The sequence below is a fragment of the Euprymna scolopes genome, chromosome 19 (genome assembly GCF_053919585.1).
Source record: "Euprymna scolopes isolate OS-2025 chromosome 19, ASM5391958v1, whole genome shotgun sequence".
Classification (NCBI taxonomy): Eukaryota; Metazoa; Mollusca; class Cephalopoda; order Sepiida; family Sepiolidae; genus Euprymna; species Euprymna scolopes.
In genome coordinates this window covers 655,146-777,041 of record NC_136500.1, presented here as the reverse complement: position 1 = coordinate 777,041, position 121,896 = coordinate 655,146, and the positions used below count along the sequence as shown (strand labels likewise).

At 34.3% G+C, this 121,896-nt stretch overlaps 1 protein-coding gene and 1 pseudogene across 2 annotated transcripts; both read left to right on the top strand.

The window, feature by feature from the left end:
* The first annotated feature begins 881 nt into the window (after positions 1–881).
* LOC145303396 (uncharacterized) lies at positions 882–115,764 on the top strand. Of its 2 annotated transcripts, XM_080144704.1 has the most exons (24): positions 882–1,017; positions 19,204–19,337; positions 29,560–29,626; positions 32,551–32,706; positions 37,499–37,534; positions 40,833–40,871; positions 45,138–45,245; positions 51,070–51,263; positions 51,805–51,949; positions 55,169–55,225; positions 60,744–60,803; positions 61,668–61,810; positions 67,420–67,452; positions 69,955–70,117; positions 76,359–76,479; positions 77,898–78,000; positions 79,673–79,710; positions 80,837–81,046; positions 83,520–83,728; positions 86,517–86,637; positions 95,340–95,360; positions 100,560–100,678; positions 103,440–103,593; positions 113,955–115,764. In XM_080144704.1, the coding sequence occupies exons 2-24, from the start codon at positions 19,243–19,245 to the stop codon at positions 114,164–114,166; spliced, it is 2,604 nt and encodes an 867-aa protein (XP_080000830.1). In that variant the 5' UTR covers positions 882–1,017; positions 19,204–19,242; the 3' UTR covers positions 114,167–115,764. The 2 variants fall into 2 exon arrangements, with proteins under 2 accessions (XP_080000830.1, XP_080000831.1); XM_080144705.1 differs by lacking the exon at positions 95,340–95,360.
* On the top strand, positions 20,884–21,041 carry LOC145240529 (U2 spliceosomal RNA; annotated as a pseudogene).
* Positions 115,765–121,896: the final 6,132 nt, after the last annotated feature.

The following is a 121,896-nucleotide window of genomic DNA, read 5'->3' as shown; positions in this document are numbered from 1 at the left end:
CCTCTATAAGGCAACCATTCACCCATGTATGGAGTACTGTTGTCACATCTGGGCTGGTGCATCTGCTTCTTGTCTCTCGCTCCTGGACAGGGTTCAAAAGAGAGTCGCCAACCTGATAGGTCCTGAACTGTCATCTAGGCTTCAGCCTCTGTCCCATCGACGAGATGTTGCATCCCTCTGCCTGTTCTACAAATACTTCAATGGTGAATGCTCTGACGAACTGCAAACACTTGTACCTCCCCGACGTAACTACCCCCGACAAACCCGACAAGCTACTAAGTCTCATCCCTTTACAGTAGAGATCCCTAGGTGCAAGAAAGCCTTTTACTCCAATAGTTTCTTCCCCAGAACTGCGGGTCTTTGGAACTCCCTTCCGGGATTCTGCTTTCCCAACTGCAATGATATGCAGAAGTTCAAGTGTAATGTTAACAAACATCTTTCTACTCATCTCCCTTCATAATGACCCCGCTAATTAAGTCCCTGATAGTAGCCCCCTGCTTCAAAGTGGCACTGTGCCTTGTTTGGGGTGAAAATTGAATAAAATAAAAAAAAACGAAAAAAAAAACAAAACAAATATTACAAGCATATGAGAAAACTAAATTTTAATGCTTTTCGTAAAAATTATCATCTTTTATTTTCGATATATCGGATTTTAACTATACTGCAACTTTATCCTGCATTGTATTTGTAAATGAACTATTTGAATTTAATTGTTTTAACATCCAATGTATATTCAGGTAATATTTCAGGACGTAATCTAACCACGTGCAAAATAGCGTCTGCTAGAAACAAGATAACCGCTTTGAGCATGCGCGACTTTTAACCAGAATTATTATCGTCATTATATTTCCATTTGAACACTTTCACTATTAAATGTAGAAAAAAAAAATTTAATATATAAAATTGTGCTTAATGTTTTTTATTTAATATTTGTAATTTTTATATTTTGTATTTTTTTATGGTCATTCACTGCTGAATTAGTATCACGGTGTACGACAATAATGGCGTTACCGACATGTGAGTAGACACGGAGACTACATTTTTTTTTATTGTTGTTCTCATAATTATTATTATTATTTTTTTTTTTTTTAAGTCTGTATTTCATCTCCTATTCCCCATTAAAAATATTAATGATTTTAATTATTTGCATGCACATTGTATTAACAAAGCATAATTTCGGATCAAAGTGATGTCTTAAAATATGAACTATAAACAGATAGGGCACGAACACCTCCCCGGTTTGATGAATATATATATTTTTTTATTCACGTCGTAAATAAGAACAGTTTTTTTTAAATTGAAGTATTATTTAAAAAAAAACAAAAGAAAATATTTTATAAATTTAAAACGCAATAATACTAATGATAATAATCAACGCCATTGTTGTTTTTTTTTATATAATGTTACGCAAATGTTTACTTTTGATATTTTTTATTAAAAAGATAGTCGACGATATCAATTGTCGATTATAAAAACAATTTCGTTTTTGTCCAAATTATTAGTAAACTTGATTCGTCCTTTTAAATAATATTTATTATCCTCAAATAAAATTGTATTCTACTTTTCCAAATATATGAATTTAAACCTTTATTAAAACTTTTTTCTCGTGGGCAGCCATTTTTTTCTTATTGTTGACAATTGTTATCAAATTTTCGGCTGATAGTTTATATAATCATATATCGTTACAAACTTCTCCATTTTTGCGGGGTTGTCTTACTGTACACATAGATTAAAAAAAGTTGTCAAACAAATATATAACAAATAAATGTTATCAAAGGCGAGATGAAGTTACTTTTCTACCTAACTGCATAATTTTCTAGTGTTTTTATTTAATGTAACATGTTTATTCAGCTAGAAAAAACATACAGTATTTACCGATGTATTGGAAAATTAAAAATGGCGGCCGACTATCTCTTTCACACGGTAAGTTTGGGAAAAGGAGTTAAAAATAAACAAAATATACAAAATACTGTTAAAAACCCAACGAATATATGTCAGCCTATGTCACGGTAACATATATTGAGCGAGTTTCTAACAGTATTTTGTCTAGTTTTTTATTTTTAACTCCTTTTCTCAAACTTACCGTGTAAAAGAGAGAGTCTGGCGCCATTTTTAATTTTCCAATAAATAAACACTGTATGTTTTTTCGAGCTGAATTAACATGTTAAATTAAATAAAAAACACTAGAAAATTATCCAGTTAGGTAGAAAAGTAACTTGCCTCTTATAAAATTTATTTGTTATATATCTGTTTTTTTGACAACTTTTTTGAATCTATGTGTACAGTAACACTAGCAGTGTCAGAAATTTCGTGAAAATAGTGAATAATTCCACCCCATCTTTCCAAGCTTATAACTCCTCGAAAAATGTAATTCAAGCCCTAATTTTTTTTTTCAATTAAAGGAGTAAGGACCAAGGTTTTATTTAAAAAAAAAACAAAACAAAACAATGTGTTTTTTTTTTTTTAAAAAGGTTTTAAACTTCGGACTTTACAGGTAAATTTCTAAAAAACTGATTTTTTTTTTGTTTTAAATTTGAATATATTATTTATTGACCTTTTCTCTTCAATTTGTGATATATAAACCTATTAAACATAAATTAATTATTTACTTTTTAATAGACATTTCAAAATGAGAGGCGTAAATTATTCGACCCCCTATCTTTCTAAGCTTATAACTCCTCGAAAAATGTAATTCAAGCCCTAATTTTTTTTTCAATTAAAGGAGCAAGGACCAAGGTTTCATTAAAAAAAAAAAAAAAAAGACAAAAAGAAAAAATGTGTTCTTATAAAATAAGGTTTTAAACTTCGGACTTTACAGGTAAATTTCTAAAAAACTGATTTTTTTTTTTTGTTTTAAATTTGAATATATTATTTATTGACCTTTTCTCTTCAATTTGTGATATATAAACCTATTAAACATAAATTAATTATTTACTTTTTAATAGACATTTCAAAATGGGGGGGGCGTGAAAATGGGGGGGCGTGAAAATGGGGGGGCGTGAATTTAAAAAAAACGTTTGTCTAAAATATTATATTCGGTTTATTGGAAAGAACATAAAATTTCACATTGACCCTGAAAATATCGTAAAAATAGAATCAATAGAAAAATTTTGATAGATTTTTAAAATTTAAAAATTTAAAAATATTGAGTTTAAAAATTGAAAAATATTGAGTTCGGAAAATTCATTACTGTTTTAAAAAAAAAATAAAAATATTTTTATTACTTTTAAAACAACTGTAATAGTTTATTTTGGAAGTATAATCCATAAAGAAAATAAATAACCCACTTTTAACAGAGAAATTACGAGATTTTTATATTGTATTCGCAGTTTCGTGTTAGGGGTGTCAAAAATTCCTACAAAAATTCTGATACTGCTACAGTAACACAAACCCCGAAGATGTCATATTCCAAAAACTATATAAATTGATCAAGTAGTTTTGTGAGAAATTTATTCTCACATAGCTTAGAATTTTGGCAGAGCGGAAAATTAAACACAACATCGAAAAACTCACTTGCCTGTTGATTAATGGCAGGTCATTTCATCTTCTCGATTGCAAAATTATGTTGCGTAATTTTGCTGCTTCTGCTGAGCCTGGTTGGTAATACTTCGTGCTGAAATGGTACTTTTTTTTTCCAATTATTGAATACAAAGTAAATATGTATTAGACTGTCAATTAACTATTGTAGTTTTTTTTTGTTTTTTTTTAAGGAACTATCTGTGTTTCTGTTTGCTATGATAAATGAATTTATAACCAATAAACGAAGCTTTAGCTAGATTATGAATATATTAATAATAACAAGAATGATAACTTGAACATAAGTCAAATGACAGCTTAATAAATTCTGAAATTAAGAGCTTAGTGTAATACTTATCCAAACAATTCGGACAAATTCACTCCCCGAGAGATGATCCGTTATTTGCGGCGGAACAAGTTGAACAGAAGGAGGGACCATCTTCCTTCATAAATTCTGCTGCAGATGACATAGAAACACCCTTTAAATTCAGGGGAAATGTTTTAAGGAATGAACCTGTTTGCAACCATCGCTTAATACACAGGCTGTGAACTTTTCCCTTGTTTTTATTAAAGAGTCTAGCTACCTTACCTAGATTTCAAAAGGATCAAGTTTTATTTGGAGATTTAATTAACATGATTTCTCCCACAAACACCTTCTGAGGGTGATCGCCCAATATATTAGCATCAGCCTATCTTAAGGAGAACAAGTAATCATTGTGCCATATCTTTCTGAATTTTTTGATATACCTGTTTCTCAATTCCAGAGATTGCAAAAGTTTTGCTCTACTGGGAGGATCAGGACACAAATTGTCTGATCCACAATTATTGATCAACAAACGTGGATTATAGCCAGTTTGTAAAAAAAATAATTAAGGAATTAAAATTTGTGAGACCCCCCCTCAGAAGCAGTAATATATGTAAGCGGTCGATCATTGATCACTTTCTCCACATTGAAAAGGATCTGACTTTCTTTCTACCTATTAATTATTTCAAACATTGCTTGATTGTTTTTATCATCCTCTCCCATGCACCTCCTTGCCAAGCCGAATAAAGAGGAATGGTGAGATGACTAATTGATGTTGACTTAATTTTTTCTTGTAATTCATCCAAAATTAAGAATTTGGATAACATGATGCCGGACGCTAAGAAGGTCTTTGCATTGTCCAAATAAACATGCGTAGGAACATCTGTTACATGATAAGGGCTGTCCCCTGTTCATGTAAGTATAAAAATAGAGAGATTAGTTAAAATGAAAATAAGAGAAAGCAGAAATCGAACCCTGGACATAAGTTTTAAAGAACAATAGGTTTAAATGGAATGTCCAGTAAATTGTTAATTCGGATGAAATAAATAATAAATAAACTATTCAATTGTTAAAAGAATGTGGATGATAAAATATGAGTTAAATAAATTAGATATGTAGGTTAAATTCCTTTGTCGAAACAACACAAGGAAAATAGGTTATTGGGAAATCAATGTCGAAAACGTGCAAAGTCGCGCATGTTGAGACACGTGAATTTTGCTCACGTGGCCGGGATGCATGGAGTTCTCAATATAGCAGGTGGGAGTTAGTTGGTCGAGGGAGAGTCAGAGACAGTCAGAGAGACAGTCAGGAGAGACAGTCAGTGAGAAAACTCAGAGACAGGCGGACGTCTGAAGCGAGACGTTACTTCAGAAACTAAAATGTGAAACTTTGAGTTCTTGATGAGGAAGTCGACCGGTCGTCAGAAAATAAATCCATCATGTGTTTGTGATAAAGCTCATCTTTGTGTTTGTGATTTCTACAAAAAGGTAAATTGTATCGTTATTATATGTCTGTGTTATAAAATGTCATTACATACACATCTCTCTCTCTAAGATACAACATCATATGTAATAAGACAAGAACTCTCACTAAGACTCATATCATTACTAATAAGAACTCTCACAAGAAAAAGCATCACTTATAATAGTCTCTCTCTAAGACTCTTTAATGAAACAACTATATAACAACTCTCAATTTGGTGTTCGTGAACCTTTTGCATCAGCGATGCAGAAACCGAACCTGGGGTCGATACCACGAAAAAAAAAGAAAAAGAAACACAACGTTTTAAAGGGGTCGAACATAATTTAAAAAAATAAATAAATAATACCACGGAAAAAGAAAGAAATCACACGATCACAGAATTCGAAAAAGAAAAAGAAACACAACGTTTTAAAAGGGTCCAACATAATTAAAAAAATAAATAAATAATACCACGGAAAAAGAAAAAAAATTACACGATCACAGAAATGCGAAGAAAAAAAAAATGATGAAAAAAAAAAATTTGAACATACACGCACACAGAGAACAAAAGATACAAGAAATATTAAAAAGAAAAAGAAGAAAAGGCCGATATGCCGTAAAAAGAAATTCGTAGTAATGGAAAAAAATAGTAAACAAGTCACCATGCGTAATTCATTGATAAATGAATTGGTCTGTTAAAAAAAACACACACACACACACACACATACACGCGAAGGCAGAGATTGTGTCACCCATTATTATTGTTTTGATATGAAATCGTTTGGACGAATTGTTGAATTTAATCTGTCAATCAAAACAGGAATTTCAAAGGTCGCATGTACTCTCTATGAAACAGCGTGTAAATTGTTTTGAAATGCATTTTGTGTTCATAGTGAACTTTTCGGCTTTTGCGTGTTCATTTATTTTGTTTTTGAAAAAAAAGGGACAATTGTTTTGGACAGACTGTTGAATTGTTGTTTCTTACAGATGATTTTTTTTTTGTTGTTAAAAAAAAAAAGTTATAACTGTTGCAAAATGTTTAAATGTATTAATGTATTTTTTTTTTGAAAATGTTTTTATGATGTTGAACAAATATTGTAAATTGTCTTATGTATGTAATGTTATGATTTTCACAGCAAGAATTCAAAGTTATCCGTAAATATACATTAGATTAAAATGATCTAGTAGAAAATAAGTTAAGACGTATGGTTGGCTTACAGATTCAGTTAGAATTTTAGAAGGGGGACAAGAATTAAAATTACGTAAACGGGCATTTGGAGAGATTTTAGATGTGATACGCCGTAAGAAAGATGTTTTGTTTTAGCATTTGGTTTTGTTGTTTTTTTTAGAGATCCTAAAATTTTTTCTCCAAGAAAAGTGACTTGGTAGGGATTGATAAGCACAAGAAGTGCCCCTATACGAAAAATTTGGGAACCTGGTTAATTAAGTGCTTAAAATAAGCTAGTTGCACGTAACGACTCCAAGCAAAGTAGTAAGTCTTGGCTTAGTTAATAAACAGGCGTTGGAAAGAATACGAAAATTCTTAAGGGGACCAGTAAACCGATGAGAGGTAGTCCCGAGGCAATCACATATAGCTTAATGAAGTAAGAGACAGGCAAAAATATGCCGTAGATTACGTAAGAAAGATATAACCTTGTATTTTTTTTTAGAGACGCATGAATGTGGGATATATCTGCTGGATCTTGGAGGCTCTGGTGAGAGGAAAGAAAAATCACAAAAAAAAAAAACGGGCAATTAGATAGAATTTAGGCGCAATTAAGTTGTTGGTCGCAGGAAACGTGTTAGTTAGTTAGGGGTGATATTTCTAAATCCTCGTCGAAGTTTCAAGAATCCAAGCAAGGAAATCCGAGTGAATCCGTATGAGAGAAAAAAAGGTATATCTTAAACTTCTGAAGCCAACCACAAAGATTTAAGTATATGAGCTTTGGTATGTCCCGTATGAGATAGTTATAGAATAAAAAACAAAGCCATACTTGATAAGACTAACCATGCGGAAAGAGAGATCAGAGCACTTTTGAGACGAAGGAAGTCGTCCATTTCGAGAAAGGTGAAAACCTCTAGTCTGCGGCATATGGGTGGCTGGAAAATAGCTGATGTGTATCATAGGTAAATATCCTACACCCAAAGAGTAAATGCCACAAAGATCAGAAAGGTCCTGATCTTATAAAAAAATAAATAATTGTGAAGTCGGCCGTGAAGGGCTGACTGAAAGAGATTTTTTTTTTTTTTTTTTTTGTGTGTGTTTTTTTAGCCTGATCTTTCTAGCCGTGTGGTTGTGTAGATGTAAAAATAAAAAATGTACTAAAATTAGAAATGCATACATTTTTTTTGTGAAATATGGAAGGGAGGGATGTTACATGATAAGGGCTGTCCCCTGTTCACGTAAGTATAAAAATAGAGAGATTAGTTAAAATGAAAATAAGAGAAAGCAGAAATCGAACCCTGGACATAAGTTTTAAAGAACAATAGGTTTAAATGGAATGTCCAGTAAATTGTTAATTCGGATGAAATAAATAATAAATAAACTATTCAATTGTTAAAAGAATGTGGATGATAAAATATGAGTTAAATAAATTAGATATGTAGGTTAAATTCCTTTGTCGAAACAACACAAGGAAAATAGGTTATTGGGAAATCAATGTCGAAAACGTGCAAAGTCGCGCATGTTGAGACACGTGAATTTTGCTCACGTGGCCGGGATGCATGGAGTTCTCAATATAGCAGGTGGGAGTTAGTTGGTCGAGGGAGAGTCAGAGAGAGTCAGAGACAGTCAGAGAGATAGTCAGGAGAGACAGTCAGTGAGAAAACTCAGAGACAGGCGGACGTCTGAAGCGAGACGTTACTTCAGAAACTAAAATGTGAAACTTTGAGTTCTTGATGAGGAAGTCGACCGGTCGTCAGAAAATAAATCCATCATGTGTTTGTGATAAAGCTCATCTTTGTGTTTGTGATTTCTACAAAAAGGTAAATTGTATCGTTATTATATGTCTGTGTTATAAAATGTCATTACATACACATCTCTCTCTCTAAGATACAACATCATATGTAATAAGACAAGAACTCTCACTAAGACTCATATCATTACTAATAAGAACTCTCACAAGAAAAAGCATCACTTATAATAGTCTCTCTCTAAGACTCTTTAATGAAACAACTATATAACACATCCAACAGATTGGTAAACTTAATAAATGCTAATATAAAGGATCTAGTGCTCATATCCGGTGATAGCTCCAGATGTATGGCATGTAGACTCCTGCAAGTGAACAACAAGGCAATCAATGTCCTTGAGAAAGTTCTGCGGTAAGTTGAGACACTGACACATAGATACCGACCAAAGAGCTAAATTGTTGCTCTTTTCCTGTATACAGAGAGAAGAATTTCCTTATGAGTTGAAATATTTAAACCAACCTTCAAATAAGGCTATGCCTCCAAGGGTATCAGTTTGTTTATTGATAAGGATGGTCTGTTGTAGACTAAAGGACATATACAGAATTCCAACACCCACTCCTTTGAAGTTAAATTTCCTATACTTTTGAGAAAACATCATTGTTTAACTGAAAAACGTAATTTTGCAATTAAAGTATGTGAGAAATTTATTCTCACATAGCTTAGAACTCTAGCAGAGTGGAAAATTAAACACGACATTGAATAGCGCACTTCCCTGTTGATTGAAGGCAGGTCGTTTCATCTTCTTGATTGCAAAATTATGTTGCGTAATTTTGCTGCTTCTGCTGAGCCTGGTATGTAAGACTTGGTGATGAAGTGGTAGGGAAAAATATTCTGTGAAGATTATCATTAATCCTTGGCTTGTAGTTCATTTTTAACAATGCTCGAATTCAAAAGTGGATAATTCTGGCGAAGTGGCAAAACCGAATTCAACATTCTTTGCCGATTAGAAAGACAATATTATGTCTAGAAAGAACACTTAACTTAGTAGGTTAAATTGTCTCAAAGGTACCGTGACAATGTTGACCAGATTATTTTAAAATCTTCTCAGACGAAAGTTTTCAGTTAAAATATGCTCTCCTCGTGGGTAAAATTCAAATCAACCAATGAGAAAAGCTGTAATTAAAAACATGTTAAACCAATCAACAAATGAAGTCACATGATTCAAGTTGTGTAATTTCTCACAATAAAGGAAAAAGACAATCATTTTTAAGCAATTATTGGGAAATTGTTAGCATTACAACTCTGATCTCACAAGTTAGAATTATTGTGGACTTATCTGAAACATTCAGAAACGTTATCTGACCTTGTTGTTTTTTTGTTGATTATTAAGATTGTCAACAGATTGATTTTTTTTAAATATGCCATTTTAAGCAAAAGCAGCTACTTACTTAATTGTCATAAAAATAATAATATATTCAACTAAAACTATTGATCAATTTACATAATTTTTGGAATATTACATCTTCATTCTGTGACGAGCACGTACATCATAAAGGTGTTTCTGTATTTTTTTTTTTCTAGTTAGGTTGAATTCTAAATAAGGACAAAAAAATACATTTTAGAATTTAGAGTAGGGTGTGTGGTCAACCTAATACGTCCTGCATTGTCAACCATCTCCAACTTCTGTCCTATTGACGAAATCTGGCATTCCTGTGCCTATTTTATAAGTAGTTTAATGGAAAGTGCTCCGAGAAACTCCAAGCCCTTGCATCCCCTCAACGTAAATACCTCTGGATAATCCAACAATTAACAAAATCCCACCTTTACACTGTAGAAATCCCTAGATACTGGAAGACCTACTCAAATAGTTTCTTTTCTCAAACTGCTAGACTTTGGAATTCCTTTCTAGCTAGTATCCCTGAAAATTTTGTCCCAAATTGTAGGCCCTTTAATCCAAGTGACCCTGTACCTTGTTTAGGGTGAAAAAGCAATATATATATATATATATATATATATATATATATATATATATAACTAATTCATTTACTCACATAAAATTAATATACGAAAGTATAAATTTATGCGTAAACTTTAAGTATTTACTTCAACAGTGCTCAATACATAGCTAGAGCTAGTTAGTAAGTTATAAAATATATATGGCGATTAAGCTACACTGAATATTCCGTGTTTCATCTACTCTAGGATTCTTCAGGCTGATGCGAGAATTTTGTGGTTATCTTGCGTCTTTATATAAGCACCTTCTATTCAGTTTTTAGTTAGCCAATCAGCTTTCTAGTATCCACCGTGCCCTTCCTAATCAGCCAATGAGCAAGCACTTACAGCACAAAGGCCCATTTGACCTCCGGTTGACCCGTTCCTTTATGTGTGCTATTTAGCATAGATATCTAGTGTCTTGACCTGTTTTAAATCTAGGTTAAGTTTTTTTTTTATTTTCTTATTTATTTTATTTTTTTTATATGTTTATGTATATATATATATATATATATATATATATATATATATATGTGTGTGCGTGTGTGTGATAGTTTATGTATATGCATGTTTATTTTTTATTTTTTTATTTGTTTATTTTCTATTGTTTTTGTTAGTTTTAAAATTATTTTGTATCTCTATCCTAGAGTAAATTTTATCCTGTGAACACAGTTGTTTGCTATTTCTCTCCTAAAGTTTAATAGATGTTGGAGTTCTTTAAAGTTTAGGATAGCAAATTTTTCACTTTAAAGAACCCCAATATCTATTAAACTGTAGGAGAGAAATAGCAAACAACTGTGTTCACAGGATAAAATTTACTCTAGGATAGAGATACAAAATAATTTTAAAACTAACAAAAACAATAGAAAATAAACAAACAAAAAAAAGTAAATATGCACATACATAAACTATTACATAGTTTATATATATATATATATATATATATATATATATATATATATATATATATATATACTAACAGATAAAAAAATGATTTAACCTAGATTTAAAACAGGTCAAGACACTAGATATCTACGCTAAATAGCATACACAAAGGAACGGGTCAACCGGAGGTCAAATGAGCCTTTGTTCTGTAGGTGCCTGCTCATTGGCTGATTAGGAAGGGTGCAGTGGATACTAGAAAGCTGATTGGCTAACTAAAAACTCAATAGAAGATGCGTATATAAAAACGCGAGACAACCACAAAATTCTCGCATAAGCCTGAAGAATCCTAGAGTGGATGAAACACGGAATATTCAGTGTAGCTTAATCGCCATATATATTTTATAACTTACTATATATATATATATATATATATATATATATATATATATATATATATATATATATATAGTAGTACAATAGTAACTATCCCCCATCCTATCCTCCCCCAAACATACCCTCCCACCCATATTAGGTGACAAGATTCTAATTTTGTAAACGAAATAAGGAAATGTTTTTGTGTCTTGAAATGTCAGTTTTCAAGGGTAATTCTTGTCCTGAAGACATAATCTCCCCAGCACAGGTGATTACAGAAACATATATGCACACATGTAGACATCAATGTTTGTATAAATAAATTTAATATACCTACTCTGTTTACTCATTGAGCACTTTTTGGTAGACACATGTTTCATTGGATGTACTAAACTTTACTGCCATAATATATATATATATTTTCAAGCAAACATTATTAAATGCAATAGAGATACTTTGCTTTATCATTCTTTTTTTTTATTTTTTCTATTTGCCATATAATCTTTTTTATATCAAAATCGAAAATATTAATGAAGGTTCCATAATTGTTACTGTCACGAGCGCTTTCGATCTGTCCACGAATCATCTTCAGGTTTTAAGGAAGTAAAAGTGAGAAGGAGCAAAAATAGAAATTAAAAAGTGAAAAATAAAATATACATTAAACCGCGTTCGGTGATGGTAAGTTAAAATATATAAAGTCGATGAGAAGTCGATTAAAATATAGGTCGATTAAAAATTCGAGTATTAAAATCAGCAAGTTTTCGTGAGCACTATTAGCAAAGTCGGTCCATTACACGCTATGCAAGACATTTTAACACTTTGCTGCTTTTCTTGAATGCGATATTTATAGTAGGGTGATGAGTTCTAATGTATGACGCCTCAAGAATTTTTGATTTTTAAGATTATTTTCACGTTGTATGATTTTTGCGTTGTCACCGAGAATTTTTCTAAGATTGGAGAGGGGACAGTTGTGTCCTTTTATTAAATGTTGATATATAGTGCTAGTATTGTTTAAATGCATGGTGATTCGTCTGGACAACGTTGTCGTGTATGCCCAATGTATGTATTATTCTTATGTTCATTTTTGGAGTTACATTCTCCTAAAGAGCATTTGAATTTATAGACTGCATTGTTTCAACATTTTTATAGTTGATGATGAGTTGTTTCTAACCACAAGGTTTTTTTTATTCTAAACTTCTTGTAGTAAATAATAAATTTAATTTTAGTGTGTTATCAATAGGCATCAAATATCTATGAATGATATTTTTAATTACATTTTCTTCGATTCTGAAATAAAGTGTCATTTGATTTTGGTAAAATATATTAATGGAGTTTGCATTACAGTGCTGGCTAATATTATTATCAGGGTTTTCAAGAAATTGTAGCATTTGTTTTATTTGTTCATCAACAATGTAATTTGGAAAGTGATTGTTAATGAGTACATTTTGTTTAATGTTTTTTATTTCAATGAGTAGTGCCTTTTTTGTGGATATCATTTTAGCGTGATTTAATAAATTTTTAATTATGGCTATTTTGTACTTTTGTGGGCACTCACTCTTTAAGTTCAGGAGACTGGAGTTTATGCTTGTTGGTTTTTTATATACAGAGGTGTTGAAAGTATTATTGGACGTATCAGTAAGGACATCAAGAAATGAAATTTTATTATTATTCAACTCTACTGTGAAGGATTGAGTTTTTTTGTAGTTGGTATATCCGTTCATTATTTTCCGCTAAAATAAGAATGTCGTCCACGTAGCATACATATATAGGGGGCTTTTTGTTATTTCAAAATATTTTGTTCTCTAGATTTGCCATGTAGAATTCACTTAGGGTCGGTCCGAGAACTGATCCCATTGCCACTCCATCTATTTGGGTATATATGTTATTGTTGGGGTCATGGAAGGGTACTTGTGTAGTGCAGATTAATAGTAATTTTTAAAATATTTTTTATTAATTCTAAGTGGAGAGAGTAACAGATTATTATAAATGTTGTTGATAATTATATCAATTGTTTCTGCTACAGGTTCATTAGTGAATAAACTTTCTACATCAAGAGAAGCAATTATTTTGTTTTTCGGTTGCATCGATTTAAGTATTTGCATTAGTTTGTGTGTGGACTTAGTATTTGCTTGGAATTACAGACTAATAAGTTTGTTTAAGGTTTTTGTAAGAAAATAGATGGGAATAGGAATTTGGGATATGATAGGTCGAAGAGGAGAATTAGGCTTGTGTGTCTTGACTGTGCCATAAAGATAACTAGGTTTATAGTCTTCAATTATTTTAGGTAATTGATAATTACCAATTTGTGGATTATTTGTTGTAATTAGTTTGTTAATCTGCATTTTTAGTACATTTGTAGGGATTTTACTAATTTTTTAAATTTTGTATGATCATTAAGAATGTTTTTAAGTTTTTCATTATAATCATTATCATTCATTATAAAAAAGGATGACAAAGATGTTTGATTTATCAGTTTTTTTTATAACTATATTAGGATGGTTACATAATTCTTTGGCAGCATTTTCAGGATCAGTAGTTAGTATTGAGTTGTATTGTTTTTTATAAAATCGAGTTTTTATGATCTCCGTTTTTAGAATATCCTGTAACCCAGGATGAGCCGTAATTTTGTTTTCTTTTTCTAGGTTAGTAATGCGTTCATAGAGTAATTCTATCTCGGCTTTTTTGTTTTGATGGTTAAATTGTGGTGTGAGATGGCAGTTAGGTCCAAGATTTAAAAACTCTTTTTGTGGGTCTATAAGATCGTAATCAGAAAGATTAAGATAAAATTGTGTGTTATTAGGTAATATGATAGATCCCTGGTATAAAGAGTTTAATTTTTTTTTGGATGGTCAGTCAATGCGAGTATTTTTAATTAGAGATGATGTCAGTAAGTCGTTGCTGGAGTTCAGTGTATTGGTTATTGGTAATGCGGTCCTTCAGCTTTTCTCCAAGTTCATATCATTTGTATGTTTAAGAATTAACTTTTGAACATTGTTGATTTGCCTTTCTACTAAATCAATTCTTAAATTACATGCTTTAGTTTCCCGTTGAGTTGCTGGGTCATATAATTTAAAATTGGTATATTTAGGCAGCATTTTTTCGTCAAGCAAACTTTATTAAATGCAACGGAGATACTTTGCTTTATGATTTTATTTTTATTTTTTTAGATTTTTTGTATAATCTTTTTTATATCAAAATCAAAAATGTTAATGAAGGTTCCATAATTGTTACTGTCACAAACACTTTAATTTTTAATAAACCTATACTTTAATTGATTTCTCATCGATATATTTATATATATATATATATGATATTACAAAATAATCCGTCATTTCCAGGTCATTCTAGCGCCAGCATTTTCTATGCCCACCACTAATCATAATCGAGGTTGTCTTGTGTGACTAGTTGACCAGTCAAATGATGGGCCAAAGTGCAACCATTAGAATTTGAATAAAGAAAAATGTCTGCTCAGAATATTTAATAAAATGGGCATTTTGTTGTATAGATAGCAAAACGAATAAGTGATTAAAAAACAAATATACAGCAAATAAATGCTACCAAAGGTAAGATAAATTACTCTTCTACCTGGCTTGATATTTTTTTCTTTTGGTTTAACTTATTTTAAAGCATTTATTTACTTCAAACGCACAAAATGCTGTCTTAAGTTAGAACAAGACAACCCTTATCCTCGAGTGGCCTCTGGGCCTTGATAAGTAGTGACTCCTATGTAAAAAAAAAAAAAAGAAAAAATGACTAATATGAGACAGTCATCTGAGGTGTTTCGATAATGGCTCAAAAATGAAACAAAATGCTGGTAGAAAAGCACTCAAAAAATGAAACAAAATGCTGGTAGAAAAGCACTCAATAAATGTCACAAAATGCTGGTAGAAAAGCACTCAATAAATGTCACAATTTCTTTTGGTATTTCTGCATTTAGTGACTCATTTTTCTGATCTAAAAGAAAATACTTGTGTGTGGCTAAGTAAAAGTGGTGGTCATATTGTATGAATCTAAAGATTCTATTGTTGGCATTGATTTACCCGATATTTATCTATAATTCTTTCAAGAAAGACATCAGTGTTACGGGCAAGATAATGTCTAGGGGTAGACAACATATATTGAAAATACATAGAGAATTTGTATAATCCACACTTGAAACTTGTGCAGTTAGATAGAAAGTAAATTTTTTTGCATTTGGTAACAATTATTTGTTGTATATATATTTTTTCCCCCGCTTTTTGTGGTAACTATAATACACTTTTGCCAAAGTTTGGTTGTTTCTTCTCATTCTTCTCCATAGTAAGGAAGGATTCCAACCAATCTTATAATTGAATTCCTTTAATCCTAAATTAATAAAAATTAAAGGGTCTCAATTATAAGGATAGATTAGAACTCTTAGTTTAACTATCAGGTTTACAAGAAAGTTGTTGCGGTTTTTAACCTTTAAATTCAAATAAATATATCTTGGCTCAAACAAAAATTTATTGATTGAAATAAGCACCATCAGAATCAACAGACTTTTGCCAACGCAAAACAAGTATATTTATGCCAGTAACATAAAAATCTTGCATTCTGGTGGCGGTGAGTTGCTGAAGGCATTTTTGATATTGCTTAGGTTTTTGAAGCATTTCTCATGCAGAAAGTTGTCGAGATGCTTGAAAAAGTGGTAGTCAGTAGTTGAGAGGTCTGGAGAGTGAAGCAGTTTCGTAGGTCAATTCGTTCAACTTCTGTAGGGTCGGTTTAGTAATGTGCGGGCGGGCATTGTCGTGGAGGAGAATTGGGCCTTTTTCTGTTGATTAATGCTGTGTGTTGTTGTTGAAGTTTCTGATGCATTTCATCGATTTGTTGACAGTACTGCTCTGCTGTAATGATTTTGCCTACGTTTAAAAACTGATGGATGAGACTGGTCACAAACCACAAAAAGTCAGCATGACCTTCTTTTGCTACAACTCTGGTTTTTATTAGTGTCATGGAGCTTCGTTGGCGTCTAACCACTGAGCTGAGCATCACCGGTTGTTGTAAAGAACCCACTTTTCATCGCAAGTCACAACCTGGTCGAGAAACGGATTGCTCTTGTTACATAATGAAAGGGAAGATGACACTTCATAACAGCATTTCTTTTGGTTGTCATTCAATTCGTGAGACACACATTTATCAAGTTTTTTTTGTCGTTCCAATCTCTCTTAAGTGGTTGGGAATCGTATATGTTATGTCTAATTCAGAAGCAAGTTATCGAACAGTTGTACGTGGATTGACCAAGGCTCTTAATTGATCATTGTCAATATCCACTGGCCAACCATCTTCAAGACTTTCATCATTGAAATGAAATTTCTTAAACCACCGTTGTGCTGTGCATTCAGTAGTGGTTTCTGGGCCAAACACTTCATTGATATTGCAAGTTTTTTTTACTTAGCTTGACTTGAAATAAGAAAATTGTGCAAATTTACTTTTTTCCATTTTGTATTCAACGTTCTGAAAAGAAGACAATTGTTTTAAAACGATTGTAATTTAAATGATGAGATAGAGTGAAAAATTCTTTCTAAAATGAATACTTATTTGAAAATACATCATTTGAAATCAAAATTAAAAATTCTGCAAGGACTTTCTTCTCAACCTAATACTTTATTATAGATAAGAATTAGGAGTGACTTAATTAAGACCTACAAAATTGATAAGATTTATAAGCACATATTTTGATCTCTCTCCCTGCACTCATAATTCATTGGAAAGAAAGATATCAATAACTAAATCTACCATACAATTAGACTTTGTAATTGAGTAATATATTTTTTTATAATAGAGTAATATGCTATTTTATATAAAAGAGTAATATTGTTTTTTATATGTATATAATAAAATTTTGTAACCAACTGCCCCCACCACCACCATCCCTTAAAAAGCAAATCCTCTGAACAAATACATTTGGGTTTTAATCTTTTGGAAAATTTGGGGAAAACAATTTTTTTTTTTCAGTTTGTCATACATATTTTTAATGTAAAAAGTTATTGTAGTAACCCCACTATACAATACCATTATAACCCTGTATTAGAACAAGACACGTAAACATCCTTCAGAATAATAAAGGATGATGAGGCACAGCTGCAATAATCAATAATACTTTTGCATTTTCTTATGCTACATGTAGATGGATGTGAATCAGCAAAATCGTGTGATGAAACGGTGTCTATTTTGTCTATGTTTTCTCCTTTGGGGCAATGTGAACTGCAACTGCATTTCCAAGAACTTGTTGCATCTCTGTTTTAGGGATTAAACAAAATGGACTTGATTAACTAAAAGCCAAAAATATAGTTTGATGTAGAATTATCAAGGTAGCCCCGGTTGGTGGTTGTATACTATTGGTTAAAATCTGGTTAAAAATAGCTGTAATGTAACCAATTAGCTAAATGTCAATCCTTTAAGAAAGAAACTGATTCAGAAATGATGGTTAAAAATGATTTTGGTCTGTCTGAGGAAATATTTAGAATTTAATCTGAATAATCACATTATATACAAGATAAGTAACTACACACACATACGCACATATATATATATATGTATATACATATATATTTGTTGATACTTAAGGATTTCTTCTATCTCGTTCTTGAAAGTGGTAATTGTACATTTTTATAGCTTTACTAGCAGGCTGCCTGGCATTGTCCAATCGAAAGACATGTATAAATATTATATTTTAATTAATGCAGGTTTCTTGTTTATTATAAACAGAAATACTGTAGATATTAAATGTAACATTAAATTCCTTTAAAAAAAATGGAAAGAAACTGAGACATGTGCATGTGAGTATTATGTTTTTTTTCTAAACAGTTCATTTCTTGTAAGTAAAAAAAAAAATACTTGAGCTAAGATTGAAACCAAAACCTAAAGACAGTGAGTCAAGTATGATAACCATTATGCCAGCTTGATACGATCTTAAAGTGTTTTCAAACCTACATATTCTTAACATAAGTAATCTATTATGTGAACGATTCATGCGTGCACATTCATGAAACAGTTGACAAACAGATAAAAGTCTGATGACCCTCACATACAAATTTTTCAATTTTAACCTCTTAGCAGCCTTTTTTTCCAGATGAAAAGTGATTATAAAGTTTTCCACATCTGAATACCCTATATACTAGATTTCAAGTTTGTAGATAAAACATTTGTTGAGTATATAGGTTGAGAATTGTCCTTACACGCACACATTCTCACTTTTATAGATATATAGATAGATTGAACTTAATAGATCTGATTTTTTTGCTTTGATTTTATTTTTCCAAATTATTTTCTTTAAATAGAGATTTAAAAGTTAAATTTAATTATTACATTAATGTTTAATCGTTAAACTATAATACTATCAGTAATAATAATTGTACTAGAATGATGTATTTTACAAAGAGAATTTTGAACACTGAAAGCATACATAATCTGAAAAATGAAAACTTCTATTTTATTACAAAGAGAAACTATTACATTGCAATGCAAAAAAAAAACAAATACATTTTCTTAAAGTAAAGAAAATTAAAATTAAATCTATGAATATTTGTTACATGTTAAGTAAACATATCATTGAAAAACTATAAATCAAATAATCCTATTATAATGACATCTTTTTAAAAAAAAATTTGGAACACTGAAAATGTACGCAATCAGAATCCTTAAAAAAATTAATTTGATTTCCCAATAAACAAGATATAATTTTGTTTCAATTGACTTTACATGTAAAAAAATCATTGTCTCTCTCTTTTTTTTTTTTTCAGATCCGTTTTAATTAGTCTTTGTGTTTCATTTTATTCACCATGGAATATCCCATTGTGCCTAATGGTAACAACTGCAATAGCAACAGTTGTACAGGGAATTCTGGTGGCGGTGGCCTCAATTCGGTTTATAAAGGGTCAGTATTTGCTATGCTTTCTTATTCTTATATTAACACCTGTTTAGAGAAACAAACTTTCTTGATTACAGAATTAAAAATGTAATCTTTAATCTTAAACAGATTTTTTTAATGTCATAATTTTCAATAATAAATAACTTTATTTTCTTTTACAAATCTAAAAAATTATTTGGAAACTATCTCACCAATTTAAAAAAAAATTTGTCACATATTTTTACAAATCAAACAGAACATAGTTATTTGGTTAAAATTTAATTTTACAAATATATTTAGTTATTGAAACATTTTATATAAAAGAAAATTTGGACAGCTAACATACTTCCTAACACTGTGTGTGTGCTACGGGAAGTGGTGACAAGGCAAATCAGTTCCTTTATTTTTATTGTCCTTCAGTATTTCTATTGTGAATCGATTTATTGAAATAAAATATAAGAAAAGGATATTGTTGAAAATTATACATAAAACAATTAACTTTTATTTGCACTTTTAATAACAAAATTAAAAAAATAAATTTTTATTTCATTACTGTTTTAGTGATGCATAGTTCCATGGCTGGCATTGCTTCATAAATTAAATAGTTAATTACTTAAAAAGATTTTTGAATGTGTTTTCAGTAATTTAAAAAAAAAAAGTGCAAAAAGTGTTTTCAATAATTCTTTAAAATAAATAAAACTAATTTTAATAATTCTTCATTAAAATTTTAAAACATGTTTTCAATAAATGTTTTAAACAAAGAGGGCAAAAATTGTTTTTGGTAATTCTTAACAAAAATAAAATAAAACTAGTTTCAATAATTCTTAATTAAAATAAAACCGAAAAAACTTTTCAACGATTATTAAATAAAAAAGAGTACATACACAGGGGAGATATAGGCATGAGAGAAAAAAAGCAAAAGAACTAATTTGCCTTGTCATTGCTTCTGATAACGAACACACTGGGATTTAGGAAGTACATTGTCTGACTATAACCAAACAGCTTTGTGCATGCACACACACACACACACACAACTACACACATAATTAGATTATATTTAAAAAAGCTTATGTAGCAAAGCAAATTAATATCTAGCTCAAAAACAGATGTAACTCTATAGACTTCATTAAAAATCTGGATAGTATATGTAGATCTGTGTAGAACAGGAGACTTTGTTGGTTTGGTCACATCAAAAGAATGAATGAGAGTGCTTGGGTTAGTCAATGTGAAACAGTTGAAGTGGCAGCATTAGATGATAGGGGAAAACTAAAGAAAACATGGAAGTGATAAGAATTTGAAAGAAAAAGAAATAAAGACTTGTGTAGAAATAGATTAGTTTGGAAATCAATTTCTAAATTGTCTAGCACATGCCAATATACAAAAGACATTAAAGCAAATATAATGGTGATAAAAGAAAAAGACGAAAATTAAAGCAATAGGTTTTAAAAATACATTTTTAGTCGCGTGCAAGCGACTCTATAAGTCGGTCCGTTGGTCGGTAACACTTTTGTGCTTGGCCTTTTTGGTTAAGATCAAAGGTCTGTTGTTAATAGATGCTGTTCTTAGCTTTTTAAGCTTTTCTTGGCCTTTTGGCCAAGATCAAAGTGTACTATCTGTTCTTACTACATGCTGTATTTATGTTTGTAACTTTGTGATATAAAGTGGGGGATCACTTTTCTGTATTAATTTAATGTAAAATGGTCACCTGCCTTACAACCAGTCAGTCTCAAAGCCATTCAATCATTCTCCAGATCATTCAAGTTGTTTTTGAAGGATTCCAGTTATTTTTTAAGCATTCAAGTCAATTCTTAAGGTCATTCAATTCATCCTTAAGTTCATTAAAGTCATTCTAAGTCATTTACTTTTTATTTATTTAAGTCCTTTCAGCCCAATTTTCGGTCATTTTAGTTTATCTTTAAGAATTTCATGTCAATCCTACATTCACGCATTCATTCATTACACGAGAGCATGCGACTAATGGCTATCGGCCTTGTTTACATTTGTACCATTGTTTTATGTATGTAATAATAATAATGATTCTATTCATTTTAAAATCGCATCATTTTTTTGGTTTTCAATTTTTATTTTAAATATTCATACATATATGATGCTTCCTAAGATATGGACATTTCTTTATTCAAACACATGCCACCAAGCACAATATATGACCCAAACTTGACTTGCTGGACATTTCCTGACGCTAAGCTCATGAACAGAGAAAGGAAAGTCATTTTTCACTGTGGTATTACACAAAAAAGTAAAACTGAAAAAACTAATTATTGCAAGTTAATGTAACCAAATTAATGAATATTTAAAATAGAAATCGAAAACAAAAAAAAGAGGCTCACCTCTCCATAGGATTCATACAAACAAAATGATATAAAATAAAAATATAAAAATGTCTTGCTTCAAATAAGGCCTTTTTTAAATGATGCAGATCTCAGCTTAAAAAAAAAGTAATAGAATTGGTTTTATTTTAAAATTGTATCCTTTTTTTTTTTCAATTTCTATTTTAAATATTCATTAATTTGATTACATTAACTTGCAATAATTCTTTTTTTCAATTTTGCTTTTTTGTGTTATGTCACGGTGAAAAATGACTTTCCTTTCTTCCTTCATGAGCTTAGTCATCAGGAAATGTCCAGCAAGTCAAGTTTAGGTGATATGTTAAATTTAGTGTCAGATGAAAGCTTCTTTGCAAGGGTTTCTCACCTCTGGAACACATTACCATAGGATTGTTTCCATACTAATCACAACTTGGTCGTCTTCAAATTCAATGTCAACAAATCTTTGTCATAAACCAACTCATAAATAATCAAACGCAGTTCATACCATTGATCAATCCTAATACTTCCAGGGTGCTCCTCATCTCTTGGCTAGCAATCATTCCGACTTCATTAACCATCATCTTCAAGTGACTTTTAGCCTTGATAAACGGTGATATCACTGGTCCTCCTCCCCCCAAAAATCCCAATGTATGAATAAGCAACTAATTACTAAAATGGCTGAATCAAGACGAACAATGAATTATCCTTCACAAAGTTGACTTATTTTGTTGCAATTTTCTCATAAAGTACATAAAAATGGAAAACATTAAATTTCTCAAAAGTTTTAAAAAAAAATGCTGTCCCCCTCAACAACTGCCAACTCAACACTGTTCGCCATATTTTTCCATCTGTTTTCATCTTTTCTTGTTCTGGTCATGTCATCTTGGCAATTGCTCGTGGCGCGAACACTGGCTTACAAGTAGTGGTGGGACAATTAATTGGAACTCGCATGTTGCCAGATCAGAAGCACGGGCGTGTGGTTATGAAATCCTGCCCCATCCTCCGTACTCTACTGACCTTGCACCCTCTGATTTTCACCTCTTTCCAGCAATGTAGGTGATTTTGAAAGGAAAGCCTTTCCTAGATAATGCAGCCTCGATTTCTGAAGTCACGTCGTGGTTGGAGTACCAACCTGAGGTCTTCTACAAAAACAGTCTCCAGAGCTGCATCAAACGATGGGAGAAATGCATAACTCCGGGTGGTTCCTATGTAGAGAAAAACTAATAACTGTGCCAAGTTTCATTGCTCTACTGCTATGGAAAGTTGGTCAGGGGCATTACTTATTGCACACCCCTCATAGCTATTGGTGGTTGAGAAGGTTTCTTGTAATTATTGAAGGAAACAAACTTAGTCTTGGCAGCATTGAATGTGATCATCCATTTTTGTCCCCATTCAACCAAAGATTGGAGGTCTTCCTGTAGTGTTTTTGCCATTTCCTTAGATATTAGATGAGCTTCAACTCTTTAGTCCATGTTCTTTATTGGACCAATGATTACAGCACATGGAAATACATAAAATAGAAGAACAGCATCATGTATCCCCCCCCAGTCTTTAAGACATAAAGACGAGTATGAGTATTGTAAGATTTCAGTTAAGCTCAATGCGAATGGTCAATCTGGGCCTGAGAACTAAATAAAATGTCTTGGTACATAAAGTAGATTTAGCGATTTAAAGTCTGTTTTCAGACTACTCTCAGTCGGGCAGGTGGGTGGGAGTGGCAGGTTGACCGACGTAGAGGCAACGCGTCCACTGGCTCCTGTGTGGTGACACTGGGCGCTCCTGTAGGCCGGGGGATCAAACCCCAAAGACCCGTAGGGATCTTCTGTGATTGACCGCTGGTTTCTCCGTAGTCACAGTGGCTGGCTGAACAAATGCTGGGTCAGGGTTGGGAGGCATGACAGTGGTATCTGCTGGGTGTTCCTTTTGCTCAGGAGGCTCGGAAAGTGTGTTAGTGAGTGGTGTTGGTTGGGGCTGTGGGACGCCGGCGTTGATCCGGGTAGCCTCAGGAGTGGGGAGCGTTCAATCACCGGTATGTATTTCCACAGGAATTTCCGGTTCCGCAGCGTAATGCGGTCAAAGCCATTGATGCGAACAATGTATTGGTTGAATTGTCGGACCTCCACGACAATGCCAGTTTTGTCCCATTTCTTGGGGTTAGGTCCCGTTCTGGATCCTCACACAGTCACCAACGACTAGCGATGGCAGGGGACGAGTGTGTTCTGTGAGCCACTCGTAGATGCGCTTGTGGTGCTCAGCTGAGGCGAAGGCGTAGGACACCTGATTGATGAGCCCGAACCAACTGCGGACATATGATGTTGCGAGGAGCAGGGAAGTCCTGAATCGCCTCTAGGTACCGGGAACATGGGTGTACTGTGGTTGGGGTGGTCTCAAAACCAGCGAATGTCACGTGGGTCTTGGCAAAAACGAATTTGCTCGGGTTCAGGATTATGCCATTGTTGCCACAGGTGTGGAGCCATTCTACGGCTTGGAAGAATGTATCTTCAATCGAGTCTGACCACATGAGGGTGTCATCCACACATTTGGTTTTCCGTGTGATGTGAGATATGATTTCATGAAAGCGACGACTCTATCCATCCCCAGACACGATGTAGCCCTGCGGTGGGATGCGGTAGTGGTAACAATCCCAAGGCGTAAGGAACGTGGTAAGGTGGCGGTCGTCCTCATGGAGAGCAATGCTATGATAGCCATTCCAAGTGTTGGATACCATTTTGTGAGTGTGTGGAAGTATGATCCTGACTTGGTGGAAGGGTGACTGGGTATGGTGGGTCTCTCTAGTGGCGTGACGGTTGAGGGGTTGTAGGTCAACTGTCCGTCAAGGTTTGCTGGACTTTTTTGGGCAGATCACCATTTTGTGGCACTAGGTGACCGGTGTGCTGATTGGAACAGGCTCTATCACCCCGAGACGAATGTCCTGGTCCAGGCCAGCTTTCACCTCGTCTTGCTAGTGCACAGGTATGGGTATGGGTGTGTGACAGGCGATGGGCTGAGCATTGGCATCGACCATGAGGCGCATAGGGGGACAAGCCATTTTTGGTTGTGGTTGGTGGTCGCAAACATTGAAGGTGCTGAACTTGTAGGCTCTAGGAGCCATGTTTCCAGCTTCTCACGGTTTTCCTCTGTGGGTGGGTATGGAAGCGATGTCGGGCGAGCTGAGGGTTGTTGACGATTGGGACAATTATATGTCTGTGTCGTCATTCAAATTTTTGGTTTCGGATGTCCAACCGATCATGGGGAAGCTGATTGGTATCATCCCGAGGGCGACACATGCTTTCTTCGACAAGGACAGCTTGTCCGTTGAGTCGGAGAAGTAGATGATCTGTCTCGTTTCCATGGCTTTTCTGGATGGGGATGTCCCAGAGATTCTTAGAATCGTGGCACCTGCGATGTTAATCCCACATTTATTGGCAGTAGTCATCTTCATGTGGACTGGATGCAGATGTCTCTTTTCCAGCCCTAGTTTCAAGAGAAGCGTTGTGCCAGCCAAGCAGGACTGGCAGCCAGTGTCAGCCAGTGTCAGCCAAGGCTTCGAAGGGGGTGGTGCACGAAGGGATGGTCTCCAGTGTCAGGATTCCGAGGGCATGTGCATCAGACGGGGTGGCGCTAACTGTCACATCAATGCAAGGCTAAGGGTCAAAAGGTCGCCGCTCCCATGCGTTGCAAAACTCATTGTATATATCGTGGTTGAGCTTTATGGCATCAATTGCCGCAGAAGGGACATTGGCAGAAGGTGTTAAAGATGGCAGTGTAATCATCTGGGGTCGGCGCTGCTCCAGCGGAGGGTGACTTTTGACGTGACTGTCGGCATACACCCACGAAGTGGTAGAGTATTCCACATTTGGTGCATGTGTGATTATATGCCAGGCATTTCTGCATGCGCGCCTGTCTGGTTCGCCCATGGCCTGTGTTGCCACAGTAATCACAAAGCTTGGTACCTTTGGTAGTGTCACAAGCCGTATTCGGTTTGTTCTGACGTTTGTACGTGCTTGCTGCGGCGGCTGTGACTGAGGTAGGAGTCTCAGATAAGTAGCTTGTGGAGCGCTTGCCGCTCTCTTTGGCCTCGACGAACTGTAGGATGTCCTCTAGGCTCACATACTGTTTTGCCTGGCCGAGGAAATCTAGTCGGATTTCCTCGTCTTCCAGTCCACGAATGAGGATGTCCTGGACCATGATGTTGCTGAAATCAACCTCCAGGGCACACGTGCATGTCTTCTTGAAGTTACAGACGCTGGCCTGTCCGCGGAGGCGGGCGACGTACATCCTCACAGGCTCATCATGGTCCTGACGAGTCTGTTGAAGTTGGAGATGAGCAACCATGATGTTCTCTTGGTGAACTGCGAGGCTTTTAATGTTCCTGGGTATGGTATTTTCGTCCTTGGTTGTCAGGGCGCCAAAATCTGTGTGAGATCCTTTCGAAGACTGTCTTTGCAGCATTCGAGGAGTTAGTGTGCAATGTCCATGCCAGTGAGCCAAGTTGCATCCTTGTACTCTATTCAGCGCAGCTCAAAGTAGGACCATTCCGTGCTGGTGCCACCTGCTGTGACGATCGGCTGTTTCACCCTTTTCGCTTTAGGGGTGCTGACGGCGGGAGCTGGATGTGTTATCTGGTCAACCGGATGGGCTGTGCAGGCGTGAAGATCAATTAAGCTGAGCAGGACATTCGGTGGGATGTTGTCTGACCAGGTAGTCTCGCAGTCAGGGGCGAAGCACGGAATGCCAGGCATTGTTGGCTTGAGACTTGTGATGAGGAAGAAGTCAAGCGGCCCAATAGCAAGGGGCTGTAATCATAGATGAGCTTCAACTCTTTAGTCAATGGACCAATGATTATAGCACCTGGAAATACATAAAATAGAAGAACAAAATCACGTAGATATATGTTCATTTGTTTTCCCCTGGTGCCTGTTATAGAGTATGGTGTCATCAGCAAATATACCCATCTCAGAAACAATTTTATCAGGGAGGTCATTTATGAATATTAGGAATAATAAACGTCCAAGGATCGACCCCTGAGGTATACCCACATTTATATCATATTGTTTAGATGCACGACTGTCAAAGACATCCTGGATTCTTCTCTTATTTAAGAAAGATCTAATTATCTTAAGTACTTGTCCGTAAGATCTGATTTTCCTGAAAAGACCATCGTGCCAAGATATATCTAGGAAAGTGTCCAGATTGCACTTTTGAAATTCACCAGCTGTGACAATCTAGCTTTAATAGGGTATATTCTAGGCATGGCCAAAAAATGGAAGAAAAAGCAATTTTTTTTTTAAAACAAATTAAAATCTATTAAAATCCATTATTCTTGAGCAACTTTTTTAATTAAGAAAGATAAAAGCTTGAGTTTTATCATATGAAAAGCAAAATAATATAAAACTTTTTCTACTATTTTTAATAGAATTTTAAATTAAAAAAAAAACACACACACACACACAATTCACTGCTCTTTTTGTTTCGATAGATAACATGTTTAAATATTTTTTTAAAAGGTTTTTGAATCAATTAATTTTTATTTTTTTTTTGTCTAAATAAGATTTAGGATAATTTGCTATAAGAATATGCAAAAATATTATAACATAAGTACCTGCATTTCAAATAATGTCATCTTTTATCTCATTCTATAGATTTTGTGTGGCAAAATTAAAAAATCCAAAATTTAATGATAGTTTGGAAGAAACTATGGTAGCCTTTACAATTATTAAATGAATTTCATTTAGTCTTGTAAGTTTTCATGTATTTTTCACATTTGTTTTGAATCAACTTTATAAGAGTTTTATTTTTTTTTCATAAGCGATACACACAAACACACACACACATATATATTTGTTGCATACATAAACCCCAAAGTTAAGCAATGATGAGGCTAGCCAGTACCAGATGAGTGACCATTTTGGAAATGCTAGGTGCCATATGTGTTGGTGACAACTCCTGTATCTAGTATCATACTTCATCGTCTTGACTATATCTTGCCATCAGGACCAAGTGTTTCTGGATGAGAGAGTGGTAGATGCAAGTCCTCCACACTTCAAACTAAGTTAAGCAAGTCAAGTCACAGCATCATCAGATAGTTGACAAACTAGTGATGTATCTATTTACTTGCCTCCCCAGGAAGGCAGAGTTAGACACAAGATCAGTTTTTAATGTGGGAAAAATCAGATTCCCCAAAATAGGCACTCTGGATAAGAACAAAATAAACATTGCCCCAGTCTAGAAATATTTCTCTTTCATTAAATGAGGAAAGGATAGGTTAAATGTAACATTGGAACAGAGTACACTCTGATCTTATCCTCAAAACTGTTTGTGGTTTTCATTAACAACGATGGATAATATACCCCCCCCCCTTCTTCATTTGTGGTCACTCCTACCCTTAAAATATTTTTTTAATGTAATCAAACAGACAAATACCTTTTTTTAATAATTGAATTAAAATTCCAAACACTATTCAATATTATGTTATTTTTGCTTTATACTTTTTCCTTCACACTAATTTCTATCGAGCTTTAAATTTTTCCTAGTAAATACTTGTAAATAAAAATAAACTAAAACTGCTTTTTTTCTGATATTTTTGTCTTACATCAACCATAAATTATTTTATTTTCATAAATTAAATGTATTATAAATTTCATGATTACAATCATTTTCCTTTTTCTAACCTGTGAAACATATACTTGTTCCATAAACCATATAAAATTGGTTTTCCCCAATATTTTTATCACATAATTTGTGAAAATAATTTTCATTAAAATTTGAATGTAATTTTGGAAAAAGGGTAAATAACTTTTTTAAATACAAACAAGTGTTTGTAGGCCTTACGCTTTACCATAGCTGAGGTAATATCACATAACGACAAATTGCTAAAAGAAATTATTGTATTTTTAGCAAAATGCACAATTATTTATTTATTTTTTTCTTCTCTTTATTGATGTTAATTCTTCAAAGTATTTCCTATTAAATCGTATGTTAGCAATATTTGGCTCACTAAAAAAGAATTATTAATTTATTTTTCAAAGATGTAAAGTAGCATTTTTGGTAAAAATAATGAAAATTTATAAATTTTTTTTTGTTAATCTGAAAGATAATAATTATTATCAACGTAACATATTCAATGAATTTCACACTTCAAAACACAAAAGATGAAAAATTAAACACATTCAAATTTGGATTTTTACCCTTAAAATCTGATATGTGCACAAGTGGTTTTTTTTTTTGTTGTTTGTTTTATCTACAATCCTCACCTTCCCCACAATACAATATATTTTGTTCCATTTCAGCTGATTATTTTAAGCATACTTTTAACCACAAATAAAGGTGGGGTTGTAGGTAAAAAAAAGTATAAATATTGATTTTAAAAAAAAGTACAGTTATAAAGTTCATTCTTCACTTAATAATCGGTGAAAAGTTTGTATTGATTGGATAATTACTTGATTTTTGGTAGATTTTTAAAGAGAGACTCTGTCAAAAAATACTTACTCCCTCCTTCTGTTTTGGCCGTGCCTAGCGTATTCCAATTACTGCTGTAGCTGCTCATTTGAACCTGAAATCATAAAAATTGGTTCATCTCATAAGATGTATAACAATAACATACTGAATTTTCAAGAGTCTACAATAATCTTTATATGCCGGTACAAAGAAGTCTGCAAACTTATTTAAGACACCTTGTATATATAGTTTTGTTTGAACAAGAAATAACATAATTCAAATCTAAATTTTTAAGAAAAGGTTGTAAGATGAGGAAACTGTTTTGAAAATTGTAAATAGTTACATAAATTTTAAATTGATTTTACATCTTATGACTGCTAGACGATCAACCAATTGAAATGCTTTATTTACGAAACTAATCTTTTTTTCAAATGTTTAAACTTTTATTTTTGCCATGTTTTTATGAGATTCTCTTTTTTATCTAGGAAATCTATTAATCAGAAATTGCTGGAACTGTATCAAGAAGAGCTTAAAAGACAGCCTGAAGATGAGGTAAGCATTTTTATCTCTCTTTATAGTTAAAGAGTATATCACACTGGATCACTGAAGTTAAGCAACATTGAGCCTGGTTAGTACTAAAATGAGTGACCATTTAGGAATACCAGGTGCTGTATGTGCTCTCTGCTTATTTTGGCATTGTTTCCAGTTATCCTGGACTTCTCCTTGCTACTGGAATCAAGCAGCGCTGACTCAGAAGAGGTGTGGTTGGAGGTTGCGCAGTTCTTGCTTCATAATTACACATACGGGCACTCTCACAGGGGGTATCCATTGTCTCTCAACATAGAGCAGAAGCAGTTATAGTCAGCTAACATACTTCCTAACTTTGGTGTGGCTGCTACCAAAAGTGGTGACAAAGCGAATCAGTTTCTTCACTTTTATTGTTCTTCAGTATTTCTATTGTGAAGTGATGTATTGAAATAAAATATAAGAAAAGGACATTGAAAAATATACTATAAAAATTAACAAAATTACATAGATATAAATAATACAATTAGTCTTTATTTACAGTCTTAATAAAAATAAAAATAGCTGATCTCGAGTGCGTGGTACAGTGGGGGAAGACGTGGCTGGTTACCTTTTAATGCATCTAAAACCAAACTCCTATCTTTACATCATCAACACTCTGATCCCCATCTGGCATCAATTGAAATGGATGACTCTCGTCTAGGAGAAGCCCCATGTTTTGACAAGCTTCTGGGCTTGACCTTCACTCCTGATCTGAAATGGAACATGTACATCAAGTCTGTTGCCAAGGTCGCTGGAAAGATGGTGGGATCCTTCTACCGCTCCAGAAGATATCTCACTACAGCCTATCCTGCCTTGACAGAGTACAAAATAGACTTTGTGGCTTAGTGGGGGATGCCCTTTTCTCTTCCCTGCAACCTCTCTCCCACAGAAAAAACGTTGCAAGCCTGGTTCCCCCTCGCCAATCTTTTATGAAAAACACCCGTCTAGCTGAATCCACTGTCAAAAACTTTCCCCGCTCTTTATCTGTCTCTAAATCAAAATGTAGATTCCATGAACAAAGCTTCTTTCTTAGAACTGCACGCCTGTGGAACTCTGTTCTGTCTGCCTGCTTCCCACCTGACTACAACCTGGATGTCTTCAAGTCCAACGTAAACAAATTCCTGATGAACCGCCCCCTTAAGTGGACACTTTATTAAATCTCCACACTAACATACTGTACTTACAATAACCCTTATCCCTGAGTGGCTTCCGGGCCTTGATAAGTGGTGACCACCTTGTAAAAAGAAAAAAAAAACTTCTCAGTCATCAAATATTAGATGATGGAGCTCTCTTCAAATCTAGAGCACTCACTTAAATTTGTTACCATTTTGAATAATCCCCAAGTAAATAGTTTTGCCAAATTAAACCAATTAAACAAAATGATGCAGAAATTTATTGAAAACAAATTCTGGAAGAAAAATTGATTTGTTATAAGTAAAATAATTTGAATGGTGCCAAACAGAGTAAGTGCTTTTTTTTTTTTTAAATTTTATTTTGTTTTGTTTTCGAAGGGTCTTCCTTTATCCAAAGATGATTCTGAGTTAATTTTGCAATAAACCCTCTCACATTTCATGCAGAAATTGCTTTATTTTTCCACTAGTTGTACCTAAGATGCAGTAAAGTCATTTTAAGTTTATAATTTTTATTTTGGGGGCAATGTTTTAAACTTATACAGAAAAAGAAATGAAATTTTAGTTGTATGTGATTGATATTCTTCATTTAAAAGTTAAAGTTATTCCTCTTATTCAATTTGATATTTTGGTGATTAGATAAAAATGTTTTTCATAATATACTTTGTTTGGGGTAAACTAAGTAATTTTACAAAATTATTGTAGCAAATTATATTATTAATCCTGCTGTTGTACTATGTCCCCCTCCTACACGCACTCAGCTAAGATGGCGGAAAAACATTGAGGAAGTAGATTGCGAATGGCAAAGGATGAGTGAATCCATTGAATTTCCTAAACAGAATGAGGGTGACTAACAGGAGGACTGAATATTATATATTTAAGAGAATGGTTGTCACATGGTGAGATTGGCTCAGGAAGTGAGTCGAGTTAGAGAGCTGAAGATGAGTTCGGAGGATTGTAAGGTAGTTAGCCTTAGCTGAGATTCTGTACTTGAAAAATGGAAATTTAACTTAGATACTGACACCAGCAATAAGGCTCCTAACAACACCCCCACACCCATGTTCAACTAGTCAAATATGCAAATGTATATATCTGTTTGTACTTTTATTATGCCTGTACTGTTACTTGTATTTAATATGAATTGTAAACCAGTATCTGTGTTCTCGGCAGTGGTCAAGACTAGAAGTGATATGACCAGATGAAGGCAAAGAACTGAAAATCACAGTACACTTATGTTTTAAGGGTTTACAGTCGTTGAAAGGCTGGTATTATCATTGATAATGCTTCCGTTCAGTTTCAAAAGACAATGGATACCCTCTGTAAGGGTAACTGCATATGTATTTATGAGGCAAAGGTTGCACAATCCCAACCACACCTCTCCTGAATAGGCATTGCTTGAGTTCAGTGGCAAAAGAGAAATCCTGGATGACTGGAAACAATGCTGAGATTAGCAGACAGCACATACAGCACCTGGAATTCCCAAATAGTCACCCATTTTAGTATTGACCTGGTTCAACGTTGCTTAACTTCAGTCATTTAATTGTGTGTGATTATGTCGTATGATTATATACTGCCAATAACATGAGCAGCAATAACAAATGGATCTTCGGTAATCAGAAACAGCACTTGATGCATGAAAAACAAATTGTGAATAAAAATAAATTTCTTTGTTCTTTTAACAAAACTTATTTTTATTTCTAATGAAATAATGGTCGCCCCTGTATCATATTTTATCTGATGTTATTTTCACTTTTTCTCTTTATATTTTGTTTCTTTCAGCCCCTTTGCTATGCAACTCACTTGCTTGCTAAACTTGTGAAAAGAGATCGCTTGAACTGTCTCGTGCTCAATCTATATCCAGCCAACGATGGTTACTCACTTATGTTAAAAGGACGAAATGGAATGGAATCAGAAACTATACGAATTCCTTATGAGGTAGTGTTTCTTCATGATTTCCAATCTCTTCATTAACATTGTTTGATGGTGTGTTAGTCACATCATCATATCGATTATGAATAGTTCTTGTTTTTCATTTAAAATTTTACTTATTGCATAATATGCTGCTGCAAGGAAGATGGGTTCCCTTTACTGTGCTAGAAAAATATTCACTCTTCTACAAAGTCACAATTTGCACATGTACGGAATATTGTTACCATATATCAACCACTAGTTTCTGTCAACAAAGCTTCAACCCATCCCAGTACTACAATATGGTGGTATCTCTATTCTTGTTTTACAAGTACGTTAATCAAATGTGTCTCAGGAACATAAATACCTATGGTTGACTCAACAAGCAGCAAAATACCATGCTTTCATTATGCAAGGTGCCTTTAATAAGTTTCCAGACTTTTTTTCGTATAGGCACTTTTATTGATAGTAAACACATTAAACTCTAGTTCCTTTCGAAGTAATCTTTTCCGGCTGCAATGCACTTGTACCGTTCCAACAACTTCTGGAAGGCCCCATGGAAGTCCTTTTATGTGAGCATGTCAATAACCCTTGTCACGCTATCTTTCTTCTCCTCAATTGTCACATAACGACAGCAAGGTTTTCGTTGAGCTTAGAGAATAACCAAAAGTCACAGGGAGCAAGGTCTGAACTATAAAGAGGGTGAGACAGTTGTCTTGATGCCAATGTCGATCATGACAATGTCTTCCTGATCTTCTCTGAACACCTTTGGGACAAACTTCACGCAAATCTTCTACATCTTCCTCGCAAATAATTGTGTGTACAGTCCCTACACTAACATCAAACTGTGCACTTATTGTCTATATAGACACACAATGGTTTTTATCCATGAAATTCTGTATTTGGCCAATCAACTCTGGTGTTCTGACTTCCTTACTCCTCCTACACCTCTCATCATCCCTCACAGACTCTCTGCTTTCCTTGAATCTCTTATGCCACTCAAAAAATGATGCTCAATTTATGCAAGTTGGTTCCAAAGCAGTCAGAAGCATACCATACATTTCTGTAGTATTTTTTCCAAGTTTAAAACACAATTTCATTGCATATCGTTCTTCTAAAGTGTCCTTAGATCCAGATTGCATTTTTTAAATTCACCAGCTGTGGCAATCAGGCTTTAGTAGAGTGTATTCCGATTACTGGTAGCTGTTCATTTGAATCTGAAATGATAAAAATTGGTCAGTCATCTCATAAGAGTTATAGCATTAACATACTTAATTTTCAAGAGTCTACAACAATTTTAAATGCCTGTACAAAAAAAGTCTGGAAACTTATTGACGGCATCTCATAGAAGTTTCCTGATATCAGAAAACCTTCTACTCTAATAGTTTCTTCTCTTGAACTGTTAGACTTTGAAATTCCTTCTTGTTTTCTGTTTCTCTGACTATACTAACATGCAGAAATTTAAATGTAATGTGAGCAGACATCTCGCTGATCAACTCCCTCTCAGCATGTCCCTGTAGGCATGGTCTCTAATTCATTGTAGTTCTTACATCTCACTGGTAATATGTCTTGTTTGGAATGAATAGGAGTAAAAAAAATATTTGTGAAAATGCAATCACTGCTTACATTCATGCAGAAAATTCAGGAAGTTTCTGCCAATTTTTATATCTACGCACATTTCCTTCAAGATTTTAAGCAAATCCTTTTAATCTGTGCCCATTCTGTTATTGGTTCCCCAACAAAGGAATGATTGAACCTAGTAATTCACTCCTGTTCATTTGTTCGCACTTTTTTCAATAACCACACCTTGGATTTTTTTTTTAAAAATTTCACAAACATTAATCATAGTGAAAGTAAATTTTAGCCTGAACGGATTTTCTGGGATTACTCTGGTTGCCCCCTTAGAGGGCATTATAGGGGGTAAAATTGTGCCAAAATCATGCATATATTTGTTTGCACTTTTCTCAATAAGAACACCTTGTATTTTTTAAAAATTTTGCACAAACATTAATCAAGGTGAAAGTAAATTTTTCTCTCATAGAGGAGAACCCACATGCTCGGCTTGTGTTATGCAGCAGTTGACACTGGCTCCTCAGGCTTAGACTTCCAATGCAATGGCTTTGATGTGATGATCGTATCATGATCAAATGGTTGTGGGACTGCAAACTCTAGGAAAAGATTCTTTAAACCATGCTTCATAAAAAACTTCAGATTATGGATGTCTGACACGCTTAGCGCTTCAGGTTATGTATAACATGCCATCTCTTGCATCACTTGCATGTTACATACTTGGATATCCCAAACACACTGGAGCATGGTAAACTAAGGAAAACTTGGCTTAAGTGTGTATGAAGTGATATAATTGTATGAAACCTCACTGATATTAATCCTGATGTTGGTCAACGTGGAGTCTGGAACAGTCGCAGCATTTTAAATACCAAGACCTAATGTTGGCATGAGTAGATCTTTGCTTTTAACTAACTTCTCATTTCAACGCTTAAAATAATCTATTTTTATTATTTATTATACCTTAAAATTATCTCTACCATATCAATAAATTAACACAACAATTCTAAATCAGTTATAAAAAAGACAGCATTCCTAGAAAAACGATAACTCTTTGAGTATAAGCACAAAATTACAAACGATCACATTCTCTTGGTTTTCAATAATGGTCAGCAAATTAGACTCAAGAAAGAATTCTATCTACAAGAAATTATTAATGTAAGTACTATTTTTGATGGAACTGAGGAAAATAAAAGCAAAAAGAACCTAACATTTATTATATATTATTTTATTGGAATCCTTTGAAATGAGTGATTTGTGTATTTATTTGTTAGTGGACTGTTATCCACCTGAAGAAAGCCAGAGGAATAGTTGGCCGAAACGTGGTGAAACAACAAAAACTATGAAGATGAGGATAACAGTCCACTAATAAATAAATACCCAACATTTATATTGAAAACAAAAAAATCAAATATAGCAGGTGTTTAGCATACGTTGGGAATTATGTTTTATATATGTAAAAGAACCTCTGTGGTGCTTGTCCAGAGTTCTCCCTACATGAAAAAAAGAAAAATATGTATGATGTATGTACCTATGACAAAATATTGTACACCAAAAATCATGTAAATTGATCAAGTAATCTTATTTTTAAATAAGAAAATAAAATATTGTGGCTAAATAAACAGTAACGATATTGCAACATCATTTTGAAAACAGACTGATGGAACAAGGTAAGTAACTCCATATCAAACTTACAAGATTTTAGAAAGCCATTGTCAACATGATGATGAATTGGAAAAACTCAAATTCACTTAAAAATGATTTTCTTTATAAAAATAGAACTACCTGTTCATTTTATGTGATTTTTGGTTTTCCATCATGGGTATGTATATATAGATCTTTCATTTATTTTTGCTATTTAATGGAAGGGGGTGAATTCTGGACACGCGCTTTCTCTTTATATGGAGATTGATTTTTTTTTTAATAGCATTCTATGGTGCAACTTTACTATAGTGAATCTTTGAAAAAAAAAATGCATTTCAGAGAAAAATATTATCACGTACTTAAATTTCATGTCGAAATTAGTATAAATTCTAAAAATTACGAAAAATTGTCCAGTAGAAAAATAATTATAAGTAAAAACAGAATTTTTCAGTGTAAATTAACTCTTTAAATGTTCAAAATCAGGAGAGATAACTGTTCTCAGGTTTACCATCTTATTATCAATAATACTGCATGCTTTTTCCGGAAAATTAGCTCTATCACATCTTCTATTGGACAATGTTTTGTAAATTTTGGAATTTATACTAATTTCGACACGACATGTAAGTACATAATAATGTTTTTCCCTGAAATGTGTTTGTTTGACAAACAATTGGGTTGGATGACACTTTATAGTAAAGTTGCACTCATTCTATTACTAATCTGATTCTCTTTGGGACCTATTTATTAGTTTTCTTTAGGCTGTACTGATCATATTTATTTACATGTATTTGGCTTGTGTATTCTGTTACTTGAAATAAGAAACGTCAACACTCATAGGATGCTGACCTTGTTGCATGTTGGCTATCAAAAGAACTCTTGCTGATCAGATCTTTCTTTTGAGCACCATGGTTTTCATATTTGGTGTCAATTCTTTCATGGTTTTGTTAATGTATGTACTGATTGCAAATAATCTTTATCCCATAAAATTTGAACAGGGTGTGTTGTACATGTTAGATGTTTACAATGAAGAATGTTCATCAGTATGTGTTTCAATCACCTGTCCAGACTTATGTTTGTGGGAACTTTTTCAGTCTACCTATAGAAAAGCGTTTCTTAAAGTGGGGTCCGCGGAACCCTCGTGCTCCATGAGTGAGGCTAAGGGGCTCTGGAAGCCCTTTCTTATAAAGAACCAAATGCTTTATATGAAAAAATTAAATGGCTGCAAACATTTAATTGTTGATCTTTTTACTGGAAAGAGATATGATACATAATTCCAGATGTAAAACATTTCAGGATGGTTCATGAAAAAGGAAATTAAAAAAATAAATTAACAAAAAATGCATTAATCAAAAACAAAAAAAATGGTTGTAAACCTTATCATTTGTTAGTGTTAAAATTTAAAATTAATCTTTTTCATATTTATTTTAGAACTCATCTTGTTAGTGCTCCATGAAAAATCTTTGCCCTGCTCAGGGGCGCTATGGTATCCTGAAGTTTGGGAAACCCTGATATAGAACTTGATCCCAAAGTTTTGACATTTATTTTCCAAACACTGTTTTTTTTTTTTTTGTTTTAGTTAAGGCTAAGTGAGTATTTTTTTTTATTTCAGGAAAGTGAATTACTAGAATATATTGATGCATCAGCAGTAAGTAATTTTTCCCCTCTTTTTTCTGATTTTCAAGACATTAGAATTTAACACTAATTGCACAATTTAAAAAACATTTGACATGCGCACATTGCGACACATTAAAAGATAAATTTTATTAATATTATATTTATTAAATTAATTTAAAATATGCAAAGTCCTCTCCATTAAACGTTTCTACTCAAATTACCAAGATACCATGTTTATCACAGTGTCACACATCTATGACATCATTCTAACATTTGTTTGGTAATAGTGCACACACTCAACAGAGCAAAGTGGTCATTTTTGTTATACTCAAGTAACACTCTAGAAAGAAAACCTCAGTTACATAACCACTGAAGTACTATCTTTTAGCAAACAAGTTCTCATTAGAGTATGGTCATGCTAAAGAAAATTATTGTGAATATGCAGATAATTTGAGATTTCTCCATGGAAATATGAATTCTGCTTCATTATACATGCAAGCAGGAAAACCTGGTGTTCCCTGGGATTGAATGAGGAACTTTGTCTTCCTACCTCCAACCTATAACACTATATTACATTTTTGATTCTTATTTTTTTTTTTTTTTATAATATTAAAAATTTGGAGTCATGTCCAAATATGTACTTGACATTGATTGAGTCATAAAGGTGAAATGACATTAATTGAAATAATTTTAGGTAAATTTGGATTATTTGGACTAATGTTCTCACAATGTTTCAGCCAATGTAACTTCCATTCTTCTTCAGGTGTTTCTTGCTGAACTCATGAATCTGCACAGAATTTCAAGCAGAAATTTTATTTTTTATCCCACAGTGGTAGCATGTTGTTGTTCCATCAGCCATGACCAGGTAGAAGTATTGAGGATTAAACCTTCAACCTCCAGAAGAGTGTCACTTACAACTGAATTTACCTAGTACTTTGTCCATTATGCCACGGATCCTTGTAGCTGAAACCTTGTGAAAATAATTCAAGATGAGAACAGTAGTCCTAATAATACAAATTATCAATCGTCATCTCAAAAATTCAGAAACATAATTTTAGTTAACATCCTTAAAATGCACCTATTGTTTTCCAGGAATTAATGAGTACTTATGTGCACTCCTAAAATTTCTATTCTTATTTTTTAATTTCTATAATTTTCAAGTTATAAATAAAACCAAATAATAAGTTATATAACATATTATTGTAGCTATGAAGTGCAACTGCAGACCCCATAATAATGTTATACCCCCCCCCCCCCCGATCAAAGCAAGTAAGTTTGATTATGTACTTTCAGAATGCACATGGTTATGGAGGTTTATAGCGAAAACCCTATGAGGAATATTTGAATAAATAAACAGACAGAAAGGAACTATAACTTTATCTCCCTATATAATGACTACAGAAATTCCCCTCTGGACCAAAGTATCGTAGGTTTGCAACAACAGATACCACATATAAATTCATTACATCTAGGCTAATAGCCACTATCTTATGTAGCTTTCAAACACCATTTTAGACATATTCAGTCGTGATAATAAAATGATACATTGCATCTTATGAGCACCACCATAACAATCGTGACATCTTTAGAGGAAGGGGTCCTGAACTTTTTCTCTAGATATTTAGTCCTACCACTGCTACCAGTTACCACTGGCATGAATTTTATGCATTCCACAAATGCTGTGATTACACCGACCGTAACTGGCTATTACATACATAGACCTAAAATTAATCTTCCTATTTTCCGATTCATAAATAATAAAGACCCCCTTACAAAAGTCTGTCCATTCTGATTGGCTGAGCTCTGAAAATTCTCATATGCCGGAATCCAATTCTTCCCTTTATAAACAAATGCTTACTAAAATTAAAGTATGGTGTCACTAAGAGACATCTTATTTCGGCTGACGTCAAGTTCATTTATTGCTTAGGTCATTACAGTCGTTTGTGTGTGTATGCAGTAGTTGCTTTGTGGTTGTCGAACTGCTGTTCCTTATTATTCTATGTGTAAAGAGGTTACTCTTGCCCCCACCCCTCTATCTCTCTCACTGCATGTATTTCTATTTGCTAATGGTTCTTATAGTTTGTACATGTGTGTGTTCGATTCAGCATGTGTCTAAAAAAGAACTTTTCTTAAAATGCAAAAAAAATTATAAGTGTAAATAAATAATACAAAATGCAACTTTTCTTGAGAGAAAAAAAAAAAATATATATTCTGTAAATTTATAGTAGATTTTTATTTTTTATTTATTGTATTTCTATCTTTTTTTCGGTTAGTTTGTTCTGAAATTTGTCAGCATCTGTTATTTTGCGCAACTGTAACTGCCAGTCAAACCCAAACCATAATTGATGTAAAATCCCGATGATCCAGATCAAATTCTTAAAGAGTACCAAAGAAATATATGCGGGGTATTTATTATATAAGTCGACCAATAAAAAGGGTGCTTCTTCGTATTGTAGCAAAATCAGACAGTCAAAAAGTTGATTTTTAATTAAATACACGATGATAACTACTTACATTTTTGTCAATTTCAACAATAAGCAATGTTATCAACCTAATTATCATGTCACAATTAAGTCTTCCAAGATTCAATGAAAAAATGACTTCAGCTATGTTTGTTTTGTCATGTAACATGTTCCGTAAACACAAGAGAAATAGCTAAAATTTCTAATTTCTTCGCAAACTAGTATCTTTAATAATTAATTTATTCTTTATCGATTTTCATGAAATTTGGATATTTTCATTACTGCAACATAATTCATTTTCCAGTGCATGCTCACATACATGTCCATAGTCAAATTAAACCCTCATGTTTCCCTCTCTGTCAAACTAAGGAAGAACAGGCAGTGAATGTGCTTTGAATGACTTGATATGTATTCAGAAGTATTGAGAAAATAAACATAAGAAACATACATTTTGTCTTTTGTTTTTAGTTTGTTTTCTATTTAAACAAACTGATGTAATTACAGAGCATATAACAAATAAATGACAAGTCTATATTCCAAATTTAAAGAGGTTGACCATCTTACAATTCTCTTAAGTATGTTGACATGCACAATTCCTGACAGCACCTGTTTCATAGTGATTTCATTGATGTAATAATTAAATGAATAATTTTGTGCTACGAAACAGGTGCTGTCAAGAATTATACATGTCAGCGTCCTTAAAAAAATAAATTGTAAGATGGTAAACATTGTAAAATTTGGAATATAGATTTTTGTCATTTATTTGTTATATGTATATATATCTCCTATTTTATCCATAATGTTTATCACATATTTTCATGTGTTTCATTTTGAAATAATCTCTTATTGTATAATTTATTTTCATAGCTGCCTCCAATATTGGTTGACATTTTAGAAAAAGCACAAGTAAGTATTAATGAAGCTGATCTCTTTTTTTGACTTAGTTTGCAAATTAACAATGTCATTATTACATACTGCTGTTAAATGACTTGTCTTTGGGGTAGGTGCCTATAGACACTGCAATAATTAAATATTTTTAGTTTTTATGTTTCTGAAAACTTTAAATATCTTCATTTCCTTTTATCAACATGTTTTTCTTATTAAATCTTTTTTACATTCCAAGGAAAAAATGATTTTCTATTTTTTTTATCTGATGAGTTGTTTACTATTCAACAATGCAATTAAAAATTAGTATGAACCTGATTTTGTACAGCATACAGTATTTGTGTCAGGGAAGAAGAATAAAGAAAAAAAAAATGGCTGCTGAGTTTACTTATAGGCTGGCGATTTCATGAGATAATGAGACTTTAGTGCATTTAATGTGCATATGAAAGGCAGGTGGTTTCAATAAAAAACCTGTTGATCAGAGTAGGGCATTCATTTTGGCAGAAGTGAGTTTTGTCAGATATCTATTGATTTTGAGGCCGGGAATTGTGAGGAGGAAAAGAATCAGTTATTGAATTTTGATACCGAGAATTGTGAAGAAGAAGAATAGTTAACATAGATTGTTGGGAGACTGCAGAATATCTTACAGCAAATGAAACAAGTTTGATGTAATAATTAAATGTAAGATGTACTTCATATGAATAAAATATAAGTCATAATTGAATACATCTTCTGGCTTTTGAATGTTGACTAAAGATATATATAACTGTGTTTGTTAAAGTTATACATGAGTAATTTTTCCTTGCAGTTATATATATATATATGTATATTTGTGTGTGTATATGTGTATTGGGGTGGAGAGGGCTCCCGTAAGCCGTGGTGAAGGCAACCTTTCTAGGAGAAGCAAATCTCTGATTTAAAAAACCATAAAGCGGAAGACCAATACCCGCATTAAGCTGGTCTGCAGTTTAATTTGTTGCTGGCTATCTTGCTCTTGCTTGTTACTGGATCTCAACATTTTGAACCGAGAGAGAGACTTAGCTGTCGTACAAAGCTAAGACTCTGTAACATCATCTTTGTATAGATACTCCCTCAGGCATTTGGGCTCATGAATTTTAAATGTCTGAGGAAGTGGCACTCGTCTGACAAGACGTTGCAATCATCATATATATATATATATATATATATATATACTGTGGAACCTCTAGATACTAAATTAATTGATTCCGCCTTGGCTTTCATATCTTGAAATTTTCCTATCCTATAAGGCGTTTCACGCATAAATTGTATAATCTGTTCCAATTCCTATGAATGAACTCATTAAATTTTATAATACCTTCACTGGCTATTTATTTTCTACTTTTCTTTGACATACAAGTGTAAAATTCTATTTAATAAAAAAATCTAAAAGATATGACAATCTTTTTTTAATTGTTATTTTAATTGTTATTTGTAAGGTTATGACCTCAATCAAATCCACAGGCACAGAAAGAAAAGGATTCAAAGTGAAATGGATTATTTAATTTATTACAGCTAATTTGCGATTTCTAAGAAAAATAATAACTCCCTCATGCTTTACAAAAATTTCAGAGGTTGTACAATCTTTCTTCAGTCTATAATCTTCAAATGTGGTAAAAATTCATTAATTTTTCAATTTTTAAAATAATTTTAATTTAGGGTGGGGAGGTGGGTAAGTAGAAAAAATAAATTCAACTGTAAGAAGAAAATGCTTTGTAGATAAAAATCAACACAAATATTTTCAGAAAATTGCTAAAAAAAATTTTAATCGAATAAAACTGATTTTTAAAAAGTTTTCAAAGAATTAAGTGTTTGAAAAATAGTCTTTCTGTCACTTGTATCATTCGTATCCTGAAAATTTTTTATGCAGGGACAAAAATTTTTATATCACGCTTTGTAAGCTGAGTATTTTCTATGTAGAAGTTTTACTGTATATATATATATATATATTTATATATATATATAAATATATATATAAATATATATATATATATATATTTATATATATATTTATATATATATATAAATGGACTTTCCCATCAATTCTGATGTATGAGCTTCCGCCATAACAACTAAGTCAGAAAAGAATACACACCATCTTTTTTTTTTTTTTTTTATTACATTTTCGTCCCAAACAAGGCACATTTCCACTTTGTTGTATGGGCTACTATCAGGGACATAGGCATCAGGAGTACTGTGTAGGGAGTTGGGCAGCAAGATGTCGGTTCATATTGCACTTGAACTTCTGCATGTCAGTACAGTTGGGGAAGCAGGGACCCGGAAGGGAATTCCAAAGTCTAGCTGTCCTGGGAAGAAACTACTGGAGTAGAAGGCTTTCTTACATCTAGGGATCTCTACTGTGAAGGGGTGGGATTTAGCTGCTTGTCGGGTTTTTCGGGGGTATTTATGTCGAGGGGGCACAAGTGCTTGCAGTTCATCAGAGCATTCACCGTTAAAGTACTTGTAGAACAGGCAGAGGGATGCAACATTTCATCGATGGGACAGAGGCTGAAGCTTAGATGACAGTTCAGGACCTATCAGATTGGCGACTCTCTTTTGAACCTTGTCTAGGAGCGAGAGACTAGTGGCAGATGCACCAGCCCAAATATGACAACAATACTCCATACATGGGCGAATGGTGGCCTTATAGAGGTATAGGATACTTTCGGGTATTAGTAGCTTTCTAGCACGGTAGAGAGAACCTACCTTCTTTGCAGCGGTCCTGGCGATACTCTCAATGTAATTGTTCCAACTCATGTTTCCTGAGAGCGTTAGGCCGAGGACTTTCTCTCAATGGCTTTTTTGCATATCCCCTCCCCCAACTGCTGAGAGTCTCTATTATTTGAATTTTATTAAATTGCATTTAACTGAACTTTTTAACACAATAAAAACTGGACATTTAATAATATAGTGTCTCACAGTTCGATCAACAGTTTAATGTTTCACATGTTTAAATATTTAACGGCCGATATTCATTTAGTGAAGATGTCAAATAAATAAGTAAATAAAATAAAGATATAAATAACTAAATAAATAAATGAATAAAATAAAAAATATGAATAACTAAATCAATAAAATATAAAAAGAAAATATATATATTTTCAGAATGTGAGAGATTATATAATTATTTCCACAGTCAAACAACGTTGCAGCTCACAAGAGCCATGGCAACCAACAAACCGGAAGTCCAAGACTTGGGTTTTTCTCTCATTTGGGCTCATCAATTGGACATATCTGAACTCTGGCTTTGAAACCCGAGCCTTTTGCATGCAAGCCAAGTACTCTGCCACATGAGCAAATGTGCTACACACAAGAAAATCTATTAACTAACACAGATCAAGCAAACCACGGCGAAATCCGACTATGGTATGAACCTACTTCGTCTCGAACAAAGGATGTGGTCATCCGATTAAGCTATAACCCAAGCCAATGTCTCACTAGAGGAATTTTATACTCGCTAGGATGATGCCATCCAACATGCTAATCTAGTAAGCAATTAGTAACAGAATTTTCAGAATTCATTCTGAAAATTCTATTACTAATCGTTCGCTAGGTTAACATGTTAACTTCCATCTGGTGAGGTTAGTCATTGAGGTAATCACGTAATAAGTTGAGCGAATTCTGAAGCTCAACCTCAATGGCACCATATGGCAAATGTCATTCCACATAATAGATTTTTGCATAGCTTCTTCCTAGTTCATCCATTTTCCTTGCTGTAACTGTCGGACCCTTTCTCTGAGCCTTTTGCTTACCTTCTTGTCCCTTATTTCCTGAATGACCAGATCTTTGTAACCTTTGGTTGAATCTGTAGATCCTCTTTGGATGCTGGTCATTTCCAGCTCAGATCTTCCTGTTTAAGTTTGATGACTTCTTTGAAAGTTAAATTTTCTTTTGCCTCATTTATAGCACCTCGGACTTTCCACTTCCTCTCCTGTTTTAAGAGAGGATTGTACTGTTTTTTAGTGTCTTTGGAATTTCCTAGTATCATTTGGAACCTGACTTTTCCAGCTTTGAATTCTTCTGCAATAGACTTAATATGGTGATTTTAGTTTGGCTTGTTTGTTATATTAGGCTATGTTTGATAATCCTGGAGGCAAACCCAGCCATTTTCTTGTATATCTACTGATTTGGGCTATTATTGTACTGATTGTGCTCATAATTACTTCATATATGAGAAGAGACCATAACAGAATTGAGATGAGCATGTATATTTTATATATAATAATGTATGTTATTATATAGTTAAGCAATTAAAAACTTATTTTGTAGGTGAATGTTTTCCACAGTGGTTGTGTCATTGTGGAAGTAAGAGATTACAGACGCTCTGACAATGGAATTTATGACAGTGAATATATCTTATTAAAACCCACCATGCAAGTAAGTTGTCCTTCTATTTCCATTCATTTTTTTATTGCATTATTTTTATTTTATAAAACTTTTATTTAAATTTTTTTTGTCTTCTGGTGACTGAACCATATGCAAAGGTGAGTCAAATATGTGGATATGTGCTAATTTGTGGCTTGTATGACACAGAAGCGAAGCCATTTTAAAACTGCATAAAGCAATGTAGTCTAATTTGAGAGTGCTACCAGATCAGGCTGTTTGAAAATATTTGCTTCCTGACCTAAAATCCACTAAACATTGATGTTGTGGCTTTTTTCCTTTGCAAAAATCAATCATTTTATGCAAACTCAAAAACAAAAGCAACAATTTTTCTCTAAACAACCGAACCAAACCAAACCAAATGCCAAGAATAAATATTTGAAGATATAAAGAACTTGAAGTATAGAAACTTTGTTTTAAAATTATTAGATTCGGCATTAAATAACCCAAAAAAGGGTTAATTTTCTGTAAAACAAAACAACCAAACCAAACTCCATATATAAATATATGAAGATATAAAGAAGTTGAAGTATAAAAAACTTTTTCCAAAATAACCCCCCAAAAAATGGTTGATATGCCATAAAACAATACAGCCAAACTAAACCAGTCTAATTTGAGAATGTAAACTGAGTAGAAATGGAGCTACAGTGCCATGAAAATAACCAAAAAAAGATGCAGATGATCAATCATCAGAATTACAGTGGAGCAAGCAGATTCTATTTGAGTCTGACTGTTAAATATTGGACTCCCGGAAAGTGCTGGATGACCCAATTAAAGTAAGAGATGGTAAAAGAGAGAGGCGGGGGTTAAAAGTGTTGTTATTAAAATGGAATAATTTTGATAGCAAAAGGAATGTATTGAAATGGATGTTTTGATAGCGGAAGAATGTGTAGAAGAGAAAACTAATTAAAAACAAAATAGAATGGTTTAAATTTAGACTAGAAAAATAAAATAGTTGGAGATTTAGTTTAGAATCATAAAACATAGTTTAACAAAACAATGAGAGCTGATCTTATGTGACATGAGTTAATGAACAAAGAAAGGATTAATCATATATTCACGACACAGACCAGACAGTTAGTTGGAGAGTTAGTGAAAGTTGAGACTGACGAGAGTTTACTCTCCTGAGGTTCACAGACATGTCTGAGTGGGCTAACTAATAGAAGATGTAAGACTAGAGAAATGCATACACCTTGAGGAAAGTAAAGTAAATGTTAGATATGAAAATATAACTTGGTCATCATGAGTTTCTTTGGAGGAAAGTGCCTTCAATTTAAGGACAGTATGTTAAATCCAGAATGTATGTATCCTTTTGTATGTAAACATTATGTTATTTGAGAAGGTATGTGTCCTTTTGTCTGGTATGCTGCAGACAAAGATTTTATTCATCTTTTGTTAAAAGAACTGTCCTTCATTGTTATGTATTTATCTCATTTACAAACTGTGTATTTTAATATGTGCAAACACCCATGCCAGCAAGCACACAGAAATGAGCAGATGCTCAACTTATATATATACATCATTATAATACACACCCTGCTATGTAACATGTTAGTTTTGTTATCTTTCGGTTGACACATTTTTTATTTGATCTTCTCTGTAAGGATCGCGTTTGAAGTTTTTCTCCACTTCTCAAACTTTGAATAGTGGTTGCAAAACAATAGGACCTTCTTTTCTGCAACTGACCATGGTTGGGCTTTTAACCCTCTCATGTTGTGGTTTTTTGTTGCTAGAATTGGTGGTAATGGCGGCCTTTTTCCATCAAGGTCTGATAGCTGACTCTGGTTAGCTCTGTCATAACCATTGTGTCACTTCCAGAGGAGAGAACGTTTACACTATTATTTACCTCTTCCCACCTGGTGTATAAATGGGTTGAGGGGCCCTTTTTATTCTGGGTGCCAACCTGCCAGTATGTAGGTTTATTTTTACTCATTTTTTATTAGTTCCTCATTGTCCACAGCTTCTTATTTGGTATTAGAAGCTGCCCTCTATAAATGGAGGAGGTGTCTCTGTTTGCAACCTGAGGAACGTGCTGCATGGTTTGAGGAGATAACGCATAATGTTTTTGAATATTTGGTCAGGGTTTATTTACAATGAGAAGTATCCTCATGCCAGCACCTCTGACAAACCTCTGTGCAGAGAGACCTTAGAGATATGAGAATAGTATCTAGTAGGTATTCAACTTCTATACACTCTCATATGCATCACAGTCACTAGACAATACGGTCTACTATGAACACTTATGTACACATGTACATCTCAGAGATGTATTTATGTATATATACACCCATTATATAGACCACTACATAGCATGATTTTTAATATCGGACAACATAACTTTATGTATTTTTAGAAGGCTAAAACAATGCAGGAATTTACAGTCATTGTGAGAAGATAAATAAGTATATGAATAATAAATAATTCAATATTTTTTCTTTTTTATTTATTATATATTTTTTAATATATATTCATTTATCTACCTGAATTTTAACTGTGGGTGGTATTTAATTCCAAAGGTCCTTTCGGATAATACCCCATCTTCAGTGGAGAAATGAATCCTCTCTCTAGGATGTAAATTGCAAAATGGCTGTTTTATTTGGATTTAAAAACAGCCATTTTGCAATTTACATCCTAGAGAGAGGATTTGTTTCTCCACTGACGATGGGTTATTACCCAAAAGGACCTTTGGAATTAAATACCACCCACAGTTAAAATTCAGGTAGATAAATGAATAAATATATAAATAAAAAAGAAAAAATATTGAATTATTTATTATTCATTTACTTATTTATTTATCTTCCCACAACAACTGTACATTCCTGCATTGTTGTAGCCTTCTAAAAAATACCTTTTATTCTCTAACAATGCTTCAAGCAAACTACGCCATACTTCTAAACTTTATATATTGAATTGAAACAAAATGAAATGACACCTCTAAGCAAAAGATACATTTAAACCAGGACCAAACTCAAAGAAAACCAACCTGCCTCCTCCCTTGAGGCTTGCATTTAAGAATATCCGCGGGCTTAGAACTAACACAATTCCAGTTCAAACAGACAGATGTATATAGAAGCCAGAAATAATTGTGAGAGAAACGCATTGAAGCACAGAAATTAGGAACCCGTGCTTTTTGGAAAATCTACAACAGTGTAGTAAATAATGAGCAGTCAACGATTTCCCCACTATCAAATGATCATGAGGTTGTTTGCAGGGCAACCAAAAAGCAAATCTGCTTGCTAGTCGGTTTGCCTCAAACTCCACACTGGACCCGACACACCACTCCCTTCCTGACTTTCCTTTGTGGACAGATGCCACACTAGACGATTTGAAAATCACCCCTTCTCAGGTGCATGGTATCATAAAAAACCTAGACACCTCAAAAGCATGTGGACCAGATCTCATCCCAGCTGTGCTAATAAAAAAATGCTCTGCTGAGATTGCTCCAGTTCTCTCCAAACTTTAAAATAAATGCCTTAACGAATCTTGCTTTCCCGACTGCTGGAAAACTGCTTCTGTGATACCAGTTTTTAAGAGTTCTGGTGAAAGAACTGACTCACTAAATTATCGCCCCATTAGTCTCCTCCCACTTTTCGCCAAAATATTTGAGTCCTTAATCAAGCCCTAGTCCAACACCTAACAGCTGCTAAACTCCTGACTGACAAACAATATGGATTCAGGCAAGCCCGTTCCACAGCAGATATCCTAACTGTAGTCTCTGAACATATATACCGTTCACTGGACCAAACAGGGAGGGTAGAGCAGTGGCCCTTGATATATCTAAGGCTTTTGACAAGGTATGGCATGATGGTCTTCTAAGGAAAATTAGATCATATGGTATCACTAAAAGAATACATAATAAAATTAAATCCTTCTTAAGTAAGAGAAAAATCCAAGTTGTCCTCGATGGTCGTACATCTAAACAGTATGATATAAATGCGGGAGTGCCCCAAAGGTTTATCCTTGAACCTTTATTGTTCTTGATATTCATAAATGACCTCCCTGATAAAATTGTTTCTGAGATGGGTATGTGTATATATATATAATCTAGTTACACTCCTCAAAGTGATTTAGGGACATTGCTATATCATTGTCACTAAACCCCAAAAAAACTCAGCAGTGGAAGCAACTATGTGAGCAGGCTTGTTAGAAAGGCGTCAGTGTGGATTAAGATTTTTACCTTTCGATTTTTACATTTTTAAGAAATTTATATGTTAGTTTAGGTACAGGATAACATTATAGTGTGAGTAGGTATAAGAATTGAGCTAAGAATTTTGGCCAGTCACTGTATATTTTAGATTACAGGAGGGTTAAGATGTAGGTGCAGTACAGTACGAGTATAACTGGAGGTAAATTTTAAGTCATGGCATATTCCGTATGTATAATTAAGTAAATAGATATTTGGGCAAATTTTCAGTAGATGCAAATTGATAGAAGTTGTAGGTGTTAGTGTGTTTCTACTATTGAAGAAAGATAATTTCAGTTTTTATTTAAGAGTCATCGAGCGTTTTGCATAACAGGGAGTATCGGATTTGGTTTTGTATTGATCGTTGCAAAACCATCTAGAAAGAGGCATTGTTATGTGATGAAGATCGCTGTGCATACTTTGGTTGGTAAGTACCTAACTGGATAAGAATGAACTCTAATGCACGTTTTAGAGGTAGAAATGTATAGGTATTTAGTGATGACTGTTAGGTGGTTAGCATGTGAAGTTTAGGAGCTGGAGACTAAGGATTCCACTACTAGGGTGTGTGTAATGTAGAGTTTTAGTGGCAGCTAGAGGGGGGTGGGCAGATTGTTAGCTTTCAAGGGACGAGGTTATTAACTTACAGAAAATAGAGAATCATTAGGATTTAGGGTTTCAAGTAATGTTTTAGCTTGGGAGAAAAGAAAAGAAAAACATTTTTTTTTCCTTCTTTTCCCCTATTTAGCATGCAGGTTAGACATAGGCAGTCGTCTTGAAGGTAAAGAGAAACAATTATTATGTAGTGATTCGGAATTCGTATTTATAGGCAGTCATTAAGGTCAGGGACAAAACATTGTATCTATACAGAAAATAGTCTTAGTGACACAGCTAAGATCACTGTAGATTACAGTTACAATTATAGTAACAGTTAATTATAAGCTATCTTATATCTTATCCTATATCCAGTGGTTTGGTAGAGATACCAACGAGGCCTCTTTATCAATACAAGTGAGCATATAGTAATTGTAGATATTAAGTATATTACTTAAATAAAGTTCTTCTGACTTCGAAGGTAGATAAAATAAATCTATGTTTGTGCTAATTTCGGAAAATTTATCCTGCCTAAGATATTTTTATTTCTAGCCTTCCTTAGTACAGAGCGTGGAATTAATCATTTATGTAAGCTGAGAGAGAACGTGGTTGGTGTTTTGCTGGGGGAGAATTTAAGCCTAAGCAAGGAACCAAAAGTAAAGACAACTGCATGTATAAATTATTAAAATACACATAATTACAAATTACAAAATGAAATAAGAAATTTAAAAGAGAAGAAAAACAAAGTATCTTTTTAGAATGAGGATGATTTAGGATAACACTTATCTTGCCACGAGCATCACAGCAGTTCCAGTAACACGGATAACCATATTTGGTGGAGGGGTGGAGTGATTTCTTTGACTGGATATTATACGTGTTTGTAACTATTTATAGGAGATAAATTCATCTTTCGAATTCAATGCACATGCATGTATATGTTAATTATACTTTTTTTTTTTTCATTTGATTTAAATAAAAGTTGAATATGATTTACAAGATATGCATTTAATTTATTGGATGCAATTTTTGTTTTCTGTTTTTCAGTCTTTGTTATGTGATATAAATAGTTTGACGAATGATGGCCATCGATGGGCACAAGAAGATATCTTCCAATTAGAAAGTCAGCTTCTTTTGGCCACTCAAGAACCACTTTGCCTTGATCCGAACCCTTCTATCTTCTTTGCTATGAATCATCAGCAATATGAAAATAAGAAGTTCAATGACCCAGCACTTTACCAGTAAGTATAATAGATCTTTACAATAAGCAGGAATTATATTCAGCAAGTGCACACATATTGAAAGCATGTCATAAAAAGCAATAATCAATATAAATTTCAATACCATGGAAAAAAGTCATATAATAACATTACTAGTAAATGTTTTAGACTTTTAAACTAAGCAGAAAGAAGGAGAAACATCCGAAGTAAAAATAGAGAGATTCTTACAGGCTTAATGGAACTTAAACACTATATTTCATTTTTTACCCGTATACTATTTTCACTTCTGGATAAGATGTACCAACTCAGAAATAGATCAGTGTATTTTAGTTAAATTTAGTTTTGTTGTATTTTAGTAAAATATGCTAGAAATGAATGTCAGATATAGTGGTTTGGTAGGTAATTGGGTACCTTACTCCAATCACCTACCACTGGATAAAAGTATGTGTCAAGTTCACTCTGTTTGAAGAAGAGAACAAATTAAAATTAAAATGATACATAGTTGACAATCATCCATATTTTTGTGCTCCGTCTTGTTTCAAAAGTCATTTTTTTCTTGTAGATCCGTCAAGAAATATTCACAAGCTGCCGTGAACAGGAAACGGAAATTTGCTAAAGCTGCTGCCCCAAAAGAACTGCGACTTTTGGATTTTATTAACCGAAAAAGACTTCGAAAAGGTGCAACCGCGGGAGCAAATGGCAAACTCGTACGTAGATTGATGACTATCATCTTTTCCTGTTCCTTTTCTTTCAATGTACATTGGCCTAAAAATTACTTTTTAAATATTGTCAGCATTTTAAACTACTCTTGTTTATAATTATCATATTTTTTATAAATTCCCAACTTAGTGCCTCCTTCATTGATGTTCCCCCTTTTCCCAGCCAGGTTGGTTATCACAAAAGTGATCAACTAGTGAACATAACTGTTTCTTTTTCTTTCTCTACTTTTTTTATGAAAATCATTTCAGACATGGTACGAAGCCACTTTATGTAAAAACACAACAAAAACAAAAGATAATTTAAAAAAAAAAAGAGATGTATGTTGGCCTTTTGAAGGACCAACGCTCTAGGTAGGAGGAAAATAATCAGTGGGAAGAGCATTTTGCAAATCTGTATTTCTTTGAAAGAAGATACTGGAATAACAATGGTTTACACTGAAGTATTATAACCGACTTGATGGAGGCCACTAAACAAATGAGTTGAATCCTTCAAACTGTTTTCCAATCTTTCTCTTACTCGGGAATGCTGATCACGTTGTGATAATGGTAGAAATCGCCCTTAATTCTCGACCAAAAACTGAAGACCCACTGGTCAAAACAACGAGGTATTATAAAAAGGCTGAATAGGAAGCCATCAAGGATCTCATCAGAGATGCCCCATGGGGAAATATCTTTTCTCTTCCAGCTGAAGTGCGCAAATGAGACCACTGAATGGTTCAAAACTGCAATTGAAGCACATGTTCCCACACGAAAATTCTATAGCAAGCCCCACTCGCCCCAATGGTTTACTTATACTTGTGCAGCTGCCATTGCTCAAAGGCAGCATGCGTACCGCAGATTCAACCGACACAAGTCTAGTTCAAACAGACAGAAGTATATAGAAGCCAGAAATAATTGTAAGAGAGAAATAGTGACAGCTAAGACAGAATACACTGAAACCACCAGAAAACGCATCGAAGCACAGAAATTAGGAACCCGTGCTTTTTGGAAAATCTACAACAGTGTAGTAAATAATGGGCAGTTAACGATTCCCCCACTATCAAATGATCACGAGGTTAATTGCACGGCAACCGAGAAGGCTAACCTACTTGCCAGTCAGTTTGCCTAAAACTCCACATTAGACCCAGCACATCACTCCCTCCCTGACTTTCCTTTGCAGACAGATGCCACCCTAGATGACTGGAAAATTACCCCTTCCCAGGTACATTGTATGATAAAAAACCTAGACACCTCAAAAGCATGTGGACCGGATCTCATCCCAGTTGTGCTATTAAAAAAATGCTCTGCTGAGGTTGCTCCAGTTCTCTTCAAACTTTAAAATAAATGCCTTAACGAATTGTGCTTTCCTGACTGCTGGGAAACTAGAACTGACCCATTAAATTATCGCCCCATTAGCCTTCTTCCACTTTTCGCCAAAATATTTGAGTCCTTAATTAATCAAACTCTAGTCCATCACCTTACAGCTGCAAAACTCCTGACCGACAATCAATATGGATTTAGACAAGCCCGTTCCACAGCAGATATCCTAACTGTAATCTATGAACGTATATACCGTTCACTGGACAAAACAGGGGAGGTTAGAGCGGTAGCCCTTGATATATCTAAGGCTTTTGACAAGGTATGGCATGATGGTCTTCTAAGGAAAATTAGATCATATGGTATCACTAAAAGAATACATAATGTAATTAAATCCTTCTTAAGTAAGAGAAAAATCCAAGTTGTCCTTGATGGTCATACATCTAAACAATATATCATATAAATGTGGGAGTACCTCAGGGGTCTGTCCTCGGACCTTTATTATTCTTGATATTCATAAATGACCTCCCTGATAAAATTGTTTCGGAGATGGGTATATTTGCCGATGACACCACTCTCTATAACAGGCAAGAGGGGAAAACAAATGAACACATATCTAAGGAAATGGCAGAAACACTAGAGGATGACCTCCAATCTGTAGTGGAGTGGTTCAATGCTACCAAGACTAAGCTTGTTTCCTTCAATGATTACAAAAAACCTTCACTACCACCAATAGCAATGGCCAAGAACACATTACCCGAAAGTACTTCCTTTAAACTCCTCGGCCTAACGTTTACAGGGAACATGAACTGGAATAGATACCTTGAGAGCATTGCGAAGACTGCTGCAAAGAAGGTGGGCTCTCTCTACCGTTCTACAAAACTACTTACACCTGAAAGTATCTTGTACCTCTATAAGGCCACTATTCGCCCATGTATGGAGTACTGTTGCCACATTTGGGCTGGTGCATCTGCTACTTGTCTCTCACTTCTTGACAGGGTTCAAAAGAGAGTCGGCAACCTGATAGGTCCTAACTGTCATCTAAGCTTCAGCCTCTGTCCCATTGATGAAATGTTGCATACCTCTGCCTGTTTTACAAGTACTTTAATAGTGAATGCTCTGACGAACTACAACCACTTGTACCCCCTCAATGTGAATACCTCTGACAAACCCGACAAGCTGTAAAATCCCACCTCTTCACAGTAGAGATCCCTAGGTGTAAGAAAGCATTCCATGAACAAAGCTTCTTTCTTAGAACTGCACGCCTGTGGAACTCTGTTCCGTCTGCTTGCTTCCCACATGACTACAACCTGGATGTCTTCAAGTCCAACGTAAACAAATTCCTGATGAACCGCCTCCTTGAGTAGACATTTTTATTAAACCCCCACACTAACGTACTGTACATGCAGTAACCCTTATCCCTGAGTGGCTTCCGGGCCTTGATAAGTGGTGATCACCTTGTAAAAAAAAAAAAAAAAAAAAAAAAGAAAAAAAAAAAGCATTCTACTACAATAGTTTCTTCCCCAGAACTGCTGGACTTTGGAACTCCCTTCCGGGATTCTGCTTTCCCAACTGTACTGACATGCAGAAGTTCAAGTGTAATGTGAACAGACATCTTGCTACTCATCTCCCTTCATGATACCCCTGCAACTTATGTCCCCGATAGTAGCTCCCTACTTTAAAGTGGCACTGTACCTTGTTTGGGGTGAAAATTGAATTAAAAAAAAAAAATGTCTGCATTATTGTATTCAGTTTTATTTGAAATTTATTAAGCAGCTATTTGAATACTAATTTCCTTTTGTAATTAATCCTCTAAACATCTAAAATCAATATTATTTATCTAATGGATCGATGTTAATGCGTGACCCTGTTTGTTATCTGCCATTCCTTTAAGTTTATTTTATTTTTTAGATTCCAGATCCTAATAATTACAAATCTCCAAACTTGTCGGTACCAGAAAATATTGATGTAAGTATTTATTTCTCATCTTATGAGCCAAATAAGCTGCTGTTTTGTATGGATAGAGAAAAAAAAAATGAAAATTACAAAGAACCCCTCCACCCTCACTAAAAAAACAAAAAGACAAATCTTTTTATGATAAATATAATGATTATTTTTAATCACTTTGAATATCTACATGTTTTCATTTACAAAATGCTTGGTATAAATTAAACATTTTTTTAATAATCTTTCATTACAGAACTATTTGAAGTGTTTCATATTGTTTGTATTACTTCTTTGATTGGACTATTGTTCTCATCTTGAGTGTTATTTGTGCAATGTTTCGTCAAGTATGTTGGTGGCCATCTTGAAAAAGAAAAGAAAAAAGTTGCTAGCTCTGTAGATGGTTTCATATTTTTGGATTTTTTTTTCCACTGTGGTTTCGTAAGAGAGGTAACTCTAATAAAGAACGAGGTCAAAATAATTGACAGGGATGCAAGATGATGAGTTAGACAACTATAGGAGCGGCACATATGCTAAAAATAAATTACTAAGCAGATTGAGCGTGAAAATTAACAGTATTTGGGAACCTTTTAATTATAAAGAAAAACAAAAATTGTACAACCTCTCCTTAAAATTTCAACAGTAAAAGGAACATAATCCCCTGTCAAACTTCATTAGTTACCTCCCTTTGTCAGTTAAATTACCTTTTCTTCTTTCTTTTCCAAGATGATGATCAACGTGCCTGATGAAGGTCGAAGGTTACATCGACTGAAATGTTACACAAATAACACTCAAGATGAGAACAATAGTCCGATAAAAACAAGTGATACAAACAATCAGCTCTCATCTAAAAAATTTGGTACTATTTCATATTGGTAAAGTATAATGAATAGCTGTTTTGGTACTATTTCATATTGGTAAAGTATAACGAATAACTGTTTCTATTGGTTGCTTTGAGAGTTGGAAATCATGAATGACTGAAAAGTACCAGAATATTAGAATGTAACCTGCATCATGATGAATAGCTTCAGATTAAAAAATTGGAAATCTTAGCTGCAGTTTGGTACTCTTTGAGTACCATAATAGCTGTGAAATGTGAGTTAGAGAATGTGACAGATATGTGGAAGTAGTGGCTAGCAGGATGGACCATAGCAAATGTTCTTACTATGTTGAAAAGCTCCAAAAGAAAAATATGACAAGATCCAGGCAAAGCATTGCAGACCTTGAGGTGAGAGATGGGTGTTGAAGTGGCAATAATGAAGGTGCTGAGCAAAGATTTTAGCTACTCCTAATAAAAGAGTTGTGAGGGCCAACTACTACTCAATGCCAATGGCCAAGAGAACCATTTTATGAAACCCAAGAAACTTCTCAACAAAATCAAAAAACTAGTTGAGTTGGGAATGCTCTGCGTCTTCTCAAAACTAGTTGCACCATGTGCAGAACAAAAGTGGCCAACCTCCAATTTTCATCAATTCCTACATGTTTTGAAAACCAAGTTCCTTTAACTGTGTTGATCTTTGAGTGTGCTTCAGAAAGGAACTTGGACCAAATTCAGATGTTCACTGTTTTCAAGTACTGAATGGAAACAGTGGCTGTGAGAAAGTTATGCATGTGCCAGTAGAACTCGGCTCTAAATTACACCTCAGGGAAGCCCCAATGTGATTGTCTTAGAGCTTCTTTGACTTCCATAGTCCCAACATCCCAACAGCAACTGTACCAGCTGTAATACCAGGATTAAACTGGTGTTCAGGCATCTACTTAAGAACACAGTAAAGGTTGCATATTCCCAGTTCAAGTTCTACAGGGTAAAACGATAAAATTTTCGTCCAATAATATGATGAAACCAATATTCTTTTTTTTGTTGTAGGCCATCTACTAGTTGGCCAGTTGTGTACAAAGCCCAAGAGCAATAAGAACCTTTTATCATGTCTTAAAGTGACATGATATTCAATGAGTGAGATTGAAGATGCACTGTTGTACAACTCATACTCTCTACCGATCCAAGTTATGACAACAGGACAATTGCCAGCATCCTCAAAATGCATTGCTGGATTACCACAAATAACAGACATGTCTAAGGTGATAAAAATAAAGTTTCTGATCATGGTTATAATCTTTGATGTGGTTTCAAGTGAAGGCCACATCATGCCACCTCAAAGTTAGCTTGAAAGTCAACATCAAAATGTACCTGAATGTATTTGGATGGCTTGAAATTCAACATCAAAATGTACTTGGATGGTGATCCCCTGGTGCAATCAGACCCTGAGTGTGGCAGCAGAACTCGGCACCAGCCCACAAGTTAAAAAAAACCCAGGCTTGGTTTCAGGAGGAGTGCTATGACTTTGTATCCTTCTCTCACAGACCCCCCCCCCCAACCTTCCCCGACCTGAACCCGCTAGACTACTTTGTTTGGGCATATGTCGAAAACAACACCAAAGTCAGTCTGATCGCTGTCATCCACAGAGTATTTGCTGATCTTCTTCTGGTGCTTGTGGAAAAGGCATGTTCCCAGTTCCGGATCGAGGTAGTGATTGAGGCTAAAAGTGACTACATTGAATAGATGTAAGCTCTACTACATAATCAAGTTATGAAAAGAAAAATCACAGAAACCGGGCCATAGTTAGAATTTAATGCGCAAATAGGAATTGTGGTGCAAGGGGTGGGGGTTATTTAGTTAAGGGTGATGTTTTCTATGTCTTCATCAAGTTCCAAGAGTTCAAGCAAGGAAATCCGAGCGAATCAGCGTGATGAAAAGGTATATCTTAATAATTGGAAGCCAACCACAAAGATGTAAGTAAATGAGCTTTGAGTATGTCCTAAAAAGATCAGATAGTTACAAAATGAAACAAAGCCATAATTAATAGAACAACCAGGCGAAAGAAACGATCAGGGCACTTTTGGACGAAAGAAGTCGTCAATTTCGAGAGAGGTAAAGTGAGACCTCAGTTTACGGCATAAGGGTGGCTGAATGAAGCAACTGACATAGATCAGAGGAGGTATTCCCTACACCCAAAAAAGTAAATGCCAGGAAGATCAGAGAGATTCTGGTCTAATAAAAAATAAAATTATGAAGTCAGTTGAAAAGGGCTGACTAAAGGAGTTTTTTTTTTTTTTGAGGGGCCTGATCTTCCTTAGGCAAGTGGTTATATAGATAGAGAGAAAAATGTACTAGAATTTAAAAAATGTGTACATTTTTGGAAAATAGGAAGGAGAGGAATGTTACAAGAAAAGGGTCCCCTTTTCTTGTAAGTAAGAAAAACATTAGATAAGGAAAACTGAATTAAAATAAGGTCATCTAAAAAGCGAACAATAGAAAATTAAAAATATGTTGAAAAATAAGTTAGGTCGAAAAATAGGTTAGAAGAATTCTTTGTCTGCAGAAATGGTTTGGACATGTGCGAACCATGCATGTTTAACCCACTTGAGTTTCCTACGTGTTTGAAGTCATACATGACGTCATAGCAGAAAATGAATTCTCAATATAGTTTGCTAGTTTTAGGAGATTAGAGAGAGTTGGACAGACGGGAGACAAAGCTGACATTGATCAGAAGTGAGTCCTGCTTTGGAAGCGAAGGGTTAGAAAGTTTTAATCATGCAGTCGATTTTGAATTCTTGGATGTCATGATCATTGCAACCAGCCGAATGTAATAAAAGAACACATATTTTGTAACTGCGTCTTCGTGTCGTCGATTCTACCAAATTGAAGGTAATGTGAAATAATCGTTAATATGAACTTTGTATCCTCCCATCTTAATGAACTTTGTCTCCCTCATCGTTATAATGAACATTGTGTATAACTCCTCTAAGAAATGTGTCCCCCTCTCCATCTAAGTAATGACCGTCCCCTCCTGTATCATAAGAACTGATAACCCTCCTCTCTAAATATATGTTATAAGAACCACAGACAGTAAAATGTATAAATGTCGTTCTCTCTTCTATGTCTTCCCCTCATCAATATGAATGACCCCTATGCAACAGTGTAACGTTGTTTTATTTAGGGCAACACTTTTATGGTTCAACCCAGATTCTTGAGGTTGTTTCTTTAAATGAACTGTATTTGTCAAAAGATCCTTTATGCAATGTACTTTTAATTTTGTAAACACATTAATTATTGCCTGCCTTATTTCTTTCTTTTGGTAAGAATATTCGGCAATGTTTTTGAAAATACTAAATATTTTTTTTTTTATGAAATGCATATTCTTCTAATCATTATTTTATCAATAAAAGTAAAGGTAAAAACAGAAGAATTCTGATATTGCGCTTATTAATAAAAAAAATTGAAAATGTGGAAAAGTGACATGGAAGCCAAAGAACTGCAAATCTGTTAGAGATGGAAGTGATGGTTAGTGTTTGGAAACTACAACAACTGGAAGGTTCTAATCAATATTTATGTGCTGTGTGTTGAAAAAAGGAGATTTTAATGCAACATGGGTCCACAAAAGAATAATGGCTTGTCTGGAAAGCTAGGACCAAACCCTAACTACAAGTGTAAGAAGTATCTGGGACAAACATTAAACTGCTGACCTTGTATTGAGATAAAGTTGGATGACATTCCTTTAAAGTGGTGGAATGTGTTATTTGGGGATATTTTAAGTATTTGAGATGGTTATAAGTTTACTTCTACCATTAGAGTAAAATCGGCATATGGCATAAATTCTGGGAACTCTTGCTATTCCTGATATTACAAGCTATTCTTCTCACTGGGTGTCTGAAGATACTGTCTTCTTGACCTAAAATGTACCAACCATTGATGTTTTTCCTTTCCCTTTTACAAAACTCAACCGTGTTCTGCAAAGCCAAAACAGCAACTATCCTCTACAAAATGAGTTAATATGCCATAAAACAAAATAGCGCTCTCACTATCAGGGTCAGTGCATATAACAGCTGTGTTAGGTGTGTGATCTTGTATGGAAGTGAATGTTAGCCCCCCCCTTCAATTCTCACATGTCTTTAGTGTAATGACAGCAATGCTCAAATGGATATGCATTGTCGGATCAGGGTATCAGTATATGGTGTAAATTCTGATATCACAAGCTATTCCTCTCACTACCATGTGATACTATTAGATTTGGCTATCTGAAGATATTGTTTTCCTGACCTAAAATGTACCAAACATTAATGTTTTTTTTCTTTCCTTTTGCAATCATGTTCTACTAAGCCCAAAACAACTTTCCTCTACAGAAAGGATTGATATGCTATAAAACAAAACAGCCATTTCACTATCACGGAAACAGCTGTGTTAAGTGTGTTAGTGTTGGGTACTCAATCACTCCTCACTTATCTGTCTTAAGTATAATGACAGTAATGATAAGATGGATATGCAATATCGGATCAGCGTATCAGCTCCAATACCCTGTTGGCAAGGTTGAATATTCCAAAGCTTGATAAGCTTCTAACAAACTGGGATTGCAGACTGCCAGAAGATGTCAGATCTCTAATGAGCGTAAATATGATGATAAAATGGACAATGATAACAGCTTCCAACTCAGTCTTAAAAGGTTCTTTGTTTTAATAATCAGTCAATTGAAATTTATATTTCCAGGTTGACAAATATGCAACTGAAAAACCATTGGAGAAGAAATCGCCTACAGACAACAATCACGTAAGTAATGGTTGTTTTACTTATTATCCATTTGAGTGTCTCTTTTCAAATCCAATCCACTTAGAAAACATTGTGAAAACATTTCTGAAGTCCCTGCATAGAAATCTATTCAAACAGAAAAATGTGATTAATAAGTTATTAATAAATTGTATACCAGGTTTTGAACAATCACATTCTATGGAATTGATTTGCTCAGTGTTGCCTATTCACAAAATATATTTAATATGATATTTTAATTCATGCAGATTTCAGATTTAGTATTATAGAGTCAATCTTGAATTGATTATTATATTGTAACCAATATATACTAGTGCACCCTCCTCAGCATGGTTTAGTTGTAAAATAAGCTTAAATATGGTATTTTAATTCATGCAGCTTTTGTATTTATTATTACAGAGCCAATTCTCTATTGAATATTATATTGTACCCAATATATAGTAATGATTTGAAAAGTTAATTAAAAAATGACTTCTTAGAATCAAAACCAAAACATTTAGCATTCTAGCCTTGGTCATTACCATTTGAGCTATCGACAGAAGAAAACTTTAAAATTAAGCAACGTCAAGCTACGAATGTATACTTGTACATGTGCTCATCAGAACACAATTGCAAATTATTTAAGACTTCTACCCGTCCTAGCTGATGGAACGCGAGCATACTAATCCCATGGATTAAATAAAGTGTTCTGTTTGAAATTCCGTGCAGATTCCTGAGTTTGGTAAGAGACACTTGAAGACGGTTGGAGGTTGCATCAACTGAAACATTGTGAAAATAAGTCAAGATGAGAACCGTAGTTCGAATAATCTATATAATGCAAATGACAATCCTCATTTCAAAAATTCAGAAATTTTTTTTCTAAATCAGATATTGGTTGAGGAACACCTTCTTGAAGTTGAAATGGCAGAAGGTCAAAAAGAGACGGCACGAATTGCATTTTACCAACGGGTGGCAGATGAGATTTATTTTGGAGAACAATCAGATGGAAACTCAAAGGGGGAAAAATGCAGGTGAGTTTAATATGAAAGTATTTGAGATTTTCTAGTCATGTTTTAATATAACTCGTTTTTCATTTCATATTGTTAGATTTTCTGATCATTTTTTTTTTATATATAATCTATTTCTTATTTCTTAATGTTAGATATTGAGTTCTTGTGAAGTGACGATCAAATCATTTAAAAACGTCTGCTGTATTTGTTGTTATTGTTACATAAGTTGAACTTCTGCATAGAACTCACAAAGGTTATACTTTTATATCCAGCATGTAGTCTTCCTTGTTGGTCCTGGTTTTACGACTGATACTGAGAGCAGCAAGGTCGAATGATTGCATGCAAAGTCAGAGTAGGTTTGACCCAGAATATACAAAGGAATGTTGCAAACCAACATTGCCACTTTTTTTATTTTTATTTTTTTTTTTACATGGGGGGGGGGGGGGTCACCACTTATCAAGGCCCAGGAGCCACTCGGAGATGAGGGTTATTGTGTGTACAGTAATCAATGGGATAGTATCGTAGTAATAGTTAGTATTGGGGATTTGATAAGGTGTCATTACTTAAGGGGGTGGTTCATCAGGAATTTGTTTGTGTTGGACTTGAAGACATCCAAGTTGAATTCGATGGGGGGAAACAGGCAAGCGGCAGAGAGTTCCACAGCTGTGCAGTTCTAAGAAAGACGCTTTGTTCATGGATTTTTGATTTAGGCACGGATAAAGAGTGGGGAAAGTTATTGACAGTGGTTTCAGCTAGTCGGGTGTTTTTCGTGAAAGATTGGCGACCAGAGAATGGAGCTCAGACGAGCACTTGCCATCGAAATAACGATAAAACAGAGACAGGCTTGCAACGTCTCTTCTGTGGGAAAAAGGTTGCAGGGAAGAGAAAAGGGCATCCCCTACCAAGCCACGAAGTCTATTTTGTACTCTGTCAAGGCAGGATAGGCTGTTTTTAGCAGCTCCTGCCCAGATGTGGCAGCAGTACTCCATCCTTAGACCTACTTGGCTTTTATATAGATAGAGAATTGCATCATTAGTGAAATATCTTCTGGAGCGGTAAAGGAATCCCACCATTTTCCCAGCGATCTTGACCACAGACTTGCTGTATGTGTTCCATTTCAGATCTCCCCTAGACGAGAGCCATTCATTTCAATCAATGCCAAATGGGGATAAGAGCGTTTATGATGTAATGATAGGAGCTTGGTCTTAGATACATTAAAGGTAACCAGCCACCTCTTCCCCCACTGAACCACGCGCTCAAGATCTGACGAGAGAGAATCAGAGAGAACATTGTCATTTATGGCCTTGATGTGTTGCTATAGATAGTCGTGTCATCAGCATAGATGCCAACGAATGATTTTAGTATGTGTTTAGGGAGATCATTGATATAGATCAAGAAGAGAGTTGGGCCCAGAATGGACCCCTGAGGGACTCCAACATTAATACTGTGGGCCTCTGATTTCTGCCCATCAGCCACTACTCTTATGAGCCTATCAGAGAAATTATTTAATGATAGAGAAAACATTTTCAGTTATACGGTAGCTGGAAATCTTGTGAAGTAGGCCTTTATGCCATACCTTATCGAAGGCCTTTGATATGTCAAGAGCAATTGCCCTAGAAATTAAGCCTTTGTCGAGAGATTCGCTAATTCTATGTGATATAACTGTTAGTACGTCTGCTGTAGATCTAGCAGAACGGAAACCATATTGCGTGTCACTAAGAAGGTTATTTCTGCTGAGGTGGTTGACTACTTCTCCATTTAATATGGATTCCAGCAATTTACTCATGACACTCGGGAGACTTATTGGTCTGTACTGAGAGGGAGATGACTTATCACCTGAATTCTTAAATACAGGAGATACTGATGAGGTTTTCCAGGGTGTTGGAAAGCACTTCTCCTTAAGGCAACGCTTAAACAGTTTTGTAAGTATGGGGGCAAGTTCTGGTTGTAGCTTTTTTAACACTATAATTGGAATACCGTCAGGGCCAGTTGCTTTAAGGTTCTTGATTAGCTTGGCGACCTCACGCACAGATATTTGTATGTTACCTAGCGTGTTGTGTGTTGTAGGAGGAAATACGGGGAGCTGATGGCCTTCGTCGCATAGGGTAGAATTTGCTGCAAAGTTCTTGGCAAATAGTTTAGCCTTGTCTGATGCTGACGAGATGACCTCTGGACCATTGATAATAGTTGGGATAGAACAAACGCTTCTGTTCAGGATCCTATTTGCTATTTGCCAGAACTGGTGGGAACCAAGCCGCTGCTCAACTACTTTGGATTTAATGGATTGAGCATATAGCTCTTGCATTTTTTATTACTCTTTTACAGTGGTTGCTGGCGGTCCTGAAAGTAGCTTTAGTCTCAGTGCATCTATTACGTTGGTAGCTATGGAAAAAGTGATTTCTATGTGCGATGGCAGCAGCACATTCAGGGAGAACCATGGCTGGCTGTTAGGTTTTTGTTGGAACTTTTTGGATGGTATGAATTGGTCTATGCCTACAAGTAACCATTTGGTCAGGTCTGATACTATAGAGGACACATCCTTTTTAAACATGAAATGGAGAGGTAGATCAGATATGAATTTACGGAAGCTATCCCAGTCAGTTATAGAGTATCGGTATACAGTACAGTGGAGAGGTATGTCTGTAGACTTATTATATTTCATTTTTATCTTAACTGATGCAACGGAGTGGTCGGAGGATCCCAGAGGAGATAGAACGGCACATGAGCATAGCTCAGGGGAAGTGGAGAGAAAAAGGTCTAGAAGGCTGGCGTACTGACCGGTAGTATCAGGTACACGGGTGGGCTCGCGAAATATATGAGTGAGGTCATAGGCAATGGCAAAATCATGAATGACAGAACCTCCCCTCATCATCAGTCTTGTTCGAGTGGGTCAGCCATTCCACATTGTCGACATTGAAGTCACCGCAAATGTGAATGTTAGCCGCGAGATGAGCAGACAGTATGTGGTCAATTTTCTCTGATATACTCTTAAAGATAGTAACTCCGTTGTTGTGGGGGGGGCGATAGAGGGCAAATATAAATGCGGTGGTGTAAGCAAGTCCAACCCGGAAGAAAAGGTAAATTAGGGTCTTCTCTGGAGATATCCCTGCCACACGGGAAGCCATCTTTAATGTAGGTACATATTCCATCCCCATGGCAATCTTGGGGGTCAGATTTAGATATTAAGTTTGAGTATCCATTAATAATGAACTTATCTAGGGAGGTGGTCGGCCCTATTCCAGTTTCGCTTAGAAAAAATATGTCTGGTTTTGTCTCCTGTAATTGGGTTCCAACCTCTGGAAGGTTGGAACGTAGACCCCTGACGTTGGAGAAGGAGACATGGTAGTAGGGGTCTACGTTGGAGGATGGGGTTCTAGGTTTATTCGTGTTTTTTATTTTTGAGATATTTCATGTTGGTGATTTTGGGATTTGTGGAGCAGGTCAGCATACTTGGTTAGAGCAGTACAGAGAGGGAAAGTAAGAGAGAAAAGACGGGAAGATTTTTTTTTTTTTTGTAGCACATGATAAGGTAAAGCCGTAACAATTACCTACTAGTATGGCATCGAGAGGCCCCACCAGAAACTACTGCATGGTCCAGAATCCATTCTCTATATGGCAATACAGCAGCCCCTGTACTTTGCACCTGCTGATAGGACAGCCTCCTTAGTGGTTAATCCAAGGTTCGGGTCCCTGACTATCAGGTGGTTAACGTCAGCCCAGATGAAAACATATACCTCCAGCACCCTTACTAGTGACATGGCCATAAGGATAGACATAGAGACAGAAAATTTCCGGCATCTCAGACTACTGTTCACAAAGTACTACCGACCTGGGAAGCAGCTTTTTCTTCACCCTTTGTCAGAAACATCACTCATTGGAAATGAGGACTGAGGGACAAAAAAGGAGAACCGAGAGTTACTGGAGCTGCTGCCGATAACACATCCACTGTATTATCAACTCTCCATTAAAAAAAAAAAAAAAAAAAAAGGTAAGAGGGACTTATTAATATCTACTTAGTATAAGTCCTTTGCCCCATTCTCAGTTTAGGATAGTACTTTCCAAGATGGTGACCAACATGCCTGACGAAGGTCGAAGGCTATATTGACCGAAACGTTGCACAAATAACACTCAAGATGAGAACAATCGTCTAATCAAAAAAAGTAATACAAACAATCAATCCCCATCTGAAAAATTCCAAACTGTAAGACCAGTGTTTGTGGATGCGGCCGAGAAAAGATGTAAATTTGATTGTGTTGTGTAGGAAAAGGTTCTTTTTAATTGGTCACACGTGTCATGGCATGTTTGAAACATTCTAAACATTTCTTACAAATTTCTTAAAATTTAAGTTTAATTCACCAAGTTGTGCACAATTTTGCCCACAAAAGTTGTCCGGTGTAATTGGTTACTATTTCGATTATAATTGGTGTTAATTATTTTTTAATTTTCATCGAATGACTTTTATGACAAGTTTTTATTGATTTTTTTTCCCCTTCTTCAAAAATATACACATTTATATTTGAATGGCGAAACTATTGAGGTTGTTTAAAAGTTGTGCTACTTTAGTGATACCATGGGAACATAATGAGGATCTGATGCTGGTGTGATTGCAAGAGTTATAAGTGGATGGAATAAGTTCTAAGAACTTCTGCCATTTATTAACCAATGGTGTTACTGCTGTCTACTAAGGTATGTGTACACAGTGTGATGTTGTATGGAAGTGAAACTTGGCCAGTGAGGGTTGAAGATATAAAAGGTGCCGTCAATAAGTTTCCAGACTTTTTTTGTATAGGCACTTTTATTGATAGTACACGCATGAAGCTCTAGTCCCCTTCAAAGTAATCTCCTCCGGCTGCAATGCACTTGTTTTACCATGTCAACAACTTCTAAAGAGCCCCATGGAAGTCCTCTTGTGTGAGCATGTCAACTGTCTCTTACCACAGCCTCTTTCATCTACTCAATTGCCTTATAACAACAGCCTCTAAAGGGAGCAAGGTCTAGACTATAGGGAGGGTGAGGAACTGTCTTGATGCCCATCTTGGTCAAATAGTCTGTGACAAGGATGATGCAGCCTTGGGACAAACTTTGCACAAATCTTCTGCATCTTCAGTTCCTCGCGAATAATTGTGTACAGTTCCCATACTGACAGCACCTAGTACATTGCATGTAGAGAAATGATATGATGGATGTGTAATAAGAGTGTTAAAGACAGGCTTAAATCTCAGAGGAAGATTAAATCAGCATAGAGATGTATGTAAAAGACTTTATTAATTGGTCGCATTGAAAAAATAAATGAGAGTTCTTTTGTTAGTAGCTGTAAGAATGTAAAGGAGTAGGAGCAAGGGAAGATCAAGGAAAATGTTGGAGGAAATATTAAGAATTGATTTGAGAATAAGAGGGATAAATACTTGGCCACAAATAGGTTAGTTTGCAAGTCAGTTTCTAAAAGCTGTCCAACATACAGTTGATTTTATACGAGTCATAATATCAGTAGATTGTGGAATCATTTAAATATTAAAATTTTTTTATCCTATGTGTCCTATATATCTCAAAGTTTAAGATATTTTCATTTTTCAGAACTGTAAATTTTTATGTATTATGAATTATGTTTCTGAACTTTTCTTGTTTTGTAGATTCCAATTGGGAACAAGAGAAAATGTTGATAAGTAAGTACATTAGTGAATCAATACATTTCTATTTCAGTCAAGAATTCATCTTGTTCTATTCAGTTTTTAATGGAACACAAATATGTACATAAAAACGTGGCTGCTATACATCACAGCTTCATAAAGCATAGTCACTTGCTGGCGTAGCTAATTCTTTACAGTAGTTTTCACTTCTTCAACACCATCATAATCTTTTCCCTTCATTGGATCAAGGAGAAGTCTGATGGCATGAATCTAAATGAGTAAGGAGTATATGACAGTTTAGTTCAATAACTGTTTCAATCGTGTCTTCATCTGCTAACATTAACAACAAGCAAAAACACACACTTGAATATTTAAATGAATCAATAAAGCTGTGAGCACTGCTATTGGTAATTCCAAGATGGACATTGCTTATGTACCTATTTACTCTGATTAAAGTGTTTGCTTTTTATTTGTTAGCAGTTGACTCATGACCACAATGAGGTTGCATTTCTCTCATACTCTTTACATAACAGAACATCCAATAGGAGTTTTAGTGAATTTAGAGTCACTTTTTAGTTATCATTACTGTTAAGTCCACTTAGACAAAGAGTATCTGTCAAAGTTCTATCTATAGGTTAAATAAAGTCTGTCTTGAGTATGGAAGGAACCTACATCCCTTGGTATTTGCATACATTTGTATTATGAGTTAAAGATGTTAATCGTAAAAGATTTTTGCCAAATCAACTGAATTAATAATCTGGAAGGATTGATATGCCATTAAAAAAGCAATGAGCAATAAACATGAAGGTATTAAGAAGCTTAAATGTAAAAACCTATTATCAATATGACAGGATTTTGCATTAAATAACCCCAAAAGAGTTGATATGACATTAAATAATCAAATACTGTTGAATTCTCATGATGAGATGGTAGGCCCATTCTCACATATTGCTGTTGTCTAAAGTTTTATTTTTGTAAATGTTTTTCACTTTCTTGTAAACGTTTATAGGACTTTCTCCTTCAGCAACACTCAACTCTATGACTGTTTGTGGATTCAGATGGACACCACAGCTCTACTTAGCCATCTGTAAAAAGTTGAATATCGAATGTAACAGCAATTCCTGAGAACATATACCAGAAAGAAGAGTTGGAAATAAATCATACACCGTCCATTATGACTATGCAATTCCTATAGCTATGTACCTAGAAAACAGAGTTATTAAATTGACGTAGTGATATGGAACAAGAAAGAAGCAACTTAGTAGACATTAGTATCCCCAATGATGTCAAACAGAGCTAAGAGAGAAAAGATAATGGAATAACAAGGGATTATGTATTACATGAAAAGAAATTGGAATGTTAGGAAGATCTCTATCATTCCAGTCATTATCGGAGCAACTGGACTCATGAAAAAGAATTTTGAAAACTACCTGACAAATATACCTGGTGAACCAAATTCAAGAGAGATACAAACAATTGCACTTAAAGGGACGATTAGAATCTTAAAAAGATCTCTCAGAATGTCTGAGATAACGGGTGAATGTCCTGCATCCAGTAAGATGCCACATTCCTTGCTAAAAACAAAATGAAAGATCATTTATTCATATTTGTAAGGAAAAAAACAAACAAAAATGAAATAATTATAGATTCAGAATATATACATATATTTGCATCATGAATTAAAGATGCTAACGATTTAGTCATAAACCTTCTTTTGGTGCAACTCTGGCTTCAGGAAGTGTTGCGGAGCTTCATCGGTGTCTAATCACTAAGTTGAGTATTGCCGGTTGTCATAAAAAACCCACTTTTATCACAAGTCACAATCCAGTCAAGAAACGGGTCATTCTTGTTGCGTAAAAGAAAGGAAGATGACACTTCATAATGACATATCTTTTGGTGTCTTTCAATTTGTGAGGCACCCATTTATCAAGGTTTTTGTCTTTCCAATCTCTCTCAAGTGGTTGAAAATTGTTGTATATGTTGCATCTAATTCAGAAACAAGTTCTTGAACAGTTGTGCATGGATTGGCTTCGACTAAGACTATTAATTGATTGTTGTCAACATTTGATGGCTGACCACTATGCTCATCATCTTTAAGACTCTCGTTGCTGCCACAAAATTTCTTAAACTACCATTGTGCTGTGCGTTCAGTAGTGGTTTCTGAGCCAAACACTTTGTGGATATCGCGAGCTGTTTCAGCAGCTTTTTGGCCTAGCTTGAATTGAAAAAGAAAGTTGTGCAAATTTGCTTTTTTTCCATATTGGATTCAACATTCTGAAAAGAAGATGTAATTGTTTTAAAATGATTGTAAAATTAAAACGATAAGATAGAGCAAAAAACGCTCTTTAAAATGAGATATAAATTAAAGGTATAATGAAAACATATTTAAAAATACATCCTTTGAAATCGAAAGTATAAATTCCACAAGAACTTTGTCAACCTAATATTTTCTAGATATTAATTTATTTCTTTATTCTATTTGTTTATTTATATGCATATAAACACATATATATGCATCCGTCTTCTTTCTTGTTTCAGATATTTTGAACAATTTAAAATGCTGTTCATTAACAATTGTGCAACTCCTGTCCAAAACTTTGTGGTCAGCACAAATCGTCCAAATGCATCACCTCAAGTGACTTCCATCAACCCATCAACATGCCATAGTCCTCTGAGTACAACACCCATGCCAATGAATCAGGTAAGATGATGAACCGTCTTTCAAACCAATCAGATTCCTTATTTGTCATGACTCCTTTTTTTTTTACACTTCCCAACTCTTAAATCTTTAACAAATGAACTTCTATAGATATAAAGTAGACACATTCGTGTGTGTGTGTACAACTCTCCTGTTCAAAGAAATATATAAATCTGTTTTAGACTATTTCTTGCAAAGGAGATCTGTGTGTACACCTCTCCTGGTCAAAGAAATATATAAATCTGCTATAGGTTATCAAAGGAAATTACACATTCAAATTTATGCATGATTTTTATATATAGCATTTTTCAAATGAAATCTGCACTGAATGAGTAACCTCATTTGCATATTACATTAATAAAATCTATTTTAATAATTAGCTCGATATTATTAGCTATTTGCTGTAATAGAATCGTTTTAATTGTACTATTTAGAAATATTATTTAAAGTTTATTTATTTAGTTTATTTTTAATTCAACTTATATTTGATTTAATTTATTTTTAATTATTAATACCTGACAACAGTTGCATTTAAATCCTGAAGTCACATTAAACTATTAGAATTATTTCCTTTTAAGTTAATACTTCTGGCTTTTGTTTGAAAACAGAGGCCACTTTTTTTTATTTGCAGTTAAGTTATGTAAATTACAGGTAATTGTTAAAAAATCGTAACCACGACTCCATTTTTGGCACTTCTGCAGCTCAGCAACATGTCAGCAATGGAGACAAGTTTCAATGAGAAGCACCACTTACTAGCAGTTCTGTTAACCTTAAATATAAATAAGTTTTTCTGATAATGCCAAACTATAAACAAGTTTCTCCGATAATGCAAAAATATATTCTTATCAGCATTCAAACGACATTGTAAATTCCCACCTGTTCAGTTTATTCTCAGAACTCGACTCCCCACCATCTTGACTTCAGGATTTTTATTACATCATTTTGGGGTGGTGCCTCATTGATATGCAAATTAATGCATATCAAACTACGAGTTATAGTCAGGTGACATACTTCCTAACTTTCAGCGTAGTACTACCGGAAACAGTGACAAGGCAAATCAGTTCCTTCACTTTTTTCTCATGTGCCTATATCTCCCTTGTGAATTAACTTTTTTTTTTTATTATATTTTTCTGATTGTTCTTTTTTTATTTAATAATCATTGGAAAGTTTTTCCAATCTTATTTTAATCAAGAATTATTGAAATTAGTTTTTTTCTGTTTTGTTTTTTAAGGATTATTAAAAACTCCTTAAAATCTTTAAAAATTATTTTGAAAATATATTATGTTTTTTATGACATTTGATTTCAATAATTTTATTTTTATACTTTCATAAACATATTTTTAAATTAAAAAAAAAAAACTTTTACTTTTATAATTTCATAAATATATATTATAAAATTTCAAATAAAATAAACTTTTTAAAAAATTTTTGTTATTAAAAATGAAAAAATTGTGTTATTTTTATCTTTAATTTTGTAATACTTTTCAATAATGTTATTTTCTTCTATTTTATTTCAATAAATTGCTTCACAATAGAAATACTGAAGAACAATAAAAGTGAAGGAACTGATTTTCTTTGTCACCACTTCCGGTAGTGCTACGCCGGCAGTTAGGAAGTATGTTAACTGACTATAACCAGTTTACTTCTAGGGGGAAATATCCTCATGCTAGGTTGTCCTGACAAACCTCTGTCCAGAAAGACCTTAGACATTTAGGGATAATGTCTAGTAGGCATTAAAGTTCTCTTCTATATTAAAGAGTTTGATAGTGTGATTTCAGTCATTTGTCTTTGTTTTAGAATATATTTTTTGAACATGGTTGTTATTTTCACATTTCAGTTTATTTAACCTTTGACCTTCTTTTTTTTTTACTTTTATTTAATTCAAGCAAGGCATATTGCTATGTGGACATAAGGGACTACTATTTGGGATCATGCCTACAGGGACATTATTTGGAGAGTTGAGAAGCAAGCTGTATGTTTATGTTACATTTAGATTTCATGTTAGTACAATCAAGGAAGCAGGAAACAGGGAATTCTAAAGTCTAGTGGTTTGAGAGAAGAAACTTTCTGGCATCTAGGGACCTCTATAATTAAGTGTTATGTTGTAAATGTTGTAAATAACAAGAAGACCCAGAAACAGTGAAATTAATAATATATTAAACAGAAAATACAAAAACAATATTAATAGGAATTCCTCTCAATTGAAGGACAAAGTTACGTCTGTCACTTTCTGAGTCGTGGGTTCAGACTGCTGAAAAGAAAAATCTGATCACTGGAAGTGATGTCAGGTATAGTCCATTGTCAGAATCTGTAGGGGTGGGATTATGCTGTTTGTTGAATTAGTTGGGAGTATTTATGACTACAGACTGAGAGTCATTCTCTAAGGTTTCAGCTTATAATATGTAATAGAAGGTATTACTCATGCAAGTGACCACGCCTGTGTTTGGCTTGTCAGATGAAAGGATTAGGGAAGAGAAAGGGAAGAAAAGAAAAAATTTTTTAGATGGATTCTTTTACATGTGGCAGTAATTTGCACATGAGGAGAATAGTGGTGATTAAAAGGAGGAACTGGAGAGATCAGTCGGCCAAGTTTTAGACAGTCGATAGAGAGCATAAACATTGAGAGTTGGTGTCATGAATTACAGTTTAAGTTAAGATGAGTTGGTACGAATTGGTGAGAAGGAGTTCTGACATTTTTTTCCCCATTTATATTATATCTTTTTAATACTATCTTGCTCAACTCTATATAAATGCTTTTTACTGTATGCAAATTTATTATATAGCATCTATTTTAAGACATGTTAAGAAGAATGTATTATAATGATTTATCAATCAATGCTGACAAGACTCTTTACTTTAATGATTACAAAAACCCTTCTCAACCACCAATAGCTATGGCTAATGATACCTTACCTGAAAGTACTTTGTTCAAACTCCTTGGCTTAACGTTCGCACAGAACATAGGTTGGAACAGATACATTGAGAGCATTGCCATAGCTGCTGCGAGGAAGGTGAGCTCTCTCTACCATGCTAGAAAGTTACTTACGCCTGAAAGTATCCTATTTTTTTTTTTTTTTTTTTTTTATTACAACGTAGTCACCACTTATCAAGGCTCGGAAGCCACTCGGGGATATTGCGTGTACAGAACGTTAGTATTGGAGAGTTGATAAAGTGTCTTACTTAAGGGGACGGTTCATCAGGAATTTGTTTATGTTGGACTTGAAGACATCCAGGTTGTAGTCAGGTGGGAAACAGGCAAACGGAACAATTCCACAGGCGTGCACTTCTAAGAAAGAAGCTTTGTTCATGGAATCTACGTTTTGGTTTTGGCATAGATAAAGAGTGAGGAAAATTTTTGACAGTGGTTTCAGCTAGTCGGGTGTTTATTGTGAAAGATTGGCGAAGGGGGACCAGAGATTGGAGCTCAGACGAGCACTTGCCATGGTAGTAACGATAAAACAAAGACAGGCTTGCAATGTCTCTCCTGTGGGAGAGAGGTTGCAGGGAAGAGAAAACGGCATCACCCACTAAGCCACGAAGTCTATTTTGTACTCTGTCAAGGCAGGATAGGCTGTGTTTAGCAGCTCCTGCCCAGATGTGGCAGCAGTACTCCATCCTTAGATGTACTTGGCTTTTATATAGATAGAGAATTGCATCAGGGGTGAGATATCTTCTGGAGCGGTAGAAGGATCCTACCATTTTTCTGGCGACCTTGGCAACTGACTTGATGTATGTGTTCCATTTCAGGTCAGGAGTAAAGGTCAAGCCCAGAAGCTTATCAAAATATGGAGCTTCCCCTAGACGAGAGCCACCCATTTCAATTGATGCCAGATGGGGATCAGAACGTTGATGATGTAAAGATAGGAGCTTGGTTTTAGATTCATTAAAAGTAACCAGCCACCTCTTCCCCCACTGTACCACGCGCTCAAGATCAGAGGAGAGAGAATCAGAGAGAACTTTGTCATTTACGGCCTTTGATGTGTTGCTATAGATTGTCGTGTCATCAGCATAGATGTCAATGAATGATTTAAGTATGTGTTTTGGGAGATCATTGATGTAGATCAGGAAGAGAGTTGGGCCCAGGATGGACCCCTGAGGAACTCCAGCATTAATACTTCGGGCGTCTGATTTCTGCCCGTCAACCACTACTCTTATGAGCCTATTAGAGTGAAATTATTTAATGATTGAGAAAACATTTCCAGGTATACCGTAGCTGGAGATCTTGTGAAGTAGGCCCTTATGCCATACCTTATCGAAGGCCTTTGATATGTCAAGAGCAATTGCCCTAGAGAGGAAGCCTTTGTCAAGAGATTCGCTAATCCTATGTGATATAATCGTTAGCACATCTGCTGTAGATCTAGCAGAACGGAAACCATATTGCATGTCACTAATAAAGTTCTGGTTGAAGATCTTTCAGCACTATAACTGGAATGCCATCAGGGCCAGTTGCTTTACTGGAATCAAGGTTCTTGATTAGCTTGGCTACCTCACGCACAGATATTTGTACATTGTAGAGCATGTTGTCCGTTATAGGAGGTAATACGGGGAGTTGATGGCCTTTGTCGCATAGGATAGAATTAGCTGCAAAGTTCTTGGCAAATAGTTTGGCTTTATTTGATGCTGATGAGATGACTTCATGGTTGGGATAGAATGCACGCTTCTATTCAGGATCCTGTTTGCTATTTGCCAAAACTGGTGGAAACCAAGCCGCTGCTCAGCTACTTTGGATTTAACGGACTGAGCATATAGCTCTCTTGCATTTTTATTACTCTTTTACAGTGGTTGCTGGCAATCCTGAAAGCAGCTTTAGTCTCTACATCTCTTACGTTGGTAGTTATGGAAAAAGTGATTTCTGTGCGCGATGGGAGAACCATGGCTGGCTGTTAGGTTTTTGTTGGAATTTCTTGGATGGTATGAATCAGTCTATGCCTACAATTAGCCATTCGGTCAGGTCTGATACTATGGAGGACACATCCTTTTTAAACATGGAATGCAGGGGTAGATCAGATATAAATGTACGGAACCTATCCCAGTCAGCCGTAGAGTATCAATATACAGTATGGTGGAGAGGTACGTCTGAGGACTTATTGCATTTCGTTTTTATTTTAACTGATACAACCGAGTGGTTGGAAGATCCCAGAGGGGACAGAATGGAGCATAAACATAGCTCAGGGGAAGTTGTGAGAAAAAGGTCTAGAAGGCTAGCGTACTGACTGGGAGTACCTATACTTCTACAAGGCCATCATTCGCCCATGTATGAAGTATTGCTGTCACATTTTGGCTGGTGCATCTGCTACTAGTCTCTCACTCCTGGACAGGATTCAAAAGAATCTCTAACCTAATATGTCCTAAACTGTTAGCTAGGCTCCTGCCTCTGTCCCATTGATGAAATGTTGCATCCCTCTGTCTGTGTTACAAGTATTTTAATGGTAAGTGCTCTGACAAACTACAAACCCTTATACCCCTTCAATGTAAATACCCCTGACAAACTCGACAAGCAGCAAAACCCCACCCCTACACAGTAGAGATCCCCAAATGCCAAAAAACATTCGACTCTAAGGTTTCTTTCCTAGGATTGCTGAACTTTGGAATTCCCTTCAAGGTTCCTGCTTCCCTGACTGTACTGACATGCAGAAGTTCAAGTGCAATGTAAACAGACATTTTGCTGCTCAACTTCCTACATAGTATCCCTGCAATTTATGTGTCAGATAGTAGCCTCCTACATAAAAGTGGCACTGTGCCTTGTTTGGGATGAAAATGCAATAAAAAAAAATAATGATTTAATTACTTCCCTCGAGCTCCTAGGGTTAACATTCACTGACAACATGAATTGGAACAAATATGTTGAGGAAATTGCTAAGGCTGCTGCAAGGAAGGTGAGCTCTCTCTACCATGCTAAAAGGCTACTCAGATCTGAGCATTCTTGGACTGCTGCACTTTGGAATTCCCTCCTGAGCCCCTACTACCCTGACTGTACTGACATGCAAAAATTCAAGTGTAATGTGAACAAACATCTGCCTGCCAAACTCCATAAATAGTATCCCTGCAAATCTGGTCCCAAATAGTAGCCCCTCATGACTAAGTGGCCTTGTGCCTTGTTTGAGATGAAACATCAATAAAAAAAAAAATATTTAATAACAAATCTTTTTCTGATTGAGCAATAAAAAGCTGCACATTATGAAAATAAAGTTGATGTAGACAACTTTATTGATAACAAAATAATGATTTCTTTATTTGTTTTTAGGAAACAACGAATCAAGGAATGGTTACTCGAAGAGGATCATCACAACATTTATCCATTTCTGTTGGGTCATCTGGAAATTCCAGTCAAGCGAACACAGTCAGTCCAAATACACCTGCCATCAGTAAGTAGTCGGCACCAAATTTACCAATCATTGGTTGTCGGCACCAAATTTACCAATCATGTGTTGTAGGCACCAAATTTACCAATCATTGGTTGTAGGCACCAAATTTACCAATCATTGGTTGTCGGCACCAAATTTACCAATCATTGGTTGTAGGCAGACAATTTTACAAAACACTTTACATCATTAGCTGATTAGCTCTATTTATTAGTAATGGAACGATTCCAATAATTTTCTGGATTTGGATACAATTACTGATTCCGTATTAAATTCCTGATTCTATATAAATCTCTAAATATTTAACTTTAAAGTAGCTATTTTTTGCCGATTACTGAAAAAACTTGTTAAATGTGCTAATATTTTCTCATACATAAAAACACACTTGTGAGTGGGATGATAGATTTTTCATTTTACTGGTGGTTGAAAATCAATATTTGTTATTATTACTACCAGCAGTGTTAAGTTTTCCAAACAAAATCAAATAAAAAAGACAAAAGAATCATTTTCGCACCAGGAAATAGGCACAAAATTTTCTGATTCTGCTTAATCATCCCAACACGACTATTTATATAAAGTTAGATAGGTGTATATCTTTCTCTATATATAAAAGTGGCTTTGTCTGTGTGCAATGGTCTCTACTAAACTACTCTGTCCATTTTTAGTCTACAGACTTGAAACTTGATATATGGGTTTTTTGGACCTGTGGAACAAATTCAATTTGGGTTTTTAATAAAAAAAAAAGACGCTAAGGTGTCAACGTTGAAAAATTGGAACCTGGCAATAATGTGTATTCTTTATGCATGCGCAAATATACATTTAAAAATTTCAATATTTCGTATTTGCATTAAGTTTCATCCATAGTTAGAAAAGAATTAAGCAAGATGCTAGAATTTTCTAAATTCAAAATAATAATGTCATGAATTCTGATCAAAATGGGAATAAAAATTCTATACATAAGATTTAGTTCCATTAAATCTTGATTTGATTCATCATAATGAGACATAAAAGTTGTACAAAATTAAGTAGTGTTCTCGTTTAGGGAATCAATTTTTTCTGTGACAAGTATATTTCTAATTGATATATACAAAAAATGTTCTAGTTCATAAACTATAATATTTTTTTAGCCAGGCTGAATTTACAATCATGAAAGAATTGTTTCAAGAATTAGAGACCGAGAACTGCAAAGTTAATGTGCTAGTAAAGATTTGAAGCCTTTTATTAAGATTTTATTTTCTCACTTTCTTATCTACTCTCTCGCCTTCCCTCTCTTTCCAAAGAAATAGACAAATCAATAATGATAAATGTATCTTCACAAACTCCTGCCAATGCATTATAATGGCCATTCTGTTTCTTGAGATTTGTACAAATTGATTAAACACGTTTTGTGCCTAACATTTTCTTGTTTTCTACCCACTCAGGTCCTGTAGGAAACTCTACAAACACTTCTTCATCCCAACAGTCAAGTTCTTCTCAGTCTCAACCTCACAGTGGGCAAACGCAAAAAGGCCGACAGCATACAATGTAAGTACCTTTTGTATCCTTTTTTTTTTAATTACCTTTTATCTTGGTTCTATTTACTCTCCTCTTACAAAAAATAAAGGAATATATAGAGTATCTGTATAACTTGGGAGAAATTACGAAAAAAAAAAAAAATGATTACAGCATTGATTTTGGTATGATGCTTGTTCTTTATTCTTGATAATTATTAATAGTGATTTAACAACGCTTCTAGCAATCATAATTGTAACACCATCATTGAAATATAGCGGTTAATTTCCATACTAAAACCAGCATTTTAAATTTTTGTACATTTTCATAATTTCTTCAAAGTTACAGAAAGATATTTGAGTCAGCCATAGAAAGTAAGTCAACGAAAGTATATAAAAAATAACCTGATAAAATACAAAGTTTTTAAACAATTTCAAGTTCAACATTTCTACCAGATTAGGCTGTGTGAAGATATCAGCTTCCTGACATAAATACACCAAACATTGATGTTATTGTTTTTTTTTCTTTCCCCTTGAAAAACTCAATCAAGTTCTGCAAAGCCAAAAACAAAAACAATTTTTCTCCATACAACAACTAAACTAGCCACAATGAATAAATATTTGACAATATAAAGAATTTGAAGCATAAAAACTTTATTTCCAAAAGTATTGAATTTGGCATTAAATAACCTGAAAAGGCTTCATATGCCAAAAAAAGAACACAACCAATCAGGTACAAAATTAAGATCTACATTTTACTTTCAAATTGCCTCCTTTCAGTCTTGAGAGACAATGGAAATCCCCTGTAAAGATGCTTCTATGAGGAGTTTATAGTGAAGCAAGAATTGCACAATCTCCACTCTCACCTCTTCTAAACTGGTATCACATGAATTAAATGGCAAGGAGGTCCAAGGTGATTGGGAGAAGCAGATACAGTCTGGTGTTATCTTCCAGATTCATAAACACTTGAGAGTCAAGTCTATCCTATTTAATTCATATCAAATAGGTTCCACTTTGTCAACTTCATCGGGTGCATCTTTTTGAATTCTAAGATCTTTGAACTTGTAAATATATCTGTTGAAATTAAGAAACTATACATAATTTTGAACTGAACTCTTCATTTAATTCTTGAAGGTAGATTATTCTTGTTCATAGTTGACAGAATAAGAACAACCTATTGTGGATGAAATAAAATGTTTAGCTTGAAATTTTGTAAAAGTTTCTGAGTTTGACATAGATTCCCAAATTTCAAAAAATGCATCTGAAGAAAGTTGGAAGTTACATCGACTGAAGTATTGTGAAAATAACAATAAAAATGAGAAAGTTAGTTCAAACTATTCAAAAAATACTCATTCAATTTTTTTCATTATTAGTGTTGGGTGCCCCCCCCCCCCGACAGATTCTGACAATCACTTCTAGTGAACATGTACTTGCTTTTCAACAGTCTGAACCCAAGACTCAGAGAGACGGTCGTAACTTTACTTTGTCCTTCAGTTGTGTGGAGTTCCCACTCAACTAACATTGTTTCTGTATTTTCTGTTTAATATATTATTCATTTCACTGTTTCCAAGTCTTCTCGTTATTATTTTCAACATTTACATCACAAAACCCAAATACAATTTTGTTTCTTTTTATGAGTTTCAGAAATAAAATATTACAGCAATTTCAGTTTTTCTATAAAATGTGTTTCTTTTTATCACATTCAGTTCCAACTCTAGTCCAAGTCCAGCATCCAGTAATAATTGTAAGTATCATCTTTATTTATCTCTGGCATTGTATAAATACGGCATAATCATGCTGACACACTGATTCCCATTAGATCACAAAAGTTAAACAACATTGAGACTGATCAGTACTAAAGGGTGATCATTTGGGAATACCAGGTGCTGCATGTCTTCGCATTGTTTCCGGTTGTCCTGGACTTCACTTATCACTGGAATCAGGCAGTGCTGACTTAGGAGAGATGAGGTTTTCAATTGTGCAACCCTTGATTCATGATTGCAGGCAAGAGGTATTCATATTCTCTCCTGAGACAGAATGGAGGTCATTATTAATCCATTAGCCATTGTATGAAAAGAACTATTTAAAACTTTTCAAATATCGTCAGCTCTTGTTTTTTAACAATTTAAACATTTAATCAAATTCATTCCATAAACATTGTGTAAAATCTAAGTCCATGCTGGGGAGTCAAAGCAAATCCTTCGTTTTAGTCTGATTGAAAGTTGATGAAAATTTTGTCTCATTTCAATAGATTCTTCAAAAAGTACTGTGACCTATTATGAAATGTTGAGATTAAGAAAAAATGCTAAACTAAAAAAAAATGTTTGCTTTTTAAAAATGACACAAAGATTTTCGTTTTACTATTTGGACTATTGGTATTTATTTGCAAATGAAAGCAAAATGTGTCATAAGGTCTTTTTTAATGCAATGGGGGGAAAATCAGCTCCCAAAAAAGGGGCACTCTGGAAGTAGGCAAAAAGAAAAATTGCCTTAGTTTAGAAGGGTTTCCCTTACATTAATTAAAGACAAATTAACTTAAGTGGAACATCAGAACAGATACTACATTGAACGCCAGATCTACTTTTTCTATTTTGGTTGTTAGATTCACAATGGTTCGGCCAATGTCCTCTCCAAATTCCTCAGGTACATATTTTTAAATTTGGGGATGTTTATGTCAAACTAAATAACTTCTACGAAATTTTAATCCATAGAATAAGATTGTTCTTATTCGTATGAAGTTTCAAAATTCGGGTCGTTAGCATGTGTAATCTTTCACATTCAATACGAAAACTGTTAGCCATGTATCAGCTTAAAAACTTGATACCACCCAACTCTAACTCTAATCCTTTTGCATTTGATGTTTATTTCAGCACAGCACTCTAGTAGCGCCTCTATATCTGGCTCTGGCCAACAGTCTGGACCACCTAGTCAGAAGACTCCCACCCCTACACCCACACCTCCACCAACTCCAACACCGCCTCCCCTAAACAGCATCCGTCGTGCGAGTACGAGTGAAGCTGTTACTGTGCAGTCACAAAACCCTTTGCAACAAGGCACCAATCAGATGGCATTTCTAACAAGTAAGTGCAACATTTTTTGCACTCATATTTCTAATTATCAACCCAAAATATAATAACTATGAATGAATTGGCAGTTAGTCAATTATGAGGTCATTTTTTTTTATGTTTTTTATGTTAAAATATTAACATTCCAAAATCCTTTCAACTCAATCAGAACTTTTTAGAGTATTGGAATCGGAAAAATATGTGCCTATTTTTTAATGCCAAAAACGATTCTTTTAATTGGCTTTTTATTTGATTCTTTTACTGCTGAGAGTAATACTAAAAATACTGAATATCTATTGATTTTACAATCAACAGATTATCCATCACAAGTATATATTTACGGTTGAGAAAATATCTGTACATCTAACATGTTTTTACAGTAATTGACAAATAACAACTTTATAGTTAAATACATAGATATTTATAAAGAATCAGAATTGGGAATTGTATCGGAATCGGGAATTTAATACTGGATCAATAATTCCATCAGAGTCAAAAAAAATATTGGAATCGTCCGATCCCTACTTGTTAGTATTAAATTTAGAAGCATTGTGCATTTCTGACATTATCTTATCCAACTGCGGTTCAAAATGAGTGATTCCAATATAATAATAATAATAATAATAATAATAAGCAAATTGGCTGATTACCAATTGATCAACCTTTGATAATCAGCTGATTTACAGGTTTTTATCAGCAAATTTTGTTGTCATAAATGATACTAATATTAATTTAATTACTATAGAACCCTGGGATACAGCATTAAAAATCAGTAATAAAATACACTACAGTATATAATACACATCTATATAATCAAAAAACATAAATAATACCATAGAATAGAGCAAATATTGTAACCAGGGGCTGGAAAAACATTATATTCCACATCATAACCTGAAAAAAACCATATCCTACCTACTATATCCCGGGGTTCTACTCTATATTGTAAACAAAGACAAGTTAATAGGGGTACACTGATTAATCTTAATTGGCAGGTAATCGATCTTATCAACCACTTTCCTGATAAATTGGTAATCAGTTGATAAATTGGTAATTGGCCGATTAATTCCTTTTCTCTTCCCTATGAAATTTAAACCGTTTCATCAATGCCAAGTGATTTATCAAATAGTTTGGACACATTAACACAGTAACTGTCGATTTAACTTGACATTTAAGTGTCTGGCTGCTATTATGGCATTTTGCCTTTTGCTTTATTAAATAAAATTAAAAAAATACAAAGTACAATTTCTAATTCTTAAATGAATATAATTAAGCAACTAGATAAGAAAAAAGAAATTACAAACTACAAACTACAAATTTAATTCTTAAGTGAATAACTATAAACTGAAGTTCTTCTTCCATTGGAGCATGTGACAATGGTTACCTCTGCTTTGCACCTGCTGATGCTTTACTTTCTCTTCTATTCTTGCTGCCTGCTTCCTTTGCTTTCATAGTCTCATTTGTATTTAAAGTTGAATACTTTGTAGTTGCAATGTAGAAACAGGTTTTAATCTCAAATAACGACCGCAGTTAGTACACCTGCATACTTATATAATAATGATAATATTATATAATAATGATAATAGTATATAATAATGATAATATTAAATAATAAACTCTCATTCTGGATATGTACAGCATAATCACATTAACACCTCGGTTCTTGTAAGATCATCAAAGTTAAGCAACATTGAGTCTAATCAGTACCAGATTAGTGACCATTTGGAAATACCAGGTGCTGTATGTAGGAGGACGTCAACACCTCCCTGCAAGAACCGCAAAAGCCTAACGTCATTATCTCCACGTACTTAGATATACAAGCGACTTGGGACCACTTGTAAATTTGATATTTACATGATACTTCCTCCGTCAGAGGAATGCTACTGGCTTTTTTTTACTTTGGGTATCAGATTTCAGTTATAGTCAGCTAACATACTTTCTAAATTCCAACGTAGCGCTATTAGAAGTGGTGACAAGGCAAATCAGTTTCTTTACTTTTTTCTCTTGGACCTATATCTCCTCTGTGCATGTACTTTTTTTATTACGTTTTTCCTACTTTTCTCTTTTTATTTTTTACTTTCTTAAATATATATTTATTATATAAATTCAAATAAAAACACTTATTTTTATAATTTCATAAATATATATTTCTTATAAAATTTCAAATAAAACAAAAACTTATATTTTTAAAAATTTTGTTATTAAAAGTGCAAATAAAGACTAATTACATTATTTTTATCTTTTTATAATTTTGTTAATTTCTATTGTATGCTTTTCAATAATATCTTTTTCTATTTTGTTTCAATAAATCGCTTCACAATAGAAATACCGAAGAACAATAAAAGTAAAGAAACTGATTTGCCTTGTCACTGTTACTGGTAGTGCTACATCGGAAATTAGCAAGTACATTAGCTGACTATAACCCAAATTTCCCATGATTCTTTTTTTTTTTTTAAATTTTTCTTTGTTTATTTTATTTTTATCTTAGGTGGTGACAGTACAACGTCTGGATTAGCATCAGGTATCAACATAGCCAACCTGACGAGCTTGCCACCAAATCTCAATATCCAAAACCTACCTGCTACTGGGCTGAATATTGCCAACCTGTCAGGCCTTTCAAACATGCAAGTTTCACTGACTGGAGGAATTGTCCCAATCACTATGATCAACAACAACACTGGAATTATACAAAATCAGGTAAAAACAAAATAAATATAATGCAGCCACTTTGCAATCGCTATAAAAAAAAAACACTTCATTGTTTGTTCAAATTTTCAATTCAGTTTTTGGTGTGAATACTTTGATTGTTATTAACTCTTAAATTTTCATTGCATTTCAATAACAAATATATAATTTTTTTTCATATTAATTGGATTATTCGGACTACTGTTCTCATCTTGAATGCCATTCTCACGTTTTGGTTAACCTCTGACCTTCAGATGTATCATGTCAAACTTAGAAATTTGCACAATGGAAGAACACATGATCCTTTCTAGACGTGTTGATTGTTCACGCTGATCAGGGGTTTAGGTCATCCGTATATTGAAAGTTAACTTTATCTGAACAATATCTAAATTTGAACTCCACCATCTATATAATGTAAACAAAGAAATCATGCCTACAACAGTGAGAAAAGTATCCATGGCGTAATGGAGAAGGTACTTGATAAAATTCAGTTGTGAATTAACTCTTCTAGAGGCTGAAGGTTCAATCCTCAGTACAGGTGAATGTGCTCTGATGAACTCATTGCACTTATGCTCACTCAACATACATATCTCCCATAAACCTGCTTAGCAACAATAGCACACCCCTTCACTGTTGATGTCCCTAAATGCCAGAAATCTTTCTACTCTAATAGTTTCTTCTCTTGAACAGCCAGACTTTGGAATTCCCTTTCTGCTACCTGCTTCCCTGACTGTATTGATATGCAGAAGCTTAAATGTAACATAAACCAACATCTTATTAATCTTTCCAAGGCATAGTGCCAAATAGTAGCCCCTTACGTCCACGTGATATGTCTTGTTAGGGGTGAACGTGAGTAAAAAAAAAAATTCAAAATCCAATTGTGAATTGCTTAGGGCTTCTACCAGGTTGTTGCTGATAAAATTAAAATATGCTACCCTGTGGATTAAATAAAGTGTTTCATTTGAAATTCTATGCAAATTCTTAAATCTGACAGAAAGACTTCCAAGTCTGACATGATACACTTGAAGAAGGTCAGAGGTTGCATCAAGTGAAATGTTGTGAAAATAACACTCAAGATGCGAACAGTAGTTTAAACAATACAAATTACCAATCCTTATTTCAAAAATTTAGAAAAAATAGTTTTGTTTCTGTTTTGAAATTTCTAATACTAACTTAATACATGATAACATAGCAGATTTGTTCAGCCATGTTGCGTGGTTCTGTATTAAACTGGCCTGCCAAAAATTTAAATTCAGCAGCCTTTGTTTTCCATATTTTATTCTTTAGTCTTCACATTCCATGAGTGATGTTTCTGACAAAGGGGAAAAATTACTGCTTTCTGGGTCAGAATCTATCCATATAAGACATTGTTGGTTTCTGTTTTGACCTTGAATTGGTATTTATTTATTTATTTTTTAACTTATAACATCAAATGGTTTCATGCCTTTGTGTGGATTGATTTCCATAATAATAAAAAAACAAAAAAAAAACTCATGGACTATTGTGTGACCCTATGTGGTTCCGTAGTCACCCCACCAACCCCAAATGTTGTGTGTGCTGTGGATTTTTCGTTCATCTTTTCATGGCCGTATCGTCATTTTCTCATTGGCAACTGTCGATGAGAACACGTGAGTCCACAAATAAAACAATACAAGAAAAACACATATATATCAGTTGGAATCTGTGTGTGTGTGTGAAACGCTTACATCCACATTTGTATTGCTGTCGAGACTGGGTACATCTATTGCCATTAGCTCATCTCCCTATCTCCCTCGGAGAACCTCAGAGTTCAGACCTCAACTCACTAAGTGTCCGACTGACCCCCTTCCCCGTCAAGTGCTGTTCCTATTGTTCCATCCATAGTTCATTGTTCAGTTTGCTATCGCCATTTGTCACACCCTAATTTAAACCCTACCCTTATTTTTCTTTGTGTTAAAAGCAAATTCCTATCCATTGTCTATTGATAAGTTTTTTATTACTTGCTAAAGCTACTTTTTCTTTTGTCATTTTCATACCTCCCCAGCACGCAACGACCTATAGTGTCACAATTGTGTGATGCTACCATCTTCCATAGGGTCATTTGTACTCAGATTTGTGTGCTGTTTAAATTATTTGTGATACAATGATAAATATAGGAATAGGTTTTTGTGTTACAGATCCTGCCAAAAAGCATGACTTTGAAAAATAAATGATTTGTAATAAAAACAACAAATATCAGTTAAAGACTGAACTGATTTAGTCAAAGGAGTATTTTAACATAGCAAAGATTGCGATTGTTTGCCGAAGTTGAAAAATTATTGTTGGTGAATCGATTAATGAATTTTTGGGTGAACAAATTAATTTACTTTACATATATATGGTGGAGTTCAAATTTAGATATTGTTCAGATAAAGTTGACTTTCAATATACGGATGACCTAAACCCCTGATCAGCGTGAACAATCAACACGTCTAGAAAGGATCATGTGTTCTTCCATTGTGCAAATTTCCAAGTTTGACATGATACATCTGAAGGTCAGAGGTTAACCAAAACGTGAGAATGGCATTCAAGATGAGCATTATTTTAATTCCTGAACATTTAAGTTGACAAACATTGTCAAAGAACAATTTAAGTTTGTGAACCAATACTCTTGGTACTCTATGCATTAAAAGATGAATGGCAAATATGTCTCATTATAGATAATCAAGTTAATCTCCAGATTAGCTCAACTCCAACTGATTACTAACATTAGTTAAACATAACTCCCATGCGTAACCATAGCAATGCATTTCACTTTGGTTTTTTTTTCCCATTTTTCCAGTCTGCTTCATCATTGTCACAACCAGCACTTGTAACCATGGTTACCTCCCTTCCTCAGACAACTTCCACTCCAACTACCGTTAATAGTAATCCAGTTACTTCACAGGTTGCCATGACCACAGGTAAGCTTCCTCCATCTCTCCTGGCATGCTTTCAGCTTTTCCTTAACCAGCAGCATCCACTAAAATTCACCTCAATCTACTTGGATTTATCCAAAGCAATCTTTAGATTTTGGGTCATTTTTGTTTTTTGTTCTTTAAATTTTTCTTCCTCTTTTAACAGAAAAATCTGATTGTAAAACAAATTCAAAATCACCTGTTGCTTAATTTCACCTTGAAATTGAAGTCTCCTCTAATCTAAGATTCACTCAGCGTTAGAAGAGGTTTGGTATTATTAATAAATTATTATTTTACTAATGAGCACCATTTACCAAGGCTAAAAGCAACTTAAGGATAAATGTTAGATTGTTAGTTGAATGATGATGAATATTGATAAGATTGAGAGTGATGAATAGAATGAACAAAATTTACTTATGATAAGTGTTTGTTGACATTGGAGTTGAAGACTATTATGTTGTAATCCACAAGGAAGTAGTCTCATGGTATTGTATTTCACGGGTGGGAAATTCTTTGAAAGAAACTGTTTGTTGAAATTTTATTTGATATTAGACACACTGAGGAAAAAAAAGATTTTTGTAGCTGTTGTAGATGAGTTCTTGTTGTGAATGTCTTTTAAAAAGGAACCAGAGATTGTATCTCAGTTGAACACCTAGCATGAAAATACTGAATGGAGAAAGACTAGCAACATCTCTTCTGTGATAAAAGGGTTAAAGAGATATCCCACCAATAAATTAAATTTTTTTTTATCTCAATATGAATTTGTAAATTGTAACTTGTTGACTTTGCAATTGTAGCAATAAAGAATTGTGTAAATCATTTAAAAAAATACAAAGTTAAAGAAAGTTGAACATTATGTCAAACTCAGTCTTCTTAGGGCCATAGGAGTAGATTCATATTGTCATGAAGGCTGCAAAGATTGGACACAACTAGCTCAGACCGAAAAAGAAACTATTTTAAAAGATATTTTTAAAGTTCATCATTACCTGTAAAAATGCATTTTGAACCTTTATTTTTTCTTAATAAAACTAGTGAAGATGAAAGTTTTAATAATAAAAAAGTTTAAAAGAAAAATATTTAATTTTTTGAACAAAGTCTGTTAAAAAAAAAAGGAAAAAAATTAACAAATTTTATCGCTAAATTCATAAGTCAAGTTCAAACTTGAAAAATTTAAATAAATTAAAAAAAAAAAATACTTATGTGACAAAATTAATGACCAATAAGTGGCTTCATACTTAATTTACTAAAAATTGTAATTAAATTCATCTTTCATATATTTTTAGATAAGATCATTTTCTTTTATAGAGACAGATTCAAAAAATAGTTTTTACCACATTTTTAAAGGAAGATAATCCTCAAAATTCATTTTAGATAAAGGATGGTGGCATCCATATACGATAAAAAATATAATTTTAAAAATGTAAAGATCTCACAAATATATAATTTGAGCATGTTCGCCTACATGAATGTCCCAGGAACGATATGATTTATAGAAAAAGTGAGGACAATCAGTTGGATGTATTAGTGATGTTGCTAGTCTCAATCTTTGTTATAAATACTATCATAATTGTGTTCTTCAAACTGGTTTCATTTTACAAATAGCCCTAGTCCTGAAAAGACTAAAGCCAATAGAAATCTCTTATCTTTGTGATAAGCATCTTTCATTCTTGTTGGCTCTTGATATCAATTGGTTTCACACCTTGTCTGGAATGATTTCTATAATGAAAAAAAAAAAATAGAAATAAGTGGATATCCTTTTTATTCACTTTTAATATGCAGGAAACATTTTATGATGACAAAAATATGAATTGTTATGCTGCGTTTAAAGATCGCCGTAAATGAAAACAATAATCTATAGTCTGAATCTGTTTCGAGATTATATATATATATATATATATAATCAGGTTGACAAGAAAGTTCTTGTGGGTTTTAACTTTTAAATTCAAATGAACATATCTTGGCTTGAACAAAAGTTATTGATTGAAATATGCACCATTAGAATCAACACACTTTTTCCAATACAAAGCAAGTGTATTTATGCCAGTAACGTAAAAATCTTGCATTCTGGTGATGATGAAGTTGCTGAAGGCGTTTTTGATATTGCGTAAGGTTTTTGAAGCATTTCTTATACAGACAGTTTTTGAGATGCTTGAAAAAGTGATAGTCGGTAGGTTGAGAGGTCTGGAGAGTATGGCGGATGAGGCAGAGTTTTGCAGCCCAATTTGTTCAACTTCTGCAGGGTTGGTTTAGCAACGTGTTTGGGCATTGTTGGGGAGGAGAATTGGGCCTTTTCTGTTGACTAATGCTGGGTGTTGTTGAAAATTCTGATGCATTTTATCCATTTGTTGACAGTACTTCTTCACCGTAATGGTTTTGCCTGCATTCAAAATACTGTAATGGATGAGACTGGTCGCAGACCACCAAGCAATTAGCATGACCTTCTTTTGGTGCAGCTCTAGCTTTCAGAAGTGTTGTGGAGCTTTGTCAGCCCCTTACCACTGAGCTGAGCATTGCTAGTTGTCGTAAAGAACCCACTTTTCATTACAAGTCACAACCCAGTCGAGAAACGGGTCATTCTTGTTGCGTAAAAGAAGGGAAGATGACACTTCAAAACAATGTTTCTTTTGGTTGTCGTTCAATTCATAAGGCACCCATTTCTCAAGTTATTTTGTCTTTCCAATCTCTATCAGGTAGTTGGAAATCGTCGTATATGCTATTCTAATTCAGAAGCAAGTTCTCAAACAGTTGTGCATGGATTGGCTTTGACTAAGGTTCTTAATTGATTGTTGTCAACATCTGATGGCCAACCATTATGCTCATCATTTTCAAGATTCTCATTGCCGTCACAAAATTTCTTAAATCACAATTATGCTGTGCGTTCAGTAGTGGTTCCTGGGCCAAATGCTTTGTTGATATCGTGAGCTGTTTCAGCAGCTTTTTGGCCTAGGTTGAATTGAAATAAGAAAATTGTGCGAATTTGCTTTTTTTTCCATCTTTTATTTAATGTTCTGAAAAGAAGACATAATTGTTTTAAAATAATTGTAATATAAACAACTAGATAGAGCAAAAAATGCTCTTTAAAATGATATATGAAGTAAAGGTATTATAACAAAACTTTGAAATCAAAATTAAAAATTCTGAAAGAACTTTCTCATCAACCTAATATCTCCTATATAATAAAATTACTGCAGAAATTCTCCTCTGGACCAAAGTATTGTAGGTTTGCAACAACAGATGCCACATACAAATTCAATTCATCTAGGCTAATGACCACTATTTTATGTAGCTTTTCAACACCATTTGAGACACATTAAGTTGTAATAATAAGATGCTACATTGCATCCTACGAGCAATACCATCATTACAATCACAACATCTTTAGAGAAGAGAGTCCCTATTTTTCTCTCTAAATATTTAGTCCTACCACTGCTACCAGTGTCACTGGAACTAATTCTACATGTACTACAGAATCTGTGATTATACCAACAGTAACTGGCTCCTAGATACATCGACCTAGCATAATTTTTCCAATTTCCGATTCATAAATAATAAAGGCTCCCTTGCTAAAATTTGTCGTTTCTGATTGGCTGAGCTCTGAAAAATCTCATATTCCGGAATCCAGTTATTCGCTACATAAACGAATGCTACATAACATTAAAACATGATGTCACTAATAGACATATTTTTTCCTCCACCGTTAAGTTCATTTAATGCATATGTCATTTCAGAGCTCACAAATATTTGCATCTTTTTATAATAAGATTTCTCCTAAAAACATTAAAAACAAAAAGCAATTACCAAATTACGTAAGTGTATTTGTGAATTGTTTTATGACGTCGTCGTTGTAACATAAGCAAACATACAGTTTCTCAAGTTTTTTTTACCACACCTTTGTCAAAACATAAATAAACTTACGGTTTCTCAAGTTTTTATACATTTAAACACACTATGTGTACATTGGAGATGTTTTAAAGCGTCACATTACATATATATATATTTAGCTCCCAAATATTTGCGTTTTTATATTAAGATTTTTCTTAAAAAAAAATACAAAGACAAAAAACAATTAGCAAAATATGAAAGTGTATTTGCTAATTATTTATTACGATGACTTCATCAAAACATAAACAAAATTACAGTTTCTTGAATTTTTCTACCATTAAACACACTACAGGTACATTGGTGATGTTTCAAATCGTTGCTTTTCATATATATATTTATATATTGAAGAGTTTAGCTCCCAATTATTTACATATTTTTCATTTAGATTTCTCCTAAAAAGTACCAAAAATAAACAGCAACATACAGAACTGTATTTGTTAATTATTTCATCTTTTCCGTGCAATTTGACATGTTTTCAGGTATGGTATGCAATAATGCATGTACAATTTTTTTTCTTTTTTAATTCAATTTTCACCCCAAACAAAGCACAGTGCCACTTTGAAGTAGGGGGCTACTATCGGGAACATAAGTTGCAGGGACATTATGAAGGGAGATGAGCAGCAAGATGTCTGTTCACATTGCACTTGAACTTCTGCATGTCAGTACAGTTGGGAAAGAAGACTCTCGAAAGGGAGTTCTAAAGTCTAGCAGTTCTGGGGAAGAAACTATTGGAGTAGAAGGTTTTCTTACACCTAGAGATCTCTGATGTGTAGGGGTGGGATTTAGCTGCTTGTCGGGTTTGTTGGAGGTATTTATGTTGGGGGTACAAAAGTTTTTAGTTTGTCGGAGCATTCACCATTAAAATACTTGTAGAACAGGTAGAGGGATGCAACATTTCATCGATGGGACAGAAGTTGAAGCTTAGATGACAGTTCAGGACCTATCAGGTTCACGACTCTCTTTTGAACCCTTGTTCCAGGGGGAGAGACTAGTAGCAGATGCACCTGACCAAATATGACAACAATACTCCATACATGGGTGTCAGCCAAACAGTGCCTGTATTTGCATTGTTATACTTATGGCTAGACTATTTCTCAGCGACAATTTTACATGTGTTATTAGTTTACAGATTATAAAAAAAACTCATCAAATTAGGATGAATATGAAAGTGAGAAACAACCAATTTAATTTTTTTTTTAACCTTGCACATCATTACTTTCATTCATGTTATATACAGAATATGGCTATATTGAAGATGTTAGCTTGTGACTAAATTGAAAAGATTATCTCCTAAATATTTGCATTTTTTTTATTATTATCCCGGAAAAGAAGAAAAAAAAAACAGAAGTTTAATATGGCTGATATAAAGATGTTAACTTGTGACTTAATTGAAGAGGTTATCTCCCAAATAGTTGCATTTTCTTTCAATTATTATGTCAAAAAAGAAACAAATATGGAAGTTTATTGAACGAAATAAAACCAGTTTATTTTTTGCCAACAATTTTATTTCTGCAAAATATTTCTTTTTATTGAATTACATTTTATTTTATCATTTTTTTTAATAAAATCTATTAAAAAAAGACGCTATTATTTAGAAGTTATACACTTCAATGTATAAATATATATGAAATGCATTGGTACTTTACCACGGCGCATTCATTTTTGGCACAGGCGCCAGTACCCGCTATTTTACTGGGCCAGCAGTGGCTTCCACTAACAACCGTAGTTAAATTGAGTTTTTCCAATACCTCATGTTAATCTAGCAAATTTGAATCAGTTTATCTCCCTTGTTCCTTTAAACTGTTTTTAAGATGGTGTTGTGAGATTGTTGCTTGTAGTTTAGCCATAAAATTTGATTTTCTTATTTAAAAATCAAACTTCTTTATCAATTTGCATGATTTTTGGTTTACAATATTTTCTTTCCATTGCAACTGTGTGCATTATAAAAATTTCTCTTTATTTTTGTTTTTTCTGGACAAACACCTTTTTGTGTGCTTCGTATTGAAGAAAAGGTTAGAGAATAGACATAAAATGTAAGCGTGTATTCTTTAATTTTATCGGGGAAGACAATGAAAGTGTTCCTAAATCTCCAAATGCATCCTTAAAGAAATTAGTAGAGCATAACCCCTATAAAAACTTCAAATATATCCTACTATTATGAAATGTACATTTGCATCAAATTTTCTGTGGAGGACATTGGAAGTGATCGTTCTTATTAATTAATAAAAAGAATTTTTTTTTATTTCATTTTCATCCCAAACAAGGCGCAGCACTACTTGGATGTAGAAAGCTACTATTTGGGACATAATTTGCAAGGATCCTTTGTAGGAAGTTGAGCAGAAAGATGTCTGTTTACATTACACTTGAACTTCTGCATGTCAGTAGAATTGGGGATGCAGGAACCTGGAAGGGAATTCCTAAGTCTAGCAATCCTAGGAAAGAAACTATTAGAGTAGAAGGCTTTTTGCTGCTTGTTGGTTTTGTTGGAGGTATTTACATTGAGAGGGTACAAGGGCTTGTAGTTCGTCAGAGCACCTACCATTAAAATACTTGTAGAACAAACAGATGGATGCAACATTTCATTGATGGGACTAAGGCTGGAGCCTAGCTGACAGTTCGGGACCTATTAGGTTGGCGACTCTCTTTTGAACCCTGTCTAAGAATGACACTAGTAACAGATGAACCAGCCCAAACTATTCAGAAATAAGTATTAAAACTGTCTGTTTCAATAAAACTACATTTTGGTGACATTTTCCATTTAAAACAACCAGTTTGGTTTAAGCTATAATAAAAGCAAATAAATCGAGTGCATTCTCTTTACAAATCATGTATTATGATTGATTTTTTTAAAATAAAACATACCTGAATATCAATGCTCACGTACCTAAACAACTATTTCTGTTTGAAATATTACAAAAACAGTTAATCATTTATGTTTTCTTTAACAATCAAGTATTAATATTGTTTTTTTTATCTTCAATACAACAAAACACAACTAAAACAAATAACTATGGTTTAAAAACATTACCTTTTTAAACTTTATCCATTCATTTATTTTTCTTCTTTCAATAAAACGAAGGATCCAAATGCCGTGAAAGAGGTAAATTGCTTATGTTTCATTTAATAATCAAATATTAATACGTTTCTTTTTTTTCAGAGACACCTATCTTTTTAAACAAAAAATTACGTTTGTTATATTCTTTTAAAAGTCATGTATTAAAATTTATTCATTTTTTCTTCTTACAATAAAACAAAAACAAATGATCGCTAACATTTCCTTTAACAATCAAGTATAAATACTGTTTTTTTATGCCAAAAAATTTGATTAAAACAAATAACCGTTTCATCAACACTTATCTTTTTAAAACAATGGTTTAAAGAAAATATGTTTGTTACAGTCTTTTAAGAATCATGTATTAAGCCTTATTCATTTATTTTTTCTTATTACAATAAAACAAAGGACACAAACGATTGCTTGCATTTCCTTTAACAATCAAGTATTAGCATTGTCTATTTTTAATTATTTTTATTTATTTTTTGTAATAAAAAATGGCTTAAACAAATATGAGGTGCCTTAAATAAGTTTCCAGACTTTTTTCGTATGAACATTTTTATGAAACTCTAGTCCTGTTAAAAGTAATCTCCTCCGGCTGCAATGCATTTGTTGTACCATTTCAACAACTTCTGGAAAGCCCAATGGAAGTCCTTTTGTGTGAGCATGTCAATGACCCTCATCACAGCCTCTTTTAATTCCTCAATTCTTTCATAACGACAGCCTCTAAGGTTTTCAGTGCACTTAAGGAATAGCCAATAGTCACAGGGAGAAAGGTCCGGACTATAGAAAGGGTGAGGAACTGTCTTGATGCTTATCTTAGTCAAATAGTTTGTGACAAGGATGGAGTTGTGGAGTGGTACATTGTCTTGGTGGAAATGCCACTAACCCGATTTGAAGAGTGGTGACCACTTCCGATGGAATCTCTTCCTGAACTCCTTAAAAAACCTCAACATAGTATTCCTTGTTGACTGTCCAATGAGAACCCAATGCATGGAGACCCAGCTTTCATCGCAGGTCACCAGAGCATCAAGAATTGCAGCATCTGAATTGATCAACTCAACCATCTCCCTGCTGTCATGATAACGTCTTTGTTTCTGATCTTCTCTGAGTATCCTTGAAACAAACTTCATGCAAATATTCATCATCTCACGAATAATTGTGTGTACAGTTCCTACAATGACATCAAACTATGCACTTATTGTCCCTATAGACACATTTGGACGATCAATGCTGGTCTTATTTGCTTCCCACATCTCTCATCATCCCTCACATACTCCATGCTTTCCTTGAATCTCTTATGCCACTCAAAAATTGATGCTGAATTTATGCAAGATGGTTCAAAAGCAAGTCTGAAGCATTCCATACATTTCTGTGGCATTTTTTCTAAGTTTAAAATGGAAGTTTATTGCATATTGTTCTTCTAAAGTGTCCTCGGATTGCATTTTTGAAATTCACCAGCTGTGACAATCAGGCTTTAGTAGAGTGTATTCCAATTGATGCTGTAGCTGTTCATTTGTATTGAAATCATAAAACTTGGTCAGTCATCTCATAAGATGTATAGCAATAACATACTGAATTTTCAAGGGTCTATGACAATATTAAATGCCTGTACAAAAACAGTCTGGAAACTTATTGAAGGTACTTCGTAACTGTGTTTCAGCAACACCTATATTTTTAAAACAATGGATTAAAAAACAATACATCAGTTACATTCTTTTTAACAATCATGTATTAAGATTTATTTATTTTTCTTCTTTCAATAACATAAAAGAAAACGAATGCTGTGAAAAAGGTAAACTACTTACATTTCCATTAACAATTAAATATACTGTTTTTTTTGCTGATGACTAAAACACCTATTTTTTTAAAAAAGCGGTTTAAAAGCAGTAAATTCCATAGATAAACCGCACAAGTATATTTTGATGTTTGAGACTGTATATGCACATTTAACATGTGTTTTTATGGTGATCAGAAAAAATAACAACTTTATAGTTAAAAATTTACTGCCCTGTCAGTGAGGCATTAGAATACACCGACTGCCCCCCCCCTCCCCGCAGAGAGTAAAAATCCCTCAATAGGGCCACCTGTTGACCGTGGGTGGCAACCCGTAATGCCAAAGGACGGGATCCTGGTGGTTGAGCAGATCATGTTCAATGTTCTATTAGGACATGAGATGCAACCACCACTTTGGCCCTTACTTGGGCTAAGACAGACGGTTGGATAGGCCTGATCCAATCAATACGTTGGTCATGGCTAGCACTGACTCAGACAAACACAACAAGAAAATACACTTACGCTCCTCACATTAGATAATAAACTGATTTAGTAAATGGTGGCTGAAGGGTTAATCAACTTGCTGAATAATGGATAAAGCACCGCTGGAAACATCTTTTCTAGAAATGAGGCCATTAGAAAAGATAAAGGAAACACGTGCTTGAGTTCATCAGCAGCATGAGTATACTTCTCCTGTATCCTTGTTGTGTTGGGGTGAATGTGTTCCCCTGCCTCGCAACACTTCCCACACAGGGCTCTAAGGTTTCTCTCCCATAGCTCTACTATAGTAGCCCAGCTTGTGAAGATACCTGATAGCAATTCTTGGACTGACATTAGCTTGTATTGTAATGTCAGAGGCTTTGCACCGAGAATCCTCTTCAAAATTTCTTTTCACAAGACTCAAGGTTCTTTCAAATGGCCCGAGGCGAACTGAATGAGGTTTTGTGCACTCTTTGTTGTATCTTGTGAATTCTATTCACAGTAGAAAGGAGTATTGAAGAATTTCCTGCTATTTTGCGTTACTAAAGCCACCTTCATGTTGACCTACAACTCATCATCACAGAAATTCAGACAACGGTCTGATGCTCCTTTGGTTTGTGGCATGCTTCGATGTTGTTTGACACAATTTTAATGAGTTATTTCAACATTATTCTTATCTGTAAAAATAAGTAAGCATATATTAATCTTAGGAAAAATATTTATCTTAGTGTTTATTCTTCTCTATCATATCTGTGTGTGTGTGTATATATATATATATATAATTCCCTTGAAATTTACTTGTGTGAATGGAAATTTAACTAACTTTCTTGGATTCTGCATTTTTGGATTTTACCATCATTGGATACTTTACCCTTTACCAGATTATCCATTCCCATGAAATCACTTTTTTATTCACCCTATTCCCCCTGCTTCATTTTTTGTTATCAAGTAAGATCTATGACTTACTTGTAGTTTCATCAAATACTTTTGCAAGCAAAATCCTATCCCACATTTTGCTATATCCTATCCTCTGATGAGAAGGAAAGTATTTCTTCAAAACTCAGCGGATTAAGGACTATCCACTTATTTAGTGTTTCCTTTTTTAAAATTAAATATGTTTTTAACTCTTTTTCAAAGTGTTTTTTTTAACATGTTTTATTAACTATTTGTTCTTATATATATATATATATATATAGGCTCACTTGCAGTTTCATTAAATACTTTGTAAGCAAAATCTGATTCCACATTTTGCTAATTTTTCCCCTCAGAAGGAAAATATTTCTTTCCAAACTTTGCAGATGAAGGACAATCCACTTCTTTAGTGTTTCCTTTTTGAAAATTAAATATGTTTTTAACATTTGCTCAAGTGTTTTTTTTTAACATATTTTATTAATTCTTTGTTTATATATATATATATATATATATATATATATATATATATATATATATATATATATATCCATTAGATGTCACTCTAACAAAGGTAATTCAGTATACATAAAGCAAATATTAACATCAGCAGCAACTGATTGAAGTATTTGTTTTAATGTAAACCAGACAATCGTTGCTTTCCAAATGAATTTAATTCTAAACATTTTTTTAGTAAAAGATGGAAAGCAAAATTTGTCAAAAATATAAGAAGTTTGTTTAGTTTCACAATGTTTATAAAAGATGTTTTTTATTTTCTTTTTTGGTGTATGAATGGAGTAGATTCTATATTGAAATGTTTATGTAATTTGTAGTGAGAACATTTATCTATGTTCCTATGAATATCTATCTATTCTCCAAACAGTATTAGACAAAGCATCACCAGAGCAGCTAATATGAAGTATCAGTATTGTTTGCAAAGAAAAAGGCAATTGTTTTTCTTCTTCAATTTTTAAGTTTTTACTGAAGAAAATTTTGGTCTTATATTAGAATTCAACCGAATTAAAAAAACAAACAAAAAAAAACAACAAAACTAGAGAAAAATCTTTATGCTGTATATACCTGCAAAATGGAACTAAGGTATGTTATTCCAAAAATCATGTAAATTGATCAAGTAATTTTATTTTTATAAAAAAAATAATTTTTAAATAATTTAAGTGATTAATGTGAAATCCTTATCCTTAGAAGGCTGATCTCTTGAGTTTGAACTATTGTGGACTTATCTGTCTTTGTTTTTTTTTTTTTTTTTTTTTTTTTTTTTTTCAAGATAGCGATGCAAGAGAGACCCTTTTTGCTTAGTCATAAAATTTGATTTTCTCAGTTAAAAATAAAATTACTTGTTCAATTTACTGATTTCTTGGAATACGGCATCTTCGTTCTGTGACGGATATGTACATGATAAAGATTTTCTGGATTTTATTTTTAATTAGGTTGAATTCTAAATTAAAAGTTTTATATTTAAAAGAAGTTTTTAGTCATTTACTAGCTGGACACCCGGCGTTGCCCGGTAGTACAATATGCTTAAACATGGTATTTTAATTTATGCAGGCTGTGTTTGAATTATTATAGAATCAATCCTCTATTAAATATTATTATGAGGAATAATTTGCCTGGTGAACTAATTTGCAAAAAAAAAAAATAAATGTTGTTAATCAAATTCCGTTTGTGTTTGTTTACAACATCACATACGATGAATGTCCTGGAAAAGTCGCTTTTCTAGTGCATTGATGATGAATGCACTGGAAGACTCACACATGAAGAAATACTTTGTGACAATTTTAAATGATACCTCTTTTATCGTAAATTGAACTCATGAATAAGAAAAAAATTAAAATGATGAGGTACACCCGGTCTTGAACAGGGGATCATTTGATTTGTAGTTGAATGCTCTACCACTCAGCTATATCTCCAGATGTCAATCATTCTGTCTTTTTTTTTTTTTAAGAAGAAATAATTGCTGAGATTTTATTTTCTCCTTTGTTGGTGTAACATAAAATATTCCCCTGTAAAAATTCATTTTTATTTATAAGAAAGACCTTTTATGATCAGATTTTTTTTGATTTTCAATATTATCAAATGAATTTTTGTACAAAATATATCTAAAAACATGACCAGACCTAAATTAGCTTTGTGTGAAATTTGCAAAAGATAGGCTCAGCCATTTCAGAACCTATGATTAAGGAACACACACACGCACACACACTGATTTTTATGTAAGAGTATCATTTATATTCAAATAAAAGCACCCTTCACTCTCAAGGAAGATTTTCTTATGTTTTTTTTTCCTCAGGACGTTTACCTGTGGAATTTCCTACTCAGCCGTACTAATATACTTACTTAATATACATATATAATGTTACATGATAAGGGCTATCCCCTTTTCATGTTAGTATAAAAATAGAGAGATTTAGTTAAATGTAAAAATGAAATAGAACAGACGAAATTCGAACCTCGTAATTTAGGTTAAGAAATAGATCACGAGAGAGAATTAGCAAATGGAATGTAAAAACAAGCCATTGTTTAGCTTAGAGATAAAATAGTTTTAAGAAAAGGAATGCAACTATAGGGTAATTTAATAAACATGTTTTTAACATATTGGAAATATAGGTTACTGGGAATATAGGTTAAAATTCCTTTTGTAAACAAAGGAAAAAGTTTTGGGCACGCATTTCCAGAACACATGAAAGAAGACACATGTTTTAACATATGTATGACGTCATGGAAAATGGGAAGTTCTCGATATAGTTAGAAACTTTAGAGTTAAGCAGAGAGAAACTGAGGGAGAGTCTGAGAGAGAGCCTGAGGATGAGAAACGAGAGTCTGGAGTCGGGAGATGGGAGTCGAACGTCTGGAAGCGAGACGGTCACCTTTGAAACATAGAATGTAAAACTTTGAATTCTTGACTAAGAAAACCACGACCGGTCGGAGAAGAAATAAACCCATCATGTGTTTTTATAAACGTCATCTTTGTGTTGTAATTCTACCAAAAGGTAAAGTGATTATATGTTTTATATATCATGTGTTTTAAAAATGTCTTTACATACACAATGTCTCGACATCTCATATCTACAATGTGAACACTAACACTATCTCCTCACTAACACTTCTAAGTATGAACATTTTATATATATGAATCTCTTCATAACACGAACACAGAACGCAGCATCTCTCTTAATGAGACTCTCTAAGACTCACTTTTAATAAGTCCTAACAACGAACAATAACAATAACAACAAGAATAATAAGAACAATAATAATAATAATAATAATAACTATATTACAATAATGCAAATTTAAATGTAGTATGAACAAACTTCTTACTGATTAACTTCTCACTTTTGTTGCCCCACTATAAATCTGGCCTCTATCACAGTAGTCCTTATGTTTCAATGGAAATATGCTTTTTTTTTGTTTTTGAACAAAAAAAATATTAGAGGGAATTAAATTTTTTGAATAATCTCTTTCAAGTCCAATTTTTATGTTGTTAGGTTTTTATTTTTCTGTTATTGCGTACGGTTTTAATTTTTCTGTTGTTAGGTTTTAATTTTTCTGTTGTTGCGTTCGTTTTTTTTTTTCTGTTTTGTTGTACAATTTTATTTTTATTTTTCTGTTTTTGTGTACAATTTTTATTTTTCTGTTTTTGTGTACAATTTTTATTTTTCTGTTTTTGTTTACAATTTTTATTTTTCTGTTTTTGTGTACAATTTTTATTTTTCTGTTTTTGTGTACAATTTTTATTTTTCTGTTCTTGCATACAGGATTTTTTTTTTCTGTTGTTGTGTTAGATTTTTATTTTTCTTATTTATTGTAGGAATGTTCACCAATTCTGGCTCCATGCTCCCCATCCCAATCGACCTGAGTCAGTTGATGCCTGCTGGATTAAAAGGAGCTGCACAAAACCTGAGGCCCCCATCTTTACCCGTTATGCAGGTGAGTTATGCATGCTTCCTCGTCATGTTTTTGCTTTTCATCTTGTTTTAGCATTTTTTGCCATAAAAATCTAAAGCTACAACTTTTTATGACAAAGTATCAATTTTAATAGCGAGGTGGAGAAAGTAGATAGAAAGAAGCAAGAAAGAGAAGAAAATGAAGAAGACCAGGAATTACAACTAAACAAATGGAAGTCTTATGTCAAATCAACACTTATTAACATTCATATACTCTTTCATTTCCCTTCACTTTTTTTTATTGCAAAATGATAACATTATGAAGGTGGCTGGGAAGCCATCCTCATAAGCATTACTTTCTCCTTTGGTGTTTCTCCCTGTTGCCTCTTTTTATTATTTCTTATTAACATTGGATGTGAAGACATCCAAGTTGAAGTGCACAGATAAGCAATTCTATGGCGATATGTTTCTCGGATGAGAGATTTTTAAATAAGGACCTCTGTTTAGTGTTAGACATATCAAAGGAGGGAAAGTTCTTTGCAATTGTGGTAGCTAAATGACTTCTTGCTGTAAATGACTTATAAAAAGAATAAAAAATTGAAGTGCAGTCAAGCATGTTTCATGGCAGTTATTCTGAGGATAAGAGTTAATGAGTATATGGTAGTTAATGTTACAATATCGTAGTAATCGTTAGTAGTGGAAATTTGGTAATTGGATTACAGCTGGAAAGCAGAAAAATAGAAGAGAGTTCCACAAGCGTGCAGGTCTAAGAAAGAAGCTTTGTTCATGGAATCTACATTTAGGTTTAGGCACAGATAAAGAGTGGGGGAAATTATTGATCATGGTTTCAGCTAGATGAGTGTTTTTGTGAAAGTTTGGTAAAGTGCGGATTATAGATTGGAGCTCAGATGAGATTATTTGGACTACTGTTTTCATCTTGGGTATTATTCTCATGTTTCTGCCATGTAATGTCTGACCTTATTTAGGTGTATTTTGTCGAACTCCGGAATCTTTCTGTTGAACTTGGGAAATTGTATGGAATTTTCAACAGAACGTTTTATTTAATCTACAAAGTTAATTTGCTCTTGTTTCATCAGCCATGACAAGGTAGAAGTCTTAAGTCATTCACAATTGTATTAGTATTGCTTGCACTGAGGATTGAACCTTCAACCTCCAGAAGATGTCACTTAGAACCAAATTTTATTTAGTACTTTATCTGTTATCCTACAAGGCAGATGATATTAAGAATACAATTGTGAATTACTTAGGACTTTTGCCCAGCTATGGCTGACGGAATAAGAGCATGCTACCCTTATGGATTAAATAAAAGGTAACATTCAAAATTCTATACAGATTCCTGAGTTTTCTCCATTCTGCCAGATCTACAGCTAACTGGAATATCTCACAGCATTAGTACATCTCTCGACGCGGGCTTCATTTCTAGAGCAATTGCTCTTGATATGTCAAAGGCTTTTGATAGGGTATGACATAAAGGTCTACTCACAAAATCTTCAGCTACAGAAGAGCTGGAAATGTCTTCTCAATTATTAAATCATTCTTCGCTGATAGGCTATAAAGAGTAGTGGCTGCTGAACAGAAATCAGAAGTTCACAATATAGTATTTCTGAAGGTTCCATCCTTAGCCCAACTCTCTTCCTGATCTTCATCAATGATTTCCCAAATCACATTCTTAGATATTTGTAGACAGTTATACAAATGACACTACCATCTATGGCAACACTTCAAAAGTCTGAAATGTCCGAGATCTCCCTGATTTTCTCTTATCTTGAGCACGTGAAGGAATGGAGAAAAAGGTGGCTAGTTAATTTTAACGCATCTAAAACCGAGCTTCTCTCTTTCCATCATCAACACTCTGACCTACATCTGGCTGTAATTGAAATGAATGGCTCTCATCTTGATGAGTACTGTTCCCACATCTGGACAGGAGATACTCAGAGCATCTATCCTGCCTTAACAAAATTCAAAACGGACTTCATAATTTAGTAAGTGATGCCCTTTTCTCTTCTCTGCAACTTCTTTCACACAGAAGAGGCATTGCGAGCTTATTTTCATAGCAGGTGTTTGACTGAGCTCTGATTTATCGTCCCCTATTTCCAATCTTTCACAAAAAACACTTGTCTAGCCAAGATAACTATAAAAAATTTCGCCCACTCTCTATCGGTGCCTAAACCTAAACGTAGATTTTATAAACAAAACTTATTTCCTAGAACTGCCTGCCCGTGGAACACTGTTCTGCTGGCCTACTTTCCAGCTGACTACAATATTGTCACCTTCAAGTCCAATGTAAACAAGTTCTCATAAATAATCTAATTATACCAAATTTCTACTACTAATGCTCTTGCCCCAATGACTACCATACACACATTACCCTTATCCTTAAGAGGCCTCTGGCCTTAATATGTTGAAAAAAAAGAAAAAAAGAGAGATACTTTTGAAGAAGGTCAGAGTCCGAAACATTGTGAGAATAACCCTCAAGATAAAAATAGTAGTTCAAATAATCTTTTTCTCAAAAATTCAGAAACACTATATCTGATGTTACTCAAATAAACCCCACAGTTTTCAAAACATAAAGCACATATAGTGTTGGTTGGATTAAAGGAAACTGTTGTACCATTAATGGAGATATGCACTCTACCGAATGCAATTCTAGTTTTTCCAACGTCTTCATTTAAAACAAACAAAAACCTATTTAAGCTTTATTACCTTAGAAATTTGAAGTTTGTATGATATTATTATGAATAAACTATGAGTATTTGGTAATGTTTTGTCATGTTTTTGTCTAGCTCCAGAACCAGCAACCAATCCAACTTCTGAATTTATCTCAACAGAGGGGCGCCTTACCTGCTCTTCAGGTAACTCAAGCGCAGACATCTGCCACCACGCAGAACAGCCGTAATACTGTAACGACCCCTGGTGGCATGTCAGTAAATTCCACAGGTAAAATTGTTTTTTAATTATTCTGTCATTTTACAAATTCAATTTCTTCTACATAAGCAATCATAATAATACATGTTGTCTCTCTGTTTCAATATATATAAAGTTAATTATGTGTAAGTGTTTGTACATTTCTATGTACAAATTCACTCTTAACTAATTAACCTATCATTAGAAATTTTGGGACACGACTGCTAAGCGTATGAGATTGTAATGTTGTCTGTATTGAAATTCCTGCAAAACGTGGATAGAAAATCTTTTAAGAAAATTTAGCTGCTTTAGATTTTTGTGAAATTTTTTTCACGCTAGATATGAGACATCAATTAATATTCTCCAAATTTCAGTTTCTTGGGAGTATTTTAAGGAGTTTTTGACACAAACCCCCATTTGAAAATTCAAATATATCAGATTCTCATGAGACACCAATTAAGCAAGATCCCCTGAATTTCAATTTCTTCCTAAAACCCCTTAAGCTTAAACCTTATATTTGAGACATTTTTTAGAATCAAAATAATAAGGATTATAGTTCAGTATAATTATTTTTTATTTTAATTTTTGTAAAGAGGCATAAAAGTCGTAAAAACCTGTCCTCTTTGGGTGATTTAGAAGGTTGTTCCAACAGTAAAGCCTCCTATTTTTTGAACTCAAAATGTTCAAAAGTTATGAAGACAAGATAGTATCATTAAAGAAAGTGACCTTTTGTTCTCCAGAATTTATTTTTCTACATAGTCACCACCATTCTAAATGCACTTTTATCAGGTGTTCAATGATGCATCTCTGCTTTTGACACACATCCATAACAGAGACTACTTTCTTAGAGTCTCACACTGACAATATTTGTAACAGAGAAATGAAATTTTCAGGTCATGAATGCATAAGTTTAGTCATCATAATAATGGAATTTGTAATCCTCTCTGATCCATTCTGGCAAAATAAAAAATAAGATGCACTAATTTTTGAATGACTCGTAATTTTACCCATCATCATTGTACTCCTCAAATATATACAAGGTATTTTCAACAAATTTCCAGACTTTTTTTTGTAGGGGCACTTTTATTGATAGTACACACATGTAACTCTAGTCCCCTTTGAAGTAATCTCCTTCAGCTGCAATTCACTTGTACCGTTCCAACGTTCTGGAAGGCACCATGGAAGTCCTCTTATGTGAGCATGTCAATGACCCTCGTCACAGCTTCTTTCATCTCCTATAGGGAAACTATAGGGAGGATGAGGAACAATCTTGATGTCCATCTTGGTTAAATAGTCTGTGACAAGGATGTAAAATCCTTGGGACAAACATCGTGCAAGTCCTCCGCATTTTCTGTTCCTTGCAAAATACTTGTGTGTACAGTCCACACACTGACATTAAACTGTGCACTTATTGTCTCGATAGACAAACGACAGTCCTTATCCATAAAATCTTTTACTTAGCCTATCAACTCTGGTGTTCTGATTTCCTTAGTCCTCCCACACCTCTCAGCATCCCTCAAACTCTCTGCCTTCCTTGAATCTCATGCCACTCAAAAACTGATGCTCAATTCATGCAAGATGGTCCAAAAGCAGTCTGAAGTATTCCATATGTTTTCATACATTTTCCAAGTTTAAAACAGAATTTTATTGCATATCATTCTTCTAAAGTATCCTCATGTTCAGATTGCATTTTTGAAATTCATCAGCTGTGACAATCAGGCTTTAGTAGGGTTTATTCAAATTACTGCTGTAGCTGTTCCTTTGAACCTGAAATCATAAAAATTGGTCAGTCTTCTCATAAGATGTAAAGTAATTACATACTGAAATTTCAAGAGTCTATGACAATTTTTAAATGCCTATAAAAAGAAGTCGGGAAACTTATTTAAGGAATCTTGTATGTTTCGACGACATCTTTTCAAAACAATGGCTTAAAAACAATACATTGGTTACATTTTTTTTAACAGTCATTAAGATTCATTCATTTTTTCTTCTTTCAATAAAATAAAAGAAAACAAATGCTGTGAAAGAGATGAATTGCTCACATTTTCTTTAACAATCAAATACTGTTTTATTATTATACATTGTAAATTATAAATATTGTTTTGTTTTTTTTTGATACAAAAAGAAAATGTTTCATTGACATGTGTATTTTTAAAACAACAATTTTAAAATGATATATTTTGTAAACAATCATGTATAAAAATTTATTCATTGATTTTTCTTTTTTCATCAAAACAAACGATACAAAGCAACAACAATGAGTACTTCGGATTAATTCCTATTTCAATCACCTAAATTATTTATACTGAAATGTGTGTCTTCATTAATTAGAAACAATTTATCTTAATTAAATGATTTTTTCTTAACTAATTACTATATATATATATATATATACTTTTATATAAAAGTCACTTTGTGTGAGTGAGTTCCTTCCTCAATGGTTCTGAAACAACTGAGTCCATCTTTTGCAAATTTCAAACAAAGCTAATTTATATATGGCAGTGTTTTCAAATACATTTGTACAGAAATTTTTTTTTTACATAGAAGTCACCACTTATCAAGACCTGGAAGCCACTAGGGGATAAGGATTATTGCGTGTACAGTAATCAATGGGATAGTATCGTAGTAATCGTTAGTATTGGAGATTTGATAAAGTGTCTTTCTTAAGGGGGCGGTTTATCAGGAATTTGTTTATGTTGGACTTGAAGACATCCAATTTATAGTCAGGTGGGAAACAGGCAAATGGAAGAGAGTTCCACAGGCGTGCAGAGAAGAAGCTTTGTTCATGGAATCTATGTTTTCATTTAGGCACATAAAGGGTGGGGAAAATTACTGACAGTGGTTTCAGCTAGACGGGTGTTTTTCATGAAAGATTGGTGAAGGGGGACCAGAGATTGGAGCTCAGACGAGAACTTGCCATGGAAGTAACGATAAAACAAAGACAGGCTAGCAACGGCTTTTCTGTGGGAGAGAAGTTGCAGGGAAGAGAAAAGGGCATCCCCCACTAAGCCACGAAGTCTATTTTGTACTCTGTCAAGGCAGGATAGGCTGTTTTTAGCAGCTCCTGCCCAGATGTGGCAGCAGTACTCCATCCTTGGACGTACTTGGCTTTTATACAGATAGAGAATTGCATCAGTAGTGAGATATCTTCTGGAGCGGTAGAAGGATTCCACCATTTTCCCAGAGACCTTGGCAACAGACTTGATGTACATGTTCCATTTCAGATCAATTCATCCAATAATATTGAAAATTGAAAAAATCCGATTTTAAAAATAGCTTTTCTCTCTTATAGATAAAAAAAAAAGATTTTTACAAGGGAATATTTTACGTTACACCGTCTAAGGGAGATCATAAGATCTGAGAAAATCATTTCTTCTTAAAAAAATAGATTTATTATAATTTGGAGGTATAGCTTAGTGGTAGAGCATTCGACTACAGATCAAATTATCCCCTGTTCAAGCCCAGGTGTACCTCACCATTTTATTTTAATTGTTTCTTATTGATGAATTCCAATTTACAATAAAAAGATGTACCATTTAAAATTGCTACAAATCATTTCTTCGTTTATATATTGTAAAACTAAACATTAATCAGAAGTGAGTCTTCCACGGCATTCATCATCAAGCCCAAATATCAGCTGACATGATATTATAAACAAACACAGAAGGAATATGATGAACGACATCATTACTTTTATAATTTTTTTGTGAATGAGTCCATAGAGCAAATTATTCCTTGTAGTATATAATAATCAATAGAAAATATTCATATGCGATCTTTTCTTTTTTTTTTTTTTTTTTTTTTAATTACATTTTCACCCCAAACAAGGCACATTGCCACTTTGGTGTAGGGGGCTACTATCAGGGGAAACATCTACTGGGGTACTATGTAGGGATTAGGGCAGCGAGATGTTGGTTCACGTTGCACTTGAACTTATGCATGTCAGTACAGTTGGGGAAGCAGTGACCCGGAATGGAATTCCAAAGTCTAGCAGTTCTGGGGAAGAAACTACTGGAGTAGAAGGATCTTTTACATCTAGGGATCTCTACAGTGTGGGGGTGGGATTTTGCAGCTTGTCGGGTCTGTCGAGGGTGTTCACGTCGTGGGGGCACAAGTGCTTGCAGTTCTTCAGAGCATTCACCATTATAATACTTGTAGAACAGGCAGAGGGATGCAACGTTTCGACGATGGGACAGAGGCTGGAGTTTTGATGCCAGTTTAGGGCCTATCAGATTTGCGACTCTCTTTTGAACCCTGTCAAGGAGCGAGAGACTAGTAGCCGATGCACCGGCCCAAATATGACAGCAATACTCCATACATGGGCGAATAGTGGCCTTATAGAGGTACAGGATACTTTCGGGTGTTAAAAGTTTTCTAGCACGGTAGAGAGAGCCCACCTTCCTTGCAGCGGCCCTGGCAATGCCCTCGATGTAACTGTTCCAACTCATGTTTCCAGTGAACGTTAGGCCAAGGAGCTTGAGAGACGTACTCTCAGATAAAGAGTCGTTGGCCATTGCTATAGGTGGTAGAGAAGGTTTCTTGTAATTATTGAATGAAACCAGTTTTGTCTTGGTGGCATTGAACGTGACCATCCATTTTTGTCCCCATTCCACTACTGATTGGAGGTCATCCTCTAGTGTTTCTGCCATTACTTTAGATATATGTTCGTTTGTTTTCCTGTTGTGCCTGCTATAGAGTGTGGTGTCATCAGCATATATCCCCATCTCAGAGGTAATCTTGTCGGGGAAGTCATTTATGAATATCAGGAACAGCAGAGGTCCCAGGATAGATCCTTGGGGCACTCCCGCATTTATATCATATTGTTTAGATGTACGACCGTCGAGGACAACCTGGATTTTTCTCTTATCTAAGAAGGATTTAATTATGTTAAGTATTCTACCAGTGATACCGTAAGATCTAATCTTCCGTAGGAGACCCTCATGCCATACCCTGTCAAAAGCCTTAGATATATCTAGAGCTACCGCTCTGCCCTCTCCCGCTTTGTCCAGTGAATGGTATATGCGTTCAGAGATTACAGTGAGGATGTCTGCCGTGGAACGGGCTGGTCTAAATCCATATTGACGGTCGGTCAGAAGTTTAGCATCTGTAAGGTGCTGGACTAGAGCATGGTTAATTAAGGTCTCAAATATTTTGGCAAAAAGTGGGAGGAGGCTAATAGGGCGATAATTTAATGGGTCAGTTCTTTCGCCAGAATTCTTGAATACTGGTACTACAGAAGCAGTTTTCCAACAGCTCGGAAAGCAAGATTCATTAAGGCATTTGTTGTAGAGTTTGGAGAGAACTGGAGCTACTTCGGCCGAGCACTTTTTTAATAGCACAGCTGGGATGAGGTCGGGTCCACATGCTTTGGAAGTGTCAAGGTTTTTTATGATAGCATGCACCTGAGCAGGGGTGATTTTCAGGTCGTCTAGCGTGGCGTCTGTCCGCATAGGAAATTGAGGTAGGGGGTGGTTTAGAGGGTCCAGTGTGGAGTTTGAGGCAAACCGACTGGCAAGCATGTTAGCCTTCTCGGTTGCTGAGCAAAGAACCTCGTGATTGTTGGTTAGTGGGGGAATTGTTGATTGCCCATTATTTACTACACTGTTGTAGATTTTCCAGAAGTCACGAGTTCCTAGTTTTTGTGCTTCGATGCGTTTTTTCGTGGTTTCCGTAAATTCCCGTAACAATGAAATAACAATGTCCCTAATCCACTTTGAGGAGTGTAACTATTTTAGCAGATATAACCTCTACAAACTAACCCAATAACATTAACTAACCACGCGGGGTCGCAGAAATACCTGGATTAGAACCCAGGCGCGGAGCAAACCCTCTCAGTGGTGATGGACCCAGTAGATCTTTCCAGATCATCTGTCTAGGAGAAGGAAAACTCTGAAACCAAACCAAAGAGGAGGGAGGCCTCTTCAGTCTTGGATGACAACCTTCCTAGAGCTGGTGACTCAATCAAATTACCGGTTTGCAAACCTAAAATGCTTAAGGAGTAGATAGGTCCTGCCTATCGCCCGGCTTCCATACTCCTTCTTTGCCTATTAGTCAGGCGCAGAGATACTATCACAGTGATTCGACAGAAACACCCAGTGGTAGATCTTGTTTCTTGTCTAGGGCAATGAACGCCGTTTCCCCACTCCCGACACACCCCACCCCTAAAGCTGGGCAATTGAGAATGCTTGAGTACCATATATGCCTGAGCAATTAGATTGGGTTGACCTTCCTCCGATGGGTTGAGGGTACCGGATTGACAGTTACTGTCATACGATCTGTATAAATTAAAATATCATGTTTAAGCATATTGTACAATCAAGCAACACTAGGCTGCCAGCTAGTATATATATATATATATATATATATGTATGTATGAAGTTGGTAAAAACTCTAGTAAGCACTATTAATAAAATTAAAAACTTTAGAAAATAAACAGAGTTGAAACTACTTGAAGATGCAAAAATTTTATTGAAAGGAAAAAAAAATCATTCTATTTTTTTTCCTTTAATATTTTTTTATCTTTTTATAATTGAAATGAATCTTATTAATTTTGGATCATAAAATATCCATCATCAGAGAAAGAAGTTTTTTTTTTTTTCTGTAAGTAAAATATTTGTGTCCTTGTGTTAAAGCTTTTGCCAACTTTCTTAATGTTTGAATGACCACGCACCAAAAACAGCTCACAGTGAAGAGTTCTTTCCAACAATTCCACGTGCAACTAACACTAGCACACATCCTTGATACGATAACATAAAGATGCAAATATTTTACTTCTTTCTCTGATGATGAATATTTTATGATCCAAAATTGATTAGATACATTTCAATTATAAAAAGAGAAAAAAAATAATCGGGTGATTTCTTTTATATCCCAATAGTGCAAAACAACCTATAAAAGTTCATAAATAAAAATAACTTATAATTTTGTTGGCAACTCACTTTTAGATATCTAGAAATTTTGTAACATGTACAAGATATAACATCTGCAAATATTTTTAAACAAAACTATTACAAATCACCATTCAACACCAATCATGGTGTCATGTCTTTGCCTTTATTGCATAATCTTTCTAAAAGCATAAAAATTTTTTTTACATGAAAATAATTAAGAGAAAAGGTGTAAATGATGGGAAGTAAGTGTAGGCAAAGTACAGTTATTTTATGGGTGTCATCACCTTCATGTCTGATTGTCGAGACAGTTTATTTTTTAAATTATGTATATCAACCTGATAAAATAGAAATATTTTTTTTTTTTTTACAAGGTGGTCACCACTTATCAAGACCCGGATGTCACTCGGGGATACGGTTTATTGCGTGTACAGTACGTTAGTTTTGAGATTTGATAAAGTGTCTTACTTAAGGGGACGGTTCATCAGGAATTTGTTTATGTTGGACTTGAAGACATCCAAGTTGTAGTCAGGTGGGAAACAGGCAGATGGAACAGAGTTCCACAGGCGTGCACTTTTTAGAAAGAAGCTTTGTTCATGGAATCTACGTTTTGGTTTTGGCACAGGGAAAATTTTTGAAAGTGGTTTCAGCTAAACGGGTGCTCCTCGTGAAAGATTGGCGAGGGGGGACCAGAGATTGGAGCTCAGACGAGTACTTGCCATAGAAGTAATGATAAAACCAAAACAGGCTCGCAACGTCTCTCCTGTGGGAAAGAGGTTGCAGGGAAGAGAAAAGGACATCACCCACTAAGCCACGAAGCCTATTTTGTACTCTGTCAAGGCAGCATAGGCTGTTTTTAGCAGCTCCTGCCTAGGTGTGGCAACAGCACCCCATCCTTGGGCGTACTTGGCTTTTATATAGATAGAGAATTGCATCAGCAGTGAGATATCTTCTGGAGTGGTAGAAGGATCCTACCATTTTTCCAGCGACCTTGGCAATAGACTTGATGTACGTGTTCCATTTCAGGTTAGGAGTAAAGGTCAAGCCCAGAAGCTTATCAAAACATGGAGCTTCCCCTTGTTGAGAGCCATTCATTTCAATTGATGCCAGATGGGGATCAGAGCGTTGATGATGTAATGATAGAAGCTTGGTTTTAGATGCATTAAAAGTAACCAGCCACCTCTTCCCCCACTGTACCACGTGCTCGAGATCAGAGGAGAGAGAATCAGAGAGATTTTTGTCATTTACGGCCTTTGATGTGTTGCTGTAGATGGTCGTGTCATCAGCATAGATATCAGCCAATGATTTAATTATGTGTTTTGGGAGATCATTGATGTAGATCAGGAAGAGAGTTGGGCTCAGGATGGACCCCTGAGGAACTCCAGCATTAATACTTTGGGCCTCTGATTTCTGCCCATCAACCACTACTCTTATAAGCCTATCAAAGAAAAATGATTTAATGATCAAGAAAACATTTCCAGTTATACCGTAGCTGGAAATCTTGTGAAGTAGGCGCTTATGCGATACTTTATCAAAGGCTTTTATGGAGAGTAGACAACGCATTGTGGATGCGTTATTGGCAGCTCTCGTTACTCTCGCTTCTTCTTATTTGTTCCTTAGTCCTCATCTCGAATGAGTGATGTTTCTGACAAAGGGTGAAGAAAAAGCTGCTTTGCAGGACGGCAGTACTTCGTGAACAGTAGCCTGAGATGTCGAAAATCTTCTGTTTCTATGTCATCCTTGTGGCCATGTCACTAGTAAGGGTGTTTGAGGTAAACGTTTCATCTGGGCTGACGTTATCCGCCTGATAGTCAGGGACCCCGAACCCTGGATTAACCGCTAAGGAGGCTGTCCTATCAGCAGGTGCAAAGTACTGGGGCTGCTGTATTGCCATCTGGTGAATGGATTCTGGACCATGCAGTAGTTTCTGGTGGGGCCTCTTGATGCCATACTAGTGGGTAATTGTTACGGCTTTACCTTATCATGTGCTACAAAAAAAAATTTTTTAATTTCCTATCTTTTTCTCTCCTGCTTTCCCTCTCTGTCCTGCTCTAACTGAGTCTGTCGACCTGTTCCACAAATCCCAAATCCTCAACATGAAATATCTCCAGAAAAATATCATGAATAAACCTAGAACCCCATCCTCCAACATAGACCCCTACCACCATGTCTCCTTCTCCAACATCAGAGGTCTACGTTCCAACCTTTAGAGGTTGAAACCCAATTACAGGAGACAAAACCGGACATATTCTTCCTAAGCGAAACTGGCTTAGAACCGACCACTTCTCTAGATGAGTTCATAATTAACGGATACTCTAACTTAACATCTAAATCTGACCCCCAAGATTGCCATGGGCATGGAATATGTGCCTACATTAAAGATGGCTTTCCGTGTTGTAGGGATATCTCCAGTGAAGTCCCTAATTTACCTTATATGTGCTTCCAAGTTGCACTTGCTTAAACCACTGCATTTATAATTGCCCTCTATCGCCCCCCACAACAGCGGAGTTACTCTCTTTAAGAGTATATCTGAGAAAATTGACAACCAAACTAAACCAAACTTCATGAATAAATATTTGAAGAAATAAAGAACTTGAAGCATAAAACGTTTTTCCTTAAATTATTGCATTAAATAATCTGAAAAGGTTTGATATACTGTAAAATAAAACAACCAAATCAAAATGGTTCGGTACAGTTTGTACTTTAATATCATTACTGCTCTTACTGTACACATACTGAAATAGATTCAATTCAAAACACACGACATCATTAATATTCAATTGCTATTTCATATGACAAAAGAAAAAGTGCTTACCAGAATTATATAATAAAACTATTAAATATTTGTATCCATATTATATATTTGCTGTGGCCAGTCATCTAATGTGCTTTTTAATCTATATAATTTCTAAATTGATTTTTGTCATTGTCTACGATATGTGCACTTATCAGCGAAATAAAACACACATAGCTGGGTTATAAAATATTTTCTTTATTCCCGATGACAACCTTTTCGATTTTAGTATGATGATTGTGAGATCAGTGAAGGCATGTGGCAAGGGTGTGGTGTGGAGATTTTAGCAGCTTGTTCTCATTCTATGACCAACTTTCTGCCTGTTTGCTTTTTGTTGTGTCAATTTATCTAAACATTCTTTCATTCTGGAATGTTTAATATTTCCCATTGTCAATTGTTCTACTTCCTTGACCAATATTTCTCTTACATATTTCTGATCAAATTATGCATTTTAACAGATAATGATGGAAAGCCTTGCATTCCTCAAATGGAATTAATTTGCATGTGTGTAACCCATCAAATGCCCCTCTTCACAGGTCACCTGCCAAATATCCAACATCCAGAGTCACACGTATAATTTACTAATTTTCTTTGCTGTTTTTAATGTACATAGTATTTGATGGCTTCATCGACAGTTTACTAATTATCTTTCTTCTTGCTTTTGTTGTGAGTCGAAATCTAAATGGCATTCTAACTGTTCAATGTCTGTACAGCTTTTTCACAGGTGCCCATCCAAACAGGCAAGTCTGGCAGCAATGGTCCTACCTCCAACAGTGGTTCTCAACAGTCGTCAGGATCTCAGTTGCAGTTTCATCAGCTCCAGTACAAACATCCACAATCCAACTCCTCTTCACAGCAATCCAGCTCCGGCTCAAGTAAATCGAAGAGCAAAAAGAGGGCGACGCCAACTCCACCAAAATCATGACATTTCTTTTCCTATCATTTCCCGCTGTTCATTGTTCTCTTGCTCCCATCTTCCGTAATCCCATTGACTCTTCTTAAGAATCCTGTTCAAGTTTTCAGCTTTGTATCTTACATTCATGTACATCAACTTACGTTCATCTATATCATTTGCTACGATCATTAAGATGGAAAAGATAATTCATAAATTAATATTTTCTGAATACGAGTTAGTGGACACAGACACTTTTGATGCCCCGTCGACATAACAATACATTTGTGTTTTGTACAAATTGCACATGCGAATATATACATTTAGAGTTGCTACAATGCCAATATTTTAATTTCAATAGAATATTAGTAAAAATTAAAATTTATATGCAAAACTACTTTTGATATCACATGTGAGGGGGGGGGTAGTTGTATAATCACATCATTGATAAGTGGGTTCTGTTAAGTTGCAAGAGAAAGAAAAACAATATGATGTAGAGCTTTAGAAAATCAAAAATGAAAAATTTGGTCAGAGGAGAGGGAAGGGAGATCAAAAAGTTGGACGGGGAACTGAAAGATAAGTAAAAAGAAAGCGGAAGAAAATATTAAGCTATGCAAAATCTACAATTTTTATTTTTACATTTTGTAATATTTTTGTACGGTTTTGATGTCAAATGTATAAATAACATATTCTATTGTTTAAAAAGACATGGGATAAAAAATATTTCGAAGTTATCGACAATTTTGACAACCACAATCCATCTAACATAATTCATGGCATAATTTTTAGAACAAATTTCAGATATTTAAAAAACGAAAATGTCTTTCTTTTTTTTCATTTTTATAGAAGAAATTAATAACATAATCTAAAATGAATTTTTTTTACAATTCTGTTTTTTAATACAAGCAATATAAAATTGTAACAGCAGAAGCTATCTATCTTCATGACACAACATATTTTTTTATACTGACTTTTTGATGGACCTTTAACCCTTTATGACCTGAATTATGATGTAGATGATTAAAAAAATATTGTTAATTTTAGTTAGTTTAAAGGGTAATGATATTATCATTGTCTTCAAACTGGAAAAATTATGAAGTTCAGTAGTTAAGATACCACTGAGAATTTCTGCATTTTATAAAGTTACCTTGATCATTATTCATAGTGCTTGAAAAAAATGTGTTTATGACAACAAACGAAATCCTCCACTCTCTAAGACAGATGGCGGAATATTGAATGTAAACAATGGACAGTTGCAATCTGGAGACATCTGCCCAGATATTGAACTAATACATTTAAGGCATTTTTGAATCAATTCCCACTTTATTTATGCCATTATCTTCATTTATTTACGACTGAATGAATTAGTTCAACCAGGTTATAAACGGTTAAAATACATAATAATTGAAAATCATAAAAGCCCATCATCATTGGCGTTACAGTTTAACATTTGCTATCTTTGCTGCATCTTTTTTGTTGTTCGAGTGAGATTCCATAGATAAATACTTCTATAACTGCTGTCATAAAGTACACAAAATTTGCAAATTTTCAAACATTTTATTTGCCATGTGTATATGTGATGCGAATCTTCTGTGTACTAATTTCAATGAATTTTTTTTTTAAATTTTGAACCGTTATTCGACTTGTGTTTTTTATTGTTTGTGAAGCGTTTATTTGTGAATGTCTTCTACTGAGAATATTGCTTTTTTTTTTGTGATAATCCCACTGTTTTTCATGTTTTATTTGTTAAATTGTGTAAAATAAGTGAGAGATAGAGATTCTAGACAACAAAATTAGACAGTATCATTTAGATTCCTCGCACTACTGTTCTTGAGTCTCATTTTCACAACGTTTTGGTTAATGTAACCTCTGACCTTCTTCACATGTATCTTGTCTAACTCAGGAATTTGGATGGAATTTCAAACGGAACCTTTTATTTACTTCACGGGGGTAGCATGCTCTTGTTCTGTTAACCATGATTGGATAGAGGTCCTAAGAAATTCACAATTGTATTTTTTGGTTGCCCACACTGAAAATTAAACCTTCAACCTTCAAGGGAATATTGCTTTACAATTGATTTTTCAAGGACCCATGGCGTTTCACTATAATCAATACTTTCTTCAGATATTTAAAACTGTTATCCTCATCTTCATAGATGTTGTTTCACCACTCATCCTCTGGCCTTCTTTCGGTGATTAACTGCGACTAGACAGAAATACTGAGTGGTGTAATTGAATCCCTAGTAATCACTTTGTTTTTTATTGTGCTGCAATAGATAGAAGCATTGAGTCTCTATGGTCCCAGGTGAGCATTGTCGGAAGATAGAGGTTTTAATCCTACCCAAGCAAGCTAGAGGATTAGTTGGCCAAAATGTGGTGAGACAATAAAAACTATGGAAGGCAGTAATTGCTGAGGATACAGTTACAAGCAAGACTCAGCATTCATATCCTGTCACGGTTAATCACCTGAAGAAGGCGAAGGGATGAGTTGGCCGAAACATGGTGAAACAACAACTATGGAGATGTGGATAACAATTTGCAAAAAAAAACAAACAAACAAAAAAGGAATACACTTTCTTTTTTGTTAGATAAATCAGAAATTTCAAATTATACCAAAAAAAAAAAAGGCCTCTGAACTAAATTAAGCGTATTTACATTAGAACATGTAAGATGCATAGTAATTGTCTGTATTTTTGAGATGAGGTGTTTTCATTGATTGAGATTGTCGGACTGACTTCCTCATCTTGGTTGTTATTGTCACAACGTTTTGGCCGTTTTGCCCTTCGGCCTTCGTCAGGTGTTTTGTATCGAACTGGGGAACCGTTTGTTAGGAGTCTCGGACCCAACCCTTTATTATTATTACGTCCTAGTGACATATGGCCGAGTGGTCCTAGACGTATCAAAGTTTACAGTTACCCAAAGGTGCTGAGTTCAATCCTGAACGAAGGCAGTGAAAAAGTAACATTCAAAACAGAATAAGCAACTATGTCCCAAAGCCTAGCTGGGGTCCGAACATGGTACCGCCGTAATAATAATAAAGGGTTGGGTTCGAGACTCCTAACAAACGGTTCCCCAGTTCGATACAAAATACCTGACGAAGGCCGGAGGGCAAAACGGCCGAAACGTTGTGACAATAACAACCAAGATGAGGAAGTCAGTCCGACAATCTCAATCAATGTAAGATGCATATATTTTGTGACAATATATAAAAAAATGTTTATATATATTTATATAGTTCAAATCAGTTCTTATGAGAATTAGTTTCCAAAGCAAAATAAAGCTCAATATTCAAACATTTTAAGCATTATTCAGAACTATTTTTTACCTGGATTTTACTTCGATGTTATAAAATTTTCATTTGGCAATTATCTCTGAAGATGGGAGATGTTATTATGATGATTTGAATAACTCTGCAACAAATTTTCTGTAGAAACATGTAAGATTTTTTTTTCTCTCAAACTTTAAATTACAGTATGATATCTGTCATTTATATATAATTAACAAAGGTTGAAGTTCACTCTGCTATCATGCCTCAATTGAAATGAATAGTTTTCGTCTTGAGGAATCTCCATGTCTTGACAAGCTTCTGGGGCTGACCTTATCTCCTGATCTGAAACGGAACACATACATCAAATCTGTTACCAAGATCGCTGGAAAAATGGTTGGATCGTTCCAGTAGGTATCTCACTACAATGCAATCCTCTATCCGTATAAGAGCCAGGTGCACCCTAAAATGGAATACTGTTGCCACATCTGGGCAAGAGCTGCTTGGCATGCCCTATTCAGTTCAAAATCAGCTTTAAAACCTAACTTAAGTGATGCCCTCTTCTCTTCCCTGCAACCTCTTTCCCACAAGAAATGTTGCGAGTCTGTCTCTGCTTTATCATTATTTTCATGGCAAGTACTCGACTGAACTCCAATCTATGGTACCCCCTTGCCAAACTTTCACCAAAAAACACTCGACTAATTACAACCACTATAAAGGATTTCATCCCACTCTCTGTGCCTAAATCTAAGCACAAAATTTCCCCCTCCATGGAACACTGTTCAGCTCGCCTGCTTCCTGGTTGAATACAACGTGGTAGTCTTTAAATCCAATGTAAACAAGTTCTTGTTAGGCTGTACACTACCATCTTACATTTATTAGCCCTTATCCTCGAGTGACTTTCAGGTCTTGATAATAATTTGATAACAAAAGATTAATACAAAAATCTGTTCCTTCAATCAAATATGGTAAATTCTGATTCATGTTTTTAAAAACAAATTTTGCCTTCAATTGACGTCACCGATTCCAATACTTATTTGCGATGATACAGTTTATTTATATTAAATATATTAAAACCAATTAACGACATCATAACAGAGACTGAATCTTATTATTAGCAACTCACTATTCTCACACTGATTATCGTCAATGATTGATCACTGACAATAATCAGTGGTGTTTCCTGCCATCTGTGTGACAACAAATCTCTTCAGATTTCTAGTACTCGCAAGCTTTTTTGATAACTATTACAAATGATTTTGTGGCATCACAACAGCTACTTACCATTGATTTTTTAGTGGCAACGACTATTGGTTTTCTCTGGGATTTAGGTGGCAATAAGCCCGGTCAAGGTTCCAGTTAACACCTTACACAGCCTAACATCACAAGTGCATTTGAGAAGTTTTATTACCACACAAGCCAAAAGGCTTGACATAAAATCAACAGTAGGTTCTTTGATATGATGAGGGCACATTCGAAATGAATGCTTCTGCTTAAAACACACTTGCACCATGATACTTGACGTGTTCATTTTAAACTTTAATTCAAGTCATTATATATATATATAAAAAATAATTTTATAAAATCAACAGTAGATTCTTTACAATGCAACGTAGACTACAATATATTGTGAACTAAGTCATTCTTCTTGACTGTTGATGTTGTTTGAGCAAGTCGCATCAATAATTTTGCATTCATTGTTTTTTTTTGCTCACAACTACAATATCTAGTTTCCTGTGAGTTATCTCTTGGTAACACGGAATCATGAAATTCCAGAGAATCTTAACATCCTCATTTTCCACTACCCCTTCTGGATGATGTTGGTACCTTTGTCCATCACCCCTGTAGCTTATGTCCCTGATAATAGCTCCCTACATCAAAGTGGCAATGTGCCTTGTTTGGGGTGAAAATGTAATAAAAATTTTTTTTTAAAACTTGAATTCCAAACTTTTGGCAAAAACTTTGTCATGGTGATATTTGTATTGTTTTAGAGCAAGTATAGAACATGCAGTAACAATATGTGACACTGTTTCAAGAGATATACCACACAACCTGCACTTATCAGAACAGTCCTTCCCATAGATGTTTTTATTTATTGCATTTGTATTTGGTGCCTGTTCCTGAGCAGCAAATATAAGATTTTCTGTCTCTCCTTCCAAGTCACCTTTAGACCGAAAATTCCACATGTCTTGGCATTTTTGTGCCTTAGTATCTCGCTCAAACTCACCATGAAATTTCATTCTTACCAACTCAGTCAACTTTTCTGCTTTGATTCTTTCCTTGTACTTCTGCTTATCTTCCAATGGATCTTTATCTAGCTCTTCCTCTTTCGCCACTGCTGCATAACACTTCATGACTGTTAGCCAAGTAATTAGGAACACTTCTAAGCTTTCTCCAACATTTTCTTCAATTGTAATCAGCCTTCTTCCTCCTTTTTCTTTGTGATATACAACCTGAGCACATTAGAATTGGGCTGTAGTGCCAACAGTTTCTGTGTGTCTCTATCCAGCTTTTTCATTACTTCCTGTGTCCATCTTACAAAAGTTGCACCATATCAAATTACAGCAACTACCCATGAATTGATGGCTGTGAATAAATCTAGATTTCAGTAGCAGTTTAAGTCTCCTCATATACACCTCTTTCGTCTTCTCTTTTATTTCATTGCAAAAGGTACTTGTAGGCTTCTGCATCAGGATACTCTAATCTTTTACCATTTGTAAAATGATGCCTTTCATGATTCCTCTCTTCCCTCGTTTAAAACTGCACTTTTGGAAATTCTAAACTACATACTTATGTCTCCACTCCAATGCTGTACAGTTTGAACCAGAGAGTCAATTTCCTTTTGTTTTGCCAAACAATTTCAGATTGTCCATAAATAACATGCGTCAATGGTATGAGTGCTATTATGAATAGAAGGGGCAACAAGAAATCTCCTTGGAAGATAATGCGTCTGAAGTTAACTGTCCCTAATAGTTTCCCACCTGAAAAAAGGTTGGTTTTCCAATTGCTCATACTTTTCCCTATGAACTCAATTATATTTTCAGCCACTCCTACTATTTTCAACATCCTGAGTACTCACGAATGTGACATCATATCATAAGCTTTCTTGAAATCTATCCAAGCTACATTCAAGTTTGTTTTTCTCCTTTTGCAGTTCTTTAAAATACATTTATCAATCGATAGTTGGTCTTTTGTCCCTAAACACCTTTTCCTCCTGCCTTTTTGTTTCACTGGTCATGAACCATTTACTTTTAAATGGTCATATACTTTTGGACTGATTATCCCTGTCAATATCTGTCAAAGCAAGTTTAAGCCAGCAATTGGTCTGTAATTTTTAACATCTGGCCCTTTAGCAGAATCTTTTATTAATAAAATAATCCTTCCTACTGCAAGCCATTCTGGTATCTGGCACAATCTGACGCAATCATTCAGAGAAACAGCAAGTTCCTCATGGATTCCTGTGAAAGATCGCAACCAGTACCTATGAATTCTATCACATCCGGGTCCTTTCCACTTAGGCATGAACTTCATTTGTTTTCTCAAATCTTCAACAGAAATGTGGATATTCTCCTGTTTATGCTCTTCCAGTCTTTCACTTACTCTAGTGACCTAATCCGCATCAACCTTGTGGGAAGTCTCCCTTGACCATGTACTTGACCAAAACTTTGTAGCTTCTTGGAGGTTAGGAGCCACTGTTTTGGTTTCACCTCTTTCCAGATTCCTAAAGAATTTTGACTGATTTGTTTTGAATAACTTAATTCAACTGCTAAATCCTGTTATTATACCTCTTGGAAGCTTTTGTCATAATCTGCTGCTTAATCTCTTTCATAGTAGCATTAAACCCCTTGACTTTCAGTTTGTATCATCTATCCAGTTCTTCTTTCTCTCCTTGTTTGCATTTTTTCCACTGACCTTTAAACCATGCCTGAATTCTACCTAGATCTTTCGTTAATCTCTTCAGGTCACCTTCAATTCTCCTTCTCTAATGTGGTTCTTTTTTTTGTTTCATTTTTGGCTCTTTTGCCCTTACCATCTCACCGACCAATACGGCTCCTGCCTGCAAAATGTCTCTGACATATGTTATGCTTTCCAGTGACACCTTATTCATTACCCTGATCACTTTATTTGTCACATCCTTAATTTTGTCTGGTCAACATTCTTGCAATTAAAAGTCTTTTCTTTTTTTACTACTTCTCAGTAATTCTTTCAGTCTATTCAGCAAATTTAGTTCATCTGTTATTTCTGCACTGAAAACCTCACTATTATTGAGCAAGTTATCCCCTTCTTTTAAAATATATCATTATCTATCATTCCCATAGTGTCATTTTGCTTTCTTCTTCTAACTCTTAGCACACTTGAGAGATTTTTGGAAGTGTTTTAACAGAATCAGATTCGAGCAAGATTTCAGCATTGTCAATGTCACTGGCTGATGTATTGTGCGATTCGCTGTTTACTATCTTCCTCTTGATTGATTCTATTTAACTGGTGTAAGCCATCCT

Bases quoted from the DNA above. Each gene is read 5' to 3' on its own strand.
- LOC145303396 (XM_080144704.1), top strand. From the start codon at position 19,243: ATGGAATATCCCATTGTGCCTAATGGTAACAACTGCAATAGCAACAGT. The intron at 37,535-40,832 runs GTAAGTAATTTT...TTATTTTCATAG, and splicing joins AATATATTGATGCATCAGCA to CTGCCTCCAATATTGGTTGA. The intron at 55,226-60,743 runs GTAAGTATTTAT...TTATATTTCCAG, and splicing joins CGGTACCAGAAAATATTGAT to GTTGACAAATATGCAACTGA.